Genomic DNA, 144,179 nt, shown 5'->3' with positions numbered 1-144,179 from the left:
CTTTGTAACTGTCATGTTTCCCTGAACTAACCCCACAAACTCATTCACCTTCGCTGCCCTGATGGCAATGTTGTAATTCTTCTGACTGAATAAGTCATTGAAACCATCCCAACCCAGAGTAGTAACATCTCTGGTCTGTGATGCCACTTCCCACCGAATTTGGGCATCCTCTCTCAGCATATATGTGGCACAAGCCACCCTGTCATGACCGTCTACCCTCATGAAGTCCAGGATAGCGGTAATCATACTCATCCACTGTTCACCCTTTAGTGGATCTGGTCCCCCCTCAAAAGTTGGAGGATGTTGTCTCCTGAACCGTTCATACAATGGTTCCCACCTATTCCCAGGCTCCAATGGCTATACAACTGGTGCCACTACAGGTGGCACAATGGATGCAGCACTCCTTGACAGAGCTTGTTGTCTCAGAAGATGGATTTGCTCATCCTGGCTCTGAAGTCGGGCTTGCATGTCTGCCATAATCTGTTGCCAGTTCTCAGGGATTGGTGGAAGGTTCTAGCCCTGATTATCATCTCTTCCCTAGACCTAGTGCCGGCTAGTCGTACAGATCATCTTGGACCATAGCTATCCAAGTTAATCTACAATCAATGACTTGGAAGTCATACTATGATGATAGGGTAACAATCTTTCCATGCATCACCATTGGAACACAACCAATCACAAGCAATCAAGATATAATAGTTCATCAAAATATTCATCCACATGCAACAGCAATGCTAATAAGCATGCCTCAATATTATCATACAGTAGTCAAGGGCCAGGCCTTATCAGTATCTCATGCTCCCTATTAATCAAACATATATCAACATTCATATTTCTTACCAGTCTCTTAAGCATATAAACATGTATACACAATTACCAAACCCTGAGTCGAGCTTGTCTTTAGCGGCGAATGTACATGTCCAGCCAGTCTTTAGGAACCCTTAAACCTAGACTGCTCTGATACCAAGTTGTAACGCCCTAGATAACAAAGATTGTTACACTGTGTGTTTATAAAGGTGCAAGACTTGCAAATCAAGTCATATAGTTGAAAATGTGAATCTAAAACCATTAACAAAATAGGGTTAAAATATTTTGGTCATAAAAGATAAATTTCATTTAAATAAACGTTTGATACATGGGATCCCAAAAACAAGGTTTACAAAATTTTAAAGTTTATGTACAACCGCAAGCCACTCTAATGAAAAAAATATGTACTTTAGGTTCTCCTGTCCCTGTACCATCCCTCGACTATGGCGGCCGAGTAGCCGATCATGTACATTCCGCCCCAGAGCTCTTGAAATCAGGGTTGGTCCAGCTTACCCTTGCCTTTACCTGCACCACGTAGCACCCTGAGCCAAGGCCCATCAAGAAAACCATATTATAGAGCATAATCAATAATCAGTAGTCAAATAATTCACAAATCATCAATCAGATACTCAACAGACCACATTGTTCACATAATCAGTGATATCAATCTACAAACCAATAATCAATCACCCAAGTAATAAACATGCCATAATCATCATATTAACAATAGTAAACATATCATACAATATCCAGGGTCGACGCCCTTAGGCCACACCCTCTGTTTATCCCACTGACTCCAGCTCACTTAGGGCGAGCTCAGTGATTATATATTTAACCTCAGCTACCAGTGGCTGAGCCGAGTCTTGTGCGCAAATATTAATTCTGGTACTCTTAGGCCGTTTATTTCATGCTCACATGGCATAATACCATCATACAACATTGCATACAAGTATAGGGAACTCTTAGTCCTAACATAGCCACACAACTGGGTGAAGTTTTCTTACCTTTGATTCCGAGCGGAGAAGGTGAGCTAGTTCCGAGCACGATCCCTAGCCTCGAGTCTTGGCGACAAACCTAGTCACAAGAGTCATTGATATCTACCAACTTCCAATAAAAAATAAAATACTTAGGGAGAAAAACTAGCCTTTGGGACCTCAATTTCCACTAAATAAGGCAGCAGAAATTATTCCGTGCCCCTAGGTTTGAACCCCCCGAGCCCTAACAACACTAAGAACCCCTCTAAGTTTAAAACTCCTAGGTGGGTTGCGACTTGGCTCAGTAAGTCACGTCGTGCCCCCAAGCTAGAGAACTCCCATGACCAGAAGGGCCACATGCGCCACGGCGCCCCTTGGCTGGGTTGTGGCGCTTAGCTACTAGCTCAGAATGCTTATCCCAGCCAAGAACGCTTAAGTTTTACCCAACATTTTCCTTATCTATTCAACACTAAATCAGCTACTAGCTCAATATCTTAATCCATATACTTTAAACATAAATCTCCTAAACAATTGTACCAGAAGCAATACTCAAATTCAGTAGAATTCACCACTCAACACTCAGCCAATTCAATACCCAAAACTCAGTCCAAACAACACATTCAAATATCCAAAATTTCTCAGCATAAACCTAGTGAAATTCAGAGATGAAAGCCCAGAATTTTACCTCAAATTTAGTTGCCCTTTCCTCTAAATTTCCAGCTCCAACCCAGCTAAATTCCTTCCCAATTCCTTCTGTTTTCTTCAAAGAATTTCTTAGCTCAAGCTTAGTTTATGCACCCCTTGACACTAAGCTTCCATAGCCAACTTGAGAGAGGGAGAGAGCATAAATCGTGTGAGAGAGAGAGAGAGAGATTTTTCTATATTTTTCTTTCCTCAATGATTCCACAATATTCTACTTTATTCTAACAAAATCTGATTATATCCTCAGTTCTAGGAAAAGACCATTTTCCCCTCCAAACAAAACTAACCTCTAACTTAATCTAGGGGTAGAATGGTCATTTATTCCCAATTCCCACTCATGCCTCAAGTGTTCCTAATATTTACCATTTAAATCTCATCATCCAATTATTCACCAATTATTTTCTCCAATGTCTAATAACCCCTTAATATAATTTCTAAGTTCCCAAAAATACCCCAGGCTCCCCCGAGCCGGGTATAAATCCCCGCCGTGACTACATATGCTGCAAATATATCCACATAATAATGTGGTCTCAACAATTTATCGCAAATAATCACATTTATGCCCTCAACGGACCAAAATTACAAATATGCCCCTATAAGCAAAACAGGGCTTACATGCATACTAATACTCATAATCATGCATTTCACATATCCATATAATTATATATGCATGCTTATCACATAATCATGCATTAAATCATTTAAATCACACATAAACCAATTATGCCCTCCCGACACACTAATCAAGGCCCTTAAGCCTTATTAGTAATTTTGGGTCGTTACAAAACCTTTCGTACAACGACGCCAGGTGATTCCCTGTTGCATGATTGGCTACCATTGGTACAAGGGGTTGTTGAGCCTCCCTAAACTCTTATGCCAGTTGCACCTGTTTTTGCCTTAGCTCCCTCAACTCCCATAGCTATTCTTCTTGCCTTCTCATGCTCTCTTACATCACCACAAAGTGCGTTTCCAATGTCTTTTTGTGCATTGGAATTACACTCATTTCCCCTATTAGCTGGTGCAGGGTTACCATTGTTGTTATTTGACCCTATGTTTGGCCTTGTAGCAGGTGAAGCGTTAATGTTGTGATTTATGCCAGCATTCCTTCGCATAGATTTCCTAAGAGGTATGATTTCAACTTACTCCTGAAACCAAAAACATGACTTAGTATAACTCACTAGGCGAACAACCACAATATTTTTATTCACCATCTTCCATAACAACTAACTCCATTAATTCAATAAAAAAAAATTAACATCCTAATACAAAACAACTATCATCAAAGTTTGGATCAAAACAACTAAAAAAGCATATAAACTAAAGGAAATTGTGTGTCGTGCTAATTTTTAAAGAAATGTCATGTGAACGGGGTAGGAATTCTTAAGTTTATCCTTTAACTCTTCGGTGATTCCTTGATCATATGGTTCAGTGGACAACTCAAATCCTCATTGTCTTACGTATGCCATAAGGGTACTTTTGTACTTGGTACCCTTTGGATTCCTTTCATGCAGTAATTTCCATACAACTTCAAGATCTTCCTGCATCTTCCTTGAGGAAATCGTATTCTTGACTACGTTATACTTCTTCTTATAGCTTAGTAATCTTCCTTCCCAGACCACACCTTTAATTCCACAAAAATGCGTATCTGTTAGTAACTGGTTTACCATATGTGCAGCAGAAAGCATGAGGTGGTGGGCCTAGAGATTTCAATTTTTTTTATTTAAACAATCTTTAAATAACAAGATCCACTAATAGGCAAAACATTAACCAAAGAGAAAGAAAAAGATGAGGATTTACCAGTTGTAGAACAATCAAGAATCCTCACTATCTTCCAAGATGTATCTCTACACCTCAAGACGTGTGTGGGCATGTAAAGTAATTGTGGGAAATTTTTTGATTCACAAGATATACTCAACTCATGAGATCTTGAAATATTAGGTTTGAGTCAATTTTCAGGGATACGAAAATATTACGTTATATTTTTCTCTCTTTGTGAAAAGCTTAGAATTTTCTCTCTAGAATATTAACTCACTTAAGCGTATCTTGAAACAATTTCTATACGATAGATTTATAAAAGAATAAATTAAATTCAAAAATCAAAAGTCAAATTATAAACCAATTATTAAATAAATAAAATAAATATCAAGATCCAATCTTGGATCGCACTGTAGTTAGCGTGTAACACATCCCTGTTTTCAGGAATGTGTTCCAACCACTTTTATTTAATTATTATTTATTAAAAAATATCTAAACCTAATAAATTATTATTTTATTAGATTAATTAAAGAATAAATATTATTTCAAATTCAAATCCAATTTGAATTATGAGAAATATCTTTTCATATTATTTAAATAAATAAAACTAATTAATTATCTTAATTATTTAAATGCTATTTTTGAAAATGCCCATTTTATTTAAAAAATTATTTTTTAAAATGAATATATTAATTATGAAAATTAATATATTAATTAATTAAGTCTCAATTACATATTTGACCTTGAAGAACAAATTTCTTCCAAATATGTCATTTTCCTGATATTTCCCAATTTCCACTCTTACCTTGAATAGTGTATATAGAGCCATCTCGGGGACCTATGGACCAATAATTTTAAGCTCCAATAAATTTATATTATTAATTAAAACTCTTTAATATAATAACCTTAATTTATTAATCTCAATATTATTCAACTAAAAAATATGAGATTGCACTCTTGTAATTATAGACATTTATTTATTGAGTATTTTTAAAAATAAAAAGTGTTCATCGATTTAATCAGTACATACAATTCAATACTCTATTAGTGGTTCATAATTAAAGTAGAAATTAATTACCGTTTAACCTCTTTAATTATATCTGTTTTTTTAAGTACCATTAACTTTGCTAGTGAAGGTTAATTAATAAACTGATTTACAAATTTGAGCTCAATAACCTTTCAATTTCAAAAGCCAACCCTTAATAGAACCATTATTCAATTCCTTTCAGAAAGGTATAGATTCCATATCTGTATATTATGTCCCAAGCCATTTACATTAATGAGTTCCCAAACACAAAAGTTTTCATCCTTATCATTTTGACAAACCATAACGAGTGAATCAAAGAACTCATATGACATAAACAAGAGTTCATAATAACTTCAGGATTTATATTAATTTGTATATGATCATCTTATTAATATGCTTAATTAATACTTATAAAGTAAACGATATTATTAAGTATTAATAACAAATGTGTTGTTCGTATTTTCACCTCATGACACGTGACAATTAAGAGTGATTAATGACAAGATAAGTCATGAGATTCTCAGAATGTAACCCCTCTAGGAAGCCCAAGTCGGATAAGTCATCTCCGAGTGAGGCCATTCCCCGAGGTCTGTCCTCAAGGCAAGATGTCTCTAGGTGAGGCTACATCTTGAGGAGCTCCCTTCACTCGCTCGTCTCCTAGGTCTAGGATTCTAATCCTCGGAACTATGGTAGCTGCCAGGTGTCAATCACTGCGGGTGTGGGCCACCAGATGATCGTCTGACAACTTTTGGGGGGCCTTGATTAGTAGTGTCGCATTCGTACATTCGACAATCAGCATTTTCCACAATGCCACCTGACACGGGCAAACGTGCGTCGCACCCTAACAATTAGAGATATGTTCCCCATAAAGTTGGTATACGACTTTCTCCAATGGGCCCCATACAATCCGCCTCGGCCGTAGTCTCTATTTAGTGCAATCCTTTTTGTATTAATTCGACATTAATACCCCAGATTGGGGGAATTTTGTATTAATGATAGATTATTAACATTAATGACCCCAACCCCTATAAATAGGGATGAGGTATCTCCTTATAAAGGATTCAATTTTTTGGAAAGAGAAACTTTGTAACTCAATGCAATATACACGCTGCTTGAGAACCACCATTGAAGCTTGTTATAACAAGCTTCAAGCTCACTAAACAATAGAGACTCGTGGACTAGGGCTTTTTTATAGCCTAAACCACGTAATATCCTTGTGTTCTTTCCTAGTATTTCCTTTAATCTTTCAGATTAAGTTGATAGCGAATATGGCAGTCTACATTTTGGTGCTTTCATTGAGATCTTGAAGGAAGCTTGAAGAACATAGTCATGGTGACCACTCAAAGAAGTGCACCAGACGGTGTCGCACCTCACGTCGTAGCTGAGGGAAGGGAAGCCAGTCATCTGCCACTGCAAGGCCTCCCTGAGATGGTGGAAGACTACGACGAAATTGCCGAATATGATGACATGGACGATGAGTATTATGAGGAGGAATACTCTCATCCCATGGATGCGGAGGAGACACTAGAAGTGGTGGCATTCTGTGACCAGGTGGCCACTCAACATTAGAAGATCGACACCCAAGAGATGGTTAACCCCATGAGGGCTATTCTGGCGGCCCAAGGGCTTCGATTGGACCCCCATGGCGAAGTACGATCTAGGCAACCAACTGGTGTGCCACCTATCGATCTTGCCGGTGTGCCTCATGAGCACCCGATTGAGTTGGCGCAAGATCCGCTAGCTGGGGTGACCCTCGTGCACCAAGCTAGAGTTGGAACCCCACCTGTGCCACATGACTGTGGCAAAGGTAAGGTTGAAGATAACCTTACTCCCAAGCCAAAGAAGGCTCGTCAGACCCTCGAAGACAATCAGGCCCTGAGGCTGGCTAGTGTGGGTGAAGGCCCGGGAGCCCAAGGACACCACTAGACCATCAATGCCTGTGGAGCCTGGGGTGTTCCACCCAGGCGTTCCAATACGGATCACGCGAGGCCTGGAGGTGGTGTCCCCCCAGCACCACGCCATCAACATAGGAACAATGGCCAAGGGGCCAACAAGCAAAAATTCTTTGTTGGCCGAGAGCGCGACATCAACATCTTAGTTAACAATGAGAATATTGAGTCTGATGGGGAAATGGGAGTGGCATACCCCGATGACAGTGGTGCGTTTCGAGGTCAGGCTGACCTACATGACAACCTTAATGCTCGTCGGTGTAATAGGGCCCATGGGCATGAGCCCGCAAAGAAGGGTCAATCAAACCTCAGGGACAATCTCAACACCCGGAGGAGAAGTAACCTGACATAAAGTGTTAGCCAATATCGCGACCTGCTCTACGCGGAGTTAGGGAGCTTGAAAAGGATCATGCTCAGAATGTCTCGACGACAAGGCCATGACATTGACTCAGAGGATGAGGATGGGGAGCCATGTGCTCCTCACATAGTGGAAGGCCCTTTGCCACATGGCTTCAAGATGCCTGCCATCACGTCTTATGATGGCAGCACGAACCCCACCGACCATCTCTCGAAGTTTAATAGGTTGATGTTGGTGCATCGCGTCTCTGAAGACGCCAAGTGTCTTGTGTTACCGATAACTTTGACATGACCAATAGACGAATGATTCAAGAAACACAGGTCGGTATCCATACAATCATGGCACCAATTGTCATCTTCATTCCAGAGACAATTCATAACAGCTCAAAAGGTGAACTTTGAGGTCAATGCTTTGTCCAACATAAAGCAACGGCTCTTCAAGACCCTCAAAGAGTACATCAAACACTTCAAGGAGGAAGCTGCGAGGACCAAGAGGGTTGATGATAACCAATAGCTAATGGCCCTATATACTAGTATCAATGTGGGTCCCCGTGGTGGGATGACCTCCAATGGAGAGGGTGCCGACAGCTCGATGTCTTCATCCGTCGAGCACAAGAATATATCAGTTGGGAAGATGCCCAGATTGGAGCATTTGGGGAGCCCGTAGTCTTTCCCACTTTGACAATGCCTGGCCCTGTGGCTTTGGGGACCCAGTATCCACCCTACGCTTCTGTCCAATCGAGTATGGGGGGGCCCAATCTAGACCGAGCGTCCCGCCAGTTGGCTTTAATGTCGTGTCAGCCGCTGGCTTCAGTGCGACTCAGACGGGTTATGGAGAACCGCCCACTGGTTACAATGCTTATCAGCCTGCATACAATGCCAGAGTTTCTATTCCATCCTAGTCCGCCGCACCAATTCAAACCCCCAACAACAGTAGACATGGGGGCAAAGGCAAGCGCAAGGGCAAGGGCAAGGGTAGAAAGCCCAAAGGAAATAGGACAGTGCAGGATGAACAGTGAACTCCCCTGGCGAAAAGTATGTCTAGCAGTCTTTCGAGTATACTGACTTAGTAGACTCTCGGGAGAACATCTTTGTGGCCACGGAGCAACATGTCCATTACCAGAAGCTGTAACCCATCCAGAGGGATAGGGAAAGGCAAGCTCTCAACAAGTTTTGCACTTTCATAACGATGTGGGGCATCACACCAATGAATGCCGCCAGCTCACAGATGAGATTGAGAACCTCATCAAGTTGGGACACTTCCACGAATACTCTCGAAGTGGGGTGTGCCAAGTTCTAACCATAGTCGTGGGAATAGCTGCACTGCCCATTGCTCCCCAATCTCCGAGCCCGATGCCCATAGCTCCACCACAACCGATAGCAAACAGGCCTCCTCTGATGAAAGGTCGAGTAGGGACTATCTCGGGAGGACCCAACTTGGGGGGCACCTCTAGAGGCTCACAGAATAGGTACGCGCAGGCCTTAAACCACGATGATGAGGTGTTGGCATTAGATAAATTGCTAGCCTAGATGCCGCGGATGATGGACCAAGTCATCACATTCTCCGAGGATGATGCTCGAAGAGTTCACTTTCCACACCATAATCCTTTAGTGATCGAGAGCCAGGTATCCAATAAGATGCTAGCTTGAATCCTGGTGAACAACGAGAGTTCAGTGAACCTCATGTTCAAATCTGCTTATGAGAAGATCGGGCTTACCACAAGCTACCTGTCCCCGTGCACGGGTTCTCGGGAGAAGGTCTCATATAAATGGGCCAAATCAAGCTACCCGTGACACTGGGGGAAGAGCCTCACCATGCATTCAAGTATTGCACTTTCATGGTGGTTGATTGTCCCTTCGCGTATAACGCCATTTAGGGGCGTCCGACCTTAGTGGAGTTTGGTGTCGTCACCTCCGTTCGACACCTGTGCATGAAATTTCCCACAGAGTAGGAGACCAAAAGGAGGTGAGGCAATTTTATAATGTGTCCTTCAGGTAATCAATAATGGTGGTCGAGGCGATTGTCCGTGGACAGTCTCTTCCCAAGAACGTGGAAGTGCAGGCGGTGATGGATGAGGAAGCCAATGAGTTGGATCCACAGGTTCAATAAGAGAAGGTGGTCGAGCCCATTGAGGAAGTCGAGGAGGTGGCTCTCGATACTTCCATCCCCGATAGAAGGACAAAGATTGGAAAAAATCTAGAGGAAAAAGTTCGAGACTCGCTCCTGACCTTTCTCCGGGAAAACTAGGATACCTTTGCCTGGTCTCACTCCAAAATGACTAACATTGACCCGAATATCATTTGACATGCCTTGAATGTCAATCCCAACATCGCTACGATTTAGCAGAAGTGGAGGACGTTTGATCAGACTAGAGTAGAGGCCCTAAAGGCAGAGGTGGACAAGCTACTTGCGAACGAATTCATCCAGAGCGCCCAGTACCCCAAGTGGGTATCCAATCTGGTCCTTGTGCCAAAAACAAACGGCACTCGGAGGACCTGTATAGATTTCTCTAACCTTAACAAAGCCTGTTCTAAGGACTGTTTCTCGATGCCGAAGATAGATCAGATGGTCGGCGCCACCTCCGAGTACGAGCTCTTGTCCTTCATGGATGCATACTCGGGGTATAACCAGATTTCCATGCATGTCGAGGAACAAGATCACACCAGCTTCCAAACGGATAATGAGTTTACTACTATAAGGTGACGCCCTTTTGGACTGAAGAATGCTAGGGCCACCTACCAAAGGCTCGTGAACCATATGTTCAAAGAACATTTGGGAAAAAATATGGAGGTGTATGTAGACGAGATGCTGGCAAATTCTAGAATAGCTCCCGAACACATGAAGAACCTCACGGAGGTATTTTTTGGTGCTTTGCAAGTTTTGAATGAAGCTGAATCCCCAAAAGTGTACTTTTGGCATTGCCTTCAGAAAGTTCCTGGGCTTCATCGTCAGTGCTCGGGGAATAGAGGCGAACCCTGAAAAGATTAAAGCCCCGGTCGATATGCCATCTCCTCGAAGGCATAAGGATGTCCAGGGACTCACCGGGAGGATTACTGCCCTGAGTCTCTTTGTTTTGAAGGCGACTGACAAGTGCATCCCATTCTTCAACATCCTCTGGGGATGGAAGAGGTTTGAATGGACGGAGGTGTGTGAGAAAGCATTCAAATAGTTGAAGGCTCATATGGAAAACTCTTCTATCCTGTCAAAACCCGTGGATAGAGAACCCCTCCTACTCTACATGGCTATCTTTGAGAATTCCATCAGTGTCGCCTTAGTCCGCGAGGAAGGCCGTGTCCAGCAACCCATGTACTATGTAAGCAAAAGACTCCTCGGAGCAGAGTCCAGATACCCACTCATGGAGAAATTGACCTTTCGCCTGATGGTAGCTTCTCGGAAGCTAAGGCCCTATTTTCAGGTGCATCCCATCATGGTCCTGACGAACCATCCCTTATGGCAAATCCTCCAAAAGCCTAAGTCTTCCGGGAGACCCCCGGAGTGGGCTGTCGAACTTAGTCAATTTGACATCACTTATATCCCGAGGACTGCCATAAAAGGGCAAGCACTAGCAGATTTCATTGCCGAGTGCACAGGAAATAATGAAGGACCTAGGAGCACCCCAATGGATGGGCCCGCGTGGAAACAGTATGTAAATGGATCATCGAATGAAAATGGTGCCACGAAAAGCCTCATTTTGGTATCCCCCGAAGGACACAGGGTCCACAACGCCTAAGATTTGGGTTTGATGCCTCCAACAATGAAGCAGAGTATGAGGCGCTGATTACTCGACTTCAAGCTGCACTCGAGCTTAAGGCCTTAGCCTCGAGATTTTCAGTGACTCGTAGCTAGTATTTAATCAAGTACTCGGGGAGTACCAGGCCTGAGGAACGAAAATGGTCTCTTACCTAGCGAAGACCCAAGAGATGCTGCATGGCTTCAGAAAATTTACAATTCGACAAGTGCCACGGAAATAGAATTCGAACGTTGATGCCCTGGCCAAGCTTGCAACCACCAAGGATGCTGGATTGATCAATGTTGTCCCCATCGACTACTTATCTTCTCCAAGTATCTCATGTAATGCCCTGGATGGCCAAGACTGTTACACTGTGTGTTTATAAAGGTGCAAGACTTGCTAATCAAGTCATTTAGTTAGAAATGTGTTACTGAGACTATAATTGAACTAGGTTTAAAAGATTTCGGTCACAAAAGTTACATTTCATATATTCACACATTCTTTTACATGGGATCCCAAAAGTAATAATGTTTAAAAGACAGTTTACAAAATTTCAGGTTTAAAGTACAGCTACTAGCCACTCTAAGGGCAAAACAGACATTTAGGCTTTTCCCGTCCTGTACCACTCCTCGGCCGTGGCGGCCGATCAACTGACTATGTACATTCGGCCCAAAGCTCTCCAACTCAAGGATGGTCCACTTTGCTCTTGCCTTTACCTGCACCACGTAGCACCCGTGAGCCGAGGCCCAACAAGAAAACGCAATAACAGAGCATAATCAACAATCAAACAATCAGATAACTTGCATAGTATAACCATATACTCAACAATCCAAACCATTCATATAACCATGCATTTGGCACACTAAGCTCATCAGCTCACATTAATAACCATTTCACATATAATAACCAATTTACATATAATAACCAGGGTCGACGCCCTTAGGTCGCACCCCTTATTTATCCCACTGACTCCGGCCCGCTTAAACCGAGCTCAGTGAATATCAAGTTGTCCTCAGCTACCAGTGGCCGAGCCGTGCCCTGTGTGCACATATTGATTTCGGCACTCTTAGGCCATTTATCACATGTCCCATGGCATAATACCATCTATGACAACATACATTTATAGGGAGCTCTTAGTCCTAATTCAATCACATAACCGGGTGCAGTTTTCTTACCTTTGATTCCGCTAGCTTTGTTCAAGGAGGTTAACTCTCAAGCAAGATCCCGTTCGAGCCCTAGCATACACCTAGTCATAGCCACAAATTAGAACCATCACTAAACTTCAATACCAAAACCTAACCTCAGGACCAATCCTGAGCCCTCGGGAAGCCCTAATTCCACAAAACGGGGTGGTGGAATCAAACCCCGAGCCCCCGGGCAAAAACCCTATGAAATAACTCAAAAACCCACTTCTGGAAATAGGGTAGCGCTATAGTACCACAAAGTTGGTGTTAGCACTACAAGCAGAGCCAAAAGTGCCAGGAAACCCAAGCCTAGCGCTGTAGCGCCCAAAGGCTAGCGCTACAGCGCTAGTCACAGACCAACAACACCCTAATTTTCTTCCTTCGATTTTCCTCTAACCAAAACCCCTTGGAAACCTTCCAAACCTCAACTACACACCAAATTGAGTCTACCATCACCTATATCTTACCCCACACAACCCAATAACACAAGACTTAACCACATGCATCATCAAACTAAGAAAACAAACATTGAACTCAAAAACTCAAGAATTCAACCAGAAACTCAGAAACTTAGAACTTCAAAACTAGAATTTGTTACCTTCTATGGAGAATTTCGACCTTAGGTTATCTCTAGTATCCTTCTAGCCTCAAGCCCTTCAACTCCTCAAGCTTATTTCCCTTAATTCCATCCAAAACTCAAGCTTAGAAATCACCTCAATAAAACTCAGAAAAACTCATCAGAAATCTTGAAACTTACCTCAATTGAGTAGCTAATCCTTGCTAACTCTTTTAGCTTCACCAAGGTCTTTAGCACTAAGTTTGAGCCTGAGCTTACTCTGAGATTCCAGCTCCAAAACTCATAAAGAATGGTGAGGAATAGAGCAAACCGAATGGAGAAGAAAGAGTCCCTGTTTTTCTTCTTTCTTTCCTTTTTCTTTTCTTTCCTTTTAACTTCTGATACTTTCTACAGCCTCCACTAAAACTAAAAAGCAATATAACACTTATCTCTTTTCAGTCAAATGACCATTTTCCTCTCCCATTAAATCCTAAGCCTTAAAGCATACCAAGGGCATTTTAGTCATTAGCTCCCAATTCCCGCTAATTCCTTGAGTGTCCCCTATAATCACCGCTTACATCCCGACACCTAACTAATCACCAATTATTTTCGTCAGTATCATACAATCTTCAATATACTTCTCAAATTCCCAAAAATACCCCCGGACTCCCACGAGCCGGTTATAAGTCCCCGCCGTGGTTTTTCTGCTAAATCGCTCACTAGGATCGCCTTGAGTCACAAGCTGCAGATATATCCACATAATAATGTGGTATCAACAATTTATCTCAAATATTTACATTTATGCCCTCAACGGGCCAAAATTATGAATATACCCTTATAACCTAATCAGGGCCTACATGCATACTGATACACATAGTCATGCATCACATTTATCCAAATAATCATATAAGCATGATTTTCACATAATCATGCATTTCACCATTAATTCACATAACTTCCAATTGTGCCCTCCCGACACACTAATCAAGGCTCTTAAGCCTTATTAGTAATTTTAGGTCATTACATCTCAGTTCTCGAAGAGGTGGAAGCAATCCATCCCCAGGACGGTTGGATGGAACCCATAGTAAAATATCTCACCTCAGGGGAGTTGTCCTAGGAAAAGAAAGCAGCCCGGAAGCTACTTTACCAGGCACCTCAATATATTATCAAGGATGACAAGTTGTACAGGTGAGGATTTTCGTTGCCCTTGCTGCAGTGCATGTCTAAGGAAGAAGCCAGTATGATACTTCGAGAAGTGCATGAGGGCTTTTGCGGGGACCATGCCAAGGGGCAGAGCCTCGCCAAGAAGATCTTGAGACAAGGATACTTTTGGCCCACTATGAATGAAGATGCGATGGACTATGTCAAGAAGTATGACAAGTGCCAACGCTTTGCCAACATACCCCGAGCTCCTCCGAACGAGCTCACTCAAATGATAAGTTCTTGGCCCTTTGTGGTCTGGGGTATTGACCTTATCGGATCACTGCCCATGGGAAAAAGAGGAGTGAAGTATGCGATAGTGGTGTTCGACTACTTCACAAAGTGGGTCAAGGCCGAGCCACTCGCTACTATCACGTCCAAGAAGGTTTTAGAATTTGTCGTCAAGAACATCATTTGTTGCTACAAGCTTCCTAGGAAGATAGTCTCAGACAACGGTCTGCAATTAGACAACGAGGTGTTCATGGACTTCTGTCATTGACATGGGGTTATGAAAAGCTTTTCTTTTGTTGCCCACCCATAGGCAAACGGGCAGGTGGAAGCAATCAACAAGATGCTCAAAGCCACCTTGAATACAAGAATTGAACAAGTGAAAGGCGCTTGGCCCGAGGAGCTTCCTAAGAAATTGTGGAGCTTCCATACCACTGTCAGGACCTCCACAGGCCACTTTCCATTCTCAATGACCTATGGGTATGAGGCCATGCTCCCAGTTAAGGCAGCAATCTTCGCGCATCGACGGGACACGTATGACCCAACCACAAACCACATTTTACTTCAAGAGTCCCTGGATCTCGTGGAGGAGCTCTATGAAGCTTCTCAGCTTCGAGTAGTTTCCTACCAGTAGAAAGTGGCCAGATATTTCAACTCTAACATGAAGGATAAAAAGTTTGGGGTCTGAGATCTGGTGATGCGAAGAGTCTTCTTAGCCACCTGAGACCCCGGTGTAGAAGTGTTGGGACCTAACTAGGAGGGCCCACACCAAGTTGAGAGCGTTGCATGTCCAGGGAGATACAATTAGCCCGAAGTAATTGGAAATTGATACCCCATGCCTAAAATGTCGAGTACCTTTGCCGGTATTACCAGTGATATGAGCAGTGAAATTATTAAATTTTGTATCCTCCCTTATAGCTTCTAGGCACATTTAATGGAAACCGTGTAGATAAAACACGATAAATAAGAAATTTGTTTGTGTTTCTGCTTATATTTTTTAGTTTCCATTATTCTGTATGTACTATGTGTAGAGCACTCGTTCTCTGGTCTGGACAAGTGAAAGCAGAATAGTCTTCGATCACTTGGGGAGCATGGAGTTAGGGCAGCCTCGCAGAGCATCACTGTAATGCCCCAAATTTCCAAATAAGGTTTAGGACCTTGATTAGGAGGCCAGGAGGGCCATAATTGATTTATTATGCTATTAAATGATTATATGCATGTTTAGGTGTATTAAATATGCATGTGAACCCATTTATGATTAATTGGGTGATTTTCATATTTTGGCCATTTCGAACATATTTGGCATATATGTGGCATGTGTGTGGTGCTTCATTATTATTTGATTATGCTAGAGTTACTCAGCACAGGACGATCCTAGGAGGTAAGCTAGTGGGAAAGTCACAACAGGATTTATACTTGACTCGGGGTGAGTCAAGGGGTATTTAGTACATTACTGGGTTATTGGGTAATGGGAATAAATATTTGATGATAAATTGGGAGTTAGTAAGATCAGGGGGAAATTCTAGAAGTTTTGACTATTTTACCCACGGGGGAGTTTTTGGGACCCCGAGCATTAGGATTTGTTTGAGTTTACTTAAGCTTGAAGTAACCTGTTAAGAAATAAAAAGAACGTTAAGAACGTTCTGTCTCCCTCAAAGTTCCATTTCGGCACCCGATCGCATTTTCGAAGGAAACTTGAGTTCTAGGACTCGGATTCAAGCGAGGATCAAGACATAACAATTCTAGGGAAGATTAGAATCTTATTAGCTGGAGGATTTAGTTGGGAAACGACATAATTGGAGGTAATCCAAGTTTTAAGTTCTAAGTTTTTAATGTTTTTAAGCTTGAATTGGATTTTGTGTTTTGATGAGTTTTTGGATAATTTGAGACTTGGATGTTAATGGTTTTGGATGAATAGGATGTTTGGGAACTTTGATTTTTGGATTTGGAGATGTTTGGATAGGTTTTTGGAAGGTTTTAAAAGAGGAAAAATGAAGTTTTGGCTGGGTTTCAAGGTGGCGCTGCGACCTTGTTCTTGGGCGCCGTGGCCCGAGCTTAGTGCAGGTGAGGGGTGGTGCTGAAGGGCCTTACGGCCGCGACGCTTAGGGCAAGTGCTTGAGGTTGGCGCCTCTGTCTAGGCTGGGGCTCGTGGCTCAATTAGGTGGGGACGCAGCGCTTGAGGGCATTTGTGGCCAAAGTGGTGTTTTGATCGTGGGAACTCAAACCTTAGGCCTCGGGATCATTCCTACTACCCAGTTTAGTGGGAATCGACGTCCCGGAGTCTAGGTCTTGGTCCGAGAATCTTTTATTATTCATTTTTATTGATGGGAGTTTATGTTTGGTTGTGACTAGGTTATCGCTAGGGGCTTGGAAATAGGATCGTGCTTGTGGCTCATTTATTGGTAACTTGTGCTTCGACCAAAGGTAAGAAAACTGCACCCAGTATGTGATGCATGAGAAACATGTGATTAGGGCATGCCGTGAATGTTGAATATGAGATTGATCAGAGCTTGAGTCCTGCATTTGTGCACGATCATAAGTATGCTAGCAGTTGTTAAGTAAGCATGCTGAATGCCCTACATTTGGATATTTAACATATGAAATATGCCTGATTGCATTGCTTACTTGTGCATGGCACTGACTTATTAGTTAGAATCGGAAATGGTGTCAGAAGTGGCTGTGAAGCTGTGACTTATTAGTCAAGTTCAACAGTAGTACTGAGCATTGGTCGTGTGTTATTGACCTATAAGTCAGGAGCGGCATAAGCGTCATGAACACAAAGCCAAAAAGATTAGATCTAATCGACATCTGCATTGAATGACTCATCATGAACATTAATGCTGGACCGACCTCAATTTTGATGAAACCTAAAATTGCTTGTCTAGCCTATGGCTAGTCTCTTAGAGTCAGGGCCAGAAGGTCCAGGTGACTGCATCATCACATGGCTATGGGTGTTGAGCCCACGTAGTGACTCCCTCACCAGTCACTCATCTGAGGGTGCGGAACCCATGTTAGTGGCTTGCTCATTAGTCACTCTTCTGTTTTAAGTTAGTGACTTGCTCATCAGTCACTCATCTGAGGGTGCAGAACCCATGTTAGTGACTTACTCCTCTGTCACTCATTTGATTAGGGCTATAAGCCCCATCATGGTTAAGAGAACCTCAAGTGTTAAATCACTCATTTGTTTAGGGCTACACGCCCCAGCATGGTTATCGAAACCTCAAGTGTTAAATCACTCATCTGATTAGGGCTATAAACCCCAACATGGTTATCGGGACTTCCAGTGTTAACCACTCATCTGTTTAGGATTGACTTGATAGTCATCCATACAGGAGGGCATGGCCCACAACCATTATTATTTGGACTTATTTGCATGCATGAATAGGGCTACTATTTCTAGGCATGCCTGTTATGATTTGGTAACATGTTATTATTGTTCATGAGCATATTAAGTTTTCTTGCTGGGCTTCGGCTCATAAGTGCTATGTGGTGCAGGTAAAGGCAAAAGAAAGATGGACCATCCTTGAGTTGGAGAGCTTAGATGACGATGTGTACATTTGTGGCTGCTCGACCTCCACGGCCGAGGGTTGAAAGAGGAACTAGGGTTAAACCCTATTTTGCCGCTTAGGTCAGCTGGTTGTAAATCTTTTGTTGTAATTAACCTTTAAATTATATTTTTGGGATCCCAATGTATACAGTAAACATTTAGTGAAACGTTATATCTTAACCAAAAATTTTAACCCTAAATCGCTAATCATACTTAGTTACACGATTATGGCCAAATGACTCGATTAGCGAGTTTAGCACTGTTCAAAATGCACACCGTAACTGTCCCTAGAGTTTATGGCATTACAATTTGGTATCAGAGTTGAGGGAGGCCTAGATCCATTCAGAGCTGAGCAATGGATGGGCATGATCAGTTCCATTCTCGACAGTATGGGGCTGGTGGGTCATGATAGGGTGATCTCTGCGACATATGTATTACAGAATGATGCCCGGACATGGTGGGAAGTAGTATCCCAGACTCGAGACATATCTGTGATAGACTGGAAAGAATTTAGGCAGCTATTCAATGAGAGATATTACTGTGATGTAGCCAAGACTGCTAAGATGAATGAGTTTCTGAACCTCGTTCAGGGAAACACAACAATAACTGATTATGTTAACAGATTTGATGGGTTGTCTAAGTTTGCTTTTGACATGGTACCCACAGATGTAGCTCAGAAGGAAAGATTTATCCAGGGATTGAATCCCAGATTAGCTCAGGGCATTAGAGTTGCCCCATTGCATGAAATCTCTACCTATGCTCAGGTGGTAGGAAAAGCTCTTGCTATTGAGAGCACAGGAAATCAGATTGAGAAAGAGAGTGCTGGAGAGCACGGAGCTCAGACAGTGATACCTCCACTTATTGGATCAAGCAAGAAGAAGGAGTGGAAGCCTTACCTAGAATGCACTCGGTGTAAGAGGCATCATCTGGGAGAATGCTGCGCAAAGGCATGTTTCTTATGTGACATGGTTAGGCATTTCAAGAAAGATTGCCCAAGGCAAAGGAAGGATAAACAAAAGGGGATGGACAGCTCAACTCCAGCTCAAGTGTTTGTTCTCATGCAGCCAGAGGCTGAGACTAAGACTAGTTCCTCAGGGGTGGTAGGTCAGCTTTCTAGTTTTGATTTTGTATTGTGCTGACTAGTTTGGTGCCATGATGTTCTTTGTTTGTTGCATATAGAGAAGCATAGAGATGATGTGTAGATCACATGGTTATGTTATGATGGAAATGTAATACTGTATTGGTGATTTAAGAGATGAGTTAGGTTATGATGAAAAGGACTCATCAGTGGTTTTGATAAATTGGTTATGACTGGCTTCGGTATGATCCAGGATATGGATTGGTTAAGTAAGTGTGAGACAATGCTGGATTACAAGGAAGGGATAGTAACTCTTGGGTTTGAGAGTAGGAGACCCTTGAGGTAGTTGGCATTGTACATGGATTTTATATGTTGATGACGTCTGTATCTAGAGCTAGGGATCTATTGCAGGAGGAAGCATAGAACTCTTAGCTAGTGTGGTGGATACCACTTAGATTGTGCCAGTGGGATTAGGATAGACTGGATTAATCTGTGAGTTTCTGGATGTGCTTCCAGGGGATTTGTCAGGATTAATTTCATACAAAGAGATAGAATGGTGATTGGATTGGTGCCATGAATGGAATAGGGTTTAGGGCACTGTATTGAATAACTTCAGCAGAGTTATAAGACCTAAGAGACTCAGTTGTTGGATAAGGTGGTATTCTCCAAGGTGGATCTTTGATCTGGTTAGTACCAGCTAGAGATCAGGGAGAAGATTATGCAGAAGATTGCTGTTATATTAGATAAGAGCACTAGAAGTACTGAGTATGTTATGAGAATTTGGTTAATGCCAAGTTGTTTTATGAATTAGATGAACAGAGTATTCGAGGATTATTTGAATTGGATTTGTGATCGTCTTGGACGATGGTATTGTGGTATATTCTCTGCGGAGATTTTGCCAAGGTCAAGTAGCACCTTAGAGGGCAAGAGTTTCCTTGGATGGGTAGGATATTATATGTGCTTTGGGAAAGAATTCAGAGTCTTCTTGCAGATCAGAATCAGTTTGCAGGTTGTTATGATACCTCAGTGACAGGGAAAAGGGATTGCCTATGCATCATGTTAGTTAAAGGATTTGACCAGAACTAGAGTAGAGTTTCTGGTGGGCCAGGTGGCCAACGGTATACTTGAGTTTACTCTTGTAGAGAGGATTAAAGGAAAAAAAGTTAAGTGAACCACAGTTGGCAGAATTGAGGGCAATGTTTTAGCTGGAGTAGCTAAGGATTATACAGTGTCAGGTATGAATATATTGAGGTATAGAGATCGGATTTGGAATCTGATGGACACTGGGATTAATTGGGAGATTCTTGATGAATTTCGTACAACTCTTTTATTCTCTTCATTCAGGCATCATGACAGTGTATCAGAGTTTGAAAGCTTTTTATAGATGGCCTGGGGTGGAGAGGGACATAATGGTATATGTGGCAAAGTTCTTAACTTGTTAGCAGAACAAGACACAGTATTAGAAACCAGTAGGGTCATTGTATCATTTGAGTATTCCATAGTGGGAATAAGGAAACATCACGTTGGGTTTCGCGGTGGGCTACCCAAGTTTGGATTAGGTCATTATGGAACAGTATTTTAGTGAGTTCATTTCTGTCAGTAAGGATAAGTAATACAACTGATTAGTATACATATCTCTATGTGAGAGAGGTAGTGCGCCTTCATGGAATTCGAGGTCTATCTTATCAGATGAGGACTCTATTGTAACTTCCAAGTCTTAGGAAAGGTTGAGGAAGGCGATGAATATACAGTGGAATTTAGTACATTTGATTATCCTTAGACTGATGGTAAATCAGAGAGAGAGAGTTATCCAGTTATTGGAGAGGCACCTTATGAGACGATGCTATATGGTAGAGAATGTTAGTCACCCATTCATTGGAATGAGATGAGGGAGATATATATTAGGATCATGAGGTAGTTCAGGGGATCATTGAGATTATTAGAAAGATTAAAGCTTGGATGCTCACTTCTCAGAGTAAATGGAAAAGTTATATTGATTTGAAAAGCAGAAACATGGAGTTCCAAGTAGAAGATTGCATCTTCCTTAAAGTATCACCATGGAAAAAGGGGTGAGGAGTTAAGGGCAAGTTGAGCCCTAGATTGATATGACCATGTGAATCCTGGATAGGACTGGTGAGGTTGCCTTTGGATTGGCCATATCTTTGACACCGTCAGTAGTATACTGTGTATTTTATATTTCCATGTTGAGGACATGGGTTGGAAGGAAACTCATGAGTTGAGTTATGAGAATTTGAAGATTGAGGCTAAGTTATCCTTTGAGGAGTAGCTAGTTCATATTTTAATAGAAAGAATAAGGTTCTGAGGAACAAAGTTATACCTTGGGTTAAGGTATGTTGCAGAAACAGTGAGGTCAAGGGAACGACCTAGGAAACTGGAATCAGTTGTGCGGAATTTTTATTCCGGGCGGTTCAGATAAATTTCGAAGATGAAATTTCTGTAAGGAGGGGATAGTTGTAATGCCCCAAATTTCCTAATAAGGTTTAGGACCTTGATTAGGAGGTCGAGAGGGACATAATTGATTTATTATGCTATTAAATGATTATATGCATGTTTAGGTGTATTAAATATGCATGTGAATCCATTTTTGATTAATTGGGTGATTTTCATATTTTGGCCATTTTGGGCATATTTGGCATATATGTGGCTTGTGTGTGGTGCCTCATTATTAACTGGTTATGCTAGGGTTACTCAGCATGAGACGTTCTTAGGAGGTAAGCTAGTGGGAAAGTCACAACGGGATTTATACTTGACTCGGAGTGAGTCAAGGGGTATTTAGTACATTACTGGGTTATTGGGTAATATGAATAAATATTTGATGATAAATTGGGAGTTAGTAAGATCAGGGGGAAATTCTGGAAGTTTTGACTATTTTATCCCCGAGGGCGTTTTTGGGACTCCAAGCATTTGGATTTGTTTGAGGTTGCTTAAGCTTGAAGTAACCTGTTAAGAAATAAAAAGAACGTTCAAAACATTCTCTCTCCCTCAAAGTTCCATTTTGGCACCCGATCGTATTTTTGAAGGAAACTTGAGTTCCAGGACTCGGATTCAAGCGAGGATCAAGGCATAATGATTCTAGGGATGATTATAATCTTATTAGTCAGAGGATTTAGTTGGGAAACAACATAATTGGAGGTAATCCAAGTTTTAAGTTCTAAGTTTTTAAAGATTTTAAGATTGAATTGGATTTTATGTTTTGATGAGTTTTTGGATGATTTGAGACTTAGGTTTTAATAGTTTTGGATGATTAGGATGTTTGGGAACTTTGATTTTTTGATTTGGAGATGTTTGGATAGGTTTTTGGAAGGTTTTAAAAGAGGAAAAACAAGGTTCTTGCTGGGTTTTGAGGTGGCGCCGCGACCCTGTTCTTGGGCACTGCGGCTCAAGCTTAGTGCAGGTGAGGGGTGGTGCTGAAGGGCCTTGGGGCCGCGGCGCTTGGTAGGCTGGCCGCGATGCTTGGTGCAGGTGCTTAAGGTCGGTGCCTCTATCTAGGATGGGGGCCACGACTTAATTAGGTGGGGTCGCGGCGCTTGAGGGCATTTGTGGCCAAAGTGGTGTTTTGATCGTGGGAAATCAAACTTTAGTCCTCGAGATCATTCCTACTACCCTGTTTAGTGGGATTCGACGTCCCGGAGGCTAGGTCTTGGTTCGGGAATCTTTTATTATTCATTTTTATTGATGGGAGATTATGTTTGGCTGTGACTAGGTTATCGCTAGGGGCTTGGAAATAGGATCATGCTTGTGGCTCATTTATTGGTAACTTGTGATTCGACCAAAGGTAAGAAAACTGCACCCAGTATGTGATGCATGAGAAACATGTGATTAGGGCATGCCGTGAATGTTGAATATGAGATTGATCAGAGCTTGAGTCTCTGTATTTGTGCATGATCATAAGTATGCTAGCAGTTGTTAAGTAAGCATGCTGAATGCCCTACATTTGGATATTTGACATATGAAATATGTCTGGTTGCATTGCTTACTTGTGTGTGGCACTGACTTATTAGTCAGAATCGACAATGGTGTCAGAACTGGCTGTGAAGCTGTGACTTATTAGTCAAGTTCGACAGCAGTACTGAGCACTGGTCGTGTGTTATTGACCTATGAGTCAGGAGTGACATAAACGTCATGAACGCAGAGCCAAAAAGATTAGATCTAATCAACATCTACATTGATTGACTCATCATGAGCATTAATGCTGGACCGACCTCAAGTTCGATGAAAACTAAAAGCGCTTGTCTAGGGTATGGCTAGTCACTTAGAGCCAGGTCCAGAAGGTCCAGGTGACTGCATCGTCACATGGCTATGGGTGCTGAGCCCACGTAGTGACTCCCTCATCAGTCACTCATCTGAGGGTGCGGAACCCATGTTAGTGACTTGCTCATTAGTCACTCATCTGGTTTAAGTTAGTGACTTGCTCATCAGTCACTCATCTGAGGGTGCGGAACCCATGTTATTAACTTACTCCTCTATCACTCATCTGATTAGGGCTATAAGCCCCATTATGGTTAACAAAACCTTAAGTGTTAAATCACTCATTTGATTAGGGCTACATACCCCAGCATGGTTATTGGAACCTCAAGTGTTAAATCACTCATCTGATTAGGGCTATAAGCCCCAGCATGGTTATCGGGACCTCCAGTGTTAATCACTCATCTGTTTAGGATTGACTTGATAGTCATCCATACAGGAGGGCATGGCCCACAACCATTATTATTTGGACTTATTTGCATGCATGAATAGGGCTACTATTTCTAGGCATGCCTGTTATTATTTGGTAACATGTTATTATTGTTCATGAGCATATTGAGTTTTCTTGCTAGGCTTTAGCTCATGGGTACTATGTGGTGTAGGTAAAGGCGAAAGAAAGCTGGACTATCCTTTAGTTGGAGAGCTTAGATGACGATGTGTACATATGCGGCTGCTCGACCGCCACGGCCGAGGGTTGAAAGAGGAGCTAGGGTTAAACCCTATTTTGCCGCTTAGGTCGGCTGGTTGTAAATATTTTGTTGTAATTAACCTTTAAATTATATTTTTGGAATCCCAATGTATACCGTAAACGTTTTAGTGAAACGTTATATATTAACCAAAATTTTTAACCCTAAATCTCTAATCATTTAGTTACACAATTATGGCCAATTGACTCGATTAGTGAGTTTAGCACTGTTCAAAATGCACACCGTAACGGTCCCTAGAGTTTAGGGTGTTACAATCACGCCTCGCGCGAAATGACCTATGAAACTAAGCTTGTCAAAAGCGAAGTAAGCCTAGTGTCACTACCACAAGAATAATAAAACCTAAGAAACTAGTCTTGAGTTTGTGACCTAGGAACTAAGCTTTTTCAAAGCAGAGTAGGCCTATCATCTAGAGACTAAATTCAGAATCTTAGTAGCGTGAGAACGGACTTGCGTCACCTCTCGTGGACATTGCGCCCAAGGAGCTTTGACCAAGTACCTTAATCTTGATATGCGAATGAAATACCGAGTACTCTGTACTTGGTCATGGGGGATGGACTTGGGACACCTCCTGTGGAGATTGCACCAGGTCTCCAGTATGCCTCGAGCAAAAGTAGCATCGGGAAGTCCATGACATGAGAAGCTTAGCTAGTCGACGAGTGAAGCATCCCTAATGTCATGAGACCCCATAGCTGTGTAGCCTAATAAAAACACAGTACTGAAAAGATCCAAGTAACGATGCGTGCCTGAGGAGTAATAAACAAGTTCCAATCCTCGAGATATGAATGGATGCTCGAGTCGTCAGTAATCGGGCATGAGCCTAAGTCGCCTAAGACTTAAGTAGAATACTCTGTATGACCTTGACACTAATTGCTTCAATGTATCGCAAGAATGGATTGAGGGTTACCTTTCATGGATTCCATGCCCGGGAAGTAAGAACCAAGTCCCTTAATCTTGGGATGCCAGTTGGGGCCTGAGTCACTTGCACTCGGAGTCAGGAATTGACCCTAAGAGTAAATAAAGCCCAAGTAGCGCGAGTACGGACTGATGTTACCTCCCGAGGACAACATGCTCGATGAGCAGTGACTCAGTCTTTTGATCTCAAAATGCAAATGGAGGCCCGATTCGTTGGAACTCGGAGCCAGACCTCGAGTGCTAAAGCTTGAGTGTCACAAAATACCTAGTCAAAGGGCAGGGAACTCAACCACCTGAGCCTAGGATGACAACATATCCAGGGGCAGATAGCATAGTGCAGATAACCTCCTAAAGTCCCAAGTCATCAGGACTCGAAGACACGGGATGACATTAAAAATTACTTTTAAGGACATTGAGCTTGGAAGGCAACACTAAATGTCTTAAGCATCGAGCACCAAGGAAAAACCCTATAGTATAAGATCTCCTAAAAGCCCGAGTCGTTGAAACTCGAAGGCGTAGGATAGTCGAGTGCCCTCATTTGACATCGCATCAAAGTTACTCTTAAGACCAAGAGCCTAAGAAGAAACACTAAATGCACAAGCGTCTAAACACTAGTAGGAAGACCCTCAAGATCTAAGTACTGCAAGCTGGCCCCATCCCGAGTTGTTGGAACTTAGGGACATAAGGCCGCGTCAAGTAATCACCTGACTTAGCATTAAAGTTACTCTCAAGGACCGCGAGCATACAGGGCAACACTAAACACATGAAATTTTCTAAGAACTAAGAGAAGTTGATAAAGACTTGAGTTTTTAAAACTCAAGCGCAAGACCTAGGTCAACTTTTTGGGACCCTCGTGTTTTACGATTACGTTGAGTGGATAAAAAAAAATTTAAAAGAAAATGCATTGTATTGTCTGTACAAAATATAAGTACACAAATTAATTGTTTGTGGCACGTAGACCTAAATAAGTCACAACAAATGCTCGGTGGCTCGAGCTTTAATTGCCCTTCGGTACCTCCTCCACCAGGTAAATGATTAGGTCTGTCTCCGAAGCACTCCTAGCCTGGTGAGTTGCAGCCTGAGCTGCCTCCGCAGCTTGGGTTGCCTTTGTAGCTTGGGTCACCCCTGCATCTTGGATCACCTGGAGGCGTTCTTTGAAGAGAAGTTTGTACTTCTCAGGCTCTCTGGTGAAATCCAAGCTCATCTCTTGATTGTGGAACCATGCCATGTAAAAGGCGTCCTCAGCTATGGTCTCAAACTCATGCTTGAGTTTGTCCACCCAATTCTGAGAAGACCTGTTCATCTCCATGGCTTGGATGGATTTTCTCTTGTCAATCTTGGCTCGGTCGTTGGCTTCCTTGAGCTGCTCCTGAAGCTGGGAAATATTAATGGCCCCTCTGGTGACCTCGATCATTGCCTTCTTCGCATCCTCCAGGGCTTGTCTCAGATCCTCGGTGGTATTTAGGCTGGTCTCCTCAAGCTCCTAAGAGCATTTTTGTTTAGCTTCCAGAGCGGCCTGAATGCTGGTGAGCTCTTCTTGAGGACCTCTGAGTTTCTCCTTAAGGATGGATATCTTGTCGTGGGCCCATTGAAGTTCGTATGACTTCTCCATCATGATATCACCCAAGCGTTGACAAGCCAAGGAAGACTGGGCAAAAAGAGAAGTTAGCTCAGGCATTGTGGAAGTAAGATAAAACCCCAAGAATCGCTGAATTACCTGGACAGTAGCATATCTACATGAAGCCATGAGGAAGGCCTCATTGCTATCACCTAGTTGGGCAAAGCTACGAGAAGTCAGCTCGCACATGGTGGAGCTAACCCCCTGGAGAAGCTCAGTAGTGAGAGGAGTAACAACTTCCCCTAGCTTGGCTGAGAATAAAGTCTCTAGTTCAGCCCGACCTATCAGAGGTATGACGGGTCTCTCTCTTGGTGGCCTCATTTGGTGCAGGGCCTCTGTGGTTTCGTGGAGGAGCCTATTGCCTTCCACCATCCTTGCATCAAAATGCTGAAGCATCCTCTAGTATTACTCCAGTAGGTCCCCTCATACCTCTCGGGGTATACCAGAAGTCGGGCATGAGGTGCCAACCCTGGTTGGTTCGAGCTTTAGACCACTTCACCAGCCTGAGGGGAGGAAGATACCTCCAAAACTGGGGGGAGCTCTGCTGTAGGAACTCCCGCAGAGGGAGCAGAAGCCCTCTGCCTGTTAGCTGGTGGAGAGGGTTTTGGATCCTCCCGAGGATGCGACAGCTCTCTGGCATCCAAAGAACTTAGGGGGCATTCCTAGCCTTAGGGCCAATCAAGCGACATCAACTAGCCCCATATGATATGCAAAATTAAAGAAGTTGTTAGCGCAAATTCCAAAACGTAGACATAAAACAATACTATAGGCTTCTTAGGAGCCCACCATAAGTGGTGTCTTGGTGCAAGCATTGGAGATGTCTAGTCCTATCTCCCATCTCACAACTCAAGTTGGTGCCATATTAGCAGAACCAATTAGAGTTGAAATATGTCACATGGGTACAAAGCCCCGAGGAGGTAACTATCTCCTCGGGTGGTGAAGGTAGACGTCTATCGGGTCTAGGTAGTCCTGAAACTCTTCCCTGCTCCAATGTTGGTGTCTAATCTGCCCACAATGAATAAGGGTGGGAGAGGCCCAGGGATGCTCGGGACTTATCCTATCCTACATGTGAGGCGTGGTATAAAGTAAAGGGCAATTTACTTGGGGAAAGATGAAAAACCTCCATCCCCGCCTAGAGCTCCTCCTTGAGCTCCTGATCTTCTGGGGCTCCTCAGGCTACCTTTGTGGCCTAGATGGTCTCCAGCTGCTCCTCCTATAGCTACTGGTTCAACATCACCTGGGCGCGCCCATCAATGTAATTGATGTGTCAAGACGCTAACTCTCAAGACTTCTTGGATTGGCGGTACTTGGTCGGCTCAAGGTTGCTGGTTTTCTGCCCTATGCTAATAAGTCCCAACCCAATGAGGTTGTCCTATGTCACTAAAAAGCTGAGATCCAGATCTTGCTCAGGGATGGATTTCATCTCCTGAAGATGGTCCTCGAAGATTTGGACATATGGATTCTGGTGGAAGGGACCTTCAACAATTACTAAGTAAAGGACGAATTGATCAAAGAAACAAAAAGAAAAAAGAGAATGTTGGAAGGACACTCACCAACCTGGGAGAAGTCGAAGACAAGGGTCGAGTTATTACGGATTGGAAACCCGTTCGTGAAAAAGAAGGCATCCTTGTAGTCCTGAGAATGGTTCTCGTTGTGAAAGGGAGCCTTGTAGTTGAGGGATGAGGCGACTTACTTTATCAAGGCGTAGTACCCGTCCCGGTTGGCCATATTCCTCGGAGTGGTGCGGAAGCTGTAGAAGTACAGAATCTCCACCGGGGAAGGTGCTGGCTAGTTCTGTTTCCAATACAGAACATACATTCTAGCGAGCATCCTATAGGCATTGGGGGAGAGTTTAAAGGGAGCTATCCCTACGAACTTCAAGAAGTCCACAAAATATGGATGCAAGGGTAAGGTGGCCTCAACCATCAGGTGGGCTTGGCTCTAGGCGTAAAGACCATTGATACTGTGGTGCGCCCTCTCGGATTCTCGAAAAAGGCGCACGACACATGTATCCCCGATTGCGTAATGCCTCATAATGGCTTCCAAGGTCTCGGGGTGTCAGAGCAGCGTGTGGTACTCCTCCCCGCTTCAAACCCATCAGCCTCGTACGACTAGGTGGGGTGTGAAATAGGGGCTCGGTTGACTTCTTCCACAGTCAACCCCCCTTGTGCCGATAACATTGGCCTCTCCGCTATTGGTCCATCAGCACGAACAACTAGTTCCCTGACTGGTTCTCGAGCCTTCGCCCTCGTGCTGTCCTCGGATGCGCCATGTTCTTGGGCCATGTCAAAGATTTCATGATTGAAGTGGTAGAAACTGTGCTTGTGTAACAGTCACAGTTCCTCAGACGTCTGAGACAAAAACCAAGTAGTTAGTATTCTGACCAAAAGAAAGATGGCCAAAACATGGAAGACCCTAAGACTACTGCTTGGGGAGAAGAGGAAATTTTTTTCTATGAATTTGGGTTGTCCTCGGAGCCTAGGATCAGGCCAGAAAACACCACCAAAGATGATGAACCTCGCCAGAATCTGGGAATTTTCCAGATTCCGATCAAAGGCCCATAAATGCGAAAGTGGCATAAGATATATCGAGGGCTATTTTGACCATTTCTAATGTCAAAATGCGCCTAAAAAGACTTAAAAAACCCCAAAACAAATTCTCAAATACCACAAGAAATTACGTTCCTAAGCATGCACCTAAACTCTCAAATGAAACTCGATGCAAGTGCAAAACTAAATACATAACAAGTAGGTTCTTACTCGAGATAAAGCGCAGATAGGTGTTGAGGCAAGTCCAGACTCTGAAAAAACGCCTGCCGTTCGCTCAGAAATATGATGATTCGCGCCAATCATCCAGAGTTGCTGATAACTTAGAAATGGTTGTAGGTCTGGGGAGAGTGAGAAAGAAGAGATGGTTTCTGGCATAAAAGTTTTGAATTTTGAATGGCTAGAGTGAGAAGTTAAGTGGCGATTCTCTGGTTTTTATACTCAGTAGAACATGGAGGGGAAGCAACCCCTCCACGACTGTTAGATTACCTACCACGTGGATTCCCGAGGGTGATCCAATGATCATGGTCCAAATGGCCCAGATCGTGATCATTGGCCTTGGGAAAAGATTCCTCGACCATGGGGTGAAAGGACCCATCAGGTATGGAGTGGACATTTTGGATCGTGGAGCTGACCCCTCATTAATTGCACGGATTGATGGGCCCAGCCATAGGGAGTTGACACGTAGCATGACTTCCAAAATGACGTCAGGGGAAGCCCAAATGTCTCCCCCCAAACATTCAAATTACTCCTCTCAATCTAAGTCTCCACTGTCCGAGGACGAGTGAAGACTTGGGGGGCAAATATTGTCCGTATTTTCACCTCCCGACACGTGGCAATTAAGAGTGAATAGTGACAAGATAAGTCATGAGGTTCTCAGAGTGTCACCCCTCCAGGAAGCCCAAGCCGGACAAGTCATGGATGTCTCTGAGTGAGGCCATGCCTAGAGGTCTATCCTCGAGGTGAGGATGTCTCTAGGTGTGGCTACTTCCAGAGGAGCTCCCTTCACTCGCTTGTCTCCCAGGTCTAGGATTCTGATCCTAGGACCTATGGTAGCTGCCAGGTGTCAGTCACTGCAGGTGTGGGTCGCTAGATGATCGTCTGATAACTTTTGGTGGGCCTCGATTAGTGGTGTCGTGTTCATACATTCGACAATTGACATTTTCCATAATGCTGCTTGACACGGGCAAACGTGCATTGCACCCTAAAAGTCAGTGATATGTTCCCCATAAATTTGGTATGCGACTTTCTGCAATGGGCCCCGTGCAATCTGCCTTGGTCGTAGTCTCTATTTAGTGCAGTCCTTTTTCTATTAATTCAGCATTAACACCCCAGATTGGGGGAATTTTGTATTAATGATAGATGATTAACATTAATGACCCCAACCCTTATAAATAGGGATGGGGTATCTCCTTGTAAAGGGTTCAATTTTTTGGAAAGAGAAACTCTGTAACTTAGTGCAATATACACAGTGCCTGAGAACCACCATTGAAGCTTGTTATAATAAGCTTCAAGCTCACTAAATAATAGAGACTCATGGACTAGGGCTCTTTTATATCCTGAACCACATAAAATCCTTATGTTCTTTCCACGAAAAAGGCAGTCAACAATATCTATTCTTGTTCATGTATAACCACTTTATACAAAGTACCTCCACTAAGATGTCCTACTACATCACTAATCCAGATCTAGATTACATGTATTCATAATACTAGTGAGCTGTACTTACAGTATTTAACCCAAAGATTCCATATAACTTTGTTTTACTGCGAACTATTTAAATTTGTTCCCTACAATCTTAATCCTCTAGTACCAATACAAGATTGTAGTCACAATAACAAATTTGCGAATTTTTTGATATTCATATAATATCATCCTATCAATAATAATAAACAATCAATATATGCTATAATTTATTTCAATTATTTCTTTCATAAAACATTGTTAAATACATATGCTTTAAAGGACATTAATCCTAACAATCTCTCACTTGCCCTAAAGCAAATGAGGCATCTCCCTCAAACCCATATTTCTAACATGATCTTTAAAAGAATTGGTAGAAAATGTCTTAGTAAAAGGATTGGCAAGGTTATGTTCTAAAGCTATCTTCATAACTGCTACATCTCCTTTGTAAACAATATCCCTGATCAATTGGTATTTCCTCTCGATATGCTTTCCCCTCTTGTGACACCTTGGTTCCTTCGAGTTAGCTACTGACCCACTGTTATCACAATACTGGACCAGTGGCTTATCCATATCTGGAACCAATTCCAAATCAAAATAGAACCTTTTGAGCCACACAACCTCTTTAGCTACTTCATAAGTCGATATGTATTCGAATTCCATGGTAGAATATGCAGTATTGGTTTATTTAATACTACACTAGAAAACAGCTCCTCCACCAAGTGTGAACACTGATCCATAAGTCAATTTCCAACTATCTCTATTTGATTGAAAATCAGAATCAGTGTATCCAGTGGGGTTCAAGTCAACACCTGAATATACAAGTATATATTTTCTAGTTTTCCTAAGATACTTGAGAATATTCTTTACTGCAACCCAATGACTCAATCCAAGATTGGATTGATAACGACTGACTATCCTTACTGCATAAAAAATTTCAGGTCTTGTAGACAACATGGCGTACATTAGACTGCCAATCATAGAGGTGTAGGGATACTATCTCATATCCTCATCTTCTTGAGTTGTATTAGGACACTGCTGTAACACCCTAAATAGTCAAGACCATTACACTGTGTGTAAAAAAAAATGGTGCTTAACTCGTTAAGCGAGTCATTAGGACTTTAAAAATGGTGTTTAAGGTTAAACTATAGTTTGGTATTAAATGTTTTGGTCAAAGGTTGAACTTTTCATTTAAAGGTTTGAATAATTACAAGGGATTCCAAACGTTTATAAATAAAATACAAGTTTATAAAAAATTATAGACATATCCAACCAAAGGGGAAAATTTCAACTAATAACTCATGTTGCACAAAATATCTCGATCGTGGCAGCCGAGCCAGCTGAGTATGTACATGCCACCCCTACAGCTCTCCAACTCATAGCTGGTCCAAATTTCCCTTGCCCTTACCTAAACCACGAAGCACCCATGAGCCAAGGCGGAGCAGAAACCCCCAATCAGTCATATAGATAATCAGATAAACATTAACATGTATTGCATACTCTATAACCACAACTGGTTCACATAGATTTTCCTAACAATAAACTTCCCAAATAATATATGGCTCATGTCGAGTACATGGATGTCACATTATTACAATGGCCTCACCACTTTGGCGGATATCACATCCGCGTTATGGCCCCGCCACTATGACATACATTACACATGTTATGCCGTTAATGGCCTCTCGACCGAGCAATCAATACAAATAAATATATCAACATAGAATCAAACACAACAGACATTCAACTATAAATAGTTTCATGACATGGTCATTCCCGTGCCCTATAATTGGGGTGCATGCCTTGCACTACACTTGGTGCAATAGATGGTTTTATTACCTTAACTCCTCTGCGATAGGGTAAGGCGACAACGAGCACGATCCTTTCCTTCCTGAGCCTTGCGATACCCCTATTCACAACATAATAATGCACATCCATCAAGAACTAAACAAATTAAGAGCTTGAAGATTGATTCCTAGCCTCTAGGACCTCGAATTCTACTAAATCGGGTAGTAGAATCCTTCTCGAGGCCTTAGGTTTGAGTCCCCACAACACAAAACCCAGTTAACCAACTTTCCCAACTAGCGTCGTGGCGAACCCCTGAAGGGCCGCAATGCGCCTCAAGTCAGAGAGTTCCCCAAGTCATTTCCCTGAACACACACTGCGATGCCAAGATGATTCAGAGAACTGCCCTAGCCTTTGGGTTCATGCGGGCTGCGACACACTACTAACAGTGCCATAGGGAAACCCTGTGAACGCAGAATTTCAAACATTCTCTCCAAGCCGAATCCCATAGAATTCACCCCAAATAACAATCAAGCCCAGAATTGAGTCCCAAAACCTTAATTATACACTTAAGGAAACACAAATACAACAAAAACTAAGCCAAAACTCTACTCCAATTCATAACCCCAATCATATACCCAAAAACTCAAGAAAAGCTTAAACCACCAGAAATCATAGAAAAACATGGCAAGGAAATCTTACCTCAGTTGTGTAGTTCGACCTCTAGGCTGCACCTAAACTCAATTCTAGCTCCAAGCCTTCAACTCAAATCAACCTCCTCCAAAAATTCAGAAAATTTAAATAACCAAGGGAGAGAGAGATAGAGAGAAAATGGAATGAAGTGTTTTGATGTTTGTTAGTTTTGAAAGCGTCTAACTAATTAGGTTGTTCCAAGGCTAGGGAAAATACCAAATTACCACTAGCCCTTACCTTAGTTCTCTAATGCCCCTAAGGGCAAAATGGTGATTTGACACCACTTTCCCGCTAAACCTCAAATTCCATTCAAAATTCCCAATTAATCCCACTAATCTTCCAAACACTAATATTTTCCCCCAATTATAACTCATACTCCAATACCTCCGGTAATTCACCAAATTACTAAAATACCCCTAGGCTCACCCTGAGCCGGGTATAAATCCCCGACGTGACTTCTCCACCAAATTGCTCACTAGGATCATCTCGTGCCACACATCTTAAATATCTACATAATAATGTGATCCTACTCACAAAATATATATTTACACATATACCCTCAATTGGTCCAAATTATGAAAATACCTTTTTAAATAGAAATGGGCCTATAAGCACATTTAATACACTTAAACATGCATAAATAATCACATCATAATATAATTCTTAAAATTCATATATATAATTATGATTAAATCATACTAACACATAAACATCAAATTATTCCCTCCTAGCACACTAATCAAGGCACTAAGCCTCATTAACAAATTTGGGACGTTACAACTGCGCTTTAGAAAGGACAATTCCATGACGACTTGGCATATCACCCTTCTTGGAATTTTGCATACCGAATTGCTCCAGTAACTTATCTATATAAGTAGCTTGAGACATAGCCAAAACTTTATTATGTCGATCCTGAAGGATCTGGATGCCCAGAACGTACTTTGTATCTCCCAAATCTTTCATTTGGAATTGCTTGGCTAGCCATTTCTTTACTTTTGTAAATGTATTTATATTTTTTATTCACTTATACCAGCTACTTCAGTATAGCGGTAAATAAGGGTCGAACCCACGAGGACTATGATCCAATTATTATTCAAAATAAGAACTGAACTGAAATTAGAAAGGGATATAAGGATATTAAAGAAATAGTCAAGAATTATTCTCCACTTTCGACAATCAATCTATCAACAGTGGCGAATAATATTTCCTATTCCTAATTAAACTATTAACCCCGCAGATAACACTTAAGCAGTCAATTATCCCAGTTTCCCTATTATACTTAATTAAAGCTAAGCGTTCTTAATCAACCCTTTTTACCCAGCAATAAATCCATTAAGCATGCGATCTATCTAGCCTAGTAAAACCATTACACTCAATGGAAACATGTTAATCTAGGCAACAAATTCATTAAGCATACAATTCATTTAACCTAGGTTTTATTTTTCACCACAATTAAAATACCTGTCACAATATCCTAATTGTAATTTATCACTCTACTTAGAATCATAAACTATTAGGTGAATAGCAATCCTAAGATGATAGTAGAATAATGCAAACCCTAATTAGCGGCAGTCTGAACAAGATTTCACAAGATCCATGACATTCACATAGAAAAATAGAAGTAATTTAATATAAGAGAATATAAGAAATAAAATTCATCAATGCGTTCAAGATCTCATGTCTAGGGTTTTGAAATAACCCTTAACTATAAAGAAAACTACTCCATAATCATATTCATATTCATATTCATAAACATAAATATTCAATGAAAATAAAAGAGTTTTGAGAAGATAGAAAAACTAGATTGAAGAATGTTTATGTTGATGTCTTTTCTCCTCCTCTGCTTCTTTAGCCTCTAAAATTCGTAATCCAAAGTTGTATTCAAAGTCAACCCTAATCCATTTAAAAAAATACATTTAAAATTCAAAAATTAAGAAAAAAATCGATTGCCGGCCGCGGCTAGTGTTTCTTGGCGGCCGTAGCCACTCGAACATGAATTTTCTAGAAAATAGAGCTCCAGCCGCAACCTGGGTCATTGCTAGCCGTGGCCACTATGTTCTCTCCTCCAGGCCGTGGCCTGGAATAAGGCTGGCTGCGGTCGTAGCAATTTTTTCATTTTTTTGGTTTTCTTCAACTGCAGCCACTAACGATATTTTAACAATAACTTCCTCGATATACCATGGAATTGGACGATTCAAAAAGCTGCAGCAAGCTAAGAAAAAGATCTAAAACTTGTATTTCTTGAAAGATTTCCAAAAGAGTATTGGAATATTATCAAAATCAAGTGTGAATTTTTAGACTTGTAATTCTGAGTTTAACCATTGCTTGTAAAACATCCCAAATTCATTATTTTTCATTCAAATGTCTTGAAAATCCTAAAAACACAAAATAAATTAATTCAAAATATATAAATAAACAATCAAGTTCATAAATATAGAAGAATAATGATTTAAAAATAGATAAATTTGGTACTTATCAAATTCCCCCACATTTGACATTTGCTTGTCCTCGAGCAAACACAATAAAAACTAAATACATAAGCAATGGTTTTGTCGAAGGTGCTAGTTGTCTCAAAAAATGATCAAACAAATAAGTCATAGGAAAAATTTGAATTCCACATTCCTCAAAATTTTAACTCAATGCCAATTACCACTTAAACTCAATCTCTTTAGGATTATGCACAATTAAACTTACCAAAACGCAAACATTCGAATCAATTTATACATGCCATATTATGTTTTAAAGTCTCATATATAATAATAATATTTTCATGAAAAACATCCACTCCATAGACGTTAACCAATTATTCTCCAATAATGTAAACACACATAATCAAGAATCAAAAGATCTTTAAAAGCTTGTAATGTAAGGCTAAGGTTAAAGACAGATGAAAAATGAATATTTAAGCTTAAATCACACCATAGCCTATATTTTGTCTATTCTCTAGATCTTCCCATAAATTTATCATACAAATCAAGAAAATACATAATCTTTCCATTTTTTTCCACATTGATCTTACTATTTCCCCCACACTTATACTTTTGCAAACTTTTCTCTTTTTTTTTTGTCAATGCATAATTTTTCTTTGTTTTTTTTTTCTTTTTCAACTTCATTGGAAGAAATAGTAGATCGTATACTTTCATATTATAATCCAACAAACCAATACAACTTGCCATTCTTATACTCCATAACCCAACCCACCAATTCAAACAATCATATAAAACCATGGTGTAATGGATCACAAAAAGAGATAAAATTTTCAAGCTACAAAGGTTTAGATATTAACTTTTAAAAGAAAAATATTATTCATTATGGCTCAAAAATGGGAAACTAGGGTATTCAATTTCATAGGTAAGCTTGAAAGGCTCAAACGATCCACAGAACATGCCTCAATCATCTTCCTAATCACGTGTACTTAGGATTTCACCTCAAACAATTAATCAATGATTTCTAGAGTGGTCGAGACTATATATCTCCAACAATTGAGGATTTTGACATAAACAATTAGATTTAATTTTTTATATAGATGATAGCATGCATAAATATCTCCAAATAATAGTGAAAAAGTAAATCTAATTATACACACATTGTGTTTAAAAATCTAAGATCAAGCTTAAGTAACAACCACACAAGAGTTAAGCACACAATTTATGCAGAATTCATCAAGTTCCTAGACATATTCTGATCTCAATCAGAAGTTATATCATTGGTAGACAACTTTCAACATAACCATGCTTATAACAACCTAAAAACAAAAATTAAAAAAATGACACTAGAAACAACTAAACAACAAAAAGCAACTAAATAAATGACAAATAAAAATAAAACAGCCAGTTTTCCCTTCCCCCACACTTAATTCAAGCATTGTCCTAAAGACATATACTAAATAAATAATAAAAAATAAATAAATGAAAAAAAAGATAAGGGTAGAAAAACTCCCGCAAGTTTACTTTGTTTAACGTCGTTAGCTCGACTGATCTCAAGATCTTTATGTTGAGTATTTCAATGAAGTCTCCTTCCCTTTGATCATACCGGGAGAATCAAACACATTGAATTTGATAACATCACCATCAAATTCCATTGTCAGAGTTCTTGCTCTAACATCCAGCTTTGTATTTGTTGTCATTAAGAATGGCCTTCCAAATAAAACCAGTGTCGGATTTGGTATTGATGCATCCCCCATTTTAAGTATATAGAAATCTGTTGGAAAGACAAGTCCATTAATTTTCACCAACACATCTTAAACTACCCCTAAAGGATAAGCATTAGTGCGATTGACCAGTTGAATAATAACTCCTGTCTCCTTTAGTGGCCTAAGATGTAAAGAAGCATATGTTGAATATGACATGACATTAATCTATGCTCCCAAATCTATCATACACTGCTCAATCCTTTTATTCCCAACCATACAAGGAATTGTAAAGGTTCCAGGATCCTTGCATTTTGGTGGCAGCTTCTTTTGGAGAACAACAGAGATGTTCTCCCCCACACTTATCTTCTTATCACCCTTCAATTTCTTCTTATTCGTGCACAACTCCTAAATTTTTTTAGCATAACGTGGCACTTGTTTAATAACATCAAGTAATGGAATGTCTACCTCAACTTTGCAAGAAGTGTCAAGAATTTCCTTGTCAGCTTCCTCTTTCTTAAACTTTTTCAATCTTCTTGGATATGGTGGAAGAGGGACATAGGATAGCACAGTTTGTTTATGTGATTTTTTTTGTGTTGATGGTTCATCATGGATGGAGTTGTCTACTACTTTCTTTTGCAATGGAGCTGTCGATAAAGGTTGTGTGGGTGGCTCATATTGTATACCACTTTGCAATGTTATCACACTTACATTTGCTCTTGGATTCCTCTCTGGCTGGGGAGGTAATCGCTTAGAATTTTGAGTTCCAAACTTACTCAGAGATGTAGCAATCTGTCCTATTGTGTTCTCCAAATTCTTGAGAGACACTTGAGTACTCTGTAGAATTACTTGAGTATGTTTATTGGAAGCTACCAAAGTTTTAAGCGTGTTTAATATTGATGGTTCCTGATATTGTGGGACTCCAATAGGAGGTTGTTGATGATAAGGTACATAGGCTTGTTGAGGCCTTTGTTGGGAATTAAACCCTGGTGGTCTGGTAGATGTTGTTTGTTCCTATATCTTATATTAGTATGATCCCTCCATCCCTCATTATAAGTATTTGAATAGGGATCATATTGTTTTCTTGGTTGCACATGAAACCCACAATTGACATTTACTTGCTCAGTTTGTACCTCTTGAAGAGTGGGACATGCATTAGTAGGATGCCCCACCAAATGACATATGCCATCGGGTCTCACTTGCTGACCTAAAGCCATTTATTGAACCATACTAGTTAACTTCTGAAGCTGCTGCACTACTTTAGATTTTGTCTCATTTACTCCCTTAACTGAACCCTCGTGACGAACTCCAAACTGTTGGGAATTGGCTGCCATGTTAGAAATTAAACTCGTAGTTGCAGCAGGAGTCTTGTCCATTAGTGCTCCCCCACTTGCTATATCAATCATGCTCCTGTCCAATGGAAATAGTCCTTCATAAAAGTATTGGATCAGGAGTTGTTCACTTATTTGGTGGTAGGGGCAGCTAGCACATAGTCTCTTAAATCTCTCCCAATACTCATATAATGACTCCTCAGTCTGTTGGCGAATACCACAGATTTCCTTCCTTATACTACCAACCTTAGATCCTGGGAAGTAACGCTCCAAGAATAATGTCTTCATTTCATTCCAGGTATTAACAGTTCAGGAGGAAGGTAATAGAGCCATTCCTTTGCACCATCCTTCAAAGAAAATAGAAATGCTCTTAATTTAATTTGTTCTTTAGTTACTAAAGCTGGTTTCATACTAGAGCAGACTATGTGAAACTCTGTTAGATGCTTATTTGAGTCCTCTCCTGGTAGCCCATGGAAAGATGGTAGTAAATGTATGGGGCCCGACTTGAGTTCAAAGTTAACATCCAATGCTAGATATTGAATACACAGAGGTTGATGGTCTAGATTCGGTGCCGCCAAATTTTTCAATGTCCTTTTCAGAGCCAACTGAGACTTAACTAATGTTTCAGAGTCAGAATCGTTGTCAGATGGTAATGGTATTTGTACTGGATTTACTTTCTTTGAAGGCTGAAAGAGTGGATTGTCAGTGATAGTCCTTGAAGAGCGGGACAACGATGTCTCAAGATAATGCTTTATGGCTTGTAGTCTTTCTTGAGTATCATCGCCAGACATATACACCTGCAATAATTTTTTTTTAAAAGACATACAATAGTCCCCGGCAACGGCGCCAAAAATTTGATGGGTGTCGTATGCCATATTAAATTTAATTATATTTTTTTATTCACTTATACCTGCTACTTCAGTATAGCGGTAAATAAGGGTCGAACCCAGAGGAATATGATCCAATTATTATTCAACATAAGAACTAAAATGAAATTAGAAAGGGATTATAGTTTTAAAAAATGAAAACATAAAATGAAATAAATACCAAAGATTAAATATCTAAGGATATAACATGTAGCGTCTCAAAATTTTACTTAGTTAGATAGTAGTAGCTTGTGCTGTAGTATTTTAGTTTTTGTGGTTATTGGTTAGAACCAGGATTTATTTGGAAACTCATAGAGATAGTTATGAATTTTATAAGTTTAACATATAGTTTAGAAATATTATTTTTATCATAAGGTTTGATGGATATAGCTGGTCCTAGAAATATTATTTATTATAACCAAAGATTTAGATAGAATAATTAAGAATGTGACATTTGTCACATGTATGTTTTTAAGGATTTTAGATGAATAAATTAATCAAGGATAAACCTACGAAGTCTAGAACCTTCCCTCAGATGTTAGGATTTCGTATTACTCAGTCAAGGTGGTTTTAAAAAACTTCAAGTGTGCTGAAAGTGTACAAAAACGTGTCTGATATATCAGCATAAGCCGATACATTGCAACTACATGGGTTGATATATCGCCTATGATTGATACAGAAAACACGTCGACTTCGCATGAACAAAACCACGAAGGCTTGGGAATATGCGGCAGCCAATATATCGTCTATAGGGGGGATATATCGGTTCCCTTAGCCATTTTTGAAAATCCATGGAAACCGAGCTAGAAACAACCCTCAATAACTTGGACTTGCTCTTGAAAGATTTTGACCGAGTTCTGGGCATCTGTTGACCAGAAAATTCAATTTTTATTCATTTTAAAGGGAGTTAATTTCACTCATTGAACTCTATAAATAAGACCCTTCACTCAGCCATTTGCATCATCATTCAAACATTTCTCAGAGCCTCCAAGCTGCTAAATTCATTCTAGAGAGAAACACTAGGGTTTTGGGGTTAAAAGCTTTAAAATCTAAGCTTTTCTAACACTTGGGAAGTAAGGTAGAGTGTGATTTTGGTATTGAAGTGTAGATCGAAGTCTAAGCTATCTAAGGCACTCTTAGTCCTCAAGTTTAGTTCATCACAATTCCTCTTATTCTTTTCTTTTAGACTAAATCCTAACTTGTTATAATGGCTTTTGGTTAGGTGTTTGATTTCATTTAAAGTTAAGGTTTTTCGATAAGTTCTATCCTTGATGGTTTAGATCTTCTTTTCATCTTCTTTTCTTTAAGAAACTTATGGTTTTATTGTTTGGTTTTAGGAGTTTCCAATCCCGCACTTGTCTTTAATACCCTAGTTTTGGTAAGGAAAATAAGTTAGATTTTATGTGTTATGATTATGTTTATATGCTATATGTATGTATTTTTTTTTTTTTTATGTTTATAGTCGCTTAGGAAATATGGTTGCTTAGATAGAAAATAAGCAAATCATGAAATTTTTATCATTATCATAGACTATAGTTGTGTTTAAACCTACCTCTAATAGTAGCAAGATGACCTAGATGGTTTCTATCACATACTACGGTAATGAGTTAATGGCCATTAATTTGTAGTCTTATGTTTTATGTTTTTTACATCTTATGTTTTATGTTATGCTTCATTATTTTTTCCTTATTAGGCATTAGGCTCATTCCTTTTTATTTAGATGGTGCAGGTAAATGAACATGGAAGGCGGGACTGATTCTAGGAGGCTTTGGCATGTGTATTGGGAGAGGACTAAAGGGATGGACTGATGTAATCGATCAAGGATGACGGTGACAATTGAGTCTTTCAATTATGTATTTATGATTTCCGCATTTAGTATTTGAACATTTAATTAAAGGTTTTTTTTCTTTATGATTTTATGTAATAACAATGGGATCCCGTATTTTAGATTTTTAAAATAAAGTCTATTATTTATGTATATATCCAAAAGATAGTGGTATGTCTTAGTAGTTTTTAAAGTTCTGAATCCTTTTAGTTAGTTGGGTCTTTATAGTTGGTATCAGAGCCACGATTCATATGCATGAAGTTCTCCTTGATACACACGCAAAAGCTCTGGATTTAACCGCCAATGTAAGTGTTTATGTTATGACTATTATGTTTATGTTAAGATCTAACATTTTAGTTAATATGTTTTCAGTCAAAATGAATGGAGCTTTGACTTATCAAGATATTCGTGCCATTATGGCATTAAAAAGGGTTAGAGAGCCAAGAGATACAATAGGGGTGCTAAAAAGAATCACTCAAAGATTGGTCAAATTTCACAAGGAGATAGTTCACCTTCAAATCACTAGGAAAATTATGATGAGAGCCATGGAACAATATGTCCTAGTAATTAGGTTTTTTAAAGATTTTCTTTGTGGTTTCAAAATTGGAAGAATTATAGGAAATTATAGATAATGAAGATGGTTTATTGGTAACCATAAGATATTATTTTCTTATAGTTAGGTTTACCTATAGGTTTGAGTTTCAATTCATCAATGAACAAAAGAATAATATCCTAATGGATATTCCCTGTGGTAGTTTCGAGGCTTATGATATTGATGATTATGAGGAAATAATTATTGATATGTTAGTTGAAGGATCAGATGTAGAAGTTCCTGATTTTTAAAAATTTTACCCTAGTTATTATTAGTATTGTTTCTTTATTTTGATTTATTATTGTAATAAGTGAAAATATTTTTCCAAATGAATAAAGTTGTTATTTTTGAATGACATGTATGAATTTTGCTTTGAATTTTATTTTATCAAATCATAATTAACTTAGTAAATTCAATAAATAATGATTGAGCTCGATGAGGGTGGATACAAATCAATGAACCAGGTTCTGTACTAAGAGTTTAGGAGGCCATAGTAGTGGGAATTATTTTACTGATCCCAGCCCTCCCTCAATATGGTATACTTTGGAACAGCGACAAGTTTCGAGCCTGAAAATAATAAAGATGACCTAATAGTCTAAGTATAGAAACACACCCTAATTTATAAAGATGACTTACATAAATTTTCTTAAGAAATCATAACAGATAGGTCTGAGTTATGTTTGCTCAGACTAAGTTTTGCCTCAGAAACTATTAGGGTAAGTTCTAACGTGTTTTTCCTGACAATTAGAACTTTGCTGAAGATGTCACTACGAAGGTCTACACGCATGAACGACAATGCTCCCAGCACCAGCAATGAGAATCACGTGGCCCCTCCAGTCCGAAGAAGGGGAAACACACTGCCACTACTACCGCTAATAGAAATGCACCACCTCCGGTTGACAACAACGCTGAGATTATCTGGTTACGACAACAAGTAGAAGAATTACTGCAGCAACAACAACAACCTCAGCCGCAGCCTTAGCTAGTGGCTCAAGCACCCTAGCAAGAGCATAATGTAGGATATCCATATGGGGGATGGAAAACTACGTGCCCTATGCAGCTCAGTACATAGAGCTAGTTTGCAAGTGTTTCCATAAGAAGCACGCTCCAAATTTTGAAGGGACAACTGACCCCTTTGAGGCTGAAGAATGGCTCAAGAATGTAGAGCCAATTCTGGCACACATGAACCTCGACAACACGGATCGCATATCATGCATTTCTTCTCTACTGAAAAAGGATTCCAGAATCTGGTGGGATTTGGTATAGCAGACGAATGATGTTGCAACCATGACTTGGGCCAGATTTATGGAATTGTTTCTCAAAAAGTACTACAACTCGGCATTCATCGCTACGAGGGTGGAAGAGTTTGCAAGTCTGAAATAGGGAAATTTGACGGTTGTCGAGTATGCTCGACAATTTGATCAGCTTGCAAAGTTCACACCAGAGTTGGTCCCGAACAACTACTTGAGGGTTAGCAAGTTCACTAGGGGACTAAGACCCAAGATCGAATTAGGGGTCAAGCTGCAAACCCCAGAACCACTTCTTACACCGATGTTCTGTAATGGCTATAGAGGTGGGAATGCTCAAAGAAGATGTTAGCAAGGAGGAGGCAAGAAAGTCTGAACCCAAGTAGCAGAATCAGACTTAGAATGGTTGAAACAAAAACAACAAACAACAAATTAATAATGCGCAGACAAGAAAGCATCTCGATAATAAGTAGACTAACGCTGACAAAAGAGCATGGACTAGTAATGGTAATAACAAGCCGGGTTATGTTGAATACCCTCTGTAATGACCCTACTTATTCTAGACTTTGGACCATTAACAACTACTATACATAGATACAAATCTTAAGAAAACATACATATGAAATAGTCATAACTTTATAAATACTTGTAAGGCAAAGATTGAAATACATAAAAATTCGGTTAGGGTATGGGATCCCATTGTTTGAAATAAAACATAACTTAAACTTTTAACAAATTCATTACAAAATCAGGTGTGGAAAATACATATAAAGCATAACTGAACTGACTAAAAACAACTTCATCCTCGGATCGTTCACGCAGTCCACCGAATCCATTCTCCCTCAATACACAATCCCAAGCCCCCAAGAATCTTCCCGCCGCCATAACTATTTTCCTGCACATATAAAACAAAGGAATGATCCTAATGCCCAGCAAGGAAAATCTACTACAAGCATGAAACATATACATAAACGTAAGCTATAAACATATAACATATTCTATAAACATATATCATAATTCTAACCCATGTACATGGTAACTATTGGGGTTTGGTAACTAAGCAACTATAAGCCTCACAATAACGAGGTTTGCTAGCTAAGCAACTATAAGCCCCAAAACATAAAAGTGTTGGGGTTTGCTATTTAAGCAACTATAAGCCCTAAAACATATATCATAACATATAACAACATACTATAGCATAATCATAACATATAAAAACGTACTATAGCATAATCATATAAGCATATAATACTATCCTATTTTCCTTACCAAATAGCGTGATGTGAGAACAAGGACGGGATTTTGGAACACTCCTAAAAACCATTAATGAGAAAGGTGAGTACTTTTAAAAGAAGAAGATGAAAAAAAAAGAATGAACTAAAACACTGAGAACATACTTACCGACAAAAACCCTCAAGTTCAAAGAACTTAGATGCCTAACCAAGAATGAAAACAGCGAGTTAGGAATTGAGTAGAGAAAAACTATAAAAGCTAATGAAACATACAGAAATGAACTAGGAATAGGAATACCTTTGAAAATGCTATACCCGAACTACACCTCGATAACAAAAAACACACTATGAACCTTACTTCCCAAGTGTTTAATAAGCTTAAAATGATAAAGCTTATAAACCCAACCCAAGTGTTTAACACTCTAAAGTAAACCTAGTAGTTTGAAGGCTCTGAACTCAGCTTGAAGAATGAAGAAATGGTTGGGTACTAGGTCCTATTTATGGAGTTCAAGAATGAAAAGATCTTCTTTTAGCTTGAATAAAAATAATGTCTTTTTAATTGAAAAACATTTGAATAATCATTCAGCAGAGGCTTAAGACTCGGTCAAAAATATTCTAGACTTATCAAGAGGTTATGGAATAAAATGAGCTCGGTTTCAAAATTATTTGAAAAACATGCCCTAGAGCCGATATATCGCCCCTGGTAGGCGATATATCGCCTGGGCTCATATTCCCGAGGCTCGTCGAAGTGTCGTGTGAAGTTCACGTGTTTTCGTATTCCCCGAATGACGATATATCGCCCCCTAGAGCTGCGATATATCGGCATACGCTGAAATATTATACATGTAATTGCACTTTTTCAGCCTAATTTGAATTGAGTAAACAACTTTGACTGATTCCTATAACGATTTCAAAGCTGCTGGCAGACTCTGGGATTTTCAAATATTACTCTTAATAAAATATTTCTAAAAAATACTTAATTTCTTAATAAACATGCACACGACAAGTGTCATTCTCTTATTGGGTCTATCTAAACCTTATAGTATAATAATTATCATCTTCATAATCAATTATATTAATCATACCTTATGTTATAATTAATATTCTTAAACTATAGGTTAAACTTATAAAATCTACAAGTGTTGCTACGAGTGTCCAACTAAGTCTCGACTTGAACCAAAATCCAAAGTAATAAACATACTACAACTACTTTTAGCTATTACTGCTACTACTACTATCTAACTAGCTAAGTAAAGTTCTTGGACTCTACAATTCTCCCATACTAAAAAGAATTTCGTCCTCGAAATTTACTTACCAAACAATTTCGGATACCGGGCTATCATGTCCTCCTCCAACTCCCATGTCGCCTCCCATTCAGAACTATTACTCCATAGGACTTTGACTATCGGAATACTTTTGGACCGTAACTGCTTCATCCCTCTATCTAGGATGCTAACCGATCGTTCCAAGTAACTCAAGTCTTTTTGGAGTTCTATCGTATCGTACTTGAGGACATGAGATGGGTCTGACACATACTTGCATAGCATTGAGATGTGGAACAAGTTGTGGCTATCTTCTAGTGCTGGCGGTAGGGCTAATCTATACGCAACTGCTCCCACTCTGTCTAATATCTCAAAAGGACCTATAAATCGGGGACTAAGCTTGCCTTTCTTCCCAAACCGCTTTATGCCTTTCATAGGAGATATCTTTAGGAAGACTTGATCTTCGATTTTGAATTCCATATCGCATCGCTTGGCATCCGCATAGCTTTTCTGGCAGCTTTGAGCAACGGGCATATGCTTTCTAATCAGCGTTACTACTTCTTGAGCTTTTCTAATAGCTTTAGGAACAAGGAGCTGCCTTTCTCCTACCTCTTCCTAATGTAATGGAGAACAACACCTTCTTCCATAAAGTAACTCATAATTTGCCATCCCGATCGTTGACTGGTAGCTATTGTTGTAGGAGAACTCTATCAGCGGTAAGTACTTATTCCATGATCCACTGAAATCAAGTACACAAGCGCGTAGCATATCCTCTAAAATCTGTATGGTGCGCTCGGATTGACCATCTGTCTGAGGATGAAAAGCTGTACTAAGATTAACTTAGTACCCATGGCTTGCGGTAAACTTCCCCAAAATCTCGAAGCAAACACCGATCCTCTATCCAACACTATTGTCTTGGGGATTCCATGCAACCGTACTATTTCTTAGACATAGATTTCTACGTATTGGTCCACTGTGTATGAAGTCTTTATAGGAAGGAAATGAGTGAACTTGTTAGTCTATCTATTACTACCCAAGTTGAATCATGCTACCCACTTGTTTGTGGCAAACCCGTCACGAAATCCATAGCTATATCGCCCTATTTCCATTCTGGTATGCTAAGCGGTTGCAATAAGCCTGCAGGCCGCTGATGCTCTGCTTTCACTTGCTGGCATATTAAACACTTAGACACAAATTCTGCTATGTCCTTCTTCATCCCTGGCCACCAATACATTGCCTTGATGTCATGTGTCATCTTGGTCGTCCCTGGGTGAACTGAGTACGGGGTACTGTGTGTGTCCTCTAAAATTGTCATCTTAATCCTTTGATCATTCGGCACGCATACTCGATCCTTATATCTCAAAAACCCTTGACCTGATATTGAGAAATTTGTGGCCTTGCCTTCTCTGACTGCATCCATATGTGCCACTAGTGTGTCATCATGCCCTTGCCCAATCCGTACATCTTCTAGCAGATTTGACTGGATAGACAAGTTAGCCAGCTTGCCGACAACTACTTCTATTCTGGCATTGATCAGCTTCTGTTGCAGCGACTTTTCTATTCCGGCTAGTGCTGCTAAACTTCCATAATTCTTCCTACTTAGTGCATCGGCAACTATGTTTGCCTTTCCCTGGTGGTATAGGATTTTGCAGTCGTAATCCTTTACTAGCTCTAACCACCTGCGCTGCCTCATGTTAAGCTCCTTCTGAGTGAAGAAGTACTTTAAACTTTTGTGGTTCGTACAAATCTCACACTGTTCTCCGTAAAGATAATGGCACCAGATTTTCAATGCAAAGACCACCGCTGCCAACTCCATATCGTGAGTTGGGTAGTGTTTCTTGTACTCCTTCAGCTGCCTTGAGGCATAGGCTATCACCTTGTCATTCTGCATCAGCACGCAACCCTGCCCTTGCTTCGACCCATCGCAGTAGACTACAAACTTGTAATTGGGTGTCAGTACATAGAGTACTGGTGCTGAGCACAGCTTGTCCTTAAGCAACTGGAAGCTTTCTTCACATCTATTAGTCCAGTGGAATCTTTGCTGTTTTCGGGTCTGGTTGGTGAGCGGAGTGTCTATCTTAGAAAAGCCCTCTACGAACCTCCGACAATAACCTGCTAATCTCAGAAAGCACCTTACTTCAGATGCGTTCTTTGGGCTTGGCCAATCCTTTACAGCCTCTACCTTTGATGGGTCTACTTCAACTCCATCCTTGGATATAATGTGCCCGAGGAACGCCACTTGCGAAAGCCAAAACTCGCATTTCTTGAACTTGGTGTAGAGTTGATGCTCCTTTAGTCATGACAAGATCAACCTCAAATGTTCCTCGTGCTCGACTTCGTCCTTAAAGTATACTAAGATGTCGTCGATTAATACTACAACAAATTTATCTAAGTAGTCCTTGAAGACTCTATTCATTAAGTCCATAAACGCGGCTGGAGCGTTGGTAAGACCGAAAGACATAACTAAGAACTCGTAATGCCCATAACGAGTTCTAAAAGTTGTCTTAGGAATATCCTCTCCCCGCACCTTGAGCTGATGGTACCCGAACCGTAAATCAATCTTTGAAAATATGGTCGTACCTTGAAGTTGATCAAACAAGTCGTCAATCTGGGGTAGCGGGTACTTATTCTTAATCATTACCTTATTCAGCTCGCGGTAGTCTATGCACATCCGTATACTTCCGTCCTTCTTCTTCACAAATAGAATCGGTGCTCCCCATGGCGAATGACTTAGTCTAATGAAGCCCAAGTCTAGGAATTCTTGTAGCTGTGTCTTTAACTCCTTGAGTTCTGTAGGTGCCATCCGGTATGGTACCTTGGAGATAGGCTCGGTGCCCGGTACTAATTCTATCATGAAGTCAATTTCCCGAGTCGGCGACAACCCTGGTAAGTCATCGGGAAATACTTTTGGGAATTCTCGTACAATGCAGACGTCTCCATCAATCTCTCTTCGTGGAGTACTCTCTCCGTCACCCTCTCCCTGTAAAGTCCACTCAATTGTTTTCTCTCCCCAACGAAACCTTCTCCTTTAATTTTTCTCCTCATCGGAAGCCCTCTCTGCTGCTCTCTTCCCTGGGGACGCCCTCTCCCGTGCTTTCTCTTGGAAATGAAGCATCTACAAGAACAAAGGTAATAGCTATGTGTAATCATGACTCTTCTTCTTCTTTGAAACTTGATAATTGATCTTCTTGCACAAACTCCATCAATCATAACCAGCGCCTAGCTAGTTAGGTAGATACATATTTTGTTTGATTAGAAATTAAACATTTGGTATTATCATCATTACCCATCACCTGAAATTTCATGATATATTTGACTGATGATCAGGTCTATGCGGCCCAAAAATGAGCGAGAAGGGTACGATCGGTGCCTTCTTCTTTGACCAACAAGGCAGAAAATTCTGAAAACCCTAGCAGAAAGCAAGTGTAATATAGATAGTTATATAATTAAGACAAAGGTAATAGAATATGTTGAAATTTATATTTTTATGTAAAATTAAAATCTCAAGATATATGATAAATATAAACTATGCTTCTCTATAATTTTTCATTTGAAATTTTGACTATACTTTTCTTAAGAATCACTTCATTCATGAGCCATGTTTTCTGATCATATATATATATATAAATATAATCTTCAACATTTCCCTCACTACTCTCCCCCATCTCAGTGTATCTCCCTAAATCTCTCATGACCTTCTCTAGGTTGGGATATGAACTTCTAAGTATTCCTTTGTTATGTTCGTAAGTTTGTATCATGTATCATGTATTAGGGTCTTAATTTTGAAGGTCAGTATAGGCTGGTTATTTATTTAGAATATTTGAAAAATGTCTAATTTTAAAATCCCTAACCACTTTTTGTGATTTAAATATTCCTTTCAAACTCTGTTTGGGGACTTGTCTTGAGGTATCATTGATTTTCAATTTTTGTTTTCACTTTTCACCCATGTTTGGATCTAATAAAACCTTGTACTTTTTCTTATTCACATGTTATTTGATTGAACTGAAACTTGGTTGTGCATTTTGTTTTTATTGTTGGGTTAGCTAACCTATGTTTAAAGCTTTGGCCATCAACATAACATGGTGGTATTTTAGTTTTAAAAAATTGACCCTATGACAGTTACTGTCTTAGGACTGTAATTTACTGCATTACTTAAAGCACAGCCCAGTTAATAATATGATGCAAAATAGTCCTTGCAGTGTTCATCAGTGTTTTTGCTCATGGAATAATTGAAATATGTGGAAACAATGAAATATGTTTTTGTTCATCAGTGTCCCACTTGCTGGTAAAATTCAATGTCTTTCTTTGTTTTGTTTTGGTAAAAGTTAAATCCAGAACATTGACATATATAACTCAACATTGTTGAGTTGTGCATTGAAAAAATTATAGAGCAGTTACTGAGTTGTGTATTTTCTTCTCTACAGGTTTCTATTCTATCAGGCTCTTATCTTCAATAAGGATGAATTCATACCAAAATGTCTTCCTGCGCTTCCACCGTCTTTTCTGCCTTCAACTGTTGCATGTCAAACCCTAATTTTACAACTAGTGAATATCTTTGGCGCTACCAACAGTTTCATAATCTCTGATTCGGGTCTCCTTTGGTGGGTGTTTCTTTTGAATAATTATGAACGTTTCACTGTTACTGTGTAATGAAATTGTTACAAGTAAGTACATTAAGTTGTTGAAGGTGTAAATTTTATTCTTAAAAATGGATATTAATGCAATAAGTATTATGTAATATAAAAGAGGTCTGGATATGAATATCAAGTTTGGGTTTCATTTGTGTATATATCACCCTGTGAAGTGCTTTCTCATGTGGTTCGGCCAAGATTTAAACACTCAATCTTGTTATTTTTGTTTTGTAGGATGTTGATAGGCCCACGTCTAATCCTCTTGCACCAGAATCTGAAACTTTTGCTAAGTATAGAAACTCATTGATGTCAGGACAACAATTGATTGAGAGTGTTGCTGAACAAGTACCAAATTTCAGAACTAAACTAGTATTTCTCCTATACTTTGTATTATGTCTCTCCAACACTATTTGTTATCAAGTTCTCGTCCATTAGGATCCATGAAAAAAGGTTTAGTCTCTTCCAATTACATTAATTGGAGAGTGGGATCTGTTATTAGTCTGTCTTATATTTTTTGAGTTTATCTATGTGTTCAACTCATTTTGTGTTTGCTGGTATGATTAAGAGGAACATGGTCTCTAAGTATATATTTTTTTTTTGTATGTATGACAGGATAAAGCTCATTAACCAAGTTATTTATGAACTTCTACACAACCTTTTTTTTTTACTCCAAACTATGATTGACTTTATCTGAGGTACTTTGGTTATGTTTCAAGAATACTTTATTTTAGAAATTTTAACAATCTTCATGTGTTTCGTGCTTAAATTAGTGGTAATCTCTTTCATTGAGTCAATTTTATCATGGTCTTGAGATTATTAGCAAGGTCTTAAATAATCATCATCATAGACGCACTAACATAGCTAGAGAGAAAAGAATGATTTCTAGTCAAAGTCACTACAAAAAAATGAGAAATTTATACACAACATAATCATGAATAAAATGTATGTATAGAGTTTGCACCATTATTTCCTTAACAGAATTCACTATGATTGTAGCTTGAATATTATGCTGGATAGATAATTACTCTATTGGTACCAAGATAGAAATATCATAAGAAAAAGATTAAAATAAACTAAAAAGGAAACCACTGAACCAGTACTCAAATAACACCCAAGTAGAAGCAATTCTGATTGAAATAAAAACACACAAAACATAACTAATGATGTAACCAAAATAGTGTCAAACCATTAATGGAAGAAAATCACTAAAAAACGAAACACAAACTCAGTATCTAATCAAATCCATTTCTCATAAAGTACTGATATTGGTACTATAACAAAGAATACTACAATTAAAAGTTACTAGAGTGAGAAACTTAAGACTAAAAGGCTAGTTTGTTCCATATCTCTTTAGCCTCTTCCTCCAATTTCGACTTAAAGGAAAAAAGTGTCTCTGGATTCTTTGTGTGAAAAGATGAAGTTTTGGGTTGTTGTGTGGGTTAGGAATAAGAAAGTATTCAGCCATTTTGTTTCTTTGATCTGTTGGTAGTTGTATTTTGTTTTCAAAATAATAAATTAAGTTGGGTTTCGGGTGATATTTTGGGGTGAGAGTTATGACTTTATCTCCTTTTGGTGTGTATTTTAAGACTTCTTTATCACGCATACACTTTTAACTTTGTATTAAGTAGTTAAAAATTTATTATTTGATATACTCTTGCATTCGTTGGAAGGGAATAGAAGAATATTTTAAGATGTGGAAGGTTTATATTGTAGGTCTCAGAAAAACCAAACTACTGTCTGGTGCTTTACTATACTGTTGGTTGGCCTTTGAATAAGAATTCCTTGTTGGCTAAATTCGTGGATGGCAGTGACATGTTTCGGCATGCAAGATTCAAACTGATTCAGAGTATTGTAGAGGTATGAGTTAGATAAAATTTAACTATCTGTAAGGTATTTGTGCCGTAAGATTTGTTTTTCTTCTACCACTCGTAGTTGACTCAATTAATGTCTTAATCAATGGTGAGGGAGCAGTGTGTTTATTCAAAATTTATGATTTTATAGGGTGTCTTTCATTTGATTTGTTTTATTTTTTCAATATATATATAAGTGAATATCTATGTGATTACATATTGTGATTACATGGGTTTTCAGACCTGAAATAGTAGAGAGCCTCTCTTTCTTGTTGTGTTGCATACATACACACCGCTTCAAGATCACACACTTTCTGATTAAGCACAAAACTCATAACACAATAAATATGGTTACTAAAACAGATATGAAAAATCAAACATGTAGAAATGAAAATGACACAGCTGGTTTCCACTATAATCAATTATGAAAATGTTTTCCCTCACCAAACAAAATGGAAAGTTATTAACCTCTTTTTAAGAGAGTTTGACACAAGGCATGGTTTGACAGCTGAAAACATGTAATAAATAATAGCTTGTTTGAGCTACACATAATACAAATTATTAGACATTTAAGAGATGTGAAATGGCCCATTTTGAGACATTGCTGCTGCATTGGCTTAGAAACATTCCTTTTGTCCCACTTACATGCGGCTGGAAAGTTTAGATTTAGTCTTTTGGGTGTCTCAGACATTAGTGGGGTTTTAAGGCTATTTTCTACTTTTTGGTGATTTAATGCCACTTCAAAAGTTGAAATGGATATAATTCAACAATTGAATCATAACATTTTATGGTGAGAACATAAAAATTAGCAAGGTGTACTTGATTCTCAGATTGAAGATTGCATTCCCTAGTTTTGCTCAATTTTAATCTGTTCCTGAATTTTGGTTTTAATCTCTCTAGCTCTTAATTTTCATCTCTCAGAACTATAGTACTAAATTTCTAATTCAGATTATTTAGGAACCAGTTGAAATGATAGTAATATTCTTATATGGTGTATAATTTCATTAAACTTTTGTTCATGAAGAATTTTACCGAAATTATACACCATAGAAGTTTAGCAAGGCATGATAGTAGAATGAGCAAAAAAAATTAAAAATGCAGTTTTATATTAAACAAAGAAAGCTGATAATGATAGTTATGTAATGCTCACCTTGATAAAGCAGGGTTGAGTTCTTATACTTTCATCTTAATACAGTTGATTATTATATATTTAAGGTTAAATAGTATTTGCTATGATATTCTTTCTTCTACCAATGAGTTTGAATAATACAATTTGGCTTGCTAAATGTGTACTAGAAGGCTAGAAGTCAGCATCTTTAGGTGTAGAGCTTTCAACCAATTTCATATGCTAAAGAACTATTTATAATCAGTGTCTTTAAAGGTTTATGCAAGACATTGTTAAGTACCGGGAAAGCTTTGAGTACACAATTTCAATCATTATGTCCTTTTTTCGTGTGCATTTAACTGTCTAAATACAATAGTTTATTATTCATGTAAAAAGTGCAATTAACTGTAACCAAAATTATTTATAGAACCTAACTGCAAAATTTGGAAAGCTACACCGAAATCTATGATTTTCAAGATAAGGCACTCTTAATTTCATTGGTGGTCAATTGATGATATAGATATATAGGCTTGATTGCTAGAATAATGTCAATACCATAATTTTATCTCTCATATATCGGGTTATCTCGCTTCATTAATACAACTATAATTGACGATTTCGTATAACATTTGTTGATTTGTTTTAGATATTTACAAGAAAGAAGACTCATGAATATAGGAATTTCTCTCTTAATTTGAAGTTGTTTGCATTCAACCACTGTTTAAGATGAATCACTCTGCATATGGTTGACATTTGTCATATATATACCAGTGTTTACTGAGATCAATTTGTTTGAGAATTTTTGCTCTTTTTCTTTATTTAGTTCAATTAGTTGTCTTCTCAATGCCTTTTTTTCTGCTTTGGCACAGGACTTAGCAACTAATGGTGTAATGACCCACTACTCTAGATCTTTTTGGACCATTAAGGAAACTATACATACAAACCTTAATAAAACTTACATTTGCGAAAATACCATAATTTTATTTAGTAACTTGTAAAAACAAGAGTTACTTACATAAATACCAAGAAGGATATGGGTACCCATTGTCTTTAACACAAAACATAACTTAAAGTAAGAAAAAGAGTTACATAGAAAGTGCGGAAAATACATGTAAAACCATAAAAAGTAAAACAAGACTACATCCTCGAATTGAATAACGCTCGTCTCCTTGACTCCATTCACCATCGATACACAATCCCAAGCATCCACGAACCTGATCGCCTCTAAAGCTATTTTCCTGCACATAAAACAAAAAGGAATGAGCCTAATGCCCAGCAAGGAAAATCTAACACATAGTCATAAACATAATTTCATAAGAAACATAAAGACTTAACATAATACTTATAACATACACATACTATAATGGCCATTGTTACTTGGGGTCCCATAGACTAAACAAGTCATATGCCCATTAGATTAGTGGGGTCCTACTAGCTAAGTAGGTCATATGCCCATAATCTTTTGGGGTCTTGTTAGTCATATGGGTCATATGCCCAAGCCTACATACATACATACATATCATAATACATTTAATAACATAAAACATAAGATAACATAAGCATATAACATATTGATTCTACCTTATTTTCCTTACCAAAGTTACCGGGATATGTGGACAGTGTTGGGACTTTGGAACACTCCTAATAATCATTATAACAGGGTGAGTCTAATGAAGAAAAAAAGATGAAAGGAATGGAAAGACTAAACCATTGAAAGTCACACTTACCAAAACTTATGTGCTCAAGAACTTAGATTCCCTAACCAAAATAAGAATGAAGTTAGAAGACTGAGTAGAAGACTAAGAGAAGGGAAACATAACATAAAACCAATGAACTAGAGTGTGTTGAATACCTTGAGGACTTGTAGATCAATCTAACCCTCGAACCGAAATACTATGAAATCTTACTTCCCAAAGTGTTTGATAAGCTCAAGATGATTAAGCTTATGATTTCCCCACCCAAGTGTTTAACTCTCACACTCTCCTAGCACTTGCAGCTTCTGAACTTAGAGTAAAAGGTGAATAATGGCTGGGTACTAGGTCCTATTTATAGAGTTTGGGAATGAAGGAATCTTAATTTTACTTGAATAAAAATAATAGCTTTTTAGGTGAAAATAATTTGAATAATCGTTCAGCAGAGGCTGAAGACTCGTTCAAAAGATGCTGGACTTATGAAGAAGTTGAATGGCTAAAAGGAAAAAGAATTAAAAAACATTTGAATTATGCTGAAGGAGGCGATATATCGCCCCCTGTAGGCGATATATCGCCTGGGCCAGTATGCCCGAGGCGACCGTGCATCGTTTCGTGTTTTCCGTATCTACGTGCTGCAATATATCGCCCCCTATAGCTGCGATATATCGGCACACGCTGATTAATTAAACACGAAATTACACATTTTTAGCTAAGTTTGAATGGATTAAACAACCTTGACTAAGCCCTCAACGTATTCAAAGCTGCTGACTGACCTTATAACATTCAAACTTTACTCCTTATTAAATTTAATCCTCAAAATACTTAATTCTTAATCATCCATTCATAACATGTGCTTAAAATCCTATTGGTCCTCATCTAAACCTTATAGTATAACAAATATTATTCTTAATATCAGTCATATAATCAAATCTTAGGTTATACTTAATATTGTTAAACTATAGGTTAAACTTAGAAAATCTATAAGTACTACTATGAGTGTCCAAATAATTCCCGGTCTGAACCAAAAATCCATAGTAACAAAGATAATACTATACATACTATAATACTACTAAATAATTAGCTAAGTAAAGTTCTTGGACTCTACAAATGGTAAGTGTTCATTGCTTGTGGCTAGAGATCCTAAGGATAGGACAGATTTAGTGATAACTCCACATAAAGATATTAGCTTCAAGAGTTAGGAATATGAATAGAGCTAATGTACTAGAGTCACTTGCATTTCTTATAATAAGGTACCTTCTCAGTGCTACCACAATTTATTTAAGATTCAGTTAAATTATGTATCTGTGGCTATACTTTTATCAATTATTTATGATTGTCCAAGCTTTTAATTTGGCTGATTATCATTCCTATTAGGAGGATATCAAGGTTCCCAATGAAACAATTTTATCAAATCTGACTGAGAAAATTCATTTTGTCAGCATATAAATAAACAAAACAGCTGAAATATTTGTTTTTAAGTTGCTGAAATATTGTTTTTTTTAGTTTTTTAGTAGCTGAATTTAAGATAGAATGAGCTGAAATGATGATGATTTTTTTGGACATTTGAGTTGGAATGTGTTTCTTTATGTTAAGTTTGAACCATTAATGAATATAGTTTATGATTTTAAGACTCGTAACAAGTAATTTCATGAATTTTATGGTTTTATTGTATCATTTAATTTTAATTTTGTATTAATCTCTTAGGTATTGATTATATTCTTTAGGTTATGGATCAAATTGGCGAGGAGCATTGCAAAGTTAATTAACTTAATTATTAATTGCAAGAGGTACGGAAGTATGTTCTCTTAACTCTTTTATTAATATCATACAAATGTTAGAGGAGTTTGAATATCTTAAATATTCATTCGTAGAGAAGTAGGTTCTGAGATTAAAATTGTGTGCTGCGGTGATAACGGAAGGTTGAAAACTTGTGTGTCTTAGAGAAGTGGGTTTTTGAAAATTTGTTTGTGTGTTGCGGTGATATAAGGAAGAAAAATTATTGTGTGTTGTTTGAATTTTTTTACTTGGTATTGATAGATGATTAGGTAAGCTTTTATATGGGAAATGAACTAAATACACTCAAAAGCAATGCTATATATTTGTGTCCATTCCTTAATGATCACTTAATCTCCTTTATTTTCAAGTAATAATTGTCAAATGAGACATAAAGAAAATTAAAATTACTTTGCACTAATTAATAATTTTGATTTCAAAACTAATCTAAGATAGCAACAACCTCAGATAGACTTTTAGGGAAGCAACCCATTTCAGTCATGATCTCCATCTCATTGAAGCCTTCAAGAAGCCTTTCTTGCTGTTTATAATATTCTGCAACTTTGTATTGTTTCCCTAAATATATACAAAATAAATGAATGAATAAATTGTGTACAAATTTCTTTAATAGTTCTTAGAAATCATATACATGTTATAAGGTTCTTTGTGTTCAACATCACATGATGTGTTTATATGTGGATAAATTTAAAAATGACTATTTTTTATTATAATTTAATAAGTAATATTGGATTATATCAACTGACATTTCATGTGATGTTCAGTTATGTAAAGTCCTTTGGTCCCTCTTTCTTCTCATGCATTAGTGTTTCTCAAACTCTCTTCTCTCACTCATCATCCCTTTAAAAACCCCTTCATTCTCATCACTAGGATATGTTTTCTGCAGGTAAAACAAAATTGTTATCCCATCCTCATTTTCCTTGTTAAGATCATCATCTGTATAAAGGACATCTTCTTTGTAGTGTGAAGTCAGAATACTAATTAATTCAGAAATTACAGATGTTTAATTTAACTAAAAGAAAGAGGAACCATAAAAAAGAAAACAAAAATATATTAATAAAGAGGATATATCATATGATGAAACATTATTTAGAGAAGAGATTTTATCATGAAAGACAAACTCACTTTTTTTTTTCTTTTCCTGCCTCTAGTTCTGTACTATACAGTAGTAAGCAGTTAAGCTATAATATAAAAATGTTGCTTCTGACTTATACGATTCCCTTCATATATGAGTAATATGGCATTAATAAATTAGTTAATTAGTTCTTCAATTACAACAAACCTGAAGGATAACATGTCACAATATTTATTTGATTGCTGCATGGACCAAGTGGAAAGTAATTGAGCTCCTCATTCAAACTTTAACTCATGCACCAAAATTAACAATTCATCAAAAACTTTCACAATATTTACTATAATATAATGCATGCTTTTATAGCTCAATTTAACCACTGATCATTCTATGTATTCTAGCTGTCTTTAAACAGTTAAATGTACTAGTACTATAACATATACATATATATATATATATATAAATCATTCCAACAAACAATATATGTGTATTATATGCACGAGTGACTAATAATTCTATCATATTGGAGACATAAAAAACTATAGTCAATTGTATTGATTTTCTTTCAGATTAAGAATCTAACACTCTGTTTAGGAAATTAATATATATTGAGAGAGAAAAATAAATTTCAAACATATAGTGCAATCACAAAAATACATAAAGTCAGAGTCATAAACAAACATGTGTATAATTTTCTACATGTAATTTTTCAGTTAGGCAAGTCAACCCTTTAAACGACACATTTATTAGGGCGGTAGAGCAAAAACAAGTTAGGGGCAGTCCCACAATATTCCACAATCCAAAAATATTCTTTCTCCTAAGGTAAATCTTCAAATTGTTTTCTTTCTTTTTAAGGAAACAAATACAAAAATTAATATATTGTTTTCAAAATTAATTTTGCAGAGTGTTGGAGTTAAAAAGGCCATAACTTTGTAGAAGCAAGGAATGATTGCTACTTGCTCGATTGGTCAGATGCAATTATTGTTGAAGGCCGTTGGGATTCTAGTGATCCAGACTTAGAGGTGCACGGAATTCCTCTTGGACCAGATTTTATATTTGTATGGGTGATGTTGCTGTTGTGCCTGGTGCTTATTTATTTCGTCCTAACTATGCGATGCATACTATACGAGAAGCTGTTGGTTCAACAGTTGCATGGTCTTCTCAAAAGGTTATCCCAAGAGGTATTTATTTGGTTATTTGATTATATAATGCTTGTTCAACATTAACCGATATGCAATCCAAGATTATGATAGCATTATTGACTATTTTAGATGAATGATATGATATTTCATGACCTCATTAGTTTTTCTTTTATGCTTTATTTACCAGATTCAACAAGTCAAGTGCAAAAGAAAATCTTATTTGGAAGACTTTGGTGTGCTGACATTTGGAAGATCATGAATTCCTACCTTTACTTTTGAATATGCAACTATTTAAGACTATTTTGTTGACTATTGTGAGAATGTTTTGTTTATGTTGAATATCTTAAGACATTTGGATTATTTTTTAGATAATCTTGAATGTATTTTGACACAATTACTTGGTTATATGTGTTATGAACCATATAATTGGTACTCAAACATATATTTGTACAATGTTAAGGGTGTCTTAAGTATATTAAATGAAGCGGGTTTGAATTAAAAAAATAAATATAATGTACAAGTTTATATAATAATAATTCAAGCTTATCTAAATATTAGAATAATATAAAAAATGTGCTATTGTATCTTTTACAATAACACTGGTTTATAAGCATAAAATTATGTTATGCAAACTATTTTCTATAATGCAGAAGTGTGTTATGTATCATAACACTATTTTATAAGTACAAAAAAGTGTTATATAATCTACTCATAAATAGCATAATGAAATACTTATCTAACAATTAAAATAACGCAACAAAAGTGTTATCGTAGGCTATACCATAACACATGTCTATAACTATGGAAAAGTGTTATGCAAAGTGCTTTGATCTACTATAACACCGCTTTTCTTAACACATCAAAAAGTGTTATGGTATATATTTGATAATACTTTTTCAGTCTTATTGAAAGTATTTTTTCTTGTAGTGCTAATTCTACGTCCTCAATCTTGATCGGTACGCCTCGTACTATCCATGATGATAGAACTACTTTGCCCGAAGGCAACTCGATTACAAACCTAGTTTTAAATCTTTCACAAGAATTGTCTAGTTTTTCTATCATTCCTAACGAGATATACGAATGAGTGGCTCCCAAATCAAATAATACAGAACATATATTATTGAGGATAGAAACCTGACCTGTGACCACCTTATTGCTAGCACCAACCTCTCCTTGGGTTAAGGCAAATACCCTGGCAGGAACCATCTTGTCTTCCTATTTCCCTTCTGGCTTGAGCTGAGGACATTCTTTCTTCTGGTGTCCTTCTTGACCACAGTTGTAACATCCCTTGGTCTTTGCCCGACATTCACCAGGATGTTTCTTCTGGCACTTAGTACACTGCGGGTACTCTACATAACCCGACCTACTGCTTCCATTGTTTGTCCATCCCCTTTTATCGCTATTAGACAGCTTATTGTCAGGATGCCTTCTCTTCTGACCATTATTGTTGTTGCTGGACTAATTGCTGTTGTTATTATGGTTGTTGTTCTGACTAGTCTAAGGTTGATTCTTCTGTCTAGGCTCAGGCTTATTGGCTTATTCTTTATTAACATTAGCCTACAACCTTTCTACTTTTATTATCGTCTCTAGAATGTCGGCATAGGTAGTATTTCCTGGGTTTTCTAGCTTAACTCCTAGCTCGATCTTCGGTCGAAGTCCTTTAACGAACTTCAGATAGTCAGTTGGAACCATTTCCGGTGCGAACTTAGCTAATCGATCAAACTGCCGAGCATACTCTGCCACTGATAAACTCCCTTGCTTCAAACCAGCGAACTCCTCGACTCTTGAAGCGATGACAACTGAATTATAATACTTTTTGTGGAACAGCTCCATAAATCAGGTCCAAGTCATGGTGGCAACCTCATGTGTCTGCTGGACTAGGTCCCACCATATTCTCGCATCTTTCTTGAGTAGAGACGAAACACATGATATGCAGTCCACGTTGCCTAGATTCATGTGCGTTAGGATTGGCTCCACATTCCTGAGCCACTCTTCTGCCTCGAAGGGGTCTGTAGTCCCTTCAAAGTTCAGAGCGAGTTGCTTATGAAACTGCTCATAAACTGGCTCCATGTGCTGAACTGGATATGGTGCATAATTCACCACTAGCCATCCACCATATGGAACAACTTGTTGGGGTGCTGAGGCCATTTGCTGCGGCTGTGGTTGTGGCGAACGAGGAGGCTAAATCTGAGGCTGAGCCTGTTGTCGCTGTTGCTGCAATAGTTCCTCAACTTGTTGTCACAGTCTGGTGATCTCCGCAGTGTTGTCAACTGGCGATGTTGGGGGTGCATTGCGGCTTGCAGCAGCATGCACTCCCCTTCTGCGAACTGGAGGGGCTTCATTGCTCACTGGAGCAGCATTGGAGGCATTTCCGTTGGTACGAGCAAATCTTTGAAGCGACATCGCAGCAGAGTTCTAACAGTTGAGGGAAACATGTCAGAACTTTACCCTAATAGGCTCTAAGGCAAAAAATTAATCTAAACAAACATAACTCGGGCCTATTAATTATGACTTCTTATGAAAATTATATAAGTCTTCTTTATTATTAGAGTGGGTTTCTATACTTAGAAAAATAAGCCATCTTTTTTATTTTCTAAGTCTATTTCTAATCATCCTATATGACTTAATTCTCAGCCTCGAAATTCATCTTTGTTCCAAAGTTAACCATATTGAGGGAGGGCTGGGATCAGTAAAATCGTTCCCACTACTATGGCCCCCTAACTCTCAATATAGAAACTTGGTTCATTAATTTGTATCCACCCTCATCGAACTTAGTAATTATTTATTTAAATTTATTATTTATTATGATTACAAAAGAAAAATCAAACTCATACATGATAACAAAATAACCAAGATATTAATTTGGAAAAAAAAAAAGTTTTCACTATTTACAATCATAAAAGAAAACAAATAATAAATGAAAATAAACAATGAAACTAGTCTATTCTAAAAATCAGGATCTTCTACATCCGATCCTTCATCTAGCATATTGTCATCTATCTCTTCGTAGTCATCCTTGTCTTGTGCCTCAAAATTCCCTCGAGGAAGATTCGTAAAAATTCTATGTTTTTGTTCATTTGTAAACTGAAATTCCATTTTTGAAGTGAACCTAAGTATGAGAAAGTAATATCTCATAGCTATTGGCAATTCATCTTCGTCATCTATCATCTCCCAAATTTCTTCTAAGGCTGCAATCACAGTAGGATAATCTCTAAAAAGTCTAATTACTAAAACGTATTGCTTTGTTGATCTCATCATGATCTGCTTAGATTCTTGGAGGTGACCTATCTCCCTGTGGAACAAAAGTAGCCTCCGAGTGATTCTTTCTAGCACTCCTATGATGTTTTGGGGTTCTCTAATTCTTTTAAAGCCTTAATGGCTCGGATATCCTCATAAGTTAATGCTCCATTCATTCTTAACTGAAAACATAAAGACTAAAATTGTTAGCTATACTTATAAACATAATAACTATAACTTAAACACTTACTTGGCGGTCAGATTCAGAACTTTGAGTGTGTGTATCAAGGAGAACTTCATACGAATGAACCATTTGCTCTAATACCAACTGTAATGACCCTACTTATTCTAGACTTTGGACCATTAATAACTACTATACATAGATACAAATCTTAAGAAAACATACATATGAAATAGTCATAACTTTATAAAAAAATGTAAGGCAAAGATTGAATTACATAAAAATTCGGTTAGGGTATGGGATCCCATTGTTTAAAATAAAACATAACTTAAACTTTTAACAAATTCGTTACAAAATCAGGTGTGGAAAATACATATAAAGCATAACTGAAATAACTAAAAACAACTTCATCCTCGAATCGTTCACGCAGTCCACCGAATCCATTCTCCTTCAATACACAATCCCAAGCCCCCAAGAATCTTCCCGCCGCCATAACTATTTTCCTGCACATATAAAACAAAGGAATGAGCCTAATGCCCAGCAAGGAAAATCTACTACAAGCACGAAACATATACATAAGCGTAAGCTATAAACATATAACATATTCTATAAACATATATCATAATTCTAATTCATGTACATGGTAACTATTAGGGTTTGGTAACTAAGAAACTATAAGCCTCACAATAATGAGGTTTGCTAGCTAAGCAACTATAAGCCCCAAAACATAAAAGTGTCGGGGTTTGCTATTTAAGCAACTATAAGCCACAAAACATATATCATAACATATAAAAACATACTATAGCATAATCATAACATATAAAAACCTACTATAGCATAATCATATAAGCATATAATACTATTCTTTTTTCCTTACCAAATACCGGGATGTGAGAACAAGGACGGGATTTTAGAACACTCCTAAAAACCATTAATGAGAAAGGTGAGTACTTTTAAAAGAAGAAGATGAAAAAAAAAGAATGAACTAAAACACCGAGAAGATACTTACCGACAAAAACCCTCAAGTTCAAAGAACTTAGATGCCTAACCAAGAATGAAAACAATGAGTTAGGAATTGAGTAGAGAAAAACTATAAAAACTAATGAAACATACAGAAATGAACTAGTAATAGGAATACCTTTGAAAATGCTATACCCGAACTACACCTCGATAACGAAAAACACACTATGAACCTTACTTCCCAAGTGTTTAATAAGCTTAAAATGGTAAAGCTTATAACCCCAACCTAAGTGTTTAACACTCTAAAGTAAACCTAGCAGCTTGAAGGCTCTTAACTCAGCTTGAAGAATGAAGAAATGGCTGGGAACTAGGTCCTATTTATAGAGTTCAAGAATGAAAAGATCTTGTTTTAGCTTGAATAAAAATAATGTCTTTTTAATTGAAAATCATTTGAATAATCATTCAGCAGAGGCTTAAGACTCGGTCAAAAAGATTCTAGACTTATCAAGAGGTTATGGATTAAAATGAGCTCGGTTTCAAAATTGTTTGAAAAACCTGCCCTAGAGCCGATATATTGCCCCTGGTAGGCGATATATCGCCTGGGCTCATATTCCCGAGGCTCGCCGAAGTGTTCGTGCGAAGTTCACGTGTTTTCGTATTCCCCGAGTGGCGATATATCGCCCCCTAGAGCTGCGATATATTGGCATACGCTGAAATATTATACACGTAATTGTAGTTTCAGCCTAATTTGAATTGAGTAAACAACTTTGACTGAGTCCTATAACGATTTCAAAGCTGCTGTCAGACTTTGGGATTTTTAAATATTACTCTTAATAAACTATTTCTCAAAAATGCTTAATTTCTTAATAAACATGCACACGACAAGTGTCATTCTCTTATTGGGTCTATCTAAACCTTATAGTATAATAATTATCATCTTCATAATCAGTTATATTAATCATACCTTATGTTATAATTAATATTCTTAAACTATAGGTTAAACTTATAAAATCTACAAGTGTTGCTACGAGTGTTCAACTAAGTCCCGGCTTGAACCAAAATCAACAGTAATAAACATACTTCAACTACTTCTAGCTATTACTGCTACTACTACTATCTAACTAGCTAAGTAAAGTTCTTGGAGTCTACACCCTCAGTATTCTTAGTGCCAGAAACAACATACTGGGGAGTGTCGTGCAAACATCAAAGGTTGTTACAATTGTGGCCAGGAAGGTCATCGGAAAAGGGATTTTCTGTAGCTCAAAACAGAAGAAAAGAAGGACAACAAGATGGTCCTAGCAAGAGTCTTCACCTTGACCCAGGGAGAAGTCGAAGCTAGTAATAAGGTGGTCACAAGTCGGCTTCCTATCCTTGATAATATATGTTTAGTATTGTTTGATTTTGGAGCAATACACTCGTATATCTAGTTAGGAATGATAGAAAAACTAGACAAACCTTGTGAAAGATTTAGAACTAGGTTTTTTATGGAACTGCCTTCGGGCAAAATTGTTCTATCATCATGAATAGTACGAGGAGTACCAATCAAAGTCGAGGGCATGGAGCTAGAAGGAGACCTGATAGAGCTAGAGATCAAGGACTTCGATGTAATACTGGGCATGGACTAGTTAGCAAGACACAGCGCAACCATCGACTGTAGATGCAAGCAAGTGACATTCGAAACTCCTAAGGGTCAAAAACTATGTTTTATGGGAAAGGTTTCAGGACTATGGACATCGCTTATCTCATTTCTCAAAGCTTAGAGGATGATAGAGAAAGGATGTCACACATTCTTAGCAAGCATCATGAATGTGGCACAAGAAACACCATTAAAGGTTGGAGATGTCTGCATTATAAATGCATTTCCAGAGATATTTCTTGACGACTTACCAGGGTTACTCCCTACTCAGGAAATTGACTTCACAATCAAACTAGTACCAGGAACCGAGCCTATCTCAAAGGCACCATACTGGATGGCACCTACCGAACTCAAGGAGTTTAAAATGCAGTTACAAGAGCTCTTATACTTAGCATTCATCAGACCAAGCCATTTGCCATGGGGGGCATCGGTTTTATTTGTGAAGAAGAAGGATGGAAGCATGCAGATGTGTATCAATTACCGCGAGCTGAACAAGGTGAAAATTAAGAACAAGTACTCGCTACCCAGGATCGACGACTTATTTGATCAACTCCAAGGAGCAACTATATTTTCAAAGATTGATCTACAGTCAGGTTATCACCAGCTCAAGGTAAGGGAAGAGGATATACCAAAGACAACTTTTAGGACTCGATACAGACACTTCGAGTTTCTAGTTACGTCTTTTGGTCTTACCAATGCTCCAACCACATTTATGGACTTAATGAACCGGGTCTTCAAGGATTAATTGGACAAATTTGTTGTGGTATTCATTGACGATATATTGGTGTACTCCAAGGATGAAGTTGAGCATGAGGAACATTTAAGACTAACCATGCTGCAACTAAAGGAGCACCAAATTTATGCTAAGTTCAAGAAAGCGAATTTTGGCTATCACAAGTAGCGTTCCTCGGCCACATAGTATCCAAGGATGGAGTCGTAGTAGACCCAACTAAGGTAAAGGTTGTGAAGGATTAGCCAAGACCTAAGAATGCGCCAGAAGTTAGAAGTTTTCTCGGCAAGCAGGCTATAATTAGAGATTTGTAGAAGGCTTTTCTAAGATAGCCACTTCACTTACTAACCTAACCCAGAAACAAAAAAAGTTCAATTAGACGGATAAATGTCAAGAAAGCTTCCAGTTTCTGAAAGATAAATTGTGTTTAGCACTAGTACTTTGCGTGTTGATACCCAATGATAAGTTTGTAGTAAACTGTGATGCGTCCAAGCAAGGTTTAGGCTATGTGCTGATGCAAAAGGACAAGGTGATAGCCTACGCCATAAGGCAGCTGAAGGAATACAAGCAACGCTATCCAACACATGATATGGAGTTGGCAGCGGTGGTCTTCACACTGAAAATCTGGCGCCACTATCTTCATGGAGAACTATGGGAGATTTATACAGACCATAAGAGCTTAAAATATTTCTTCACGCAAAAGGAGATCAATATGAGGCAGCGCAGGTGGTTGGAACTAGTCAAGGACTATGACTGCGAAATCCTATACCACCCAAGAAAGGCGAATGTAGTTGTATATGCGTTAAGATGGAAGAGTTATAGAAATCTAGCAGCATTATCCAAAATTGAAAAGTCGCTTCAGAAAGAGCTGATTAATGCTCGAATAGAAATAGTCATGGGTCAACTTGCTAACTTTTCCATCCAGTCGAGTTTACTAGATGATATACAGATTAGGCAAGAGAATGATGACATGTTATTATCACATATGGCTGCATTCAAAAAAGGCAAGACTACATATTTCTCTATATTAGGACAGGGGTTCTTGAAATATAAGGGTCGGATATGCGTGCTGAATAACCATGGGATTAAGATGAAGATATTAGAATAGGCACACACTACCCCATACTTAGTTCACCTAGAGTCTACCAAGATGACTCACGACCTTAAGGCACTATATTGGAGGTCGGGAATGAAGAAAGACATAGCAGAGTATGTGTCCACATGCCTAATATGCCAGCAAGTAAATGCAGAACATCATCGACTTGGAGGCTTATTGCAACCGCTTAGTATCCTAGAATGGGAGTGGGAAGACAGAGCCATGGACTTCATGACAGGATTTCCATGAACAAAACTCAGCTTGGGTTGTGGTAGACAGACTCACTAAGTTAGCTCACTTCCTGCCTGTCAAGACTACGTACACTGCAGACCAGTATGCAGGCATTTATGTTCGAGAAATTGTACGATTGCATGGAATCCCTAAGACCATAGTATCTGACAGAGGTTCGATGTTCACATCAAGATTTTGGAGAAGCTTGCAGAAAGCCATGGGTACCAAGCTAAGTCTCAGTACGACATTTTATCCTTAGACCGACGGACAGTCGAAACGTACCATACAAATTTTAGAAGATATGTTGCACGCTTGTGTACTAGACTTCGGAGGATCGTGGAGTAAGTATATGTGACTTATAAAGTTCTCCTACAATAATAGCTACCAAGCAACGATCGGTATGGTGCCCTATGAGCTACTTTATGGAAGGAAATTCTGGTTGCCGTTACATTGAGACAAGGTAGGAGAAAGACAACTTCTTGGACCCAAGGCTGATAGAAAGACTCAAGATGCAATGGAACTGATTAGAAAATGTATGCTCGCTGCTCAGAGTCAAAAAAAGAGTTATGAGGATGCCAAGCGATGAGATGTGGAATTCAAAGTCTGAGATCAAGTCTTCTTATAAATATCTCCTATGAAAGGAGTGAAGCGGTTTGGGAAGAAAGGCAAACTTAGTCCCCACTTTATAGGTCCTTTTGAGATATTAGACAAGGTGGAACCAGTAGCATATAGATTAGCCCTACCGCCAGTGTAACGCCCTGGATAACCAAGACCATTACACTGTGTGTTTAAAATAGTGGAGGACTTACTAATCAAGTCATTTAAATGAAAATGTGATCCTAAAGTCATAAACAAGTTAGGTTTAAAAGATTTTGGTCATAAACAGATAATTTTCATTAAAATAAACGTTTAGTACATGGGATCCCAAAAACAAGGTTTAAAGGACATATTTACAAAATTTCCAAAAGTTATAAATAATCAAGGCCACTCTAATGGCAAAATACACATTTTAGGTTTTCGTCCCTATACAATCCCTCGATCGTGGCGGTCAAGCAGCTGACAATGTACACCTCGCCCCCAAAACACTCCAACCCATGGTTGATCCATCTTACCCTTACCTTTACCTGCACCATGTAGCACCCGTGAGCTGAGGCCCAGCAAGAAAACCATAATATCACAGCATGAACAATATCGATAACCAAATAATTCATGAAACATAACCAAATATTCCGCAGTCCATAGCATTCACATAATCAGCGATAACAATTGACAAACCAATAATCTATTATCCAAGTATTCAACATGCCATAATCATCAGATTAACAATAGTAAACATATCATATGATATACAGGGTCGATGCCTTTAGGCCGCACCCTCTGTTTAATCCACTGTCTCCGACTCACATAGGCTGGGCCCAGCGTTCAACCCACTGACTTTGGCTCGCTTAGGCCAAGCTCAGTGATTATTTAATTAACCTTAGCTACCAGTGGTTGAGTCGTGTCCTATGAAAAAATATTAATTCCGGCACTCTTAGGCCATTTATCTTATGCTCACATGGCATAATACCATCATACAACATTGCATACAAGTATAGGGAACTCTTAGTCCCAACATAGCCACACCAACGGGTACAGTTTTCTTACCTTTGATTCCGAGCAGAGAAGGTGAACTGGTTCCGAGCATGGTCCTTAGCCTCGAGCCTTGGCAATAAACCTAGTCACAAGGCCATTGATATCCATCAACTTCCAATCACAATAAAATAACTAGGAAACAAAACTAGCCTCCGGAACCTCAATTTCTACTAAACCGGGTAGTAGAAATTGTCCTGAGCACCTAGGTTCGAACCCTCAAGCCCTAACAACACTTGAAATACTTCCAAGACTAAACTCCCCAGGCGGGTCGCGACTTGGTTCAGCGAGTCGCGACTTGGCTCAAGTCAGAGAGCAAACTCCCAAGCCAAAGGGGAGGCGGGTCGCGACTTGGCCAGGCAAGTCGCGGCGCGCCCCAAGTTAGATAGCATCCCAGGCCATAATGGCCACACACCCAGTGGCGCCCCCTGGCTAGGTCACGGTGTGCCCCCTTCGACCCAAAAAATTATGGGTTTTCTTCCTCCTTCTTCCCGGCAAAGAACACTCAAGATAAGCCTAGAATTTTCCCCTCAATTCAACACTAACCATCTACGAATTTCAAGCTTAAATACCATATTTCTAATCACCAAAGCTTTAACAATTATACAACAATCATTATCCCAATTCAGTAGTAAATCACACTCTCAATTCAATCACAAACAATCACACTATAATACCAAAGTTAATACCCAATTTAGCAGCAAAACTCTACCCAACAATCAAAATCCTATAACAAAAACAGTGAGAGGAACTTACCCCAATTATGATTGACTCCTCACCAGCCTCTAGCCTTCCACCCTTGAGCTTATATTCTTAGATTTCCCAGCTGTTTCCCCCTGGTTCAAAGCTTCAATTCCTCGAAGTTTCTCCCAAGAATTCCCTGTGCTTTTCCATGAAAATCAGGATTTCCCCTTAGGCTCCCTTGAGAGAGAAAAACGTGAGATGGTGAGAGAGAGTAAAAGAAGAGCTGAGTGTCATCTAAAGCCTTCAGGTTAATCCTTAGGATATTACTGACTTTATCCCTTACCTAAGAAAAGACTATTTTTCCCTCCCATATAAAACTTAGTACCTTCATTACTCTTAAGGGTAAAATGGTCATTTTCCCCGATTCCCGCTAATTCCTCAAATGTTCCTAATATTTACCACTTAATCCTGTCATCCAATTAATTACCAGTTATTTATCAAACACCTAATAATTCCCAAAAAATTCTCTAAATTCCAAAAAATACCCCTAGGCTCCCCCAAGCCGGGTATTAATCCTCGCTGTGACTATTTTGCCAAACCACCCACTAGGACTGTCTCGAGCCATATGCTGGAAATATATCCACATAATAATGTGGTCTCAACATTGTATCACATATAATTTCATTTATGCCCTCAACGTGCCAAAATTTCAAATATGCCCTTACAAGCTAAATAGGGCCCACATGCATATTTAATACTCATAAACATGTATTTATTCATATCCATATAATCATATAACCATGCATGCCACATTATCATGCATTTAATCATTTATTCACATAAATACCAATTTTGCCCTCCTGGCACACTAATCAAGGCCCTTAAGCCTTATTAGTAATTTTGGGTCGTTACAACTATCTTCTCCTTATAACAATTTCGTTCTCGAAATTTATTCAAACACATCAGGTAACAAATCTCATACCTCTGACCATAACTCCAAAGTACAGTTCCTTACCTATTATCTTTCAGTAACACTCATACTAGAGTGGCAATCTTGCTCCATAAGGTCTCATCTTACAACTATAATTTCATTCACCCTTCCCTGCATAACAACTCTGCTGAAACCTCAGGATCTGCTTATCTCATCAGTGATTATTTCCCGTCATGTCATTGGCACCAACAATACTCACAAGCCATCACCCATATTATGGTAAGGTTAGCTTGTAGGCCCTTGGCCTAAAACTTGGTACAATCTCAGAACTCTTGTTAGATCGGGAGTCGAAACTCCCTTTCCTTCCCCAGAATATTATACTCTTTCTTGTCTGCAATACTTGGAGAAATACAAATCTCCCATCCCGGAATTTCGTGTTCCAAAGTTTACAACTTGCGAACTCTTATGTCCTTTCAGATAGGCAGATACTTCTACACTAATAATTCTAACAACTTCATTAGTTTCCCCCTGAACCAATAATGAACCAAGATACTCACCACCTTTCATTTCTTTACTTAAAACCAGTACCTCTTGCTTTCTATCTTACCATATCTTATGGCATGTCACTGATGCCGTAATCCAGCATTCATCACTGTGACTAATTCATCAAGGGACTATACTTTCCTTAATATCCCAAACATTTGCACATTCAATACATAATTCATTAGAACAACCATTAATTCTTCAGATTTCCATTCTATCTGTAGACAGCTACTAATTTTAGGTTCCAACCTTATTCCCACCGTTCCCTAACTTCTTTCTAGAACTTGAAAAAATTAAAGGGTCTCAACCCGGCACTATCAATTACCATGCCATGTCACTCGTTCACACGAACCAAAATATGTTAACTCAATCTGCTGAGTTTCAACCTTCCATGTCCAATCATCTTACTTGGGGTGTACTACGATCCACTTTTACAATCCACTATTATACCACCTTACCTTTCAATATATGAATTTTAGCCACTATCACCCATTGAAACTTTCTGACTATCATAGGCTTAAGAAGGTAGTACAATGTTCCTTTGGGATGTCCATCTCAACACTAGATTCCATCTGATCACTCATCTAATCTTCATATCTTAACTCATACCATAGTAATAGGGTTCTTCACCATTTCCACAAGATCCTCACTCTGGAGTCTATTGTCCAAAGAGATATATATCTGTCCATAACCATTCATAGGTATTATACCAATCTCAATCGTGACCTTATCTGACCTTACTGTAATCTGTGGTGTCCTATCCAATTGGCACGGACCTTCCCAAGTAAGAGGTCCGCTTCCAAATTAATTTTCTCCTTGTTCAGACAAAGGATTCTAACATGAATCACCCATTAAGTCTCACTGAATCTTGATCTCAGGGTTATCTTTCTTACATATGTTATATGTATACCGACCATGTTATATGTATACCAACCATGTTCTCATTCTTTCACCTCTTGCGAGGCACAAACCATCATCCCATCAATCTATATCTAGGTGCGTCTCGGCCTTTGATGCACCGCTTACCGTTTCATGTCTTAACAAAAATAAGGTCCTTCACGTTACCCCTCCATATCGATCCATTACATGCAGATTCCTATACCACATGGTGCTAACCAATCCTTATTCTGTCTTTTGGAAATCTGAGACAAAGTTGTCCATTCAATCTAACTTTAAGTTCTTCTGTCATTCCAATCTCTGGTGTATCTGCCTTCAAAGATACTTATGTAGTAGACGACATGTCCATCGGTCTCATTATGCATCTTATCCCTCTAGTGTTCTTCAGTAACTTCTTTGTAGCTTCTGCTTGAACTTCTTCATACTTGACCCCAACTCTTTCTGTAGCGTGACCTTGAATACCCTTGAAGAAACGAAGTTGATACCTTCTGGAGCCCTACCTGTGGCCCTGCTGCTTCAGCCTTAGTATCATCAGTGTAGTAGTCGTCCACATTCTGCTTCCAACCGGGGAGTAGATCAACACATCCCTAATGAGCCTAAATGTGCCTCATCCATATTGTTCTTGTACTCTTTGCTTGTCAAACTTACCTGTGTTGCTGAAGCTTAAGTCAGTTAAGAACCTTTGTTAATAATCCATCACACCCCACTGGGTACAAGTAATAATTCCTGAAATATCTCTTTCCTTGGTCCTCAGCTAGTAATAACCGGGCATTTAAACTCTTCATCCTTAACAGGCAATGTCAGCGAATCCTACGATACAATGCTCTCTCTAATCCATTCCAAAGTCAAGAACTTCTTCAACTCAACCAGTAATTCTTTCTGCCAACCCAATACCATTCTTCATAATGTCCCTGATATCGAACCTATCCATAGCTCAATTCTGAAGCGTACCCAACAACTCCTTATATACCCATCTGAATCCCTACTGACCAACTCAGTTTCCATCCAGTTCAACTAGTATACTTCAAGTGAAGTCCCTTACAATTCATGGTTGTCCCTTATCTAACAAATTAGCTCCCACTCAGGCTCATATCAAGGCTCTCATATGACGAGCTCAATCACTTTCACTACAACCACCTTTACTACTTGTATTCCACTTCTTCTTTAAGGAGTTTCTAATTCCTCCCCAACAAGCACTAATATCTCAAGCCCCTCGTATACTATCCTTGAGGCATATGCTCCATATCTGAACCTTTCTTGGGAGATATGCAACACCAAACTCTTTCAACTCGTTATATAACCCAGAACGAGGACTATCAAGTTAACCAATCACCTTCGAGGAGCTAGCCTCGGGCTTTGAATGTAACAAGAAATTCCAGTCTTCCCTTCTCTAATCTTGGGAAATCCGCCCTAACATACTGAATTATTCCATGCAGAAAACGTGCCCTTACCTGACGTCTTCCCAAATGGCGTCTCTTGCTTCCGATGCGTCCTAAATACTTTCACTAGGTCTCATCACTGTCCCGATAGCTAACCTGTAAACTAGACCCCTTCCTGTCAAAACTAGGAGCCATAGAACTATTAGGGCTTCTTCTATTCCGATTAGCGATACTCTGTCCTTAATAACTCCCACAAATGGAAATGCCGCCATCTACATTACTTGCCCTACGGTATTCACGCTCCTTGCCTCATTCCTTATATCTTAAATAACATGGCCCTCCCTGTTTCCCAAGCACAGATGAAACTCTCATGCACTGAAGCGACCCTGATGCTTTGGGCCATCCTAGAGTTTAATCCTTAAATGAGTCATCATTTCTGGCTACATCCGCTTGTATCAACTTCCAAAGCGGATTGACCGACCCACCAAATTGTTGACATAAGCTATCATCGTCTTACCATTCTAAACCAAATTCATAAACTTATTAGTTTCCGCAATTCAAGCTAGGTCATAATAATCTCTTTTAGCAAATCATTGTCTGAGTTCCTCCTAGCCCATCTTGCCAACATTCAGGTCTAGGGTACCACTTCCGGGCATCCTTCCGCCACAACTACTTAGCACAACCACTCTGTCACGACCTAGCATCTTCATATAATCAAGGATGGGATTAGCTATGCCCACTCACTGATCAATTCATAGGCAAATCCAAACCTTCCTCAAAACCAGAGGATAATGCCTTCTAAGCCTTCCATATAGTACTCTTATCTGTCTATATCTTCAAGTTAAACCAACACTGGTAACCCTATTGTCAAGATATACAAAGTAACTCTTTCCCCAGAAAAGTCCGCTGTTCACCCATCTAGTCTCCTCTATCAGACCTCACAGCTTACTCACATACTAGCGAACGTTTGCGGCTACCTTCAGGGGAAAATGGAGGATTCCAACCCTAACTATCATTTGCAACCCTCCCTATAACAATACCAGATCCACTTAATCCTTCTGAGCACAAACAATCTAAATTCATCTGCCATCACTGACTAAACCTCTCAGCCTTGATGTTCATACCCAGAACCATCCCACAACCAGATCAAAACAACCACAATAATCATGCATGCATAAAGCATAATAAACACCAATCTACCATACTATACATTAGCTATCAAATTCCATTGCTACTAAGTACATTCATAGTTACCATGCTTCCATAACCCAACAAACAGATAAAGCATGTATACATTCAATTTAAACAATTCACCACATGCAATAGAAATGCTAATAAGTACGCCTCAATTTCATCACACAACAGCCAAGGGCTAGGCCCTATCAGTATTTCATGCTCCTTATCAATCAGACAACTTAATACATTCATATTTTCATTCAAGCATTTAAGCATATAATCTCATGTATTCAATTACAAAACCCTGAGTCGAGCTTGTCTTTAACGGCAAGTGTACATGTCCAGCCAGTCTTTAGGAACCCTTAAACCAAGACCGCTCTGATACCAAGTTGTAACGCCCTGGATAACCAAGACCATTATATTGTGTGTTTAAAATAGTGCAGGACTTGCTAATCAAGTCATTTAAAAGAAAATGTGATCCTAAAGTCATAAACAAGTTAGGTTTAAAATATTTTGGTCATAAGCGGATAATTTTCATTAAAATAAATGTTTAGTACATGGGATCCCAAAAACAGGGTTTAAAGGACATATTTACAAAATTTCCAAAAGTTATAAATAATCAAGGCCACTCTAATGGAAAAATACACATTTTAGGTTTCCTTCCCCGTACAATCTCTCGACCGTGGTGGCCGAGCAACTGAAAATGTACACCTCGCCCCCAGAGCTCTCACACCATGGTTGATCCATCTTACCCTTTCCTTTACCTGCACCACGTAGCACCTGTGAGCCGAGGCCCAACAAGAAAACCATAATATCATAGCATGAACAATATCAATAACCAAATAATTCATAAAACATAACCAAATATTCCACAGTCCATAGCCATCACATAATCAGCGATAAAAATTGACAAATCAATAATCTGTTATCCAAGTATTCAACATGCCATAATCATCATATTAACAACAGTAAACGTATCATACGATATACAGGGTCGACACCATTAGGTCGTAACCTCTGTTTAATCCACTGTCTCCGGCTCACTTAGGCCGGGCCCAGCGTTCAACCCACTGACTCAGGCTCGCTTAGGCCAAGCTCAGTGATTATTTAATTAACCTCAGCTACTAGTGGCCGAGTCGCGTCCTGTGCACAAATATTAATTCTGGCACTCTTAGGTTGTTTATCTCATGCTAACATGGCATAATACCATGATACAACATTGCATACAAGTATATGGAACTCTTAGTCCCAACATAGCAACACAAATGGGTGCAGTTTTCTTACTTTTGATTCTGAGCGGAGAAGGTGAACCGGTTCCGAGCATGGTCCTTAGCCTCGATCCTTGGCAATAAACCTAGTCCCAAGGCCATTGATATCCATCAACTTCCAATCACAATAAAATACCTAGGAAACAAAACTAGCCTTTGGAACCTCAATTTCTACTAAAACGGGTAGTAGAAATTGTCCCGAGCACCTAGGTTCGAAGCCCTAAAAACACTTGAAATACTTCCAAGACCAAACTCCCTAGGCAGGTCGTGACTTGGCTCAGCAAGTCACGACATGCCTCAAGTCAGAGAGCAAAATCCCAAGCCAAAGGGGAGGCGGGTCGCGACTTGGCCAGGCAAGTCGCGGTGCACCCCAAGTCAGAGAGCATCCCAGTCCATAAGAGCCACACGCCCCACGACGCCCCCTGGCTAGGTCGCGGCGCACCCCCTTCGACCCAAAAAATTCTGGGTTTTCTTCCTCCTTCTTCCCAGCCAAGAACACTCAAGATAAGCCCAGAATTTTTCCCTCAATTCAACATTAACAATCTACAAATTTCAAGGATATATTCCATATTTCTAATCACCAAAGCTTTAATAATTATACAACAATCATTATCCCAATTCAGTAGTAAATCACACTCTTAATTCAATCACACTATAATTCCAAAGTTAATACCAAATTCAGCAGCAAAACTTTACCCAACAATCAAAATCCTATAACAAAAATGGTGAGAGGAACTTACCCCAATTATGGCTGACTCCTCACCAGCCTCTAGCCTTCCACCCTAGAGCTTATATTCTTAGATTTCCCAACTGTTTCCCCCTAGTTCAAAACTTCAATTCCTCAATGTTTCCCCCAAGAATTCCCTAAGCTTTTCCCTGAAAATCAGGATTTCCCCTTAGGCTCCCTTGAGAGAGAAAAACGTGAGATGGTGAGAGAGAGTAGAAGAAAAGCTGAGTGTCTTGTAAAGCCACCAGGTTAATCCTTAGGATATTACTGACTTTATCCCTTACCTAAGAAAATACTATTTTTCCCTCCCATATAAAACTTAGTACCTTCATTACTCTTAAGGGTAAAATGGTCATTTTCCCCGATTCCCGCTAATTCCTCAAATGGTCCTAATATTTACCACTTAATCCTGTCATCCAATTAATTACCAGTTATTTATCAAACACCTAATAATTCCCAAAAAATTCTCTAAATTCCAAAAAATACCCCTAGGCTCCCCCGAGTCGGGTATTTGTAACGCCCTACTTCTTTAGAGTTGTTACTAAGTGAGTTTAAAAGGTGTATTTAACTCGCTAATCGAGGTTTTAAGACAAAAGTGTAATTAAACCATAAATAGAGTCATAAACTTTGAAAATAATTCCAATTTCTAAAAATCATAAAGCGTTTAACATTTGAGATCCCAAAATACCATTTAGAAATATTTACAACTAAAAAATATAACCAGAGTCAGCTAAACGACAAAATCTAGGTTTAGCACAATCATCTCCCAAAATACCCCTTGTCGTGGTAGCCAGGCAGGCCTAACATGTACGCGCTGCTCATCACGCCATACTCAAGGTTGGTCGACTTTCCCCTTGCCCTTACCTGCACCATAGAGCACCCGTGAGCCGAAGCCCAGCAAGAAAACCCTCACAAGTAGATAACATATGCACATTACACACTTAACATATAAACAAGCCATCACCAGGCTAATCACATATGGCCATGCCGTCCAAGGCAATTTACCAAGCCCTGGGTTCGCGGTCCACACCGTGAGGATATCCCAGGTCTCCTTTTGGGTCTCGCCCTAGCAACTTGCACTCCGCGTGCTAAACGCTGCTCTTGGCCCTTTGCCATTCTCCACGTGCTAAACGCCGCTCTCGGCCTTCGCCGTTCCCGGCCTTCACCGTTCTCGGCCCTCGCCATTCCTGACTGTTTTTCGTTCATTCAAATATATGCACACATAGCATAATTAAACATATACTTAAACATGAATAAACTCAATCAAAGGGGCTACACCCTGTAAAATAATCATATAGGGACGTGCCTTGCAACACAAGCTCTACGGGTATAGCAATTTTCTTAGCTGTGTCCCGAGCACAGTCTCCTACTCCGAGCCTCGCTGAAACCCTAGTCAAAACGCACCAACAATATCCACCCATAAAATTCTAATCCATTAAATAACTTTGGGTCATAATTCTAGTCTCCGGAACCTTGAATTCTATTAATCCGGGTGATAAAATCCATCCTAAGCCTTAACCTTTGGATTCCCAAGTTTAAAACCTCTTAAAAGCCCCAAAATGTGCTAAGAGTCACGGCCCCATGAGGCCATGCCGTGGCCTGCCCCCAACCAGAGATTAATCCCAAAATAGGGCAGGCGCGCCGCGGCTCAAGCATGGGCATGCCGCGGTTCACCCTTCATCCTAGCCACCAAAATGCTTCAAAGGGTCGCGGCTCAGCAAGAACAATGTCGCGGCCTGACCCTTCGAACCCAGAAAAATCCTCCATTTTTGCCACAAAAACCAATCCAATTAACCCTAAAATTAACCCAACAACCCAAGCTAATCATCACAGAAGTTATACCATGGACTCAGTAACAAAACCTAACAAAAATTCTAGCTCAAAACCTCATCAAACTCAAATATGATTCTTCACCCAACACACATGCAAGACTCTAAAATTTCAATAGAAAACCAATATAATTCACTAAGTTTAGAGCTTACCTTGAGCTGAGTTGAGTCCCTGGATTAGTTCCCTAAGCTCCAAGCCTCTAGCTCCCAAAATCCCAGCTCAAACTTCTTAGTCTTTGATTAGTTTTCACCAAAAATTCTCCAAGCTTCCAAAGGGAGAAACTCCAAGAGAGAGAGAGAGAGAAAGAAAGAGGGTCGGTTCCTGATTTTCTAAAAGCTTCTTTGGTTTTGTTTTATTTAACTTAAGTTTCTAAGGTTACCTCAAGGCTCGGTGTACCAAAAATGTCCCCGAGGCAAAATGGTAAATTTCCCCAATATTCCGTCCTAAACATTCTATCTTCAAATATATCTCCAAATATTTATTTCCGTACCTCGATAACCCCATAAAATGTCTAATTCTTGAAATACTCCTTGACTCGCTCCGAGTCGGGTTTTCGACCCTGTTGTGACTTTTTAGCCAACAACTCCTTAGGACTGTCTCAGATCGTGCAACACAGATATATCACAAGTATATCACAATTATTACAATTATCACATTTATGCCCTCAACGGGCTAAAATTACAAACATGCCCCTAATAACCAAACGGGGCCCACATGCATATTTAATTCACCTAAACATGCACCACTAATCACATATTCACACAAATTCACATATTATAACAATAAATCACTTATTGCCCCCTAGGCACGCTAATCGAGGCCCTAAGCCTTATTAGCAAATTTGGGTCGTTACAATATTAATCCGCGCCGTGACTATTTTTCAAAACCGCCCACTAGGACCGTCTCGAGTCATATGCTGCAAATATTTCCACATAATAATTTGGTCTTAACATTGTATCACATATAATTACATTTATGCCCTCAACATACCAAAATTACAAATATGCCCTTACAAGCTAAACAGGGCCCACATGCATATTTAATACTCATAAACATGCATTTAATCATATCCATATAATCATATAATCATGCATGCCACATAATCACGCATTTAATCATTTATTCAAATAAATACCAATTATGCCATCCCAGCACACTAATCAAGGCCCTTAAGCCTTATTAGTAATTTTGGGTCATTATAGCCAGCTCTAGTAGACAGGCACAATGTGTTTCACATCTCGATGCAGCGTACACAGAGGTTCATGGTCTAGATTCGGTGCCGCCAACTTTTTCAACTTCCTTTTCTGAGCCATCTGAGACTTAGTTGACGTGTCAGAGTCAGAATCGTCGTCAGATGGTAATGGTATTTGTACTGGATTGACTTTCTTTGAAGGTTGAAAAAGTGGATTGTCAGTGATAGTGCTTGAAGAGCGGGACGACGATGTCTCAAGATAATGCTTTATGGCTTGTAGTCTATCTTGAGTATCGTCGCTAGACATATACACCTACAATAAAAAAAAAAAACTAGTTAGTATGTAGTTAATTAAATTGAATAATAAAAAACATACAATAGTCCCCAACAACGGCGCCAAAAATTTGATGGGTGTCGTATGTCGTATCAAATTTAATTATATTTTTTTATTCACTTATACCAGCTACTTTAGTATAGCTGTAAATAAGGGTCGAACCCATGAGGACTATGATCCAATTATTATTCAAAATAAGAACTAAACTGAAATTAGAAAGGAATTTTAGTTTTAAAAACAGAAAACATAAAATGAAATAAATATCAAAGATTAAATAACTAAGGATATAACATGTAGCATCTCAGAATTTTACCTAGTTAGATAGTAGTATCTTGTCCTATAGTATTTTAGTTTTTGTGGTTATTGGTTCAAACGAGGATTTATTTGGAAACTCATAGAGGTAGTTATAGATTTTATAAGTTTAACCTATAGTTTAGAAATATTAATTTTATCGTAAGGTTTGATGAATATAGCTGGTCCTAGAAATATTATTTATTATAACCTAAGATTTTAATATAATAATTAATAATGTGACATTTGTCACATTTATGTTTTTAAGGATTTTAGATGAATAAATTAAACAAGGATAAACCTAGGAAGTCTAGAACCTACCTTTAGATGTTAGGATCTCATATTACTCAGTCAAGGTTGTTTTAAACAACTTCAAGTGTGCTGAAAGTGTGCAAAAACGTGTTTGATATATCAGCGTAAGTCGATATATCGCAACTATAGGGGGCTTGTGAATATGGGGCAGGCGATATAGCGCCTATAGGGGCGATATATCGGCTCCATTGGCCATTTTTGAAAATCCGTGGAATCCGAGCTAGAAATAATCCTCAATAACTTGGACTTGCTCTTGAATGATTTTGATAGAGTTCTAGGCATCTGTTGAGAAGAAAATTCAATTTTTATTCATTTATTGTTTTCATTTTAAAGGGAGTTAGTTTCACTCCTTGAACTCTATAAATAGGACCTTTCACTCAGCCATTTACATCATCATTCAAAAATTTCTCAGAGCCTCCAAGCTGATAAATTCGTTCTATAGAGAAACACTAGGGGTTTGGGGTTAAAAGCTTTCAAATCTTAGCTTTTCTAAACACTTGGGAAGTAAGCTAGAGTGTGATTTCGGTATTGAGGTGTAGATTTTAGTCTAAGCTATCTAAGGTACTCTTAGTCCTCAAGTTTAGTTCATCACAGTTCCTCTTATTCTTTTCTTTTTCTCTAAAGCCTAACTTGTTATAATGACTTTTGGTTAGGTGTTTGATTTCTTTGAAAGTTAAGGTTTTTCGGTAAGTTCTCTTCTTGATGGTTTAGATCTTCTTTTGATCTTTTTTTCTTTTGGAAACTTATGGTTTTACTATCTGGTTTTAAGAGTTTCATATTCCGCACTTGTCTCCAATACTCCGGTTTTGGTAAGGAAAATAAGTTGGATTTTGTGTTATGATTATGTTTATATGCTATGTGTAAGTATGTATGTTTTTTTTATGTTTGTAGTCACTTGGGAAATATGGTTGCTTAGATAGTAAATAAGCAAATCCTGAGATTTTTATCATTATCGTAGACTATAGATGTGTTTAAACCTACCTCTAATAGTAGCAAGAGGACCTATATGGTTTTTATCACATACTAGGTAATAAGCTAATGGCCATTAATTTGTAGTCTTATGTTTTATGTTTTTTACATCTTATGTTTTACGTTATGCTTTAGTAGTTTTTCTTTACTGGGCATTAGGCTCATTCCTTTTTATTTAGATGGTGCAGGTAAATGAACATGGAAGGCGGGACAGATTCTAGGAGGCTTTGGCATGTGTATTGGGAGAGGACTAAAGGAATGGACCGATGGAATCGATCAAGGATGATGTTGACATTTGAGTCTTTCATTTATGTATTTATGATTTCTGCATTTAGTATTTGAATATTTAATTAAAGGTTTGTTTTTCTTTATGATTTTATGTAATAACAATGAGATCCCGTGTTTTGGATTTTTATAATAAAGTCTATTATTTTATGCATATATCCAAAAGATAGTGGTATGTCTTAGTAGTTTCTAAAGGTCCGAGTCCTTTTAGTTAGTCGGGTCTTTACATAACGATATTAATGAAATAGTCAAGAATTATTCTCCACCTTGGACAATCAATCTATCAACAATGACAAATAATATTCCTTATTCCTAATTAAACTATTAACCCCGCAGATAACACTTAAGCAGTCTATTATCCCAATTTCCCTATTATACTTAATTAAAGTTAAGCGCTCTTAATTAACCCTTTTTACCCAGCAATAAACCCATTAAGCATGCAGTCTATCTAACACAGTAAAATTATTACACTCAATGGAAACAGGTTAATCAAGGCAACAAATTCATTAAGCATTCAATTCATTTAACCTAGGTTCTATTTTTCACCACATTTAAAATACTCGTCATAATATCCTAATTGTAATTTATTACTTTACTTAGAATCCTAAACTATTAGGTGAATAGCAATCCTAAGATTATAGTAAAATAATGCAAAACCCTAATTAGCGGCAGTCTAAACAAGATTTTACAAGATCCATGACATTCAAATAGAAAAATAGAAGCAATTTAATATAAGGGAATAGAAGAAATAAAAATTCATCAATGAATTCAAGATCTCATGTCTAGGGTTTTGAAATATCCCTCAACTATAAAGAAAACTACTCCATAATCATATTTATATTCATAAACATAAATATTCAATGAAAATAAAAGAGTTTTGAGAAGAAAGAAAAACTAGATTGAAGAATGTTTACATTGATGTATTTTCTCCTCCTCTGCTGCTCTAGCCTCTAAAATTCACAATCCAAAGTTGTATTCAAAGTTAACCCTATTCCCTTTAATAGCCTTTTCAAAAATAAATTTAAAATTCAAAAATTAAGAGAAAAATCGATCGTCGGCCAGTGTTTCTTGGCAGCCGCGGCCACTCGAACATGTATTTTCCAGAAAATCAGACTCCGACCGTAGCCTGGGACATTGCTAGCCGCGGAAACTACGTTCTGTCTCCCATGCCGCAGCCTAGAGTAAGGCTGGCCGCGGCTGTAGCAATTTTTCCATTTTTTTGGTTTTCTTCAGCTGCAACCACTAAAAGTAGTTTAACCATAACTTCCTTGATATAACTCAGAATTGGACAAGCTAAGAAAAATATCTAAAACTTGTATGTCTTGAACTTTTTCCAAAAGAGTATTGGAAAATTATCAAAATCATGTGTGAAATTTCAGACTTGTAATTCTAAGTTTAACCATTGCTTGTAAAACATCGCAAATTAATTCTTTTTCATCCAAATTTCTTGAAAATCCTAAAAACACAAAGTAAATTGATTCAACATATATAAATAAATAATCAAGTTCATAATTATAGAAGAATATTGAATTAAAAATAGAGCAATTCGGTACTTATCAAATGTCTTATTTTCTTTATGACTGTAAAATATACCACCTTTGGTCTCTTATGGAATATCCCACAAGCATGGGCAATTTGGTGCGAGATTCTAGCTTTCCAATCATTCCTTTCAGCATGTATGCTGGACATCCTCAAATATGAAAATGGTGTAAACTAGGTTTAGTAACATGCCATTGTTCTAATGGTGTCTTCTTGATATACTTGGATGGAACAACATTCATTATGTACATTGCACATTGAATGACATAGCCCCAGAATGGCAGCGGCAATGATGAATAGCTCTTCATTGATCTAACCATGTCTAATAATGTCTCGTTCCTTCTTTTTGAAACACTATTTTGCTGTGGTATTCCAGGTGCAGTGAGTTGGGATTAAATTCCATGCTTACACAAGTGGTCCTCAAAATCATAATCCAAGTACTCTCCTCCTCGATCGGATCGAAGAACTTTCAGTGATTTACCTAATTTCTTTTTAGCTTCAGCTTGGAATTCTTTAAACTTTCCAAAATTTCAGATTTCTTTTGCGTCAAATATAGGTAACCATATCTTGAATAATTGTAAATGAAAGTGTCAAAATATTCAAACCCTCACCTCACTTGCACATTAAGTGGTCCACACACATTAGTTTGTATGAGTTGGAGTGGTTCTATGGCTCTTGAACCTTTTGCAGAGAAAGGTCTTTTGGTAATCTTGCTTTCCAGACAAGATTCACAAATGGAAGAGAACAAACAATTAATTCTCTTAAAGGTCCATCCTTTGCTAGTCTGTTAATTATATACAAACCAATATGCCCCAATATCAAATACCATAGATATGTTTCACTGTCAGAATCAATCTTTTGATGTTTAAAAGACTATGGGTTTGCAACTTTAAACATTTAAGAATTGTATACAGATCGTTCTTTGGCCTTAAGTTTATACAGCCCATGATCAAATTTTGTATGACATATTTGAATGCCAGATCTTGAGATAACAATAGAATTATTATTGAAAGAAATATCAAAATCTTGTTCATGCAACATAGAAAAAATAAAGTTCCCAATTAATAATCACATTACTAATCATAAACTAAAAAAATTCTACAACATTTGTTTTCTTGTTCTAAATAGAAATCTAAAATCTCTAAAATAAGAATTTTAAATTGTTCACAACAAAATTAAAATTCTAAATAAAACTAAAATCGAGCTCCATCTCTATCTAGCATCTGGCGCAAGGTTAACCTCTTTGTGGAAAGATTCTAAACCTACGATGAAGAACAAACAACAATGATCATATTCAATTGAGTTTCCTAAGCCTGAGAGAGAATACAATTTGACAGAGGTTTTGTATGTAAAGTGTGCATGAAACAATTATGACTGTGGGATATCTCTATTTATATAGTCTCTTAGTGGGTCATGGGTCTTACAAGCATGAAATAGGCCCTACATGCATAATGTGGTTTTGTTACAACTGACTATGTAATAAAAGAATATAAAAAAAAATACATTCAAATTGAAGTTACATAAATATCTCATAAAATTCGGGTCACTCTGGTCGTTTGAATTGTTCTTAGAAATATCCCTCAACTAGGTCCTCTTCAAGAAACTTTCATGTAGTCGGCTTGTCATCGACCAACAACCTTCTGAGCAGTGATCCTTATCCTCATTATTTTATTATGAGGAGGGTAACTCCTTATCCCCTAGTCAAGTATAATCGACCAGGGTCAACAGAGTTAATACTTATTATTGCCACATGTCACTTCGTTATGCCATATCACCATGTCCAGTTTTGGGTGTTCTTTATGTTCTTGAGTAACTATAAACAAGTTTCAATTTTTCCTGAAAAAAATGTCATTTTTCTTGGGAAAAGGGTGTTTGGAAAGTAGAAAAATATGTTTTAGGCTTCAGGCAAGCTTTAATTTGTGCTAAATGCAAGAAAAATCCTCAAAATCAAAAGAAAGTTCAATTTTTAAATTATGAAAAAATAGTGGGAAAATTCCTGCTTAAAGGTAAGTGAAAGGATTCTAAAAAAGTCTTTTTAACTGGCTTTTTGATCCACTTTTTACAATGGTCGAATACACCGATCTGTTTATTCGACCAACACACTATTTTATGCACACATATGCTGGTCAAATAACCCACATCCCTTTTTATTTTTATCAGATGTATGCATGCGATCACTGGGAAGTGATTATTCCATAGATCCAGATTTACTTCAAACATTGGTCGATGACTTTGAACAAGGTCGACTAGACAACACTCCCAACCAAAATTCTCCTAAACCATCATCAAGAACATGGGTTAAAAATCACCAATACCACTTTCAATTTAACCCCAATTAGGAGTATCGCCGCAAGGTTGAGGAATTGTACCAAGGAATTAGAAATTCCTTCCCAAGGACTGGGCATACATTGTCCATTCTAACACTATTGACACTCTCCCGCTTGGAATCCTGACCAATGGGAGAGTAACGAGCAATACTTTAGTAGTAGAACAAGTTGTAACTGTTGTTTTTTGTTCTGAAGATATGGAAAAGGTAAAGCAGACTACTCGGCAGAGGAATACTACAGACCCACAGGTCGGAAGGCAAGCGACCAGTGCGGGCAACGATCAAGAAATTAGAGTCGAGCTAACTGTAGAAGTTACTAACACAATATGGCTCCAAGAAAAATCAAAGCCTTGAAAAAAATACATTAACTGGCATACAGTCCCATCAAGTATGGCATCCGGAGAATCAACATGATTACCCCACGAGCTGACCAGCGTGCCAATCTACCTGGCGGAGCTTACAGCGCCTGGTCATGCTTCCACATTAAGGCTGGTGCAAATCTTCCCTTGCACAACTTCTTCAAAATGGTGGTAGAATATTTTGACATCACCCCCTTCCAGATTACTCCCAATGAATATTTAATGCTTTCGACATTATATATTCTTTATCACCATCGCCACTGGGAGCCTCCAATTCCCCATGAAGTCCATTATTTGTCCAAACTCAAGTCCAATCCAGGCATCACAAAACTGGCTTCTTTTACTTTTGTTATAGAGACATGACTAGGGTGTACCTAACAGAGACCACGTTCTGGAACAACTCTGGTTAATACCATAAAGAACATTTTTTTATGACAGATCTAGTCGCAAAAAATCTTTCATTTCAATGAAGAGGTAATTAGCACTTCTCTTGTCCCTTTCCTTTTACACTTAGACTTAGACTTAGACTTAGCTATTTCACTTTACTTTATGTTTAGGCCCATGGTACCAACCTCTTCCTACCCAGGCCATGCTTGACTGAGCAGACACATTGGCCAGTCTTACTAGCAATGAGAAGAGTTGCCAACAACTATTGAATATTGCGAACCTCAGGCTGATCGGACTGTTCCATCCTCACCAGACTACCAATGACACTACAACAGAAAGTGCCACTGGTTGAAAATCCAACGAGCAAGATGTTGGTGAGGGGATGAGGCAAAGCAAGAAGCCTCAGTCTGTTCCCCCCCAACGAGGAGAAGGGCGGGGGGAATTAATATCAGAGAACAAGGGAGACTCCTTGAACTAAAACTCAGACGACCCCTGAAGCTCATGGAAAGGGTAAAAAAGTGTTGGTTGAGGACCCCTTGGACATCTCCTTATCCTCCTCAGATGATCAAGGCAGCCTCCCAAATAATCCTTTAGATTATAAAGTTAACTCATCAGTAGCTAAGTGTAGACACAAACTTTTGACTCATCCTCTTCCCTTTTTGACCTACTCGAAGGGGAAGTGGATGTAAATTAATTTAATAATTTTCAGGAAAACCTGTCCTAGTCGAATAGTACTTCTTTTATAAGTTGCTTCTCAGAAGATAGTGTAGGCTTGGGTACATGACTTATCTTTTAATTGCCCCGCTCAAATTATTCATTTCATTTTTGCTTAATTTTTTTTCTAACATGGTTGCTTTTGATGCTTTTACCTTATACACATCGACCTTCCCTTATGATGCTTTCTAAAAGGATGCTTTTACCTTATACACATCGGCCTAGACTATCTTTTAATGCTTTTACCTTATACACATCGACCTTCCCTCCTACTCCAACCAGAAGTCCTTCAGAGAAAAGAAAGGTAACCGATGTCGGGTTGAGCAGGGAGCAACCCCTTTCCAAATAGTCTAGGCCTAATAACCCTTCAGCCCCTTTAGCTCCTCCACAAGTAGCTCTCACATTCTTCAGACGACTCGAATACCTCCCTATCCATCCTCGAGAATCTTAAGTCATCTGTCGGGGAGATTAGCAGTCGAGTAGCCAAACTGTTTCGGCATCATTTTAGTGTAGAGTTCGTCCCTGCTTTGGTCGACTCCTCTTTAGACACGACCATGGATCAGGCAATTTCTTAAGTGTTTTCGGTAAGTATCTTTACCTTAACTTTTACATTTGACCAATTGTATTATTGTTATTTGTATCTTACTTCTTCATTTTTTGCAAGGTGTGATGACTTTAACTCACACTTGACCTCGAGCAAGAGAGGTTGTCGAGAAGTTAAAGAAGACCAAGTCCTCCTTGGAGTGGTCAAAGAAAATCCCCAAGAAAAATAAGGAGGATGCCGAGTAGATCGAGAAAAAGCTTATCGAAAAGAATAATGAGATCGAGCAAAAAAGTAAGGTGATCTAGGCTCTCCAGGATAAGGAGAAAGATCAGATCTGCCTCCTCGCTGCTCGCAAGTAGAAATTAAAAGAATACGAGGAGCAGATGAAGGAACTTGAAGATGAGATTTCTCAACAAAAGGATAAATGCTCCCCTAACATGACTAGGTTCCAGAATACTGCTTCTAATTATTTCCACATATTCTGGAGAAACAATAATGAGGAAAATTTCTCGTTTCTTCCTGCTGAGCTTCAAAAGAAGGAGATCAAGAAATGCCTTGCTCGAGAAGTTGTTGAGGCTGCCATTCCAGGGAATCCTGAGCCAGATATTTCTTTGAACCCTTATGGAAACTAGGAGGGGGTCGAGGAGGATGGTGTTGACCAGCAATGACCTTATCTTGTATTTCTTTATATATATATATATATTATCTTTTGGGCACCCAAGCAATAATGTTCGCAGTGTAAAGATAATGGCTAACTTAGTAGTTTCTAAGCACGGATAGTTGTAATATTTTTTGTGCATCCTTGTGGGCTAATAAACTATACTCATTTAGATGTTACTAGATATAAAATCTTATTGTCATATATGGTTTCAATTTCCATGTTTGATTTCATAAACAAATCACAATACTTTATAAATTGTCGAAAAAAAACTCTAAGTACTACTTAGGCGTGCTTTTGACTCATTTGCTTATGTGTGATTGTGTGTACTCTATGTACCCCTAAGTGATCGAGGAGGTTAAATTCCTTGAACACTTGCAAAATAACCAGAACTGGTCGAACTAATCATGTTTTTCGTTGAAATCACAAAAATAATACACCATTAAATAAAAACCATACATGTTAATCAATATTTGTTAAAATAACAATAATTTTGGCAAAATTGAATGTGGCAAGCACACTCCCTTGTAAATAACTCATAATAAAATGGACAATCGTGTCTATTAAATTAAAAAAAATTGTACAAGCAACCAATGTTTTAGAAAGAAAACAAATGGAATTGAATCTTATTAATATCTGGTTGTGTAAAAATGGGCAAGAATTGTGCCTTACGACCGGTAAACAAATAGTCTTAAAATATCTTATAAACAACTGGTCGTTATATAAATGAGCAAAATTGTGCCTTACAACCAATAATATAAAGAAATAAATCGTTCTAAAAACACATTGGTCGTACAAAATTGGGCAAAATCGTGCCTTGCGACCAATTTTATACTAAAACATTTTAACAATTAATCATTGGTAGTACTTTTGCAGATGTTTGCCATTCGAGTACCTTGTGATCAGTTTATCATTTAATCGGGCCAATTTGTATGTGCTAGGTTGTAAAACATCTACGATATGATATGGTCCTTCCTAGTTAGGCCCCAAAACTCTTGATGCATGATCCCGTATGTTTTGAAACACTTGTTGTAAAACCAAGTCTCCTATTGCAAATAATCTGTCTTTGATCCAGGAGTTAAATTATTGAACAACTTTTTACTAGTAAGCATCTACTTGTAATTGCGATTGTTCCTTTTTTTTTCTTTGATCAAAAAAGAGATTCGGCTCGTAGTTGATGATTTTAATTTTGATCATACGCATTAGTTGATGGGAAGTGTAACATCCTGCAAATTCTACCTTGAGAATTTTAAGGAAAAAATAATACTTAATTAAAAAGGGATATAATTGGGAAATTATGAAAAATTAAATCATTATTGATTTAATTATATATTGGGATAATAAACTAATATTTATGTCCCAGATTATGTTTTATTCTTTGGAATGGTTAATAGATGATATTAAAATTTAGAAATGGAAAATAATTTGAATGTAAATTATTTATTGGGAAATAGATAATAAGAAATCTTTAAATTAATAAATGAGATTTATCAATGTTTGAATATTTACATTTTCAATTATGAGATTTAAAATTAAAAAAATGATTTCTCAATTATTATGGTATTTATTGAAATAATGTAAGATGTCTTTATTTCAATAAAAGAGAATTTTATTAACTATGTGATAAATTGATGTAAAATACCATCTAACTATATTTTGGGAATAAAAAATAATCAAGATAAATATTAGTCCAATTTTAAAGTGTTTGTTTTAGCAATTAAGGGTTAAATTAATAAAATAGATAATAATAATTAAATAAATAAGTTATATATTAAAATAAGATTTTAAATAAAAGAAAAACCTTAATTTTTAACATAATAGCTCTCTCTCTCTCTCTCTCTTCTCAGATTCCCTCTCTCTCCCCCATTTCTCTCTTTTTCTCTCACGCCAATTGTCTTTGTAACGTCCTGTGTTTTGAACACACCTTAGTAGCCGGTTCGAGCTGGTGAAGAATTTTGTGCAATATTATTTTGATAAATGATATTATATGAATTTGTGATAATTCTTGAGTTTTTATAGCCGCTGTAACCGGTAAAGGATCTAGTTTTATGCAAAGAAATTTTGGTCTTGGACCAAGAAGTAAACCCTAATGGGAGAAAAATCTCGGATTAAAAAAAAAAGGAAATACTATGGCATAAAAATATTAATTTTTTCTAGAAAACTGAGAATTATTGTTGAGCCAATAAATTTTAAGAGAGTTGATTGAGGTTTCAATTCCAATCAACCGGGCTTAAGAATGAAAATTTCTTGCTCAGGTCTTTAAGGGCATTTTGGTCAAAATATGATAAATTGCCAATATTATGTGATATTGTGACAAATTTTATTTTGGTCACAAATTAATTTATTTAATTATGCTTGGAGATTTAAAAGCTATAGGTTAAAAGTTAAGAGAAATTTAGAGCACACAATTCCCAAAGGGCCCTTGGATTCCTTATATGTGAGGTAAAATAAATAATGACATAAAAGTAATATCCAAGGGAAGAGAGAGAGAGAGAGAGAGAGAGAGAGAGAGAGAGAGAGAGGTGGGCAGCAAGGCTAGGGGTAGACTCTAGGGCTCTCATAAGCTAGGTAACTTTCCCCACAAGCTAAAGAATGGGAAAAAGCCTCTTACCTTCTTCCACAAGCCAAAACCTAATCATTTCTCTCGCAAAGTTTCTTTTCTCTCAAGAAACACTCTCTCTCTCTAGCTCTCTATCTCTCTCTCTCTCCAAAACCAAAACACTCTCCCTCTCTAATCTCCATTGATGCAATTTTTTCTCCATGAGCCAAGAACACTCGTTTCCCCATTGAAGGAGGGAGAAGCTCAAGAGCACACTTGTGTAGAGTAAGTTTCAAAACCTACTTCATGTTTCTCCTCTTTTCCTCTTCAAACCCGAAACCCTACGGGTTTATTTTTCATGCATGTGATATAATAGTCATGCTTGACATTGATCTTGTGTTCTAATGGTTCAAGAGAAGCTTGTACAGGTATGATCTTATAAGGATTTAGAACTTTGGCGATCAAGTGAAATAAAAGTAATAGATCTTGGTAGTTTGCATGTTTTCTCCCTCATCTAAGTCTTTCTACCCTAACTCTCTCTTAAAAATCTGTATGTGGGACTTTGGGGCTTAGTTTGAGAGTGTATAGCACAAGGGGAAGTTTGAGGAAGCTAAGGAAAACACATCTCCAAGCTAGAACTATCAAAGGTAAAAATTTATGGTTGTTCTTGAGTTTTGTGATTTATGTTGGTAGATCTGGTTGTATAAGTTATTTTAATGGTTTTTGGAGTTTACTTTATGCTTAAGGTTGATATTGTGTGATTTGAAGATTTTCATGCATGCATGTGGCTAGGGTTGTGCTAGAAATCCTTATTGTTGTTAGGTTGTGTAAAAATGCATGCTGCCAAAATTTCGTGGTCTGGCATCCAACGGGTTAGATCGCACTCTACTACCTCTGTTTATAAAAAAAAATTTAGTTGCATATTTCTCTGTAATTACTTGAGATAGGCTTTGGAAAATCATAAAAAGGCATTTTTAAACCCAAGTTATGCACGTTTTGGCATTTTGTTGTAAATCTGGAAAAATTCTGGGCAGCATGCCCTGCCCAGATTGTTTTGACTTTTGAATGGGTTTTAATAATCAAAAGGATATGAAACTTGGTAGGGTATTATTTTAAACATTTATAAGGTTCAATATAAATTTTTAGAATAAAATGTGTTACGGGTTAAGAAATATGACTTTTCAAAGTTTACCCTAAAATCTGGAAATAAAATTTCTAGGCAGCAAGCACTGCCTAGATTGCTTTAAACATTTTGATGTGTTATGTTTCTCCAAAAATTATGAAATTTTTAAGAAAGATAATTTATACATGTAAAAATATACCTGTAAAATTTTAGAAAGAAATGGGCTACGGTCTGAGACAAATAAATTTCCAAAGTACCTTAAGATCTGGGAAAAACTTCTGGGCAGCAGGCACTGCCCAGATTGCTTTAAATATTTGAATGGGTTTTGCAATCCAAAAAATTATGAAATTTTTAGGGGAGTTAGTTAAGTTGTATATAATGACTCCTGTAAAATTTTATAGAAAAATGTGCAATGTTTTAAGAGAAATAAGTTTTCCCTAAAATTTGAAAAGTAGTAATTTTTAACCTTAATGAAAAATAATTTTTGGGAGGATAGTTCTCTTAACCTAAAACAATTTATGACGTGAGACTTTCGTCTAAGTTCCTGTCCTTATGAAACAGAATACGTGAATGATAGTTTAAGGGTTGTGGTTAAAAAACTCCATTGAGGGCAAAAGCTTAAAATAGGACTTTATCACTTTAAAACATATAATGACATTAAAGTTTTGGAAATGAGAAGAAATATTCATTTGCAAAGATAACTAAGGATTTTAAGATTTAACAATCCCAAATCATCTTGAATTAATTTAGAAGTTGATTTTTACCATTTTATAAGTTAAGGGTCCAATTGTCATTCTTTTAAAAAATAACATAAAAAGAGATCCTAGGTTATGGATAAAATGGTAAGAGTGAGATTTTGGGTTTTGAAGAACCTTTAAGAGAACGGGATAACATTGCCAGATATTAATTGTAAAGTGTCAAAAAATGGTAGTTTTGTAAATGATAGAAAATGGTAAACTTTCGTAAGAGGACGACAAGCTGGTATTTTTCTAAAGTTATGAGTTGGGTAGAACTCTTTTTTCCTAAAACCAAAATACGAGTTATCCCATAAGAGGGTTCTTTAGTTAAAGAATATTAAGATGCACGGCACGGAGAGCGTGCTGCAGCGAGGTCGATTTTCTCTTGATACTGTAAAGACTAAACAAATTCCGGCCTTATGCACTGTAAGGTGTAAAAGAGGTTACAGTATAGAGTCTCTAAGAGAACTTTATTGCATGTAGTTATCATATAATATTAGCTATAAGAGTATGCCATAGTTTAATCTGAGTACACAGTATTAATTACAGTAACCGCAAAAGGCAAAATCAATAGCAGTGTTAAAGATCCAGCTGGGAACTAAGGACTCCAAGTAAGTTAGCCTTTCTCTTTCTTGGCTACAACATGAATGTAATAGTGTGTGCTTGTAGTAGTAGATTACACTAGTTTTTTTCAGGTCATTAATACCAGGGTATGCTTAATGCCTACCTTTGCAATGCTTATGCATTCTGCAGCTTAATGGTAAGTAAGTTTGGGTTGGAGCCAGAACCTTATTGTAATACTGTCCGGGTTGGAGCCAGGACATGTAAAATATAGTTTGGGTTAGAGCCAAGACATGATGATATTATAGTCCAGGTTGGAGCTAGGACATGGTGAAATTATAGTCCGGGTTGGAGCCAGGACACGGTGAAATTATAGTCCGGGTCAGAGCCAGGACATGGTGAAATTATAGTCCGAATTGGAACTAGGACATGTGTCACCTCGTGCACTTAGGGTAACTCCTCCATGTGTCACCGCCACCCTGGCGGCCACCCTGAACACCCTAACCCCTCCTATCAGGACCAGCAGTGGTCGAAGTGTCAGGGGTCTTCCTTCTCATATGACTGGGGCCTCTGCCCCTACCAAGCCCTATGGATGGAGGCACTACCCTGTGAACATCTCGTCTCGCAGTGCTCTCCCTCCAGATCTTGTTTTCTGCCTATTCAGCAGTAAGTTCCTTCTCAACCTCCTGGGCATAAGTGGTCTGCCTAGGTACCGAGGTAATCCTCACATCCTGGGCTATCATAGCATTGAGCCCCTGGATGAATCTGTACTGTCTGGCCACATCTGTAGGCACCAAATATGATGCAAACTTTGCTAGTCTATCAAACTTCGGGGTGTATTCTATAACTGTCATACTGCCCTGTACCAGTCCTGTAAATTCATTTATCTTCGCGGTCCTGATAGCAACATTGTAATACTTCTGGTTGAACAAATCTCTAAACCCATCCCAACTCAAAGTAGAAATATCTCTAGTCTGTGATGCCACTTCCCACCAAATACGGGCATCCTCTCTAAGAATACAGGTGGCACAGGCCACCCTATCATTACCTTCTACCCTCATGAAATCAAAGATAGAAGTAATCATACTCATCCATTGTTCTCCTTTAGTGGATCTTGTCCTCCCTTAAAGGTTGGAGGATGTTGTCTCCTGAACCGCTCAAACAGTGGCTCCCACCTGCTCCCCACCTCAGGTTTCTGTATAACCGGTGCCACAGTAGGTGGAACAATAGGTGCAGCACTCCCTGACGGAGCCTGTTGTCTCAGTAAGCAAAATTGTTCTTCCTGACTCTGTAACCAAGCTTGCATGTCTACAAGTATCTGCTGCCAGTTCTTAGGGACTGGCGGAGGGTTCTGGCTTTGATCATCATCTCTAGCCTTAGACCCTGTGCCAGCTAGTCGTATAGATCACCATGTATGCATACCTATCCAAGTTTATCTATAATCAATGACTTGGTAGTCAGACAATGATGACCAGTAACAATCTTTCCATGGTCCACCATTGGAACTCAATCAACCACAAGCAATCAAGATGCAAACAACCATTCAAATATTCATTCACATGCAATAGTGATGCTAATAAGCATGCCTTAATATCATCACATAGCAGTCAAGGGCTAGGAACTATCAGTATCTCATGCTCCCTATTAAACATACATATTAAAGAATTCATATTCTATTCAACACTTAGGCATACAATCACATATATACATTTATCAAATCCTGAGTCAAGCTTGTCTATAGCGGCGAGTGTACATGTCCAGCCAGTCTTCAGGAACCCTTAAACGTAGATGACTCTGATACCAAGTTGTAACGCCCTGGATAGCCAAGACTGTCACACTGTGTATTTGAAATAGTGCAAGACTGTCACTTACTTAGCCAACAAAAGTTTATTTAGTGGAGCATTTCACCGCTGGTAAAAGTGGTCCTGCCGGCGAAAGTCCCATCACCCCTTACTAGAAATTAGTGTTTTCTATAATTTCAAATATCTGAGAGACAATCAAATGGTTGATTAAATTGAAATTGACTCATCAATTCTTAAGTTAGGAGTTGATTGGACGATTATGGTGAGATCAAGACCGATTAATAGAAATCAGAACAACTTAACGTTTAACATTCAATAAGAACAGTGTTAGTTAGTTCAATTGTTGATATTTAAACACTCATGACTCAATCGAACCATTTATTACTTTTCAACTAACTAATAATTAGCTAATGTTTCAAGAAATTACTAATTCGCAGTTAGATTAACATCGTTACACACAAATCATAACACTTTAAGTGCTAACGGTTAATAAGAAAAGTTGTAAATATTAGAGAGTATGTATCTAGAAACACTATACGTACAATTAAACTGTTGATTAGTTCTAAACTATCACTTAATTATCAAAGGTTACTACAAACTATGAGCTCATGGTGAGATCAACACCGATCAAACAGATTTAACTGCAAATAGCTAAGAAAACACTATTAGTAAGTTTATATGTTAATCTCGGAACAATCCGAAAAAAATAAAACCATTGATTAAGTTTTCCACACTCAAAACATATAAAATGATGCAAGTAAACCAAAAAAAATTGTCTACAAGTTTTAAATTTTTTTGATTATTTCAAACCAAAAAAAAATTTCTAGCGCAAAACATTACATTTCCCAGTGAGGATACGACATTTCCCAGGGAATGATGAAGACCTTTCCCGGTGATATACACAAATGCATCACCAAAAGTCTACTTAGATTCCCAAACAAAATTCACCAACCCTATGTCGGCACGTTTGGTGGACAGCGTTGGCAAAACATGCTTTTGTGGGCGACAAAATGCACCGGGAACAAATGGAACTTTTGTTGGCAAAAAAATGGAACTCGCCGACGAAAATCACATTTCTTGTAGTGTAATATGCATATACTAACCCTAGAACAAAAAGTATAATTTACCCCCAATTCTAACTCTCTCATAATTAAGATCAATTCTTTTTAGTAATTTCACACAAATCTAATAGTTTTCAAATCCTTTAATTAACTTGTGGCCCAAAATTCCTCTAACTTATACTATCGCCCTTAGCTACATAATTTATGACACTTTTGCCCTTACTACTTGAATGAATTATTATTGTTGTTCATAAACGTACTCAATTTCAATAAATGATCACATAAAAATTTATTAATTATAAACATAGTCAAATAGACATGTAACATGTAAACACATAAAATTACAAAAATACCCCTAAAGCTTACTAGATTACGAAATTACCCCCTTATTAAGGAAACCAATATTACAAAAGCAGAAGTTCAAAATCAATTAGAAAGGAAAATGAAAGTGGATAGAAGTAATAAGGGTTGTGCATATTTTTCAAATAATTTCAAATTTTTTGTGAAGAGCATGGAATAATATATGAATGTACCACCCCACATACTCCACAACAAAATGGTATAGCAGAAAGGAAAAATAGAACATTTCTTGAGATTATCAATGCTATTCTATTACATTCAAAATTGAGTTTTATTTGTTGGGTGAAGCCTTGCTACTCGCATGTCATATTTTGAATTGTATTCCCATGAAGAAAAATAATATATCTCCATATGAGTTATGGAAATGAAAGAAATCAAACATTGATTATCTTAAAGTGTGGGGGTGTCTTTCTTATTGCAAGAACACGGATCCTAAAAGGACCAAGTTGGGTCCAAGGGCTATAAGATGTTCATTTGTGGGCTATGCCTCAAATAGCCAAGCTTAAAGATTATTAGACTTAGAGTCTAATGTGATAAATGAATCGAGAGAGATTGAGTTTTTTGAGAACTTGTCATGTTATGAGAACAAACTAAAAGAACCTATTCAAATTAGTGAGCCTCAAGAGGCGACTCCTAAAATGGTTGGTGAGCAACATCTATTGCCTAGAAGAAGCCAAAGGCTCAAAGACTTGGGATCAAGTGAGAAATGTTCTCAAATAAATAACGAGGAAGTTACTTGGAAATATCCAATAGCACTTCAATTAGAAGATAATCCCAAAAATTTCAAAGAAGTTATGTCCTCAAGGGACTCCGCTTTTTGGAATGAGGAAATAGATTCAATTATGTCTAACCACACTTGGAAATTGGTTGACCTTCCAAAAGGGTCTAAACCTATTGGGTGAAAATGTGTATTTAGAATAAAATACCATATTGATGACACCATATAAACATTCAGTGCTAGATTCCACGGGAATCAAACAAAAGGAGGGAATAGATTACTTTGACACATATGCACTGTAGTGTCCCGAAACTTTTAATAGAATTAAGTGCTTTGATTAGCGTGTTGGGAGGACACATGGGTTAATTATGTGTGAATTAATTTATTTATGTGATTTATATGATTATATGATTCAGTATGTGTGAATATGTGTATTAAATGTGTTTAAAGACCCACTTTTGTTAAAAAGGGGCGTTTTTGTAATTTTGACCCGTTGAGGGTATATTTGTAATTTTTATGTGTTATGTGCTTGGGACCACATTATTATGTGGATATTCATGATATTCGACACAGGTGGATCCTTTCGAGCACGTTTAGCAAAAAATTCACAAAATGGATAAATGCTCGACTCGGGTCGAGCCTAGGGGTATTTTGGGAATTTTTAATATTTTAGGACATATTGGTAAATGGAATATATTGGGGGAAATTTTTAATAAGTTGGGACTTATTGATAAATGGAATATATTGACCAAGAATGTAAAGAATTTGGCTAAGTGTTTGGGTCAGCTGCCATTCACGTTCGACACATCCTTTTCTCTTCCATTTTTCTAGACTCTTCTTTGCTCTTGCACTTGGGTTCATTCCAAAGGATAAATTTTGAGTATTGAGGAGATTTGTAGAATTCAAGATTTCTATTGGGAGTGGGAGCAACTAAGTTCACCATTAAGCCAAGAATCTCGAAATTTTCAAAGAGGTAAACTACCTTGTTCTCTTATTTTTCTTTAAGCTCTTGATGTTGTTCTTGGTGAAGTTGGGGTTTGGTATTTCAATTTGAAATTTAAGGACTCTAGGTTGTTGGGTTATGTATATTTGTAATAGAAACTAGTTTATGAACTGATTTTGTAAATTCAATTTCCATCTTAACCATGAATTTAGTTCGGATTTTCATATTTTTGGGATAAAAGTTGAGTTTGAAACTCAATTATAGAAATTTGTGATTTTAGTGTGTTTTTGGTGAGTTATGAGTATTATGATGTTGTTTGAAGGTTATAATATTGGTTTGTGGTCAATTGGTGCTCAAATTCTGCTAGAAAATCTATTTAGGTTGAGTTTTTGAGGCTGGTATTGTAAGGGAAAATCACAGGTTTCTAGGTTTATCGCAGTGGTGTCATGGCACCTCTGGGTGAGGGCCGCGACACAAATGCATTTCCTTGAGAGCAGTGTTTTCCTCTTAATTCTCTAGGGTCACGACCCTTTAGGAGGGCATCGCGACACTAATGCCTTTTCAAGGTAAATTTTTTAGGGTTTTGGGAATTAGGCTCGGAGGGCTTGGGGGACGATTCCATTACCTAGTGGGGTGGAATTAGAGATCTGGAGAGCTAGGGCTTAGTCTTGGAGCTCTTTATCATATATAGTTCCTAATAAGTGTGCCATTTATGTTGTGACTAGGGTTTTCTCAAGGCTCAAAAGAATGATTGCACTCGGGGTCGTTCCTTTTCATACACAGGACTTGAGGTAACAAAATTGGCACATGCACTGTTTATAGGGCGATGGCCCCGACTATTGAACGCGGTTATAACTGTGTGTTGAAACTGATTAGGATTATATATTCATGTTATTGTGATTGCATCTGTGGTATCTATTGTCATGCATTTGTTTGTGTATGATCAGCAAGAGGGTCGTAATTGGCAATAATCATGGAGAATGTAGGCCATTATGCACCTGTTCTGTAACGCCCTGGTTACCCCAAAATAGTTACGGTGATCGGTGAACCGGAAATTTGACTCGCTACCCGAGTCCTTTGGTTAAAAATGTGTCCTGGGTGTAATTAACAGGTTAAGGTGTAAAATCAATAAAATGGAAAGGATATATTTTAATATAAACTGCTCATGAGCTATTCAAAACATTTACAAGTTATTTACAGTGCAAAAAGGTCACTACTATTTCAAATTTACAACCCTGCCGACCTAAGCGGCAAAAATAGGGTAAACCCCCTAATTCCTCTAAGAACTCCTTGGCCGTGGTGGTCAAGAGGCCACATATGTACACACCACCACCTAAGCTCTCCACTCAAGGCTGGGTGAGCTTTTCTTTCCCTTTACCTGCACCACATAGCACCCATGAGCCAAGGCCCAGCAAGAAAACACAATATAGCATGATATAATATCAACAATGATCATAATAATCATTCAGGACTATCAGTCCAAAACAGATAGGTGACAGTCGCAAAACTTACAAAAGTGGGTACAGCTCCCTTTAGCCTTGTGACGATAGGGTCACCGGGGCTTAATAAATAAGTGAACCTTTCACTAGCTTAAATAGGATAGGTGCATGGTGATTAGTCACCAACATAACCTTCCTCATGACTCTCGAGTCATAACTATGGAAAATCGTTCCCTAACGATGTGAAAAACGATCACCTAGGCCCTTGGCCCTGGCTCTCAGTAACTAGTCTCAGACTAGTCAAGCGCTTATAAGTTCATAGACCGTAGGGTCAGTCTAGTGTTAATGCCTTAGAGTCATTCAACACTGATATCGATTAGATTTAATCTTCATTTGGCCCGGCGTTCATAACGCTCTGCCATTTCTGACTCTTAGTTCAGTATCCCTGACTAGTCAGTACATATACAAGTATATCACATTTGCTAGCATTTAATAAGCAATCCATGTCCACATTTATCAACCAACATGCCTCAACAACAACCATGCATGTCATATATACATAGGGTGCAGTTTTCTTACCTCCTGTTCGAGCGAAAGATAATAATAAGAACGACTCTTGAGAACGATCGACCTTTTGGTTCTTTAGCGATTACCTGGTCATAACCAATTACGGGATTCCATCAATAAAATGAATAACAAAGGGTTCCCAAACCCAAACCTAGCCTCTGAGACATCAAGTACTACTAAACCAGGTAGTAGGATCGACCCCGAGGCCTAAGACTAACATCCCTAAGCCAAAAAGCCATTTCTGGCCACAAAGCCACTAAGGGTCGCGACCCTCCTTGGCCATGCCGCGGCCCACCCCTCAAACAGAGGCGGCCAAATTCAGCACTCTTCAAGGGCCGCGGCCCTCCCTGGCCATGCCGCGGCCCAACCTCCAGTTCAGCCAAAATCCCTGTTTTTCTTCCCTTGCGATTTCTCTTGGAACCAACCTTTCAAACCAAGCTTAAACACCACTCAAACCTCCAATACAACCCCTAAAATTGATCTATAACACTCCCTCATCAAAACCCAAGTGAAATCCCAACCAAAACTTCCATCAATTCCAACTATCCACAACAAAATCACAAGCTGAAAACTAACACCAAAACAGAGCATACCAAAAAACTAATGGCTGGAAACTTACCTCAAACTCAGGTTGTGATGCTCTTCAATGGTGGAACACTCTCCCAAACTTCCAAGGTCTACTTCCCAAGCTTGAATCTTCAACAAGAGCTCAAAAATCACAAAGGAAATGGAGGAAGGAGAAGGTACGAGTAAGCTCAAGAACTTGCTCTGTTTTTCTCTCTACTTCACAGCATAAAGGAGTTTATATCTATCCTAGGGGTAAAAAGACCATTATACCCCTAGGTCAATTATGGGTTTATAAAGGCTCCTAAGGGCAAATCCTTCCTTTCCAACCTATCTCGTTAATCATAATTAACGCTCTCCAATTCCCACTATTCTCAATAATCCCAAACACCAATAATTCATAACTCGTTACCCTTTTACTCCCGGCAACGTTCTAATCTTTAAAATCACCCTGAGACTCAACTCGAGCCCCGAACTTAAACCCGTTCTGACCAGACCGCTAACTAGTAATCCAGGATCGTCTCATGCCGAATTGCTCAAACAAACCCACATTATAATGTGGTCTCAATAACATGTCACCGACATGCATACAAATATACAATTATACCCTCAACGGGCCAAATTACCATCACACCCCTGTAATTAAAATATGGACCCACATGCATGCATTTAACATCATATTATAACATAATTCACATATACATGCATAATATCATTTAAAGGCATAATTAAACAAGTATAGCCCTCCCGGCCTACTAATCCCGCCATTAAACCACATCGGGGAAATTGGGGCATTACAACTATCCCCTCCTTACAGAAATTTTGTCCTCAAAATTTACATGAACAGCTCGGGATACTGATCCTGCATATCTGATTCCAGCTCCTAGGTCGCTTCCTCGACCTTGCTGTTCCTCCACAATACCTTAACCAAAGGTATCTTCTTATTCCTGAGGACCTTATCTTTCCTATCAAGTATCTGAACTGGCTGTTCCTCAAAGGAGAGATCTAGCTCAAGCTCCAGATCTTCATAACTCAAAATATGGCTCACATTAGATTCATACCTCCGAAGACTCTAAGGCGAGACTCTAAGGAAGACATAGTCTCCTACCTGGAACTCCACGTTCCTGCGCTTGGGATCTACATAGCTCTTCTGTCTACTCTGAGAAGTAAGCATTCGTGCTCTAATCTTCTCAATGGCCTCACTGGTCCTTTGAACTGCCTCAGGACCTAAGTATCTCCTTTCACCTGTCTCGTCTCAATGAACGGGAGATCTACATTTCCTACCATACAGGATCTCATAAGGTGCAACTCCAATGGTAGACTGATAACTGTTGTTATAGGAGAACTCTATCAAAGGCAAATACTTACTCCAATATCCACCGAAGTCCAGCACACATGCTCGCAACATGTCTTCCAATATCTGGATCGTCCTCTCAGATTGCCCATCTGTCTGAGGATGATAAGCGGTACTAAACTTCAGCTGTGTCCCCATGGCCTTCTGCAAACTCCCCCAAAACTTGGAAGTAAAAGTAGGGTCCCAATCTGACACGATCGACCTAGGCGCATCATGGAGCCGCACGATCTCTCTCACATAGAGATCTGCATACTGGTCAACTGTATAAGTAGTCCTCACTGGCAGAAAGTGAGCTGACTTGGTGTAGTGATCCACTATCACCCAAATAGAATCATGCTGACCAACAGTCCAGGGTAAGCCCACCACAAAATCCATTGTGATGTCTTCCCACTTCCACTCTGGAATATCCAGAGGCTGTAGTAACCCTGCCGGCCTCTGATGCTCAACCTTGACCTGTTGACATGTCAAGCACTTAGCCACATACTCTACTACATTTCTCTTTATCCCTGGCCACCAATACAACGATCTTACATCCTAATACATCTTCGGGTGCCTGGATGCGAAGAGTAAGGTGTAGTATGAGATTCATCCAGAATCTCTCGCCTCAAAGCAGTGTCTAATGGAAGACATATCTGCCCCTTGTATCTCAACAAGCCTAACTCAGACACTGTATAATCTCTGGACGCTCCAACTAGAACATCTTCTCTGATCTTGATCAGCTGTGGATCACTCAGCTGACCCTCCTTAATGCTCTCTAATAGCGTAGACTGTAGCGTGATGTTAGCCAACTGGCCCACCAGCAACTCTATACCAGCTCTGGTCATGTCATCTTCTAACTCCCTGGCTATCAGCCTCATACCATAAATTTGACCCGGACCCTTCCGGCTTAAAGCATCAACAACCACGTTGGCTTTTCCTGGATGATACAGAATCTCACAGTCATAATCTTTCACTAACTCTAGCCAACGCCTTTGCCTCATATTAAGATCTTTCTGGGTGAACAAGTACTTCAGGCTCTTGTGGTCTATATAAATTTCACACTTCTCTCCATAGAGATAATGCCTCCATATCTTCAAGGCAAAGACCACAGCTGCTAACTCTAAATCATGAGTAGGATACCTCTTTTCATACTCCTTCAGCTGATGAGAAGCATAAGCAATTACCTTCTCTGATTGCATCAAAACACAGCCCAAACCCTGATGAGAAGCATCGCAATAAATCACAAGCTTCTCCTGATCTGTCGGAAGACTCAGAATCGGAGCTGTAATCAACCTCTGCTTCAGTTCCTGGAAGCTGTTCTCACATTTATCTGACCACACAAATTTTTGACTCTTGCGTGTCAGCTCAATCAATGTAATAGCTATCTTTGAGAACCCTTCCACGAAACGCCTATAATATCCCACCAATCCAAGGAAACTTCTAACTTCAGAAGCATTCTTTGGCCTTGGCCAATCTCTGACCGCTTCGATCTTTGCTGGATCTACTTTAATCCCCTCCTTACTGACAATATGTCGAAGAAAGGATACCTGAGACAACCAAAACTCACACTTCTTGAATTTAGCAAACAATCTGTGTTCCCTCAATCTTTGTATAACCAATCTCAAGTGATACTCATGTTCTGACTCTGACTGAGAATATACCAGAATGTCATCAATAAAGACAATCACAAACTGGTCCAAATAATCCTTGAATACTCTGTTCATCAGATCCATGAAAGCAGCAGGGGCATTAGTCAATCCAAAAGACATAACTAGGAACTCATAATGCCCATACCTAGTACGAAAAACAGTCTTTGGTATGTCTCCTTCCTTGACCCTCAACTGATGATAACCAGAACGAAGGTCGATCTTTGAGAATACCTTTTTACCTTGCAACTGATCAAACAGATCATCTATCCTTGGCAAATGATACTTATTCTTAATTGTCAGCTTATTTAGTTCTCTGTAATCTATACACATTCTCAAAGAACCATCCTTCTTCTTTACAAACAGAACTGGCGCACCCCAAGCTGAGAAACTAGGTCTGATAAAACCTAAATCCAACAGTTCTTGCAACTACACCTTTAATTCTTTCAACTCAGCTGGGTCCATTCTGTAAGGCGCTCTAGACACTGGGTCCGTCCCTGGTGCCAGTTCTATAATGAACTCAATTTCTCTATGCGGTGGCAACCCTGGTAGATCTTCTGAAAACACATCCAGAAATTCACAAACCAGTCTAGTATCCTCTGGTGTCACTGGCATGACCTGGGTGGTATCAACCACGCTGACTAAGAATCCAATGCAACCTCCTTGCAATAAATCCCTAGCCCTCAATGCAGAGTTCATAGGAATACGGGGTCCATGCACAGCACCAACAAACACAAAATGATCCTCACCTTCAGGCTCAAAGGTGACCATCTTCCTTCTGCAATCACTGGTTGCCCCATACTTTGCCAACCAATCCATACCTAGTATCATATCAAAGTCAGTCATAACCAACTCTATTAAGTCCACCGACAACTCTCTGCCCTCCACTGTCGCTGGAAAAGATCTAACCCACCTCCTGGATACCACTAACTCTCCAGTGGGCAATAAAGTACCAAACCCCACAGCATAAAAATCACAAGGTCTACACAGTCTATCAATAACACGACTAGCAACAAAATAATGTGTAGCACCAGAATCAATCAATACATTATATGGGGTTCCAACACTAAGAAGCTGACCTGTAACAACTGAGGGAGAAGCCTCAGCTTCTGCTTGAGTCAACACGAACACTCGAGCTGGGGCCGAGCTGTCCGCCTTTTTGGGTTCTTCTTTTCTTGCCTTAGGGCAATCCTTTTTAAGATGACCCATCGCTCCACATGAGAAGCAGGCCCTTGCCCTACACTCTCCCAAGTGATGCCTCTTGCATCTTGGGCACTCAGGATAAGACTTCCAGGCTTCACCACCACCTGGACGACCCATAGAAATACCATGGGGCCGCCTATCAGGACCTGGAACTGGGAAGGTGTCAGGAACCTTCCTCTTCTGATTACTGGGGCCTACACCCCTACCTGAACCCACAAATGGAGGACCTGGCCTCCTGAATTCCTTTCTGGCTACACTATCACGCTAGATTCTATTCTCTGTACTCTCAGCTGTGAGTGCCTTCTCAACCACCTGTGCATAGGTAGTAACCCCTGCGACAATGGTGATACGTACATCTCGGGCTAATCTGGGCTGTAGCCCCTGTAAGAATATCTCTCTCCTGGTCCCATCAGTGGGTACCAATTCCATGGAAAACTTTGCCAAACGATCAAACTTTGAGGTGTACTTAGTGACTGATAAATTCCCTTGAAGTAGCCTAATGAATTCCTCAGCTTTAGCTGCCCAGATAGCATCATTATAGTATTTCTCATTGAATAGAGTCTGAAACTCTTCCCAACTCAGGGCATTTACATTCTTGGTCTGGGTAATCACTTCCCACAAAATCCGGGCATCCTACCGAAACATATAGGTGGCACAGGCCACCCTCTCATTACCAGTTACCCTCATAAAGTCAAGGATAGTGGTAATCATGCTCATCCATTGCTCAGCCTTGGCAGGATCTACACTGCCCTCAAATACTAGAGGTTGTTGGTTCCTGAACCTTTCATAGAGAGGCTCCCATTTATTTCCAACCTCATGCAGCTGCCTTTCTACTGGCATCGACATAGGAGGTGCCTCTAATACACTTGCCACATCAGGCGCTTGCTGTTGTTTCAGAAGACGTAACTGTTCTCTCTGCCTTAATATTGTAGCCTGTAAATCACTGACTATCTGCTGCCAGTTTACAGGAGCTGGCTGTGGAATTTGAGACTGGTCATTCTCTTGACCCTGATTGCTATTCTTGTTCTGGCCCTGATCACTCTGGCCAGTTGAAGTGTCTGTCTACCCTGGATTCATTCTTATCTGTCTGATACCTTGTTGAAATAATGATCAATGCAGCCAGTCAGGTAGTAATAACTAAACCTCTTGTCGTCTTACGATCCAAGAACAAGCAGACAATTATCACATTCCACAGTCATACAGATATTCAGGCAGATACGTGTCTATAGCATTTAGCACTCAGCATGTATCACATAATAGTTCATAAACAACAGTACTAATAAGTATGTTCCAACAATCTCAGTACTAATAAGCACACAGTTGCTGAGGATATGATGTTTCAGGGCACAGGTTTAACATGGTGTCTCATGCATACAGGTAAAGCATATATACCATATTTAAGCAGTTATACATATAACTACTTAAATAGTTGCCAAACATTGAGTTGAGCTTGACTTCAGTGATGTGTGTACACACCCAGCCAGTCTGCAGGAACCTTAACCTTGGCATGCTCTGATACCAAGTTGTAATGCTCTGGTTACCCCAGAATAGTTACGGTGATCGGTGAACTAGAAATTTGACTCGCTACCCGAGTCCTTTGGTTAAAAACGTGTCCTGAGTGTAATTAACAGGTTAAGGTGTAAAATCAATAAAAAGGAAAGGATATATTTTAATATAAACTGCTCATGAGCTATTCAAAACATTTACAAGTTATTTACAGTGCAAAAAGGTCACTACTGTTTCAAATTTAAAACCCCGCCGACCTAAGCGACAAAAATAGGGTAAACCCCCTAGGGCCTCTGAGAACTCCTTGGCCGTGGTGGTTAAGCGACCGCATATGTACACATCACCACCTAACCTCTCCACTCAAGGCTTGGTGAGCTTTTCTTTCCCTTTACCTGCACCACATAGCACCCATGAGCCAAGGCCCAGCAAGAAAACACAATATAGCATGATATAATATCAACAATAATCATAATAATCATTCAGGGCTATCAGTCCAAAACAAATAGGTGATAGTCGCAAAAGTCACAAAAGTGGGTATAGCTCCCTTTAGCCTTGTGACGATAGGGTCACCGGGGCTTAATAAATAAGTAAACCTTTCACTAGCTTAAATAGGATAGGTGCATGGTGATTAGTCACCAACATAACCTTCTCATGACTCTAGAGTCATAACTATGGAACATCGCTCCCTAGCGATGTGACAAATGGTCACCTAGGCCCTTGGCCCTAGCTCTCAGTAACTAGTCAAGCGCTTATAAGTTCATCGACCTTAGGGTCGATCCAATGTTAATGCCTTAGAGTCATTCAACACTGATATTGATTAGATCTAATCTTCATTTAGCCCGACGTTCATAACGCTCTGCCATTTCTACTCTTAGGTCAGTATCCTTGACTAGTCAGTACATATACAAGTATATCACATTCACTAGCGTTTAATAAGCAATCCATGTCCATATTTATCAACCAACATGCCTCAACAACAACCACGCATGTCATATATACACAGGGTGCAGTTTTCTTACCTCTTGTTTGAGCGAAAGATAATAATAAGAACGACTCCTGAGAACGATCGACCTTTTGGTTCTTTAGCAGTTACCTGGTCATAACCAATTACAGGATTCCATCAATAAAATGAATAATAAAGGGTTCCCAAAACCAAACCTAGCCTCCGAGACATCGAGTACTACTAAACCGGGTAGTAGGATCGACCCCGAGGCCTAAGACTAACATCCATAAGCCAAAATGCCATTTCTAGCCAAAAAGCCACTAAGGGCCGCGGCCCTCCTTGGCCATGCCGCGGCCCACCCCTCAAACAGAGGCGGCCAACTTCAGCACTCTTCAAGGGCCGCAGCCCTCCCTTGCCATGCCGCGGCCCAACCTCCAGTTCAGCCAAAATCCCTGTTTTTCTTCCCTTGCGATTTCTCTTGGAACCAACCTTTCAAACCAAGCTTAAACACCACTCAAACCTCCAATACAACCCCTAAAATTGATCTATAACACTCCCTCATCAAAACCCAAGTGAAATCCCAACCAAAACTTCCATCAATTCCAACTATCCACAACAAAATCACAAGCTGAAAACTAACACCAAAACAGAGCATACCAAAAAACTAATGGCTGGAAACTTACCTCAAACTCAGGTTGTGATGCTCTTCAATGGTGGAACACTCTCCCAAACTTCCAAGGTCTACTTCCCAAGCTTGAATCTTCAACAAGAGCTCAAAAATCACAAAGGAAATGGAGGAAGGAGAAGGTACGAGTAAGCTCAAGAACTTTCTCTGTTTTTCTCTCTACTTCACAGCATAAAGGAGTTTATATCTATCCTAGGGGTAAAAAGACCATTATACCCCTAGGTCAATTATGGGTTTATAAAGGCTCCTAAGGGCAAATCCTTCCTTTCCAACCTATCTCGTTAATCATAATTAACGCTCTCCAATTCCCACTATTCTCAATAATCCCAAACACCAATAATTCATAACTCGTTACCCTTTTACTCCCGGCAACGTTCTAATCTTTAAAATCACCCTGAGACTCAACTCGAGCCCCGAACTTAAACCCGTTCTGACCAGACCGCTAACTAGTAATCCAGGATCGTCTCATGCCGAATTGCTCAAACAAACCCACATTATAATGTGGTCTCAACAACATGTCACCGACATGCATACAAATATACAATTATACCCTCAACGGGCCAAATTACCATCATACCCCTGTAATTAAAATATGGACCCACATGCATTCATTTAACATCATATTATAACATAATTCGCATATACATGCAAAATATTATTTAATGGCATAATTAAACAAGTATTGCCCTCCCGGCCTCCTAATCCCGCCATTAAACCACATCGGAGAAATCGGGGCATTACATGTTCGGCATAGGCCGTATAACTTGTTTGAAAGCTAATATGAGTTTACTTATAATTTGTGAAGCATATATTTTATGTTGATGCTTAATTGGATACTTTTTTTGCCTAGTTGAGTTTTCTTGATGGGCCTTGGCTCCGGGTGCTTTGTGGGGTAGGTAAGGGCATAGGAAAACTGGACCAGCCATAAGTTGGAAGGCTCTACGGCGGTGTGTGCATACTCAGCCAACTTGGCTACCATGGTCGAGATATATTTTGAGGGACACAGGGTTTAAGTCCAATTTTGCCGCTTAGGTCGGCTATTATTTTGTAACCTTGGTTATAATTGTATTTTGTTTAAAACTTTTTTGAATCCCTTGTATATGCTAAAACTTTTAATGAAAAATCTAATTATTTTGACTAAAATTTTTAGTACCCAAACCATTGTTTAATCTTAATTACACTTTTGAGTTGAAGGATATTCTGATGCTAGTTGGATATCGAGAGTTGGAGATAATCTCTCCACCACTAGTTAGGTGTTTACTCTTGGAGGAGGTGTTATCTCTTGGGCTTCCAAGAAACAAACTTTTATATCACACTCAATGATGGAAGCTGGGTTTATAGCTCTAGCGACAATTGACAAAGAGGTTGAGTGGTTTAGGGATCTCATGTTGGATATCCCTTTTACTGTGGTTATGGTATAGACGATCTCGATACATTGTGATAGTCAAGCTACTCTTAGTTGAGCATATAATAGTGTGTAAAATGGGAATTCTAGACATATAAGTCTAAGACATGAATATGTGAGATAGCTGATTCAATATGGAATCATATCAATCTCATATGTTAAGACAAGTGAGAAGCAAATGCATTAACAAAACCTCTTGTAAGAAGGCTAGTAAGTTCCAATTCAAAGGGGATGGGACTGAATCCTAGAATAAGAGATTCACCAATGATGGCAACGCAACTCCAGCCTTGTTAATATCAAGGAAAATAGCTCAATGGGTAAGAACAAGTCATTGATAAGTGAATGGTTTCAACATGAAAAATTTTACGAGTTCTATCCAAGATGGTTAGTGTTGGTTGCTACAGATTTAAGGTTAAGCCTAGGGCATTTAATGAAGTTCAGTTGAGTGCAACAAGCATCTATAAAATGTAGCAAAGATGTTGTAAGAACTTTACCTATGTGAACTTAGAGGTGGTTCTACCTCTCATGGGAGTTGGAGTTTTTCCCCATAAATTTCATGAAAGGATGAGCACATGGCCATATGAATGCCAAGCCAGAAATTGGGAAAATGAATGATTAAGTGGTGGTGTGTGACGCAGGAGATTCATTTGGGGTATCACCAATTTTATCATAAGGAATACTTGGTTTGAGATTTTAAGCAACCAATGATTTTGATAAGACTTTGTGGTATTTTCACTAAGGTAAAGTTCATGTCGAAGTGGAATTTATTTTAGGCACCAATATTGTTTTGAGCTAGAGATAGAAGTTTGTATTTAACAAAATGGGGAATGTTATGATTGGTTAAAAAAAACAAAGATTAAGTGTTCTTACACAAGGTAGGTTCAAAACACTTAATGATTTCATATACTGAAGATATGAAATTTGAGTTTCAATTGTATGTATTTAAAATTGTGTTTTGGGGCTAAAGTTATATAAAGAGGTATCTAAGGATGCCCAAAAAGTTTTGGAGCATTTGGAAGTGTTTAAGGTCAATTTTGAGAGTTTTGACTTGTCGGAGTGGTGTTGCATCCCCACCCTAGTGGCATTGCCTCGCCTGAAACCCTAAGGTTTTGGCGATCCCCAATAGACAATGCATCACTTGCTGCTAAGCGATGCATCACATACCAGCAGGTGGCGCATTGCCTGAGGTGTCCATACAAATGTGTTTGAAGGATCTAATCCTATTGGTTAGACCTAATGACTATGCCTATACTATAAAAAGGTTCACATAGAGTTTTGAATGACTTGATCACTCTTTCAAATCTCTCTCTCTCTCCTCTCTCTCTCTCTAGCTTTCAAGATCACAAGTTTTCTCCAATAAATTCATAAAGAAAGTGATTTTCTTTGTAAAATTAAAGGCTTGTTCGATCCCACTTCCCATTTCCTCTTAGAAAGGCCTTAAGCAACCATTAAGGACTAGAAAATAGAGAATTTGGACAACAATACTCCTTGTGTATTGTAGTGTTCCAAAATTTGCTAACAAGACTTAGGGCCTTGATTAGCGTGCCTGGAGGGCAATAAGTGATTTATTATATTAATATGTGAATTTGATGAGTTTGTGATTAGAAATGCATGTTTAGGTGAATTAGATATGCATGTGGGCCCCATTTGGTTATTAGGGGCATGTTTGTAATTTTAGCCCATTGAGGGCATAATGCAATATTTGTAATTATAGTGATCTTTACCACGGTAAGTGGTGATATATTTGTGATGCACAATCCAAGACAGTCCTAGAGAGTGGTTTAGCTAGAAATTCACAACGGGGTCAAATACCCGGCTCAGGAGGAGCCTAGGGTATTTTGGGAATATTATATGTGTTCGGGAATTATTGAGTAACAGGTAGTAATTTGGTAATGATTTGGACACGTTGGGATTAACATAGATTTATAGGAATAATAGGGGACTTAACGGGGTATGAAAAATGACAAAATTTCCCTTGGGTTACCTAAGAGGTTAGGAGAAGTTTAAGGGGCAATTGGGTCTTTTGGTAAGGATATACATGGTTTGGGTAGGCTGAGGGGGTCTAAGGAAGTCATTGGAAGTAAGGGATTGGAAAGAAAAAGAAGCTAAAATTCTCTCTCCCTCACTCTCTTGAGGCGTGGAAGGTTTTGGGGATTTTTGAGGTGAAAGCTTTGAATTTAAGGCTGAGAGTTGAGGAATCAAAGCTAGGAGCAAGATTATAGACAGCTGAGGGTCAAAACCATCCTTGAGGTAAGGTTCTTTGCTCTGGTTTTAATGAATTCCTATCATGTTTTAAAAGTTTTGTTCTAGGTTCAAACTTAAGTTTTGATTTTGAGTTTGATAAAGTTATGGAATAGTTCCTGAGCTCTAGTGCTGCTTAAAGTGTATTAGGATGATTATGGGACTCAATTCTGTTGTTTGGGTGTGTTTAGAATGATTTTCAGGGAAGTTAGCTTGTAAAATTTGCATGGGATTTCTGGGTTTCGGGCTTGCGTTGCGGCTCGTTTGAGTATTTAGGCTAGAGGGGCTTCGAAGAATTTCCCAGGCACCGCGGCGCAAGGTTTGGGTGCTGCGACACGTCGCTTAAGGGGGGCTGGACCACGACCCAAAAGTGGATTTTTGGCAAATTGAGGGTTTTTAGCTTGGGAACATGAACGTTAGGGCTCGGGAAGGTTTCTACTACCCAGTTTGGTAGAAACCAAGGTCCCAGAGGCTAGAGTTTTGTCTCGAAGCTATTTAATGGATTAGAACTTGATAGTTGAATTTTGTTCATGCATTGTGACTAGGACTTCTTCAAGGCTCTGGTTAGAAGACTATGCTCGTGATCGCGATGCTCAGGTAGCTTGGGACATAGGTAAGAAAACTGTTGTACCCATAGAGCAGGGCGTGGCCCTATAGTTTGTGTTGCAGGGCACAGCCCTATATGATTATGATTCAGGGTGTAGCCCTATTGTGTATGCTTGTATTTGCTTAAGTGTTTGTTAAGTTTATGCTATGTGTTGCATATCTGTAAATGTACGGCAAGGGCTGGGAACGGCGAAGGCCGAGAACAGCTAGGTCGGTTACGGCAAGAGGCCGAGAATGACATCAAGCACGTGGAGTGCAAGGCCGAGTATGGCAAGGGGCCAGGAGCGACGTTAAGCACGCAGAGTGTGAGCCGCTATGGTGAGACCCTTCTTGGATACCTGGGATACAACACGGTATAGACCGCGAACCCAGGGCCTGGTAAAGTGCCTGGGACGTCATGGCCGTTATGTGTTTAGCATGTTGGCGGCTTTATTATATGTTGATTCATAGTTATGCATATGTTGATTGCTTGTGTTGAGTTTTCATGCTGGGCTTAGGCTCATGAGTGCTCTATGGTGCAGGTAAAGGCAAAGAAAAGGTCGATCAACCATGAGTACGGAGAGCGTGAAGTGGCGTGTACATGTTCAGCCTGCCTGGCTACCATGGCCAGTGGTATTTTTGGGAGACGTTTCTATTAATCTGAATTTTGTCGTTTAGTCGACTTTAATCATATTTTATATTTTAAATATTTCTAAACAGTATTTTGGGATCCCAAATGTATAACGCTTTGTAGTTTCAATGAATGATTACATTTTCAAGTTATGTGACTTTTATTATAGTTTAGCTACACTTTAAACCTAAAACCTCGATTAGCGAGTTAATTGCACATTTTAAACTCACTTAGTAACGACTCTAAGGAAGTAGGGCACTATAACTTGGTATCAGAGCGAGCCAAGGTTTATGGTTCCTAGAGATTGGCCGAACATGTACGCTCGCTGTCAGTGACAAGCTCGACTTAGGGTTGGTTGGTAATGATTGAATTATATGCTTGACTATGTGTTTAAGTGCCCTGTTTGCCTGGTTATTTTATATAGAGCATGATGAATGTGTTAACTTAGGCATGATGCTAGGGCATGGCCCGTTGAGTGTTGTATGCTATTTGTGCAGTGTGGATTGCTGTTATGGTTGGTTGGTGTGAATTGGGAGGTGGTTTTGGATGTTGTTATCATGCCTGATGAGCGGCGTCATTGATTGCAGGCATATTGTTGAGATGCCTCAACAATAATCTAGACTTCGTGGCAGTAGGGCCGAGGATGACAACCAGGGTTAGGACCCTCCACCTACCCCATAGAATTGTCAATAGATGTTTGCCGAAATGGAAGCCAGAATACACCCAAAAGAAGAAGAACTTCGACAGTTTAGGCAACAGGCCCCTCCTCATGGCACTAGGTTGCAAGTTCAGCAAGTTGTGGCGCCGGTGCCAATTCAGCCTGTTATGGAGAATAGGTGGGAACCCTTGTATGAGAGGTTCAGGAAGTAGCATCCTCCCACTTTGAGGGTGGACCAGACCCACTGCAGGTAGAGCAGTGGATGAATATGATTTCCTCCATCCTGGATTTTATGAGGGTGGTAGGGAACGAGAGGGTAGCTTGTGCCAGCTACATGTTCAGAGAAGATGCCCGCATCTGGTGGGATGTAGTGACTCAGAGAAAGAATGTAGCAATTTTGACTTGGGAAGAGTTCAGAAATATCTATAATGAGAAGTATTACAGTGTTGCAGTCCGAGCTGCGAAGGTTGACAAGTTTATCAACCTGACTCAGAACCGGTTAACAGTTACTGAGTATGCCTTGAGATTTGACTGGTTGGCAAAGTTCACACTGGATTTGGTGCTGACTGATGCGTCAAGAAGGGATCGATTTGTACGGGGGTTGAATGTCATGATCGCCCATGATGTTAAGATAACTTTGGATCCAGAGACTACTACGTATGCTTAGATAGTGGGCAAGGCCCTTATAGCTGAGGGGGCTAAGGATCAGTTTTGGAGAGAGGTCTCTGCTAGGCACGATGCTAGGAGGATGGTGCCTCCTTTTACTGGATCCAATCGGGGTAGTGGCCCCATTGAACAGAAGAGAAAGGCCCCAGATTCTTTCGTTCCTCCTAGCTCGGATAGGAGGGCATAGGGTGCTTTTAGTGGTCGTCAGGGCGGGGGTGACAACAGGAGGAGTTTCCTAGTGTGTCCTCAATGCAGACGACAACATCAGAGGGAGTGCAGGATCAGGGCCTGTTTTATCTGTGGGAGTTTCAATCATTTGAAGAAGGACTGCGTGCAAGCTAGGAAAGAGGAGCCGAAGCAGAGCGATAGTCTCACTCCTGCCAGAGTATTCACTTTGACTCAGACTGAGGTTGAGGCTAGCCCCTCGGTTGTGATAAGACAAATTTCTAGTGCTGGTTCTTCTTATACTGCATTGATTGATTCAAGGGCTACCCATTCATTTGTGTCTGCTAGAGTGATAGATCAGCTGTGTAGACCTAGTGATTTGTATGCTAAGGGATTTCAAACTTTGTTGCCGACTGGGGAACTAGTAGTCTCTAGGAGATGGATTAGAGCATTGCCAGTAGAGAGTTGTTTGTTGATCTGATTGAGTTAGAGATGGATGATTTTGATGTGATTTTAGGGATGGATTGGTTATCAAAGTATGGGGCGACGATTGACTACCAGCGCAGGATGGTGACTTTTGAACCAAAAGGGGAGGTACCCTTTGTATTTGTGGGGACAGTTAGTGGACCGCGGGTACCTATGATTTCAGCACTGAAGGCTAGAGACCTAATGTAGGAAGGTTGCATAGGATTCCTAGCGAACATTATGGATACCTCTAGGATTGTGTCGGTTGGACCGAGAGAGGACATATTGGTATGTGAGTTTCCATATTTGTTTCCAGCAGACCTGCCAAGGTTTCTGCCGCAGCGAGAGATCGAGTTTGTTATAGAGTTGGCGCCAGGGGCGGAGCCAATATCTAGGACACCTTATAGAATGGCTCCGGCAGAGTTGAAGGAACTGAAGATTCAGTTGTAGGAGTTACTGGATTTGGGGTTCATCAGACTGAGTTTCTCACCATGGGGTGCTCCAGTGTTGTTCGTGAAGAAGAGGGATGGATCTCTTAGGATGTGTATTGACTATAGGGAGCTAAATAAGTTGACTATTAAGAACAAGTACCCACTTCCTAGGATCGACGATTTATTTGACAAGCTACAAGGAAAGACAATGTTTTCTAAGATTGATCTCTGGTCAGATTACCATCAGCTAAGGAATAAAGAGGACGACATACCAAAGACCGCCTTCCACACGAGGTATGGATGAATTCCTGGTTATGTTCTTTGGATTAACCAATGCCCCGACAGCTTTTATGGACATGATGAATAGGGTTTTCAAGGACTATTTGGACAAGTTCGTGATTGTGTTTATTGATGACATACTGGTGTACTCTCAGTCAGAGACAGAGCATGAGCAGAATTTACGCCTGGTATTGCAGCGGTTGAGAGAGCATAGGTTATATGCTAAGTTCAGCAAGTGTGAGTTTTGGCTACCGCAAGTCACATTTCTGGGCCATATTGTCAGTAAGGAGGTGATTTTGGTTGACCCAAGTAAGATTGAGGTAGTGAGAGATTGGCCTAGACCGAGCAGTGTTCCGGAAGTTAGGAGTTTCCTAGGATTGGCAGGGTATTATCGATGATTTGTTGAGGGGTTCTCTAGGATAACCACACCGTTGACTGAATTGACGAGGAATAAGACTAAGTATGTGTGGATAGACAGGTGTGAGAACAATTTCAAGGAACTGAAGCGGAAGATGATCACCACTCCAGTGTTGAGTCTGCCAACAGACAATGAGAAGTTTGTGGTTTATTGTGATGCTTCTAGACAGGGTTTAGGGTGTGTGCTGATGCAAGCCGGAAAGGTGATAGCCTATGCATCGAGATAGCTAAAGGATTACGAGCAGAGATATCCCACGCACGACCTAGAGTTGGCAATGGTGGTATTTGCACTTAAGGTTTGGAGACATTATCTGTATGGTTAGAAGTGAGAGATATACACTGACCATAAAAGCTTGAAGTACTTCTTTACTCAGAAGGATTTGAATATGCGCCAGAGATGGTGGCTGGAATTCATAAAGGATTATGACTGTGATATCCTATAGCATCCTGGGAAGGCTAATGTAGTAGTTGTTGCATTGAGTCAGAAGGGCCCAGAATAATTGTTCAGTTCGAAGCAAATATCTGATAAGTTAACTGAGGAGATGACTAGAGCGGGTAGAGAGTTGGTGGTTGGTCAATTAGCCAACATCACCCTTCAGTCTACACTCCTTGAGATGATCAAGGAAGCATAGGGGAAGGATTCCCAGTTGAGAGGGCACAGAGAGAGTGTCTTAGTTGGAGCAGCTAAGGAATTCTCTATTTTGGAGATGGGACTACTGAAGTACAAGGGTCAGATCTGTGTTCCAATGGATTCTGATATCCGGCGAGAGATCTTGGATGAATCTCATACCACTCCCTATTCTTTACATCCAAGCACAACAAAGATGTATCAAGATTTAAGAGCTTTGTATTGGTGGTCGGGAATGAAGAGAGACGTGGTGGATTATGTGGCCAAGTGCTTAACTTGTCAGCAGGTAAAGGCTGAACATCAGAGGCCAGTAGGGCTGTTGCAGCCTCTGGGGATTCCAGAGTGGAAGTGGGAGGATATCACCATGTACTTCGTGGTTGGTTTGTCGAAGACCGTGGGACAACATTATTCAGTGTGGGTAATTGTGGATAGGTATACCAAGTCTGCCCATTTTTACCTGTCAGGACTACTTATACTGTGGAGCAGTATTCTGAGCTTTATGTGAAGGAAATTGTTCGACTTCATGAGGCTCCGAGGTCGATAGTATCCGACGGGGACCCCACCTTCACCTCCATGTTTTGGGAGAGTCTGCAGAAGGCTATGGGTACGCAGTTGTGGTTTAGTACCACTTATCATCCTCAGACAGATGGACAGTCTGAGAGGATGATTCAGATACTGAAAGATATGCTACGGGCCTGTGTGCTAGACTTTGGGGGATCTTGGAGTAAGTATCTCCCTTTGATTGAATTTTCGTACAATAACAGTTATCAGGCGACTATCGGAGTGGCTCCGTACGAAATGCTATATGGGAGGAAGTGCAGATCAACTATCCATTGGGATGAGATGGGTGAGAGGAGATACTTGGGTCCTGATATGGTTCAGAGGACCAATGAGGCGATTGAAAAGATTAGAGCTTGAATGCTCGCCTCCCAGAGTCGCCACAAGAGTTACTCGAACTTGAAACACAGGAGCGTAGAGTTTCAAGTCGGTGATTTTGTATTCCTTAGTGTTTCACCTTTAAGAGGAGTGAAACGGTTTGGTGTTCGGGGCAAGTTGAGCCCTAGGTTTGTTGGCCCCTTTGAGATTCTGGAATGGGTTGGAGAGGTAGCTTACAGGTTGGCCATGCCTCTAGCTCTATTAGGGGTTCATGATGTTTTTCACGTGTCCATGCTCCAAAGGTACGTATCATATTCTATGCATGTACTGAGTTATGAGAACTTGGAGCTAGACCAGGATTTATCATATGAGGAGAAGCCAGTTCAGATTCTCGACCGGAAGGATAAAGTCTTGCGGAGCAAGACCATCGCCTTGGTGAAAGTGTTGTGGAGGAACAACAAGATTGAGGAGGCGACGTGTGAACTTGAATCAGATATGCGGGAGTGGTATCTCGATTTGTTCAGGTAATTTCGTGGATGAAACTTCTGTAAGGAGGGGATAGTTGTAGCATCCCAAAATTTGCTAACAAGGCTTAGGGCCTTGATTAGCGTGCCTGGGGGGCAATAAGTGATTTATTATATTAACTGGTGAATTTGATGAGTATGTGATTAGAAATGCATGTTTAGGTGAATTAGATATGTATGTGGGTCCCATTTGGTTATTAGGGGCATGTTTGTAATTTTAGCCCGTTAAGGGCATAAATGCAATATTTATGATTATTGTGATCTTTACCACGTGTGAGTGGTGATATATATGTGATGCACGATCCGAGATAGTCCTAGGGAGCGATTCAGCTAGAAATTCACAACGGGGTCATACCCGGCTCGAGAGGAGCCTAGGGGTATTTTGGGAATATTATATGTGTTCGGGAATTATTGAGTAACAGGTAGTAATTTGGTAACGATTTGGACACGTCGGGATTAACAGAGATTTATAGGAATAATCGGGGACTTAACGGGGTATGAAAAATGACTAAATTTCCCTTGGGTTACCTAAGAGGTTAGGATAAATTTAAGGGGCAATTGGGTCTTTTGGTAAGGATATACATGGTTTGGGTAGGCTGAGGGGATCTAAGGAAGTCACTAGAAGTAAGGGATTGGAAAGAAAAAGAAGCTGAAACTCTCTCTCCCTCTCACTCTCTTGAGGCTTGGAAGGTTATGGGGATTTTTGAGGAGAAAGCTTTGAATTTAAGGCTGAGAGTTGGGGAATCAAAGCTAGGAGCAGGATTATAGACAGCTGAGGGTCAAAACCATCCTTAAGGTAAGGTTCTTTGCTCTGGTTTTAATGAATTCCTGCCATGTTTTAAGAGTTTTCTTCTAGGTTCAAACTTAAGTTTTGATTTTGAGTTTGATAAAGTTATGGCATAGTTCTTGGGGCTCTAGTGCTGCTTAAAGTGTATTAGGATGATTGTGGGAGTCAATTCTGTTGTTGGGGTGTGTTTAGAATGATTTTCAGGGAAGTTAGCTCGTAAAATTTACATGGGATTTCTAGGTTTCGAGCTCGCGCCGCGCCCCTATTCATCAACGCCACGGCCCGCTTGAGTTTTTAGGCCAGAGGGGCTTCGAAGAATTTCCCAGGCGCCGCGGCCCGAGTCTGTCAGTTGTGAGGCATTTCGCCTTTGTTTTGGGGCACGCCATGTCGCTTAAAGGGGGCTGGGCCGCGGCCCAAAAGTGGATTTTTGGCAAATTGAGGGTTTTTAGCTTGGGAATTTGAACGTTAGGCCTCGGGAAGGTTTCTACTACCCAGTTTGGTAGAAACCAAGCACCTGGAGGCTAGAGTTATGTCTTGAAGCTATTTAATGGATTAGAACTTGATAGTTGAATTTTTTTCATGCGTTGTGAGTAGGACTTCTTCAAGGCTCGGGTTAGAGGATTGTGCTCGTGATCACGGTGCTCAGGTAGCTTGGGATACAGGTAAGAAAATTGTTGTACCCATAGAGCATGGCGTGGCCGTATAATTTGTGTTGCAGGGCACGACCCTATATGATTATGATGTAGGGCGTAGCCCTATTGTGTATGCTTTTATTTGCTTAAGTGTTTGTTAAGTTTATGCTATGTGTTGCATATCTGTAAATGTACGGCAAGGGCCGGAAATGGTGAAGGTCGAGAACGGCAAGGCCGGGTACGGCAAGTGGCCGAGAACGGCGTCAAGCATGTGGAGTGCAAGGCCGAGTACGACAAGGGGCTGGGAGTGGTGTTAAGCACGCAGAGTGGGAGTCTCTAGGGTGAGACCCTTCTTGGATACCTAGGACATCCACACGGTATAGACTGCAAACCCAAGGCCTAGTAAAGTGCCTGGGACGGCATGGTCGTTATGTGTTTAGCCTGTTGGCAGCTTTATTATATGCCAATTGATAGTTATGCATATGTTGATTGCTTGTGTGGAGTTTTCTTTATGGGCTTCGGCTCACGGTTGCTCTATGGTGCAGGTAAGGGCAAAGAAAAGGTCGATCAACCATGAGTACGGAGAGTGTGAAGTGACGTGTACATGTTCAGCCTGCCTGGCTGCCACAAGTTGGGGTATTTTTGGGAGACATTTATATTAATCCAAATTTTGTTGTTTAGTCGACTTTAATCATATTTTAAATTGTAAATATTTCTAAACAGTATTTTGGGATCCCAAATGTATAACGCTTTGTAGTTTTCAATGAATGATTACATTTTCAAATTATGTGACTTTTATTACAGTTAGCTACACTTTTACCCTAAAACCTCGATTAGCGAGTTAATAGCACGTTTTAAACTCACTTAGTAACGGCTCTAAGGAAGTAGGGTGATACATGTATAAGCCTTGGTTGTGTTTTCTTAAAGAAGAAGAAGTTCAAGTGGTGTTATAGCAAGAGTTTGAACCCATCAAGAAGATCCAATAGTTTTTGTTAAAAACTAGGGTTTGCATCCTCTATGTCAATCTTTTGTTGGTCTTTATCAAGGATAATTGTGTGTAGATTCTTATTATTGAGGTGGTGTAATCTCACTCTCTCCCAACTCTAGGTTGGGTCTCTTTCCTTTCCATGTATATATATATATATATCATATGGTAAAATTTGATTCTACTTTAAAGGAATTTGATTTAGAATATGACAAGTGGATTGCAAGACTTCTCCCTATAATGCAATACTCAAATTTGCATCCAAAAGCATAGCGTTTATCATTTCTACAAATGTTCTATTATTTCTCTCTTGTATTTATTTTGTTTGGGTGTATAAAGGGTTGTACATTCATGTATTATACCATCCATTTCACAAAGCAATTTTAATTCATTAAAAAAATATTCACCGCCCCTATCACTTCTTATTACTTTGCTTATCTTTTCCAATTGATTTTCAACTTCGACTTTATAAATTTTAAACATGCTAAAGGCTTCATCCTTATTCTTACGCAAGTAAACATATGTGAACCTAGAACAATCATCAATACAGGTAATACATTATCTATGTCTACCTCTAGTTATTATTCCATTCAATTCACATAAATCACTATCTATCAAATCTAACAAATTAGTTTCTTTTTCAACACTATGATAAAGTTTCTTAACCATTTTAGATTTAACACAAGTTCACATTTATCATGCTTAACATCATTATATAGAACTAAACAACATTTAGTAACTCTTGTAATTGTACTATAACCTATATGATCAAGTCTATTATGCCATAAAGTAATAGAATTTAAGCCAAGCATATAACATGAAGATGTAGACGTATTATTGTCAAAATTGGAGTCTTGAGTACATAATTTAATTATACCATCACAAATAAACCTTTTTCCCATAAAGTAGTTTCCTTTGGAAAAAATTAGCTCACCGTACTCAAACACTGCTTTGATGCCCAATTTTCTCAACAAGTTTCCACTTATAAGATTTATACTCATATCCGAAACATACAACTCATTTGTAAGAAGGACTTTCTTTTTGGATGTAAAGAAGAGATCCACGTTGTCCTTTCCCATTACCTTGGATCTATGCGTATTCCCCATTTGGATTTCATGGCCATCTTTTGTCTCTTCAAATGTCTTGAAGATTTCTCAATCATAAGTTACATGAATGGTGGCACAAGTGTCATATCACCGTCCTTGCACTTTCACTACTACAATTTGGACATCAGTCATCGGCAATGAGAGGTCGGTTCCGCTTAAACTGACTTAACACATTTTCATAAGTCGGTTTATACAGAACCGACTTATCATGTATGTCAAAGGTAAGCATGGGACGTCGGTTGCACGAGAATCGACCTCCCATGCTTGTAGAAGACATAATAGGTCGGTTCATGCAAAACCGACCTACCATGTTGTCATGGTAGGTTAGTTCTGTGTAGACCGACCTACCATGTCCTACCTTGCTGACATGGTAGGTCACTACTATGTGAACCGACTTATCATGTCACATTATAAGAATTTTAAAAGATGTTAATTTATTTAAACTATAAATATATATATATATGTAAGCTATTAGTGTATGAAATAAATGTAAGAAATTTATATTTATGAATATTACATTATAATGTTTTGAAGTATAAATAAATAAATGAATTAAATTAAATAAATATATTTTAATAATTTAATAGTATTTATAATTTAAAATAAAAAAAACTTTATAAAATAATTTAGAGTATCTCTTTAATAATTTTTTAGATGACATGGTAGGTCGGTTGTGTGGGAAATGACTTCTCATGTGACATGGTAGGTCGGTTGTGTAGAACCGACCTACCATGTCATTATAAAAATGAATTATTAAAGATACACTAATTTGTTTTATATTATTGAAATTTTAAAATATATTAATTTATTTAAACAATACATATATATAATTTATTTGGGTATGAAATAAGTATAAAAATATATATACTTCTTAATATTACAAATATTATAATTTTTGAAATATAAATAAATTAATAAATTATTTGTAATTAAAAAATTAATTTCATTTTTATAAACAAGAAAATATTTTAATTTTATAGTATTTATAATTTAAAATAAAAAACTTCATAAAATAATTGAGAGTATCTTTTTAATAATTTGTTAGAATACATGGTAGGTCGGTTGTGTGAGAAATGACTTATCATGTGACATGATAGGTCGGTTGTGTAGAACCAACCTACCATGTCATTATAAAAATACATTATTAAAGATATTGTAATTTGTTTTATATTATTGAAATTTTAAAATATATTAATTTATTTAAACAATACATATATATAATTTATTTGGGTATGAAATAAGTATAAAAATATATATACTTATTAATATTACATATATATTATAATTTTTAAAATATAAATAAATTAATAAATTATTTGTAATTAAAAAAAAGTTAATTTAATTTTTATAAATAAGAAAATATTTTAATTAAATTGTATTTATAATTTAAAAATAAAAAACTTCATAAAATAATTTAGAGTATCTCTTTAATAATATTTTAGATGACATGGTAGGTCGGTTATGTGGGAAATGACTTCTCATGTGACATGGTAGGTCGGTTGTGTAGAACCGACTTACCATGTCATTATAAAAATACATTATTGAAGATACTCTAATTTGTTTTTGTTTTATATTATTTAAATTTTAAAATATATTAATTTATTTAAACAATACATATATATAATTTATTTGGGTATGAAATAAGTATAAAAAATATATACTTATTAATTTTACATATATTATAATTTTTGAAATATAAATAAATTAATAAATTATTTGTAATTAAAAAAATTAATTTCATTTTTATAAACAAGAAAATATTTTAATTTAATAGTACTTATAATTTAAAATAAAAAACTTCATAAAATAATTTAGAGTATCTTTTTAATAATTTTTTAGAATACATGGTAGGTTGATTGTGTGAGAAATGACTTCTCATGTGACATGGTAGGTCGGTTGTGTAGAACCGACCTACCATGTCATTATAAAAATACATTATTAAAGATTCTGTAATTTGTTTTATATTATTGAAATTTTAAAATATATTAATTTATTTAAACAATACATATATATAATTTATTTGGGTATGAAATAAGTATAAAAAAATATATACTTATTAATATTACATATATATTATAATTTTTAAAATATAAATAAATTAATAAATTATTTGTAATTAAAAAAAGTTAATTTAAGCTCATGTGTTTTCTTAAGCTTTTTTGGTGCCAAAGCTTTTTTGTTGAAAAGTCTCTTTCTTTCTTTGCAATGGCTGCTTCTGGTGGCTTTAATCACCGGAATGGTGGTGCTCAGAGGAGCTCACTCATGGTCGATAGGCCTCTCTCTGTTAACTCCAATTCCAAGTCTTCTTCATCTGTCAAATCCAAGCCTTTGTCTTCTTCTGGGGTCCGCCGTAGTAGCACAGGCTCAACGGGTGGCTCCACTGCAGCCGCCAAGGATGATGCAGGAGGTTGGTTTCTTCTCTTCTGTTTTTAATTGAAGAATATGATTGAGATCTTGGCTCTCCCATTTCATATGATTGTGCTTCTTGTTTGAGTAATAAAGAAAATGTGTATATGGTATGCCTTTTTTTAACTTTTGGTGATGGGAGCTTTTAAACTTGCTTTGCAATTGGACACTGTGGTGTCAAGCTGTGATGTTTTAGTTTTTCATGATGTTAAGCAATAGAATTATTGGATTTGGAATTCTTATTCAATATGCATTTAAGTCCTATGAATTTAGATTTCTTTTGACTTGATATAGATGCAGTTTCTAAATTTGGTAACTTTATTTAAAATTATTATAATAATAATGATGACAAGATTTTGATAACTTTTCTTCTCTTTCAAATGGATTTGCAATGAAGTGATGTAGTCATTCAATTGTATAACTGCATATGGTATATACTATCTAGAATCACTTTCTAGTTGCAGAAAAGCATTGGCTTTTCATGGTTAGATTTGTAGGAAAATTAATCAATGGCCAAATTTTCCTAACAGAAATAGAAAAAAGAAAGTCTGTAGTCTGATTCATGTGCAGTGTTGGGATCATTTAAGGGTAATCATTCAATGTATAAATAACTAAATATAAATACATCATGATGTTGAGTAATTATTAATAATATCAACTCCTCATCCTCAAATAGTCACTCTAAGGGTATATGAATATATAATATTCACGATAATATTATTGATTTAATCATTACACTGATAATATTCCCTTTTTTTTATGATTATGAATGTAAACTGAATCATTCCTATTTTTTGATAGCGGATGCTGACTTTGCTGATTGTGTAGAGTTACAATCAAAGGTACCTTGATGCTATATATGGTGTTTTTGGTAACAGTTGCCAACCATTTGCAGGCAGTATTTTCTGATGAAATTGAGAGAATAACCATAGAGGCACAAAATCAGATTTCTGAGACTGAAAGGAATTATACAGAAGCCTTGGAGGCAAATATTTGTGTTAATATTATTGCAAATATTGTTTGAGTTTGATTCACTTTAATATTATACTAATCTGAACTCTCTTTCTCTCAGTCATTATATATACTTATATATGTTGTAGAAAAATAACTTAATTTCTTAATTTTTATATATACATACTATGTTTAATTTTGTTTGTTATTACTTTTGAGCCTTTATTGTTTTAATTTTTTTTTCGGATCCCCTGCTGCAGCAAGTCCAAAAAACTTGCCATTTTTTTTTAATTTCTTAATTTCTAGTGGTTTTTTTTTTCCTCTAACATGTGTATTTAAATAATTTTAAGATGTTACAAAAGAATTTTTTTTGAAACTCATTTTTGGCATACAATCTGAATTTTTTTTAGTTATGCTGAATTTCAAGAAAGCTTGTCATATTCTTTTGATTTTTGAGTGGTTTGTTTGCTTTAACAAGTGTATTTAAATGATATTAAGATGCCACAACAGAAATATTTCAAAACATTTGCATGAAACTCATATTTGGCATTCAATCTGATTATTTTAAGTTTATTATGCTGAAACTTGAAAACTTGCCATATATTTTTTTTAGAGTTTTGTGCTTTTAGTAGAGTGTTTGCTATAACAAGTGTATTTAAATGATTTTAAAATGCCACAACATAAATGTTTCAAATTTTTTGCATGAAACTCATTTTTTGCATTCCAACTGATTTTTTTCAAATTTATTATGAATTTGAAGTGATAAGATTACTGCTTTGTATATTGATCATGAATTTTTCTAGCTTCTTAGGAATGGGAGCTATCAATGGCATAACAAAGAATGATGTTGGCACCTATCAGAGTGCCTGTGGTGGTCATGAAGTTCGTTGCTCTGCTTCTTATGGTTAGAGTTGGGCATTTGTACTATGAGTTATATATGTAAATTTGCATAGATCTGAGTGTATATTTGTGTTATATATATATATATTGAATATTGTAAAATTGTACAGATTTAAGTTTGATTTTCATAGATCTGAAGATTGTAAATTTATTGATATATATTGGTGATGTTAAGTGTATTTTTTTTGTGACTTTAATAATTTTGATATTGGTTCTATTTTATTTGGTGCTCAATTTCAATAGTGTGAGGGTTCTATAAGTTAATATGAAAAAATACAGGTAAATATGAAGAAAAAAAACAGAATACCACAAGTCGGTTGGACAACCGACCTACCATATTGTACACCATAGGTCAGTTAGACAACTGACCTACCATGTTGTTCACTATAGGTTGGCAGTACAACTGACCTACCATGTTGTACACCATAGGTCGGTTGGACAACAAACCTACCCTGTTGCACACCATAGGTCGGTTGTACAACCGACTTACCCTGTTGTACACCATAGGTCGGTTTGGCGCCAACCGACTTACCCTGTTGTACACCATAGGTCGGTTTGGCGCCAACCGACCTACCATGTGTTTACATGGTAAGTCATTGCATGGGAGGTCGGTTCCAAACCGACTTATGAACGTTTATAGGTCGGTTTTTAACCGACTTCTCATGTAATTTTTGTAGTAGTGTTTATTGTGGATGGCATTCACCTCACTCAAGGTTGCAACCATCTCCTCTTCGTTTGTGTTGACCTTGGATAAAAAATTCATAGATTTTCAGAATTTGCATTCCTTATCCAAGTGACCACTTTTGCGACAAACAAAACAAGGGTCTTTGACACCCTTGAATTGCCCTTCATTCTTCCTTGGGGCTAGGTAATTGTATTTCTTTGAATAGGGCCTCTTATGAGCTTTCCCTTTTGATTGAGAGGGTTTCTCTATGACATCAGTCTTGGATGTCCCTCCATTATACTTTTCCATACACTTCTCTTTAGAACAAGACTCCTCTTCAACTCTTAGGTGTTTTAGGATTTCTTCTAAAGATATATTCTCAATTTTATGGAGAATCTTCTTCCTATAACCCCTCCAAGATGGAGGCAACTTGGCTATTATAGCACCCACAATAAATGACTCCAGAAAGGTTGTCTTTAGAGTAGATAACTTATTCACAATAACTTGTAATTCATGCACTTGGGGAAGTAGGAGTTTTTCATCAAAAAAGTTTAAATTCCACATATTGAGTTATGATGAATTTCTTGGTACCTTCTTCTTTGGCATTGTATTTCTTCTCAAGTGCTTACCAAATTTTTGTTGTCGATGTTTTGTTGGTGTAGAAATCATAGAGACGATCGAAGAAAGCGTTAAGGATGCAACCACGGCATATAAGTTCATCTTCTTCACGATTTGTCTTTTTTATCACTTCTTGAGAATCATTGTGCTTTGGTGCACCAAAGTCTCCAAATCATTTTCTAAGATGTAGTAGACCATCAAAGTTGTGAGAAGGAACTTGATCTTGTATTGCCAATGAACAAAGTTAGACCCATCAAATCGATCTAGTCTCACTAGATCTTGGGACATGAACTTGAGGACTGAGACAGAGGAACTTTCTTCTATGGTGTTTAGGTTAGAGTTTTGAAACAAGAACTCTACGTATAAAAAATCTTAAAAGAGAAATCTAGGGTCTAGGAATAGAGTTTTTTTATTGTTGAGAATATGGCTTATGAACACAACAAGAATATTGTAATTTAAGAGGATTAATCACAATATACCAATATACACAATGGAAGAATAACACAACTTAAATAAAGGGGAAGATAGGACCTTTGAAATGAGAAAGCCCTAGTTACATAAAATCACAAGTTTATGATTTTATGTATTAAATCAATAGAGATAACACATGAAGGCTTGGCATAATAGAATTATTGTTCAAGAAATTATATTCCAAGCCTCTTATAAGAGATTACTTGAAGTTACTACAATGGTGGAATGAGTCGTGGGATAAACAAGCCTTGGTCTTCAAACAATTCAAGCTTTCTTGATGAAGATATTGGAGAAAACTAGTAGTATTTGTTATTTAGAGAGAGAGAGACAGAGAGGGAATTTAGAGAGAGAGCAAGTGGAGAGTGATTAATATATCAAAATCTCAAACAAACTCCTTAAATAGTGTAGGAACTATCATCTTTATTGTTAACCAATGAGATTAGAGCATTTTAAAATAAGTTTTGGAGCCAAGAACACGTAATTGTACAGGTTCGTACAGACAGCCCATGTGACGCATCGCTTGCATGCAAGGGAAGCATCGTCTAGCAGGCTATGCATCGCCGTCATGCAGGAAATGCGTTTTCTGTCTAAGCTGTCCTAACAGAGACGATGCATCGCCTCTCAATAGGCGATGTAATGCTAGTTGCACTGACTTTTGACCTCGTACATCAACCAAAAATACATCCAAATGCCTCCAAACTTTTTGGGTACTCTTATATACTACAAGGAAATACGTTGGACTCAAAAATATAATTTTTATGTGCCTAGATCAAAGGCAGCCCACTCATATTGACTTTAGTGAAATCGTTATGGATTTGCACATTTTTGTGTATAACTAATTTCAGTATGTATTTAAAATCCTAACACTTTCACTAAGGTAAATGTCAAGTCGAAATGCATTTTATTTTAGGCACCAACACTATATCTGAGCTAGAGAAAGAAATTTGTATTTAACCAAGTGGGGGAATCTTAGGATTGGTTAAAATACAAAGTCCAAGTGGTATTGCACAAGCTAGGTGTAAAACCCTTATGGATTTACATAATGAAGATGTGAAATTTGAATTTTGTTGCAGGCATTTGAAAATTATATTTTTGGGTCCAAAGTGATACATTGAGGTATCTAAGGATGCCCAAAGAGTTTTAGAGCATTTGGGTGTGTTTAAGGTCACTTTTGAGAAGTTGGACCCACCCATATGGCGTTGCATCGCTTTCTTGTGGGTGATCGATTGCCTAAAAGCTTGCAATTTAGGCGAGACATAGCAGGCGATGTATCGCCTATATAGTGAGGTGATGCATTGTCTGACATGTCCATACAGACACATATTTTAATCTCCAAATGATGTGTTCAAAAGCTCAAATCTTATTGGTTAGACTTAATGACGGTGCTACACTAAAAAAGTGTTCTCTTAGAGTTTTGATAGACTTGATCACTCTTTCAAATCTCTCTCTCTCTCTCTCTAGCTCTCAAGATCATAAGTTTTTTTTTCAAGAAATTCGTAAAGAAAGTGCTTGTCTTTGTCAATTTTAAGGCTTGTTCAATCTCAATTATCTTTCCTACTAGTAAAAGCCTCAAGCATCCAAGAAGGGCTAGAAAATAGAGAATTTGGACAACGATACATCTCATGTATAAGCCTTGTGTTTGATTCTCTTCATCAAAATGATTCAAGTTGTGTTCTATCTAGGGTTTGAAGCTTGCAAGAAGAACAAAGTGTTTGTTCTATAACTAGGATTTGCATCTCTCTACCCAATCTTTTATTGGATTCTGTCAAGTATAATTATTTGTAGATTCTCGTTATTGTGGTGGTATAATCTTACTATAAATACTATAAAAATTCTATATGTATATATTATTATTTTTTAAAATACTTTATTAAAAAATTGTAGTAATAGTGAAAGCTACATGCCACATCCATTAATTTGTTTACTTACATTTTAAATATCAAATAGTTCTGTTTTTTTTTTAAGAAGAAAGAACACTTAATTAAGTAAAATAACACAATTTTAAGAGAGGTAAGCTACAAAACATATTTAAAAGCTTGTGGAGAAATATTGTGTATTTTTCTCCATTGGTCGATCTAATTATAAACTATCATGATATATTTAATACTAAGTCAAGTTATATGTCCCCCATTATCATGTTTGGGATAGTTTAGGCTCCTTAATAGTTAAAAACAATTTACAAAATTATACCATGGTGATACTTGTTTACCAATGAAATTTGATTGCGCCAAGAGTTGTAATTTGAGAGTACATATATGTTTCAAATTAATAATATATCACTGCAAGAAACTACAATATGCTGGAATAGCTCAGCTGGTTAGAGCGTGTGGCTGTTAACCACAAGGTGGGAGGTTCGAACCCCTCCTTCTAGTGGTTTCAACTTAATTTCTCTTTATGGACAGGAATCGAACCTGGGCGGGCAGATCCCACATGATTTCTAAACATGGCCAATAACCACTCACGCACGCCCGCCTCAGCCCAATTTTTACTTGGGTAGATAAAAGTACATGTTGTAACTTGGGTAAAAAAACAAAGCTATGCTGTAATGGTTTTTAAACACTCACATTTCACTTATTTATTATTATTTTTTAATGTAATCAAATTGTTTGATGAAAAATAAAGAAATTTTACTTTGAAAATGTTATTTTACCCATATCTTTTTTTTAATGATTAATTTGTGAGGATATGGTTATGATATTGTAAAGAAAAGATACAACTCAAAACAATATCAATACAAGTAAATATAGAGATTAAAAAAAGAAATAAGAACACTTTACACTAACTTGAATAATGTTTGAGATATTTGTCCAAAAAAAAAATATTTCTCTCTATTCTTAAGTACTAAGGGAACTCACAAATGGAAATAACTCTATAGAATTATCAAGCATTTTAATAAATTTCTAGCCAAGTGCTCTAATGGGTAGAGAAATGATGTGTCTTGTAAGAAAGCACCGAGCTTCTATTTATATATCTTTGAAAGACCATTTGAATTTTATATTCCACCAACCATCTTAGCTGCTACCAATATTAAATTGGGTGTTTATGAAATTAAGGGGAAGATTTTGCAGTTATTAAAAGTGTGAAACACGTTCAATTTGTTGAAAATGCAAAATTGTTGTAACTTCCATTCCTCTAATGGAAATTAAAATCACATCTCGAACATGTATTCAACATAATAGCTTATGAAATTTAAAATTAGAAATGTGTAACTCTTATTTTACACATTAATCGGTAATTTTTTAAAGGTTACAAATGGTTACTGATTTGTAAGATTGTAACTCATAAAATATGTTACAAAATATAACAAATTCATTTGTCATACTTACCTCTTTCTTGTTTAATCTAACATTAAATTATTTTATAAATAATATAACAATTATACATGATATATCATTGGAGAGAATTATGTAACAAAAATATTTGTTATAATAACAATCATATTAGATCTAAGCAAATGAAAAAATACATACAAAACTCATTAGAATAGTTCATAAAAGTTTACAGACCTGATTTATAAACTAATTCATTATAAACTATATTTTTATAATAATAGTAAGTAAATATATATAACAAAATTCTATAGTGCATCATTTTTGGGTGCACGGTGCACCCCATTCGTGTTTTCAGTACTTAGATGATTTTTAGCGCATTTTTTTTATGACTGTGTATATTGTAGTTGTTCAGAGCATCCTGTAAATTTTAGGGAAATTCTAAATAATTATGGTGAAACGTCCAATACTATCAAAGCCAGTAGACGGAGAACTCCTACTTCTCTACATGGTCGTCACAGAGAATGCCATTAGTGTCGCCCTAATGCGCGAGGAGGGCTGGTCCTAACATCTTGTCTACTATGTCAGTAAAAGACTCCTCGGAGCGAAGTCCACTTACTCGTTCATGGAAAAGAAGAATTTTTGCTTGATGATAGCTTCTCGGAAACCCAGGCCCTACTTCTAGGCACATCCCATTAAAATACTCACCAACCAGCCTCTTAGGCAAGTCCCCCAAAAGCTGGAGTCCTCTGGGAGACTCCTTAAATGGACACAAAGTTCATAGTGCCCTGAGATTTGGGTTTGACACCTCGAGCAATGAGGTAGAATATGAGGCCCTCTTAGCCGGATTACGAGTTGCCTTGAAACTTAAAGCTGAGGGACATGAAATCTATAGCGATTCTTAGCTAGTTGTGAACCAAGTCCTCGAAGAGTACCAAGCTCGAGGAACAAAGATGGCTACCTACCTGGACAAGACCCAAGAAATGCTACACAGCTTCAAGAAATTTATCATCCGACAAGTTCCATGGGAGCAGAACTCTAATGTCGATGCTCTAGCCAACCTAGCCACCACCAAGGACGTGGAGATGCTCAATGTGGTCCCAATTAACTACTTGGCTTCTCCAAGCATCGTATCACCCAAGAAAGTGGTAACAATCCAGCCTTAATACAGTTGGATGGAGCCAACAACAAAGTACCTTATCTCCAAAGAACTACCGCAGGATAAGAAAGTGGCTCAGAAGCTACTTTATTAAGCTCATCGATACGTGATCATGGACAACAAATTATATAGGCGAGGACATTCACTGCCGCTACTTCAATGTGTTTTCGAGAAGGAAGCCAAAGTCATCCTCCGAGAAGTGCATGAAGACTTCTGTGGTGACCATGCAGGGAGAAAAGCCTCGCCAAGGGTATTTTTGGCCCACGATGAATATTGATTTGATGGATTACGTCAAGAGATGCGAAAAATGCCAACGATACGCTAACATCCCCCGAGATCCTCCAAATGAGCTCACTCAGATGACAAGTCCTTGGCCCTTCGCAGTCTAGGGCATTGACCTAATAAGTTCCTTGCCCAAGGGAAAGAGAGGAGTAAAGTACATGATTGTGGCAGTTGACTACATCATGAAATGGGTTGAGGCCAAACCTCTCGCTACAATCACCTTCGAGAAGGCGCTGGACTTCGTTATTAAAAACATTATTTGCCGACAATGGCCTATAATTCGACAATAATCTATTCATTGGTTTTTGCAAAAGGCACAGAGTCATAAAGCGCTTCTCCTCCATAGCTTATCCTCAGGAAAATAGACAAGTGGAAGTTGTCAACAAGACGCTTAAGGCCACTTTAAGGAAAAGGCTGGAGCAAAAGAAAGATGCTCGGACCGAGGAACTACCTAGAGTAGTATGGAGCTACCGTACCACTACTAGGATGTCCATCGACCATTAACCATTATCCATGGTCATAGGTTTTGAAGCCATGCTCCCATTTTAGGCTGCCATCTCTATGCACTGATGAACAATGTATGACCCGACTACTAATCACACTTTACTTTGAGAATCATTGAACCTATTTGAAGAGCTCCGTGAAGCTGCCCATCTATGAGTAACTTCATACCAACAAAAGGTTTCCAAGTACTTCAATTATAAATTGAAGGGTAGAAAGTTCGAGGTCGGGTACTTGGTGCTGCAACGAATTTTCCTGGCAACCCGAGATCTAATTGCTAGAGTTTTGGGCCCAAGCTGGGAAGGCACCAAGTTGAGAGCACCATATGTCCTGGGACATACAAAATGGCTCGACTGAATGGGGATTTGATCCCTCACGCCTGGAATGCCGAGCACCTTCACCGATATTACTAGTAATGCAAGTAGTATAATGTATTTTTTTCTTTTTATTACTCATATGTAGCCCACAGGCACTTAATGAAAATTGTGTGCACAAAACACAATAGATGGAATTCAGAAAAAATTTGCTTGTATTTTTAATTTTTATTTAAGTTTCATTGCCCGAAGATGTACTTGTTTGTAGATCCAGACAAGTGAACGTAGACCGGTCTCCGATCACTTCAGGAACAGAAGTAGAGTAGTCACCCTACGAGGATAACTACTCATGGAGTAAGACCTAGGGAACTCAATAAGAGGAACCTATATAGAGTACCTTAGAGTAAACCTAGTGTTGCAAAGCTTCCAAGAGTTGTCGAGAAGCAAGACCTAGGGAACTGAATAAGAGGAGCCTATATGGGGAACCTTAGAGTAAACATAGTGTTGCTAAGCTTGCGAGAACCAACGAGCCTAAACAACTCATCAAAAGTCCTAAATCACAAAAGTAAGCCTGAGAACTCAACTTACTTCCCGGGGACCAAGCGATCGTGAAGCAGCATTAAGTTTTGAGGACTGAAATTGAGATGGTCTCTAAAGTCCTGAGTTGCCTAGACTCGGGCAAAATTCCCAAGTTACCTAACTTGGGCATACAAGTCCAAAGTCGCCTAGACTCAGGCACAATTCCCAAGTTTCCTAAACTTGGGCATACAAACCTCGAGTCATCTAGACTTTGGGCCACATATAGTGGATTGAAACAGGATAAATTAAGTCGATTTTTTTGTGATGCTACATTATGTAAGGAAATTGATAAAAACTTGTACATTTTAAGTCCAATTCCCATTTTTACTAAGCGTTGTATGTAAATTATATAAGTGTAAGTAAAAGACAAAGAACGAAAGTATAGTAGAGCATAAAAGCCATTGAGAGTAAATATTTACAACATTTCTCAGGGGCTCGAACATTAAATTTGTTCATACCCCAAAAAAGGGTGACTCGCAGGCCTACTTAAAGACAATTACACAGCAAAGGGAGGATGACCTATTTTTCCCCCAGAGGAACCTCTTGAATGAGGTTGGGGTTAGCCTTAGGGACTTGGCCAGCATCCTTGGCGGTAGAAAAAAAAAAGCAACGGCGGGAGTCATTGCCCGGAGGCACTCCTCGAAGAGTAACTGAGTAGAATCAGCCTCTCCAGTGAAAATTGAGGTCTATATCCCAGCTGTAGAGCCTGGTCATGTAAAAGGCATCCTCAAGAATACTATCTACCTCCTTGAGGATCGCTATCTCAGAATGCGCGACTTGATGCGCCTTTCGGAGAGACTCTTCCTTCTCCGTTGCATGAGAAGCCTCATCCTTGGCCTGCTGGGCAAGCTCCTCGGTAACTCGAGCCTTGTCAGTCGCCTGAGTAGCTTCACCACAAGCCCTCTCTACCTCCTCTACTGCCTGAGAAGCTTCCGCCACAGCCTTAGCAGCTTCTTGCAAAGCTTTGGCAATCTCCTCCTTTTCTTTTTGGGAAATCCCCTCCTTGGATTTCTGGAACTCCTCCTGGGCTTTCTGGGCCTCATCCTTAGCAAACTTGGCCTCCTTGACCGCCTTGGTTGTTTCCCCCTTAATTGTCCAAGAATGAGCCTTCTTTTCCTCCAATGACACCCCCAGTCGGGCCAGTTCCTCCGGTGGCGCATTTGCTTAGACCTTCAGAGTGGTCATATTTTTCATGGCCCACCAGAGCTTGTATGATTTCTCCATCATGATGTCCCTAATTATTTGGGCCACCAGAGTCGATTGAAATCGAACAAGAATAAAGTCAGGCAATGTAAAAGAATCACAACACAAACACAAAGACTTAGACTATGGAGATAAAAACTTACCCTCACTGTGGCGTATCGACATGTCGAGATGAGAGAGACCTCGTTGTCGTCTCCCAACTGAGCGAAGGTGTGAGCAGTCAGCTCACATATGGTGGAGTTGACCCCCTGGAGAAGCCCTGCTGCCAATGGAGCAATGACATCGCCAAGCTTCTCGGCAAAAAGGCTCTCCAATTGAGCCCGACCTATCGGAGGCTTTGAAGGCCTCTCCCTAGGCATCTTGAGCTAACGGAGGGCGTCAACTATCTCGCAAAGGGAATTATTACCCTTCTCTAGGAGGGCATCGAAATGCTCCACCATTTCCTTGTATCACTCAAGGAGTGCCCCTTCGTACTACTCCAGGTAAACCAACATGCATGGAAGATGTTCGACATCTGGCTCCTCCACCAATTCAGGAACTCGAGCCACTTCAAGGATTTCAGTAGCCCCAGAGACTCCTACTCCATAATCGGGAGGAGATCCATCTGAAGACAGTTAAAAAATGGTTGTGTTCTTCACCCAAGGCTCCTCACTTTGAGCCAACGATACCTTATACCTCTTAGGAGGTGGAGAAGGTTCCACCCCCTCACGGGAAACCACTCGTGTAGAAGAAGTGGTCCTTATAGTCCCGCGCATGACTCTCGTTGAGGTGAGGAGCCTTGTAGGTGACATTGGAGTACTTCATGATGGTATAATACCCGTACCGGTCACTCCCCTTCTTCTTTGGGCATGCTTGGAAGCTGTAGAGATATTAGATCTCCGCCGGAGAAGGCTTGAGCCACATTTTCCTCCTATACAAGACGTATAAGACAGTGAGCACTCTATAATCATTCGGGGTCAGCTGAAAAATGAGCAATCCTCAAGTACTTCAAGAAGTTGATGAAGTACTGGTGGAGAGGAAGAGTTTCTCCCGCCTGGAGGTGTGACTGGATTAAGGCTCTAAGGCCATAATCAATTTTATTTGATCTCTCTATCTCCCAACAAAAATGGACGAGATAGTCGGCTCCAATTCTGTAGTAGGGCATAATGCTAGTCAAAGCATCAGGGTGCTTCAACTTGATCGAGATAAGCTCTGCCTCAAATCCTGAGGCCCGGTATCTCACTGTAGAGTGGGGGATCGGAGCAATGTTTACCTCCTCTTTCATAAAACAGTTGTCTGCCACCGGCCTCTCCGAAACCAGAGCGACCTCCCTCACTACCAATGCCCTCGCTTCCTCCGGGTGTCATCCACCTTCTCGAGTGTAGAGTCCAAGAACTTTACTTAGCTAATTGTTTAGTAGTATTATAGTATGTTTAGTGTTATCATTGTTACTTTGGATTTTTGGTTCAGACCGGGAGTTATTTGGACACTCATAGTAGTACTTATAGATTTTCTAAGTTTAACCTATAGTTTAAGAATATTAAGTATAACCTAAGGTTTGATTAATGTGTCTGATATTAAGGATTATATTATTATATTATAAGGTTTAGACATCAACCAATAGGATTTTAAGCACATGTTTTGAATGGTAATTAAGGATTAAGTATTTTTGAGGATTAAAAAGTTTGAATGTATAGGGTCAGTCAGCAGCTTTGAGCACGTTGAGGGCTTAGTCAAGGCTATTTACTCCATTCAAACTCAGCTAAAAATGTGTAAATTCGTGTTTAAATATTCAGCGTATGCCGATATATCGCAGCTATAGGGGGCGATATATCGCAGCATGTAGATACGGAAAACACGAATCGATGCACGGTCGCCTCGGGAACAAAGGTCCAGGCGATATATCGCCTATAGGGGGCGATATATCGCCTCCACCAGCATGTTTTCAAATACTTTTGAATTCTTTTCCTTTCAGCCATTCAAACTCCTTCAACAGTCCAGCATCTTCTGAACGAGTCTTCAGCCTCTGCTGAACGATTATTCAAATGATTTTCACCTAAAAAGCCATTATTTTTATTCAAGTAAAATCAAGATATTTTCATTCCCAAACTCTATAAATAGGACCTAGTACCCAGCCATTATTCACCATTTGCTCTAAGTTCAGAGGCTGCTAGTGTTAAGTGAGTGTGAGAGTGTAAACACTTGGTTTGGGGAAAAACTATAAGCTTAAACATCATAAGCTTATCAAACACTTTGGGAAGTGAGTTCTATAGTATTTCGGTGAAGGTTAGATTGATCTTGCAATCTTTGAGGTAAACCCAAAACTCTAGTTCTTTTCTGTGTTTTTATGTTATTTCCTTTCTCAAAACCTTCTACTCAGTCCCCTAACCTTATTCTTATTTTGGTTAGGGAATCCAAGCTTTTAAGCATATAAGTCGGTAAGTATGTTTTCTATGTTTTAGTCTTTCCATCTCTTTCATTTCATCTCCTTTCTTTAGACTTACTCTTTCTTATGGTTTTAGGAGTGTTCCAACAATCCCAACTCAGTCCATCATCTCGGTAACTTTGGTAAGGAAATAGGCTAGAATCAACATGTTTTGTGCTTATGTTATCTATATGTTTTATGTTATTAAAAGTGTTATGATATGTATATGTGTATGCTTGTAGGCTTGGGCATATGACCCATATGACTAACAAGACCCCAAATGGGTTATGGGCATATGACCTACTTAGCTAGTAGGACCCCACTAATCCCATGGGCATATGCTTGTTTAGTCTATGGGACCCCAAGTAATAATGGCCATTATAATAAGTGTATGTTATATGTATTATGTTAAGTCTTTATGTTTTCTTATGAAATTATGTATGTGACTTTGTGTTAGATTTTCCTTACTGGGCATTAGGCTCACTCCTTTCTGTTTATGTGCAGGAAAATAAGTTTAGAGGCGGAAAGATTCGTGACGCTTGGAGAATGTGTATCGATGATGAATGGAGTCAAGGGGCCGAGCGTTATTCGATTCGAGGATATAGTCTCCTTTTATGTTTTTATGGTTTCAAATGTATTTTCCGCATTTATTATGTAATGTCTTTTATTTTAAATCATGTTTTGTTTTAAAAACAATGGGATCCCAAAATCTTTCTTAGTATTCTGTTTATTTGTAAATAACTCTTATTTTCAAGTTACTCAATAAAATTATGGTATTTCCGCAAAAATGTAAGTTTTATGTATAGATTCGTTAATGGTCCAAATAGTCTAGAGTAGTGGGTCATTACATCGAGCCATTGTTGCTAATTATCAAAGGCATAGAATTCGTGCTGGTGTAGTTCCTGAAGCTCCTCAGACATCTCAAACAAAACCAAGCAGTTATCGTTTTGACCGAAAGATGAATGGCCAAAACACAAGAGTACCCTAAGACAACTACACGGGATGAGAAATGGGAGAGTTTTCTAAACAATGAGTGTCCTCGAAGCCCCAAAATGGCCCTTGGAGATTCCACCGGAAGCTCAAGAACATTGCCAGAATATGGAAATTTCCCAAAAACTTGTTTGATATCAAAGAACGCAAAACAACAACTTATAGTTGGTTTCGACACCAACAAGGGCCCAAAACAAGGCTAAACAAAAGTAAAATTGTTGGGGGTTCGAGGCAACAACCTTTGTTTTGTATATTACAACTCAAAACAATAAACAATATTAATCTAAACTCAATGGAAGAAGATTACAATGTGCATAAACACAAATAAACAAAATATAGAGTAGACTTTTGTTGATGAAGAACTTTGATACATAAAATCATAAGTCTATAATTTTATGTGAACCATAAAATGTAACAAGGCATGACACAAATGAAGATTTATTGTCCAAAAATCTTTATACCTAGTCTCCTCCTTGAGATTGCTTGAAGCTACAACAATGGAATGAGATTGGGATTCACAAGCGTTGATCCTTCATGCAAGTCAAGCTTTCTTGATGAAGATCTTGGAGAAAACTAGTAATCTTGAAAGAGAGAGAAAGAGGTTTCTTTTAGAGAGAGAGAGAGAGAGAGAGGTGAGTGATCAACTCACTAATTATCTCAAATGAACCCTTTAAATAGTATAGGAACCTTATTAGACTCAACCAATGAAATTATAGCATTTTAATTTGAATTTTGGAGAAAAAAACACGTCACTATACAGCGCCGTACAGACGGCCAAGCAATGTGTCACCTGATTGCTCTTTTCAAAGGCGAGCAACGCGTCGCCTCTCCTAGAGGCGACACGTACATCGTCAATGCCTCAAACTTGGTGCTCCAAAATTTGGCTAAAAACATCCCCAAATTCTCTCAAACTTTTTGGGTACTCTCATATACTCCAAAGAAACACTTTGGACCAAAAAAATGATTTATAAATGCATATACTGAAAGTCAACTCTCACATGTCGACTTCAGTGAAATCGTTATGGTTTTAGCACATCTCTGTGCCTAACCAATTTCATCATGTATTTAACCAATCTCAACAATCCCTGATTTAGTTAAATACATCCTCAATACTCTAGTCAAATGATATTAGTGCATAAAATAAATTACCTTTTTGGTTTGAACTTTATCTTAGTGAAAACACTACAAAACCTTCTACCAAAATGCTAAGGTATTCTTAAAAGATTGAACCCAACATGCCTAGTGATAAAAGATGGTAATGTCTCACACAACACTATCTAATTTCTCATGTATTTCCCACTTTTCATGCTTATCACTTTTTATGGTCCTATGCTTGATCCATTCATAAATCATCTAGAGAGAAAACTCCTACTCTATTGAGAGGCGGCACCACCTCTAGTTTCACATAGGTAAATTTCTTAAAGAATCTTTGCTACCATTAGAGATGCTTATTGCTCTTCAACTGAATTTCATTAAAAGCCTATGGCTTAACTCATCCTTAATGGGACCTTTAATTTGTTAATGTTTAAACTATTCCCTTATCAATGACTTGTTCCCATTGAACTCTACACTTGATGTATACAAGTTTTGAGCTGGGTTGCCATCATTGGGGAATCTATTAATCAAGGAATTTTAGTCATATCACTCTATTTGTAGAACTCACCAAATCTCTCCCAAGAGGTTTGGTAAATGGATCCTGTAATGCCCTGAAACCCCTAATGCGGTTTAATGGCTAGATTAGTAGGCCGGGAGGGTCATAATTGTTTAATTATGCAATTAAATGATAATATGGATGTTTATGTGAACTATATTATAATATGATGTTAAATGCATGCATGTGGGTCCACATTTCATGACAGGGGTATTTTGGTAATTTGGCCCGTTGAGGGCATAATTGTATATTTGTATGCATGTCGGTGATTTATTGTTGAGGCCACATTTTAATGTGGATTTGTTCGAGCTATTCGGCATGAGACAATCTTTGAATATTAACTAGCGGTTTAGTCATAACAGGATTAAGTTCGAGGCTCGGGGTGAGTCTCAGGATGTTTTAATGGTTAAAGCGTTGCCGGGAATAAAAGGGTGACGAGATATGAATTATTGGTATTTGAGAATATCGAGAATAGCGGGAATTGGAGAGCGTTAATTATGATTAACGAAATAGGTGAAAGACGACGATTTTACCCTTGGGGAGACTTTAGAATCTTTAAATGACCTAAGGGCATTAGGATCATTTGGCTTGAGATATATATGGTTTAAGTTGGCTGTAGAAACATATAGAACAAAACAGAGCAAGGTTTCTTCTTCCCGTACCTCACTTTCCCTCTCTCTTCCATTGAAGTTTTTGGTCCCAAATTGAAGTATCAAGCTAGGAAATCAAAGATTGGAGGTTATAGACTTAGTTCATCTACTAAGGAGGATTCAAAACCAGCTGGAGGTAAGAAATTGTCCATGAATTCCAAGTATTACTCAGTTTTTCTTTTAGTTTTCAGCCTATAGATTTTGATGTGGATAGTTGGAATCAATGGGAGTTTTTGTGTATGTTTGATTGGGTTTTGGTGACGGGGTGATGTAGATGAGGTTTAGGGGTTGAATTGGATGTTTTGGTAAGGTTTTGGATTGGTGTGGAAGGTTGGTTTCAAGGGGAATTGCAAAGAGGGAAAATCAGAGGAGTTGCTGGTCTGAAGTTGGCGCCCCAGCGCTATGCAGAGCAGAGAATAGCCCTCTCTGTTTCTGGGGCAGCGCCCCAGCACTGGTTGGCAGCGCCAAGGCGCTAGGTCAGTTTCAGGGTATGTTACTTTTAGGACTCGGGATGGTTTTTAAGGCTCGGGGGTTGGTTCCTTTACCCCTTTTGAGTAGTTTGAGAGTCCCGAGAGTGAGGGATTGATCTTGGGAGTGTGGTTTAGATTGTGAACCATTCATTGATTTTATTTATTGATGGTTTCTAATTGGTTATGATTAGGTAACCGCTAAGGAATCTAAAGGTTGATCGTTCTTAAGGGTCATTCTTATATTATTTCTCGCTCGAACTCGAGGTAAGAAAACTGCACCCTGTGTATATATGACATGCGTGATTTTTATTGAGGCATGTTGATTGATAAGTGTGGACATGGATTTCATATTAAATGCTAGTGAATGTTGTTTACTTGTATATGGTACTGACTAGTCAGGGACACTGACCTAAGAGTTAGAAACGGCATAAGCGTCCTGAACGCAGGGTCGAATGAAGATTAGATCTAATCGATATCAGCGTTGAATGGATCTAAGGCATTAACGCTGGAACGACCCTAAGGTCAATGAACTTATAAGCACTTGGCTAGTCTAAGACTAGTTACTCAAAGCCAGGGCCTAAGTCTCAGGTGACCGTTTGTCACATGGCTAGGGAACGATGTTCCAGGGTTATGACTCTATGGTCATGAGGTAGGTTATGGTTGTGACTAGACACCATGCACCTATCCTGTTTAAGCTAGTGAAAGGTTCACTTATCTGTTAAGCCCCGGTGACCCTATCGTCACAAGGCTAAAGGGAGCTATACCCAACTTAGTGACTTTTGCTATTGTCACCTATTTGTTTTGGACTGATAGTCCTGAATGATTATTATGATCATTGTTTATATTATATCATGTTATATTGTGTTTTCTTGCTGGGCCTTGGCTCATAGGTGCTATGTGGTGCAAGTAAAGGGAAAGAAAAGCTCACCCAGCCTTGAGTGGAGAGCTTAGGTAGTGATGTGTACATATGTGGCCGCTTAACCACCACAACCAAGGAGTTCTCAGAGGAACTAGGGGGTTTACCCTATTTTGCCGCTTAGGTCGGTAGATTTGTAAATTTGAAACAATAGTGACCATTTTGAGTTGTAAATAACTTGTAAATGTTTTGGTAAGCTCATGAGCAGTTATATACTTAATAAAATGTATCATTTCCTTTTTATTGGTTTTCCACCTTAGCCTGTTAATAACACTTAGAGCACGTTTTTAACCAAAGGACTTGGGTAGCGGGTCAAATTTCTGGTTCACCGTAACTATTCTTGGGTAACTAGGGCGTTACAGATCCATTAAGTTCTTACAAGATTTGACATATGAAATTGATATGACACTCTTATCAATCAACTCCCTTGCATAGTCATGTCTTAGATTTATATGTCTAGACTTCCCATTATATATATTGTTGTAAGCTCTAATCAAAGTGGCTTGATTATCACAATGTATTGATTTCATCGATACATCAACCGTAGTTTTTGGTATCTCCAACATGAGATTTCTTAGTGTTGTTCCCTAAAAATACGAGCTCAATTTTCTTGCTTGGGGTATAGCTGGCACGTAATAAATAAAGATTACAAGACTTTGGATATATTTTGTTAACTCCAGATCAATCAGCTCAAGGCTGTGTCACTAAGCCTGGGATAGCCCAGGATCCTTCAGATCGTCTCAAATGCCAATGACAGAGATCGAGGTGTCCGGTGTCCAGATCGCCCTCATCAAGTTCGAGCATTATCTAAGTCAAGTCATCTTGCTCTGATTACATCCAGTTCAAGATTTGCATCTAGCTCGTAGTGGTTCAAGCACCCATGTATGGAAGAATCCTAGCAGACTCGGATGCCCAATATGTGCAATAAATGTGTGTAATCATTATATATTTAAAGATCAATATAACAACAATGGACTTAATTAGGGAATTTATGTATTAATTTATTTGGGAAGTTACCCTATTCTATAAGTTACCATTTATTGTACGGTTACCAAATATCATTCACCACAATTCACTGTAAATAAAAGGGGAATTGACAGTAAAAGGGACTGACATCTTGTATGCCAAAATTATGCTAAAATTTTCATAAACAATATCTTCAAGAGCTCCTAAACAAGAATAAGAGTGACTCGTGGACTAGGTGGATTTTAACCATTGAACCACGTTAAAACTTGGCGAGTTTATATTTGCGGTTTATTAACAAGCTTAATTTCCCTAATTAGATTTCTTAATCCCTTGTTGGTGAAAAATTGTGTCAATACTTAGCCACTCAGCCTCTTTGTCGATTGTCGCTAGAGCTACAAACTTGGACTCCATGGTTGAGTGACATATACATATTTTTTTCTTAGATCCCAAGAAATGGCACCCCTACCGAGGGTGAACACCCAACCGACAGTGGAGACATTATCTCCTACATCGGATATCAAACTTGCGTCAGAATAACCTTCAAGTATCTTAGGAAACATAGAATATTGGAGGCATAACTCTTTGGTACTTTTAAGGTATCCAAACACTCTTTCCATGACCTTCCAATATAAGATACTTGAGTTGCTAGTAAAACTACTTAGTTTACTAATCGAAAATGTAATGCCCGCTCTAGTACAATGAGCGACATACATCAAACTTCCAATTGCACTTGTATACTCTAGTTGAGCCATCACTCTCCCTTCATTCTTTTCATGCATTAAACTTAAGTTGAAGGGTGTGTTTTCCTCTTTGATATTAAGATGACCAAACTTGTCAAGTATTTTCTCAACATAATGACTTTGACCTAAGGCATACTCATCAACATTTCTTCTAACTTTGATACCTAGAATGGTATCAACCTCTCCAAGGTCCTTCATCTTGAAATTAGAAGATAGAAACCTCTTCATTTCTATCATGCTTTTCATGTCATTACTTAATATAAACATATAGACACACTAGAATGACATAGTCATCGCAAGTCTTAGAGTATAAGCACTTGTCCGCACTATTGTGTCTAAACCCATCTGAAACAATGGATTCATCAAACTTCTCACGCAATTTTTTTAGTGCTTGTTTTAAACAATATAATGATTTAACAATCTTACACACCTTATGTTCATTTCCCCATAGAACAAACCCTTTCGTATTTTCTATGTACACCTCCTCATCGATGTTACAATTTAGGAATGTCGTTTTGACATCTATTTGATGAACATATAGGTTGTGTATTGATGATAATATAATCAATAATCTTATAGATGTGTTCCTTCATATTGGTCGATAGGTATCGAAATAATATATGTCCTCCTTTTGTCTAAACCCCTTAGCCACCAATCTTTCCTTATAGGCTTGAATGGTTCTATTAGTGTTGTATTTTCTTTGAAATACCCACTTGTAACTTATTGGATTTGATCCTTGTGGTAGATC

The 144,179-nt window shown here is 38.5% G+C and overlaps 1 protein-coding gene, 1 long non-coding RNA gene and 1 other non-coding gene across 3 annotated transcripts; all 3 read left to right on the top strand.

The window, feature by feature from the left end:
* The first annotated feature begins 90,777 nt into the window (after nucleotides 1-90,777).
* LOC133816343 (uncharacterized) lies at nucleotides 90,778-113,700 on the top strand. Its single transcript, XR_009885172.1, has 3 exons — nucleotides 90,778-90,940; nucleotides 91,229-91,302; nucleotides 112,620-113,700. It is a non-coding gene; the product is annotated as an uncharacterized LOC133816343 (long non-coding RNA).
* A 9,776-nt stretch (nucleotides 113,701-123,476) lies between these two features.
* Nucleotides 123,477-125,806, top strand: LOC133816342 (kinesin-like protein KIN-UA). The gene is made up of 3 exons (XM_062248891.1): nucleotides 123,477-123,734; nucleotides 124,535-124,575; nucleotides 125,496-125,806. The coding sequence occupies exons 1-3, from the start codon at nucleotides 123,533-123,535 to the stop codon at nucleotides 125,517-125,519; spliced, it is 267 nt and encodes an 88-aa protein (XP_062104875.1). The 5' UTR covers nucleotides 123,477-123,532; the 3' UTR covers nucleotides 125,520-125,806.
* Nucleotides 125,807-129,635: 3,829 nt separating this feature from the next.
* On the top strand, nucleotides 129,636-129,710 carry TRNAN-GUU (transfer RNA asparagine (anticodon GUU)). The gene has a single exon. It is a non-coding gene; the product is annotated as a tRNA-Asn (tRNA).
* Nucleotides 129,711-144,179: the final 14,469 nt, after the last annotated feature.

The sequence above is a fragment of the Humulus lupulus genome, chromosome 2 (genome assembly GCF_963169125.1).
Source record: "Humulus lupulus chromosome 2, drHumLupu1.1, whole genome shotgun sequence".
Classification (NCBI taxonomy): domain Eukaryota; kingdom Viridiplantae; phylum Streptophyta; class Magnoliopsida; order Rosales; family Cannabaceae; genus Humulus; species Humulus lupulus.
Note: the sequence above shows the minus strand (reverse complement) of the source record. Positions and strands in the feature narration are given on the sequence as shown.

What these genes read in the sequence shown, in the direction of transcription:
- LOC133816342 (XM_062248891.1), top strand. Translation starts at nt 123,533, where the DNA reads ATGGCTGCTTCTGGTGGCTTTAATCACCGGAATGGTGGTGCTCAGAGG. An exon ending in CGCCAAGGATGATGCAGGAG is followed by an intron (nt 123,735 to 124,534) that starts GTTGGTTTCTTC and finishes ATTTTTTGATAG; the next exon opens with CGGATGCTGACTTTGCTGAT. An exon ending in GTGTAGAGTTACAATCAAAG is followed by an intron (nt 124,576 to 125,495) that starts GTACCTTGATGC and finishes CTAGCTTCTTAG; the next exon opens with GAATGGGAGCTATCAATGGC.